The 126,181-nt window shown below is 41.5% G+C and overlaps 1 protein-coding gene across 1 annotated transcript; it reads right to left on the bottom strand.

The window, feature by feature from the left end:
* Positions 1-34,003: 34,003 nt before the first annotated feature.
* Positions 34,004-104,037, bottom strand: SCG5 (secretogranin V). The gene is made up of 6 exons (XM_089671305.1): positions 103,888-104,037; positions 95,566-95,797; positions 54,611-54,760; positions 51,994-52,103; positions 43,370-43,423; positions 34,004-34,494 (listed from the first exon to the last, which is right to left on the bottom strand). Exons 1-6 carry the CDS (start codon positions 103,891-103,893, stop codon positions 34,405-34,407), a joined length of 642 nt encoding a protein of 213 aa, XP_089527431.1. The 5' UTR covers positions 103,894-104,037; the 3' UTR covers positions 34,004-34,404.
* Between the last annotated feature and the right edge of the window lie 22,144 nt (positions 104,038-126,181).

The raw sequence follows: 126,181 nt of genomic DNA, 5'->3' as shown, positions 1-126,181 counted from the left end.
TGGCCAGAGAAAAAAAAAAAAACCTTGTATAGGTAATCGGCCGAGTGATCAGACGGGCAATAACTGTAACTTGCAGTTTACTGAACAGGTGCAAAGTTAGAAACCATACTGCAAAGCAGGTTCAGAATGGCAAAGCTTGTACATACACTGCAAAATATTACAAAACAGACTATGAAAGCTGCACAAACATGGACTCTCACAGCATTTTTTCTGTTACTCAATAGGTCCAGCTGAGAATCACGACTTCAGTAAAACAATTCACAACACAAACAGCTACTTGTGATTATTCCCATAGAGAGCATCCCTCCAGTAAAGTTCAGAGTAGCTCTGGTAACACAGAGATCCAAGGACACAGCATCACCCCACTAGGACTAAGCGTACTCTGGTTGCAATTGGGGAAAAAGTTTCCACAGTAGATGGGTCTTCCAAGGAAACTTCTAGCTATTACGGTCTGGGTGCAGAAACATACCTGGTGTAAAAGTTTGGTAACAGTTTATTGAAGTCAGTTCACTGGTAACATGTAAACCAACGTGTTTCAGAGGGAATACCCCCTCCTTCATCAGGGCTCTAATAGTGGATGTGATGGGGACAATGCTGATACAAGAATGTGGCTAAGGAAGTAGAATGTTGGCAGCTGTCAAATTACAGAAAAGCTGCATTTCGCTATTTTGCAATTTGATAGCTGCCAATGGGCCTAATTTTAATGGGATGTCCTAAGCACTATAATTGTGGCAAACAAAGCTCATGCACTTTTTTGAGCTCAAGATTTGCAGTTTGCATGTTTTTCCATTGTGTATTTTGCCACGTTTGCTGTTTTTTTTGCACGTAAAATTGTTTCTCATTTGCCATGTTTGGGGTGCCATTAACAGTTATAGGCACAGCAAGCCCAAAATGCGCATTCACTTTTTTGCACATGTACAGTGACATTAATGTGAATGCAGCTGCTCCTGCATGGTGTATAAATGGGCATTACATTACAAACATGGGCATTCGTATTGGGCAAACACCTGTGCTCAGAGCTGGAATTGTATACTGGGATTCTGTAGGCACACAACTTTCGTGCCCAAGAACACCCCTCTGCTAGAATGACTTCTCTTGCACAGTAGATTTTCTTTTTTACTCAATTTACAATTTTGTTACTGTATAAATAAGCTTCTATTACATCACTAGTAATGGAGATGGGAAAAAAAAACGTGTGGCAAATGACTGTTACCATTAGTCACAAGACTACTGTTCCTAATAGTAAATCCAGCTGTGTCACTATATTTGCCTCTGGATGACTCCATCCACACTGGTTGCTTTGCTACCTCAGTGTGCTTGGCCAGATTCAATTGGGAATTGCCCACAGACTGCAAACATCTGTATTGGGTGATCATTCTTTTATGTCTGAAGGCACTGGAAGCCCTGCTTCCCTGGCTTTCAAATGTTCTCCTAGTGAGAGACCAACGAAAATTGATGGAATTGCAGCATTAACATAATTACATAGTCTGACTATAAAAAGTCCATCCAGTTCAACCATTAAAAAAAAAAAGTTATAATCCTACACCCACAGTTGATTCAGAGGAAGGCAAAAAAAAAACAGCAAAGCATGATCCAATTTGCTCCTGCAGGGGAAAAAAATTCCTTCCTGATCCCCCGAGAGACAATCGGATATTCCCTGGATCAACTTTACCTATAAATAACCAATATGGAGGCAATGTCCAATGCAATGCTGTACCACACTGCACAAAGTGAATGCTTTGTGAAGTGCTGCTTTATCCAACTCAATGCACCTTTAAACATTTGAAGTTTGGGAATGGTTGGAGGGCATCTGTGTCAAACCGATCAGTGCTCACATCAAAATATAAGCATAGAAATATTATTAACAGTGTCAAAGAAAATGATAATTTAAGTATGATGTCCATTCAAAAAACTGTTCATAATGTGCCTAAACAGTGTTTCTCTTCTGTGCGCTTGTGCTTTACAACATCACAAGGTATCTTCATGTGTGAACAGTGCTTCCTGATGCCGCTGTGAAATATACTCACCTCGGAAAAAGAACCACTTAGTTATAGGAGATTATTCAGTGCAAGTAACCCAAAAGAACACCGCCCCAACTAACCCCCCCCCCCACGACACATCCACCCTGTCACTCCTAGGGGTCCAGCAGCTCTCAGGACCTTAAGTGTTAACTTTTCCTCCTTCCACTTCAACCAAAAAAAACCTCATAGTGCTCATTGAATTTCCTGGTTTATTGAAAGGTAAAGTAACACACAATTCACAGCAGAATAAAATTGCTCACAGTTAACACCTCCGGATCAAGTAAACAAGATCCCACACCACCCAAGCTACTGAAGACAGCTGACCAAGACAGTGGATCCTCCCACTGAGCGTGATGGCGTCAACTGCAGAGACTCCATCTTACACATTACGTCTGAAAGACTTCATCAAAGGACTGCAAACATCTGGAGAGGGACCATGAAAATCAATGTGTTTGCAGCATCAATCAGCATGGCGGCAATGACTAGTGCAATGCTGTACACACCACATGAAGTGAACTCTTTTTGAAGTGCTACTTTGTCCAAGTCAATACACCTTTAGACATCTGAAGTTTGGGAGTGGTTGGAGGGCAATAGGATAAAGTGTGCAACACATCCGTTTTCAGAGCATGAGACTGAGAAGCATCACATCCTATTATGTGTCCCCAGTACAAACACCAGACCGAAAAGGATAAAATACACCATCTGAATGTGTTCTATGATGTAAAAGCACAGAATAAGACTTTGGAGTCTATGAACTATGTGGATCCAATGATGCCAGCTGAGCTGTGCCCTGTATAATGACAGCATATTGTTTCCTTATCATTCCTCTATCCATTTGGTTGTATCTGGTTTGTGTTGTAAGTAGGGTTATTAGGCAAAGCATCAAACATTTTACATTAAAGAAAACCTGCACTGAGAGAAATAAAAAGACAGCCATTACAATGTCTTGGCTGCATTTGGACTTAGTACTTTGTGACTCACTGAGCTGGAACAAGCATGCAGCCAGAGATTTCAAAACCCTTGATACTTGTTCCAGGTCAGTGACTTAGTAAACATGGAATCCTTAGAATCGGCTTAGCATCCACGCAACTAGAATTTTCAGGAAAGTTCAGCAATGGTGCCTTACAATTTTTTTCGGCATCATTTTCCTTTTTCAGAGCCCTATAGATTATCCATGGGCAATTAGTAATCATTCTTATATATGATGTGACAATCATACATGAGCATCGACATTTAATACTAAGTCGGCAGTACATGTCTTTCATCTATATTCATATAATGGGATGTTAAGTCCCATGTACAGGATGATTATCTGCCAATAAAAACTCATTATTGCTCCTTCTATGGCCACTTTTAAGCTGACCCCTCCCCATATAATACCTAAATACAAGAGTGATATGTATTCTTTATTGCTCGAACACTACTATGCCAAGCAACATGCTTATCAGATCCTAAAATGTGACAACCTACCAAACCTTCTTGACAAGAAAGAAGATTTAAACTTTACTAGACATATCTAAAAGCATCTATAATCATTAAAGGTATAGTCTGCAAAAATCAGGTATTTCAGTTATGTATAGATAATTTCCAGTTCCAATTCCTTGCTTTGCCTTTAACCTGAAACAGTGTATATCTCCCACTCCAGTCTACATTATTAAAAAAAAAATCATCACTCTAAAATCCAGCAATGATATCCTTTGTGGGGGCCAAGGCAGATAGGCTAAGAATGCTGTTGCACAGCAGCATCTCCCATGTAAATCCTGATACGTTTTTAGTTCAGTTTATGCAGTAGGGCTACACTGGCAATCACATTTCTTAGCTACTGAGCAATTTAAGGTAACTCTGTGTCTTGTAGTGAGATAGTGGACAATGAATGAAAGTACAGCACGCAGTGGTGGGCCAGCACCCAAGGGTGCTGAATGCTGAAGATTTTTTGGCAACTGTAGCACTAAAAGAGAATGAACATAGAAGTAATTGCTAGTTATATTGACAATTACACTTAAAATTAAAGGAACACTTTTTAATCAAGTATAGCATCAAGTCAATTAAACTCCTGGAATATTGTTCTGGTCAGTTAAGCAGCAGAGGGGGTTGTTAATCTGTTTCAGCTGCTTTGGTGTTAATTAAATTAGCAACATGTGCACTAGATGGGCAAAAGGAATGGTATTACAGGTGAAGGTCACTGACATTTTTTCCCCTACTCATCTTTTCTGACTGGTTTTTACTAGTTTTGCATATGGCTAGGGTCAGTGTCACTACTGGTAGCGTGAGGAACTACCTGGACCCTACAGAGGTTGTGCAGGCAGTCCAACTCCTCCAGAATGGCACATCAATACATGCCATTGCCTGAAGGTTTGCTGTGTCTCCCAACAAAGTCTCAAAAGCATGAAGGAGATTCCAGGAGACAGGCAGTTACTCTGGGAGAGTTGGACAGGGCCTTAGAAGGTCCTTAACCCATCAGCAGGACTAGTATCTGCTCTTTTGTGCAAGGAGGAACGGGATGAGCACTATCAGAGCCCTACAAAATGTCCAGCAGGCCACTGGTGTGTATGTCTCTGACCAAAGAATCAGAAACAGACTTCCTGTGGGTGGCCTGAGGGCACGACATCCTCTAGTGGGCCCTGTGCTCACTGCCTGGCACCATAGAGCTCGACTGGCATTTGCCATTAAACACCAGAATTGGCATGTGGCGAGAATCAACTCATGTGGTGAGAGTATACAGGCAGTTCCTGGAGGATGAAGGAATTGATACCGTTGAATGGCCCCCACGCTCGCCTGATCTAAATCCAATAGAACACCTCTGGGATATCATGTTTCAGTTGATCTGAGGTCGCACCTCAGACTGTCCAAGAGCTCAGTGATGTCCTGGTCCAGATCTGGGAGGACACCGTGGGGTTTATTTACTAAAGCTGGAGAGTGCAAAATCAGACTCCCTTCTGCATAGAAACCAATCAGCTTCTAACCTCAGCTTGTTCAATGAAGCCTTGGCAATGAAACCTGGAAGCTGATTGGTTTCTATGCAGAAGTGAGTCTGATTTTTCACTCTCCACCTTTAGTAAATAAACCCCCATCTGTCATCTGATTAGGAGCATGCCCCGATGTTGCCAGGCATGCATGCAAGCACGTGGGGGCCATACAAACTACTGAGTATCATTCTGAGTTGCTGCAATGAAATGTCAGCAAAATGGACTAACCTGCTGCATAATTTTTTAATTTTCGGGGTGTCTTTGAATTCAGTCCTCTGTAGACTGATAATTTTCATTTCCATCAAACGATGGGGCATCCTTACGTTCCTAATACATTACCCAGTCCATATCAGTATAGATATCCAGCATGATATTTTTCCCCATTGAGATTTGATGTGTTCTCAAATTGTCCCTTTCATTTTTTTGAGCAGTGTATATTGAATCTTAATAAATCTTATTTTTAAAAAAATATTTTTCAAGCAAAAGAGTACCTTTAACCAGTTATTGACTGTCACCTCATCACACAGTCTGCTAACGAGATGACTGTCAGTAAGTAGTTACCTCTCATGGTAGCAAGAGACTTAATGGCCTTCGTGGACCTAAACTTGGGTTGTAGAACTAATTTCAAATGCTTGCAAGGTTACAGCTTAAAGATGATTGTCAGCCAGTTTGCAAAAAATTAAAAGTCAGCAGCTGCAAATATAGTAGCTTGTGACTTTTAATAAAAGAACGCTTACCTGTCCAAGGACTGAGTGCCATTCTTGCCTGAGTCAGTTCTTTGTCAGACTTTGGGTCGCTGTGACGATCGCGGCATCAGACCCCAGCCCTTCTTACCAAACTCGTGACCGAAGGACTAGCCTATCTAAAATCACGCTGTCACGTGCTTAACAATGCCACGCCCAGCTGCACCTGGCACAAAGATTTTCCAACTAATGGACCACAATCTGTGTACCAGCAGCCTGGAAGTGATTGTTATGGGGTCAGGTTAATTATGCAATTAACCCTTCACACTGCCACCACCTCCTTTTTGTGCAGAGAAAGAGGAAACTCGGCAATATCAGCAATAACACTGTGATGTTCAATAATCGTCTGTATACCTGTGAGGGACCGCCGAGCGGCACCACTAGCACTCCACTGGTCAGGCGTGCCCAGAGTGCGGAGTCTAAGCCCCAGGGTACTTGTTCACCAGGGCCCCTGATGGTGGGGATGGACTTGTAGTACCCCGAGACCAGGTCGCCTCTACTGAGCACACCTGTCAGTGGTAGTGGTGTTCGCCAGGGGTTCCAACCAGGGAGAGCCAGATGTGAGGAGGTCGGGTGACCCCGATGGGATGGATGGATGGATGGCGGAGCAAGTGCGTAGTCAGACAGGCCGAGTCGGTAATGTAGAGGACGGTAAGGTACAAGGGAGCAGGCAGAGAATCGTCGGGTCACACGCCAGGTCAGCAACAGGAGGTCAGATCTAATAAGGGGCATCCAGGAAGAGAGGTCAGGCAAGCAAGGGTCTGGGCAGGAGAAATCAGCAAGGTCAAGAGTAATCCGGGTCAATAACTTACTAGGCACAGGTACAGGAACACAGGAAGCAGGTAAGACCAGAAGGCAACGAAATGACAGCTCAGGGACCTTTAAATATCCCGCCCTGCGCTGCCATTGGTGCCCAGCGGGCGGCCGCGGCTTCTACTGCACATGCGCGAACCCGAACGCCGCGGCCGGCCCGGACCTAGTGCCCGTGTACTGGGTGGAGCAGTGCGCCTGCGCCGGGCCCATCGCGGCGGGGATCGAGGAGATCCCTGACAATACCACTGTCACCACAGGCAGGGTATACAGAGATTTAAACACACACAGTAGCGCTTTTCAGAGACGGGTTCTTAGTTTTCATTAAAGAGCTTTAGAAACAGTTCAACACTTTCAGAAAGTAAGATTTATTACTAAAAGGTCAAAAGGGTGCAATAAAAATATTTACAGAGAAAGATGTAGCCTATATATATATATATATATATATATATATATCTATATATATATAAAAATATACAGAGAGCAATAACACAGCAAAGAGATAACAGAAAGAAATTTAGAGAGATAAAGTACTTGCCGTCAGCCTTGGTTTAAGCAGCTTTCAAGTGTCAGAGCAAAAGGGCCTTATCTCCCAAAGTTAGTTCTGATGTAAAAAGGGAGCTTCTTCAACTTCAACTCAACTCAGCTTATCTAGCTCCAAGCATAACAGCCTTTTTGGATGACCGCGTCCATCTCTGTGCGCACGATTGCTACAGTCGCCAGCACCAAAATGTTTAGTGTTGGAAGCTGGCTGTTTCAGCTTCACAGACAGTTTCCCACTGTGCATCTGTGAATGGCAGCCTCTTGGGATCTTTGCTGTGTCCAATGAGGTTGTGGGAAGGGAGGGAGGGACAACTACTGGTGGAATTGTCTAGTCGATCCCACCGGATGTGGGAGTGAATACCTACAAAAACTAGGTACCTGCTTCCCCCTCCCCCAAAAAATACCCAAAAATGTAGAGCAGGGGAGAGTAGGACATAAAGCGGAACTATTCCTTTAGGGTGAAGTTCTGCTTTAGGCGACTTGTTTAACCCCTGGACGCCAAGCGCATATAAATATGTGGCCTCTCGGCATCTGGGCCTTGACACTGAGCTGCTGCATATTTGCGTACGATTTGAAAATACATATGTGCTGAGAGCACGCCCTGCGAACTCCCAGCACATATGTCCGTGGCTCACGGAAAGGTCCCGATCTCCCTTTGCGATCAGGACCTTTTCTGATCATATGACCGCCATGACAGCGAATCACGATGGTCACATGACCCTAAAACCCCACCCCGCTTCCCAGCTTCTGAAACCTCTGAAAGGGCCAAGAGGCACCGGTGCAAAGGGATTAAAAATACAAAAATGTCACTGGATGCAGTGCAGCTCACCTTAATGTGAACCGGTGCCCAGGCTATTCACAATAAGGTACAATATTGTTGATTTCCTAACGGCTAATAGGATGTTCAGTTTCCAGGGAAAATTGTATTCTTCTGTTTGAAAAGAATACCAAATCATGTGCAAGGACAAAAAATATATGTTTGCACCTGATTGAATGAGGAAAGTCAGCAATGTTTCACCTCATTTACTAAGTTCTTGGAATTATACCCTTGCAGAGTGCAACTTCACTTGCAAAGTGAACAGTCTATTTGCCTAAATATATACCTGACTAATCAAAAAATGTTGTGTTGAACTTAAAGTGTAACTCCACTTTGTGAAAAAAAATAGCAAATACTGTAAAAAAGAATAATATAGCATATACAACTGCTACACAAGCCATATTGTATTTGAATGTGTATAACATTTACAGTTCATTTTCAATCTGCATTGTTATAATTTCTTGTAAAATTTAATGCAACGCGACAAGCTGGAGGCCTTCTGTACAAAGTTGGTGTACATAACTTCCCAGAAATGTAATTACCCATTTGTGTGATTAGCGCACTGATTTTCACAGAAGTCTGCTCTAAGATACAAGTCAGATTTTTGTCATTCTCTGCAACAAAAGGGATAATTACTTTTAAAGGGATACAGACACTGCAACTTCCTCTTCAGAGTCCTGTGAGTGCATCAGCTGATTCATAATGAAAAAGTCACTACCATTCAGATTTATAGTGCACATTGACATAATGAAACAGCTATTTCTTCAGAGAAGAAACAGGTAGGAATCTGCAACAAAGTTCCAGAATCCTTGCAATTTAAATTGATCACCAAGACGAGATGGTTCTTTTTTCAACTAAAGTAGAATTGCTCTAAAGTAATGTTACTGCTAAACACAATATTCAGCTGCTTTGCAAGCTTTTTTCTACTGAATATAACGTTCAGGGCTCAGTCTGGCAAACTGTAGACACCTCCTAAAGTACTAAAAACAAAATTAGTGGGATGTGCTGTATGGGATGTCTGGGTGTGATTCATGCCTGCTGTAGGCTTTGGTTCCACGTGCCACAAGTGGAACCACATTGAGCAGTGAGAAAACACAGGCATCCAACACATTAGGAACTGTCAGATTTTCCAGATGCAAGCAGCACTTCTAACTCTGCCAGATAATATCTGAAGTTACTGGTGATGTAACTGGTATATATATATATATATATATATATATATCATGAACTTAAAAAAAATCCTTTAAGAAGCCTTGCAGATATTTCATGTATACACACCCACCTAAGAAAACCACGTAACAAATAAATACTCCTCACTATGATACTACTAAAATGTCTCCAAGAATGGTATAGAAACCCATGGTGTCAAATTTTCATTTCCGTTATGTAAAAGTTTCTGTAAACACATTCTTACAAAAAATTTTTGAAAACAAAACAGACTAATGCAACCAAAATCCCTTTACCATTTAAAAAAGTGAACATTCCTATGCATCCCCCTGTCACCTGTTGATTAAATAGATATATAATGTAGGATGGACCTACAGGACCCATATGGGATGTGAAAAACTATCATTGTTGTAATTCATATGCATGCTACAGTGATGGGAATGCCTGCAACGTTCATGCATTTGCTTATGACTACTTTAAGAGTATTCTGTGACTGTTGTGGAGCACCACTGAGGTCTGGTCCTCCTTTTCAGATTTACACAATGTGGATTCTAGATGTAGTAATTTTCTAGGAAAATCATAAATCTACTGTCACCCCTATACAGACAGAGGATGAATTGGTAGATGCTTACAAGTCTCAGTATGGGCCATCAGGGGGTCCAGGAATGATTAATTGTGTTAATGCGTTATTCTGTATTCTGAGGCAGAATATGAACTATGAGACAGAAATTTTCATTAACCAATTCATGCTGCAAGATCTACTTATTGACTCCCCCTGGGAGAGCCATACCATTCATATTCTATGCGTCTCTACTGCAGGTTCAGACAAAACATGTGTTTAACACATGGGCATCATCTTTTCAGCCGTCCCTGGGTCAGGGCAAAGCAGTTAATATTATAAATAAACTGAACATGATCAGTCACTACATCCTCTCTGCTCTGACTGAATTAGAGAACAGTACAGGGGAATTCTTGGACACCCTTCATTGAGCACAGGAACAGACAGGATGTCAGTGTACAGCTCAGGGCATGATTCATTATGGCGGTACAACTCTGACATTGGTGTATCTTTCTGTCATAAGAGAATAAGTCTTTATGGTGTACACCAATTCTGAAATTTCTTGTTAATAGGAAGTAGTCTAGAAGCTCAAATACCCAGGGGGATTAGGGCTTTTTCACACTAGTGCGATGACTGGAAATTTTCCACATCAGATCAATCCCAGTCAAATAGTTTTCTGTGCCCTGTTCACACCAAGTACCAAGGAACCAAGCAGTGTGGTAAAAGGCATACTGTACGCATTTTTACACAGACTGGAGCTCCCCGAAGGCTCCATGTACTGTCCATTTCTATGCACCGCAGATGCAGTGTATAGAAATCAAGGATACATAATTTTAACATTTCATTAAAGTAAGAAGAAAAAATATAAAAAAGTACACAGTAGTTCTAAAGTCAAACTGTTTTGTACCTTGCAATGAGGTAAAAAACACCCCACTAATGTCCACCCCTCAACCCTAAACACTTACATGACTCCTATCACTAATCCAGTGCTGTCCTGACTGCAGCATCATTCTCCTCTCTTCTTGGTCTCACAGGAGACATGAGAGCAGTGGGAGCTATGGGCTCCTGCTGCTATCAGTCTGATTCCTGTGTGGAGGGAACAGGGGTGTGGCTTACTGTCGCTGTGTGTGTCTATGGACACACACAACCTGGCTTAGAAGCCTGTCCACATAGGTGCACCCGTAACACACAGCTTGTTAAGGGGGCACCCAGAGACCAAAGCAGGGAGAAGAAGACAGCACTTAGCAGGGGATTTCCAGAAGATGAGGTAAGGGACTGCTCTATGCAACGATATTACCTCTTTTTTATTTTAATAAAAGAAAAAATAGCCTTTAATATCATTTTGAACACAGTGCCCATTACTTTACTTGCATTTAAAGTGGGGCTACCATTAGATAAACTGCATTTCATAATCTAAAGTAGATGCAAGCTGAGTAATGTGTAAGTGTAAACTGGTCATATTTCAGTAGACCTTCATTCAAAAATTTTAGGAAATGTCCATTCAAGTTTCTAATGGTTAATGGAGTCGAATCAACAATCATTCTCAACTGCAGGGAGATAAAATTTTGAAGGAACAGGATGGAAAATCTTTTTTGAATTTTAACTGTGAAAGTGGTTTTCAGTCAAGATAAACCATACGTATTGAATTGAGCATGGGATAGGCACAAAAGTAATCTGTTTAACCACTTGGACACTGGACTGTTTCACCCCTAGTGAAGTCCATTTTTCAGTTTTCAGTGCTGCCATACTTTGAGTGACAATTATGCATTGTCATGCAGCACTGATTTCACCACCGTTGGGTATTGGGTTCTTTAATTTGTAATATATATAGGAATAAACACTAAAAATTGTAGTCTTTATTTTTTAGTTTGTTATAAAACTTTGCATAATCTTTGTTTATAAATGTATTTCTGCTACATTGTATATTATTTAGACTGTGTGAAAGTTATAGAGTCTACAAACTATATATATATATATATATATATATATATATATATATAAATATATATATATATATATATATTTTTTTTTTTTTTTTTTTTTTAATTGATCAGTCCTGATGTACTGACTGCTTCATTTCTTAAGGCCCTAAAATGACAGGACAGTAAAAATTCCCTTAAACTGACCCCTTTTTCTGAAAGTAGGCAAAAAAGTTGTTTTTTACACAAAGCTGACATTTTATTTCTCACACAGAGCATAGGCATACTTACAATTACACCCCAAAAACACATTCTGCATCTAGTCCCAAGTATGGGGATTCCATATGTGTGAGACTTCTGAACTTTTTTCACAGCCTAGATGCAGACAGGGCCCAGAATCTGAGGAGCACCTTTGAGCTTTTAAGGTGCATAAACTACACATCTCATTTCCTGACTACCTATCATAATTCTTGAGTCCCTGAAGTGCTAGGACAAGAGAAACACCTGCAAAATTACAACATTTTGGAAAGCGAACACTCCATGGTATTTTCTGAAAGGCATAGTGAGTCTTTTGAAAATGTAATTTTTTGCCACAAAATTTTGGAAAATGTAGGAGAGAAGATGAAAATGTATTTTTTCACATAAAATGATCAATTATAAGATATTTCTAACACACAACATAGGCATACTTAGAATTACAACCCAAAACATATTCTGCTACTCCTCTGGAGTATGGCGATGTCATAGTCAAAGAGTGCCTTCAGGCTTTCTAGGAACATAAATTACAAATCTAATTTCCTGATTACCTTTGTAAACCCCATAAAAAGTATTGTAAGAGCCATGGTAAGTCTTTTGAAGAATTTTTTTGCCACAAGTTTTTGTAAAATGCAGAAAGAAAATGAAAATTATTTTTTAAACAAAGTTGTCAATTTAATAAGATATTTTTCACACACAGCATGGGCATACTTTGAATTTTACCCCAAAACACATTCTGCTACTCCTTTTGAGTATGGCGATACTACATGTGTGAGACTTTTCCAATGTAGTAGACTGATTGTGTACCAGATATTCATGTATCACATGAATCAACCGACACTATATAAAAACCAATGTACTGTAATTGTTGCCTCTGTACAAGCAGTCACGGAGCTTGGGGTAGCGTTTTCTATAGCAGTCCCCATTCCTATAAGCCAAGCAAGCCTAGCTTATTGGTAGCTAACAGACCCCAGGAATGCCACATTCACTGGCCAGGAAGTACAGGAGGCTGAAGAAGGGAAGAACACAAAAGTGCCTGTGGTTCCAGGAAAGAAGTTGTCCACTGGGGATGGGTGGGACTTGGCTTTTGCCAGAAAGTTGTCAGTAGGATGTGCAGATGGTTCAGTTCAGGCGGCAAGCAGAGGCATGGTAAAAAGACAGGCAAAGAATCAGTTCAGGCAATAGGCAGAAACTTGGTCAATAAACAGGCCAAGATCAATAAAGGCAGCAGGCAACACTGCACTGGTGTGGCATTGGTCTGGAAAACTGTTGCCAGTTCACACTTGTCTGGTGACACTGAGACTTGTGTAGCAGCAACCAGGTACTTTGTTGCTGGCATACACTGGTCTGGTGACACTGGGCCTGGTATGGATTGGGGGAGACCCCCAAGCTTTTTTTTTTTTGTCAATTTATGCCAGCATAAATCCCTCTTACAGCAGATGTGTCATGGTTGTTAAAGACGCAACGAGTGCTGGTTCCTTAACAACCAGTTATTCACTGGTTGTTAAAGTGAAATTAAACCTTTTTTTTTTAAATAAAATAACAAATATGTCTGTACTTACTTGCTCTGTGCAATGCTTTTGCACAGAGCAGCCTCAATCATCAATGTTCTGGGGTCTCCCGTTGGCGATCCTGGCCCTTTCTCTTCAATGGGTGCCCCCACGGAATGCCACTTTTCATGGGGGCACCTGTGCAGGCTCACTCCCCAGTGGTCAAGCCACCTGCTCTGTGTCAATGGAGGCAGACAAGGCAGCTCAGTCCTGCTCCCCTCCCATGTCACAGCATTTGATTGACAGCTGCGGGAACCAATGTCTCCCGCTGCTATCAATCTGCCCAGTGAGGAGGGTGACAGCGGCTAGAGCCACTGGTCTCATGCACATCGCTGGATCAGATGGGACTCAGGTAAGGAAAAGGGGGGGCTGGAGGGGAGCTGCGGCACAGAAGGTTTTCCACCATAATGTATAGAATGCATTAAGGTGGAAAACCTTAAGGCTTTAGAACCACTTTAAGGACTCCTTGACAACAAGCTGAAATGAAAGACATTCTTTAACTATTGAATGCCTGAAGCACTACTTATTTACCACATGCAGTTCCCCGTTTATATTTTCCCTTTAGTCAATTGGAAAAAGCCTTAAAAACGTGATAATAAAATACAATCTAAATAAATAACATTTTTCACATTAAAAAAAAAACTCAATTTTTATTTGGTATTTACTGAGCATTTTTGCTTTTTGAGGTAAATACTGTAAATAAAGGAATAGTGACTTGATATTTTCAGTATCACAAGCGATATTTGGAAGAAATGTGACCCAAATACTTTATGTAATATGCTTAAGTGCATTGAATCCACTGACTGGCTGCACTATGCACTGACATGTTCTGCTGTGGCAGTGGTCAGAGACAATGGGCTCTACTCACAAAAGAGACTCACATGAGGTACAGTATGTAGGTGTCTGGACATATTGGGGACAATTCGCAAAACAATATCTTACCACATCCAAGTATGCATTAAGATACCACACAGTGTTTTTTAAAAAGTTGGCATTCACTAACAAATGCTACTAAAATACTGCATTATTTATTTTATTAAGTCATGCGGTATTTTAGTAGTGAAAACATGCAGTAATGTAACGAGTCATCAGCTGTCAATGGGTTGCCCCTTTGTGACATCATTGCCCCAACAAACCCTTGGTCAATGATGTCACAAGGGGGCAGGATCACCTGGTGATGTCATGGGGTGGCCATGCCCCTTAGTTATTTAAGAACTGTCAGGCGGTAGAGCTGGCAGACAGTAGGAGCCTTCTTCAGGAGAGAGCCTTTTTTTTCCACTACACTTTTTTTTTTTGTGAATGAGTAGGAGTACCATGTACCCCATACTCGTTTACATGGGGGGGGGCAAGATCTTGTTAAAAGGGTCTTCCAGATTTTAATAAGCACCCCACCCACAGACTCCCACAACCACCAGCTATGGTTGTGGGGAAGAGGCCCTTGTCCCCATCAACATAACCCTATTCATTTTACCTACAGATAAGCTTTATTATAAGAGGAAAATATCACTTTTCGAATGGAGCCCTATGGCTGGTTGTACTTACATACAGTGTCATCAGAGTAGCAAGCAGTTTTTTAAAGCTATTTAGTTTTTAGCTTTTTTTATATACTGTCGTCAGAACAATGCAGTGTCACTGTAGTGATATTGTACTGCTGTGGCTATCGATCAGAGAAAGTAACTGCGGTACTGGCATGCAGTGTCATCAGTACAGCAGTCAGTGTCTCTGATCAATAGAAACAGCAATAATACAATGTCACTATAGTGACAATGTATTGCTGGGAATGAGGAGGTGATTGTTATTTTTTACACTTGGAGTGCATACTACAGTCCAGATGACTGTAATATGCACTCAGTCTCCTCTCACAGCAGAGTGCTGCAATTGGTTACAGTGATCACATGGTACAGGGCATGTTTAATTGGTCCTGTACCCCACTCTGTGATTAGTTGACTCAGTGATGGCAGTACAAATATTCAAACAGTATCCTACTGGTGTATGGCTAGTTTAAAGCTGACCATAAATGGGTAAAAAAAACGTTCAAAAACAGGTCAAAAAGCTGGATCGTTTGACTTTCTAAATGTTAATGGACTCATTTAGATTCTCGAAATGCAAAGATTTATGGCAAAATTGAATTTTGTAGAGCCAACTAACGATTTTCAAAGCGTGAGTAATGGAATCGACCAGGAATAACATGAAAGATTGTACTGTGCATGAGCATTTGAAATTGATCAACAAAAAATGTTATGTAAGCGAACAACACCATGTCATCAAGTGGGGAGAAATTTTTTCAGCAATGATGGTGTATTCGCATGCTCATTCGACAGATCTTTATCAAATGTAAACAAATGTTTAAGTGATTTTCTTCCCATCTATGGCCAGCTCAACATGTTCAGGTATTTATCATCTCTTACAAGGACCCCAGTACATCTCCTGGCAGTGCCTTTATCTGCTTTTCCCTCTAGAAAGATATAACCATCTATGTTCAGGTGTCAACCAGGATCAGCAACTTCTTTCTGGACTGAGATACTGGCTCAGAGATGACATTATTATGTAAAACCTGGTTCTGATGCAGTTCTCGGCTTTGTTCACAGATGTCTAACACAGATCAGCCCCTCTCCCCTTGTGACTTGTTACACTGGTGAAAGAAGAGACCGATGAAATGCTTCCTCTTGCCTGCAGCAGTCTGATGACATCAGCCTGGGCAAAGGAAGTCAAGGCCAGCTTTTAAATCATAAAAGGTACATCTTTTCTAATTACTAATGGGGTCAAATCTATGTTTGTTTTCAACTGCAGTAATAAGAAAATATGAAAAAGTAAGATGGAAATTTTTTCTTGAACAAACAAATTTGTAACAGTGAACATTGTTTTCATCCAGGGAAATCAATTCATCCAAGATCAAACGTTAAAGTGTTACTAAACCCACAATAGTAAAATCAGTCTGTATATGCAGTAAAGCATGCTGGTTATACTCACTGTGGAACCTAAGGGGTTAATCCTCTGCATTGTGTAAAAATGCTGTCTGATCCTGACTTCTCTGATCCTCCCTTTCCAGTGTCCCCCTCCTATCTCCTGATAAGACATATCATGTGGAGACACTCTGCACATGCTCAGTTTAGTGTGTATTGCTAGAGAGGGTTTTTTTTTTCCTTGGGAGAATGCATGTGATCAGCACAGGGCCAATCAGCACTGTCCAGACAGAGGTCATGGGTTCTGCATCCTCCTAGAGCAGAAAGAAAATTCCTCCTACATGCTTTAGCCAGTGCTCTGCTGAACACCGATAGAAGTCACAAGACTGCTCTAACTGCTGATGAGAAAAGGTAGTTAGTAGTTTATATTTAGTAAAATAATTGCATTTCCATGTTGTGTGCACTATGGGAGACCAGATATAGTGGATGCAGGGTCCTGGGTTTAGTAACACTTTAACCACTTGCCGCCCAGCCACTGTATATATACGGCGGCAGGGCGGCACTCGCAGGCAAAACCACGTTTTAAAACGTGTGTTTTGTAAACAAATAGGGGGGCGCGCGCGAGGCGCGCCGCCACCCTATCTGTCCCGCCGATCACCGCCGCAGATGTGAGTCGCCGGGTCACAGCCGGTCCTTAGCGGCTGTTTCCCGGTGATCAGCGGCAGTGACAGACAGCACAGTGTGCTGTGTGCTGTCTGTCACTTCCCTGTCAGCTCGAGGATGAGCTGATCGAGAAAGAACAGTTTCTCTCTCCCGATCAGCGGTGTCCCGTCCAGTACACACCCCGCCTCCTAGTAAAACACTCCCCTCACTCCTATAACCCTTCCCTACAAAATATAGTTAACCCCTTCCTCCCCATTGCCATTAGTACAGTGTCAGTGTTTTTTTTTTTGCACTGATCACTGTATTAGTGTTTTTGGGGATGTCAGTGACCCCAAGTCAGTACCCCCCAATGTCAGAATGTCCGCCGCAGTCCCGCCATAAGTTGCTGGTCGCTGCCATAAGTCCCTGATCGCCGCCATAATTCGCTGATCGCCGCCATTATTAGTATAAAAAAATACTAAAAATCCCAGTATCTTTCCCACCATTTGTAAACGCTATAACTTTCACGTAAACCAATTAATTTACATGTATTGGGTTTTTTTTTTTAGCAAAGACATGTCGCAGAATGCATTTTGGCAGAAATGTATGACTAAATTTGATTTTTGCATTTTTTTTTTACTGGACATGTTTTATAGCAAAAAGTCCAAAATATTGTTTTTTTTTCCTCAAAATTGTCAGCCTTTTTTTTATAGCGCAAAAAATAAAAACCGCACAGGCTATCAAATACCACCGAAGGAAAGCTCAATTTGTGGGGAAAAAAAGATGTAAATTTCATTTATGTACCGTATTGCATGACCGCGCAATTGTCCGTTAAACTAGCGCAGCGCTGTATAGCAGAAAAATGGCGTAAATTGCAGTATTTATACCATAGTTTGTAGACGCTATAACTTCCACACAAAGCAATCAATATACACTTATTGAGATTTTTGTACCAAAAACATGTAGCAGAATACATTTTGGCCTAAATTTATAACTAACTTTGAGTTTACTATATATTTTTTATAGCTGAAAGTAAAAAATATTGTTTTTCTTCAAAATTTTTGGCCTTTTTTTGTTTATAGCGTGAAAAATAAAAAGCGCACAGGTGATCAAATTACACCGAAAGAAAGCTCTATTTGTGTGAAAAAAAGGACGTAAATTTCGTTTGGGTGCAGCATTGCATGACCGCGCAATTATCAGTTGAATTAGTGCAGCGCCGAGTAGCAAAAAGAGGCCTGGTCATTAAGGGGGGTAAATCCTCTGGAGCTCAAGTGGTTAAAAGCAAACATTTTAAAAAATACTTTTGAATGACATTCATTAATCGATTGAATATACCGATAAGAACTTTCATATAAATGTTCTTGTGAAAAACTAGAGTACAGCCAACTTTAAATTAAACACATCACCTCTTTTTTCACAGGTATTAAAAAAAAGCCTATTTATTAATAAAGGAATAGCCAAATGATAAACATTTACTAGAATACCTAATTAGAAATAAGATTCTAATTACAGCCAGGCTCATTGTCCATGGAGACTTTGCTTACATCATACTTTTGTAATCCTGGTTGTATTTCTTGTTTATTTTTGTATTAGGTTTGTCTGGTTAATACAGACTACACAATAATTCTAGAATCTATCTGTTTTGGAAAATTCTTGACTACAGTTTACTCTTCATTTTGTGAAATTCATGTGAACATTAGAACTCTAAAACCTAAACATGATACGTCTTTTATTAAACAGATGATAAAAACATTTGGAAATAATAAAAACATATGTGTGTGCCTGTGTTATGGGCCAAATTATTTTCAGCTTATCAGTAGTACATCACCATGCATCCTTTGGTAGACCTACATATGGATTTATAGGATGTGTTTTAAACTTTGTTCTTTCATTTATAACTTAAATGGTATACAATACATTAGAAAGGTCCAAGGCGTAATTTTAGCTTTAGCCATTTCACCAGCAATAACTATTCAGCTTTATAAAAACATTCATTTAACCTTCGAATCAGTAAAATTAGTTCCTGTCTCAGTGAATCTTACAATCCAATGTCTGCATCATAGTAACACAGTGACATTAGCGGCAGCATCTGTGGCTTTTTTAATGAAATGTGGGTGTTAGGTTGCTGCATGGCAACACACATACCGTGGTGCATTGCTATTCATTTCAAATGGCACCCCAACACACTTATCTGATGCACCTTCAATGCAGTTGCCTTGCAACACAACAAAATGCACGGTAATGCAATACTGTGTGCTGGGATGCATTGTGCTGGAAAAATACATTGTAGTACATGTCTTATACTGTATTTACTGCATTGTGGTGTAAGCACAATGCTATTTAAAGGAGAAGTACAGCCAAAGCTCTTTTGGGTGTACACCTCTTGTGGATCACAGGAGCGCAGTTTGTTCTGCACTCCTGTGACTCGTTTTCAGCTGACAGTGGGCTGAAGCCCACTGCCGGCTGACGTCACTCAGCCGGTCCAGGCTGGGGAAAGTTCCTGACTTTAAAGTCGGGATCCACCCCAGAGTCTGAAGCGGCACCTGGCTCAGCCTCTTGGCTATCCACTGAGAGCCAGAGCCAGCCACTCCCTCCTCCTCTACAGGCAGCGCTCCAGTGAGAGCTAGGGGGGGGGGGCAGAGCAGAGAGCGGTGACTGACAGTCACTGCTCTCAGAGTGGCTGTGAGAACTCAGAGATCAGTAGTCATGTGATCACTGCATTCTCACACTTAGAGCCGGTGGGGGACAAATGCAGAATTGGACCTATGCTACATCCACTTAGGTATGTATAATTTGGGAATAAAACCCAAAGCCATACTTCTCTTTTAACGAGTGTGATAACACACCACAATGCAGTGTGGACATCTGAATGAGCCCTTGGGTGTATGGTCAGTTAGACATTTTCAGTTATTATTGTGACATTTACCTAATTTTTGACTTGCTTTTATATGATTAAATTTGACCATGAAGATTGAAATTGAAGGATTTGCATTGAGAAAGGGAAAAATTAGAATGTCCATGGACATAGGAGGTGGCGAGTCGTGAAAGTACAATCTGAGGCCTTATGCTTCTTGGCACAATAGAACACACCCTAGAATGGATCATCTATCTTGGCCAAAAGTGTTAATGTCAATGGGATGAGGAAAGAGGGGAAAGGTCGACTCTGGCAGACACTACCACAGCTTATTACAGGGAGAAACAATAGTGATTTAGGGTGGCTTTCCAACCTGCCAAATTGATAGGTACCTCTGAGAGTGGTCAGACAGAGGCTGTGTCTGCAAATCACATACATGAGATGGTCATAAGGCCCAGTCAATGACAGCTTGATTCCATGGATATCATCTCATGTCTATGCAGAAGTTAAGGATAGCAAAATAAGGTGTCATTGCTGCATGACTTTTCTGTAGAATTATTGTAGCCTAACCAGAACAATTGCTTCAGTGAGTGTACTGCCTACTACCTCAGATCTCAAGAAGGAGTTGAACCTTCTGTTAAAAAACAAATACAATGTCAAGTGTAGCTACAGCCTAATTCAGATGAACACTAACACTCATAGTCTGTGAATGAGTGGCTTGTTATGTGGCTTCAGCCACCAGGTGCTGCATGGAGGCAACCCTTTCATGTCTGTGGGGATGCATTTGTTCCAAAGACACAGCCGCTGGTGCCAATTTGACAGCCACGCAGGTAAGTAGCCCTGTGAACCTACATATCTCAGAGTTCACAATACTAATCATCTTCTGAAAATGCAGAACACATTAGCAGATGAGAAGTTCTGACTGCATACTTGTTCCAGGTAAGTGACTCAGAAAGTACTGAAAATAGAATACATGATTTTGCAGTTCCAGGTAGGGGGCGCGTGCGAGCCGTGCCACCATTCGTGGCCTCGGCTGTCAATCACTGGGTCCCTGCTGGTGATTGCTCACCGGCACCCAGTGATCGCCAAGTATTATGACAGGGGAGAGAACTGTATGTAAACAATACAGTTCTTTCCCCTGTCAGCTCCTGCACACTGCTTTGTGTGGCTCTGCATAATAGAGCCATACAAAGCAGTGCGCTTGCAGTGGAAAGCACAAACACAGCCTCATAGTAAAACACACACAGCACACAGTTAACCCTTTGATTGCCCAAGATGTTAATCCTTTCCTGCCCAGTGCCATTAGTACAGTGTCAGTGCTTTTTATTAGCACTGATCACTGTATTGGTGTCACTGGGGATGTCAGTGACACCAAGTCAGTTCCCCTCAGTGTTGGAATGCCCGCTACAGTTCTGCTACAAGTGACTAATTGCCGCCATTACTGGTAAAAAAACAAAAATAAAAAAAAAAATCCGGTATATATACCACCATTTGTAGATGCTATAACTTTCATGTAAACCAATTAATTTACACGTATTGGGATTTTTTTTAAGCAAAGACATGTCGCAGAATATATTTTGCCCTAAATTTAGGAAGAAATTTTGTTTTTTAAATTTTTTTTATTGGACATGTTTAATAATAAAAAGTCAAAAATATAGTTTTTTTCTCAAAATTATTGGTCTTTTTTGTTTATAGAGCAAAATATTAAAAATGCACAGGTGATCAAATACCACCAAAAGAAAGCTCTATTTGCGGGAAAAAAAGGCCGTAAATTTAATTTGGGTGCAGCATTGCATGACTGCGCAATGGCCTGGTCAGGAAAGGGGGTAAATGCTCTGGAGGGCAAGTGGCAAAAGAGCATACATTCCACATTCATAATTATGCTACCAAAATTAGTGTGCGCTGTAAATTGCCTCCAGCATTGCTCATATTTCTTCTTACTGAAGGCTGACATGTTCCTAAAGCCCAGAGCGGCCACTTCCTTAATAGAACCCCCCCCCCCCTCCCGGTCTCGAAAACTATATGGCACTTTCCTCAAATAAAATATGTACATTTGTACCCTTGATTATATGTCTTGGTTCGGTTAGAGAGGAAGGCTTACAGAAGCTTTACAGTGCTGAAGTTCCCAGGCTGCTAATGAAGAAAGGAGACAATATCAGGGAGATACGAAACGATACTATTCTTGTAAGTGTAATTCTTCTGTATTTCCCTGGCAGCAGAGTTTGTCCTGTCCCTCTCCTGCTTTTCTTTTCTGCCTCCCTAATTTGTGTTCTGTATGCACAGTCTGTGTCATCCCTGTTGCTTCCTTCCGCCTTTATCAACAGTAAATCTTAAAATTGTCAGCCGATTGGTGGCTAGTGGCTCTTATTTTAGGTACAGTGCCAAGAATGGAGAGCAACTGAGCATGTGCAGAGCAGAGTGAGCCAGTGCACCACTAGATTTAAAACAGCATAGACACCTACCGTATTTTTCGATCCATAAGACACACTTTTTTCCACCCAAAAAATGGGGGAAAATGTCTGTGCGTCTTATGGAGCGAATATGGTCCGGTATTCCTGCCACCGCCGAGTCAGAATACCGGGCCGGCCACTCGGCTCTTCTCTGTAGCAAAGTCTTACCTGTTCCTCGGTCCAGCGCTGTACAGTCTTCTCCCCTGGTACCGGCATCTATAGTGTGGGCACCCGGCTGTAACAGCCAGGTGCCCACTGCGCATGCGTGAAAAGCACTGCGCTTTGTGAATGGTCGGGCAGTCTTCTGGGACCTGTCACGTGTGCCTGAAGACGGGGAGGGAGGACAACTCTGCGGAAGTGGGAGCAGGTACCTGTCAAATTCAGGTACCCACTCCCCCTCCCTCCCCAAAGGTCCGCAGTCTCTGGTTATCCCCTGTACTGTGTCCGCAGTCTCTGGTCATCTGTATTATATCCGCAGTCTCTGGTCATCTGTACTGTGTCTGCATTCTCTGATCATCTCCTGTACTGTGTCTGCCTTCTCTGATCATCTCCTGTACTGTCTGTCTCTGGTCATCCCCTGTACTGTGTCCACAGTCTCTGGTCATCTCCTGTACTGTGTCCGCAGTCTCTGGTTATCCCCTGTACTGTGTCCGCAGTCTCTGGTCATCTGTATTATATCCGCAGTCTCTGGTCATCTGTACTGTGTCTGCATTCTCTGATCATCTCCTGTACTGTGTCTGCCTTCTCTGATCATCTCCTGTACTGTCTGCAGTCTCTGGTCATCCCCTGTACTGTGTCCACAGTCTCTGGTCATCTCCTGTACTGTGTCCACAGTCTCTAGTCATCTCCTGTACTGTGTCCGCAGTCTCTGGTCATCCCCTGTACTGTGTCCACAGTCTCTGGTCATCTCTTGTAGTATGTCCGCAGTCTCTGGTCATCCCCTGTACTGTGTCTGCAGTCTCTGGTCATCTCTTGTAGTATGTCCGCAGTCTCTGGTCATCTCCTGTACTGTGTCCGCAGTCTCTGGTCATCTCCTGTAGTATGTCCACAGTCTCTGGTCATCTGTACTGTGTCCACAGTCTCTGGCCATCTCCTGTACTGTGTCCACAGTCTCTGGTCATCTCCTGTAGTGTGTCTGCAGTCTCTGGTCATCTCCTGTAGTATGTCCACAGTCTCTGGTCATCTCCTGCACTATGTCTGCTGTCTCTGGTCATTTCCTGTACTATGTCTGCAGTCTCTTGTCATCTGTACTGTGTCCGCAGTCTCTGGTCATCTCCTGTAGTATATCCGCAGTCTCTGGTCATCTGTACTGTGTCTACAGTCTCTGGTCATCTCCTGTACTGTGTCCGCAGTCTCTGTTCATCTCCTGCACTATGTCTGCTGTCTCTGGTCATTTCCTGTACTGTGCCTGCAGTCTCTGGTCATCTCCTGTACTATGTCCGCAGTCTCTGGTCATCTCCTGTACTATGTCTGCAGTCTCTGGTCATCTCCTGTACTGTGTCTGCAGTCTCTGGTAATTTCTTGTACTATGTCTGTAGTCTCTGGCCATCTCCTGTAGTATATCCGCAGTCTCTGGTCATCTCCTGTAATATGTCTGTAGTCTCTGGTCATCTCCTGTACTATGTCTGCAGTCTCTGGTAATTTCCTGTACTATGTCTGCAGTCTATGGTCATCTCCTGTAGTATGTCCGCAGTCTCTGGTCATCTCCTGTACTATGTCTGCAGTCTCTGGTCATCTCCTGAAGTATGTCCGCAGTCTCTGGTCATCTCCTGTACTATGTCTGTAGTCCATTGGTTCAGAATATTTTTTTCCTGTTTTCCTCCACTAAAACCTAGGTGCGTCTTATGGTCAGGTGCGTCTTAATGAGAGCAAAATACAGTAATTTTAATGTTTTACATAGCTATACCTGCAAAAGGGGCCAGCCTGAAGTGATCTAACAGGACTCAGTTTTCTGACTAAAGCTCCACTTTAAGCTCGCATCAAGTTACTTTTGCATTTCCATTCCCATTCGGATATTTCTAGGGAAAAAGCAGCTCTGATGAGAACAAATATTCTTATACACAAGCCTTTACCTACAGACACCAGATGTTGGATGTCCATGAATGTATGATCTGCCCACTGAACAATGTTTCTTATTATAGAGAGTTGTGCAAAAGCACATTCTCATTGAGCAAACATGCATGTTTTTGTCAGCTGGGAAAGTACATGCAACTATTCAAGTGACTGATATATTAATCATCCAAGAATGCTTGGACAGGAGATGTCAGAAGATATCAGGCAGAAGCTATAGGCAAATTTATGAGGCTGTCCAACATGGCCCTCTCCACAAGGTACAGAATACTGTGCTACTAGGCTTCTTTTTTGTTCTGGTTTTGATTCAAAGTCAATTGAAAGAACTTAACTTAGTTAACAAGTTAAAACAGATTCACAGGAATGTTTTCTAAACTATGGCGTGGGTTATGCTGGAGGGTCTCCCAGTAGTAGAAAAGTAATAGAGAAGATCCTTATCCTATTTAGTGGTGTTCAGAGTGTAAAAACAGAAAAGTGCACAGAAAAGGGAAAGGGGGTGAGATAGGAGAGCTCTTAATGTGTAGTATATAGTTAATATTCTTCAGTTGAAGAAAAACATTAGGTATGTTTAGTGAAAAAAGGTGGTGTAACTAATATCTTGAAGGCTGTGGATACCTATACATTTATGGTACATGCAACCAGCACCTGTAGAGAATTAGGGATTGATTTACTAAAGGCAAATAGACTGTTAACTCTCCAAGGAAGTTGCGCTGTGCAGGGGAATTTTCCCACAGAGTTTAGTGAAAATTACATTGAATAATAAAATGATACATTAAAGAAAATTTATCACCAGAAGAAAAGACAGTTTGTTAACCCCCCAGGGGATCCTATGCGCATGACACTTGTCCCCATTTATATCTGTGCATCGGTTGTTGAGCTGTGATGTTGGCTAACTAACCCTGCACGCCTACCTAGCTATCCAACAATGCAGATCAACGGAGACAGAGTTCTGAGAGACAGATCAGGAGGAGAGGGGCATGACAGGCTGTGCACACTGAGCCCGCACAAACTCAGTCCCTCACATCCTAAACTTTCAGACAAAACTCTGTTGTATCGTGCAGTGCTGTCTCCTCATCATTCTTCTCAAGTTTTCACTGTGTCTGGAACTGCAGCCTTTTATTCAGGGGAATAGAGAGAGTGGAAACTGTCAGCTCATGTGGTGAATGATTGAATGTCGAGAACAGACTTTCATTCACAAAAACACAAGCTGACAACAGTACAAGCCAGATACTAGATCGAATTGTCCTGGATAGTGTGGTAGTTGGTGTGTGCAGTTGTCAGCTTGTGTTTTTGTGAATTGAAAGCCCTTTCTCCCGCTGAAATGATTCACAGCTGACAGTATCCACTCTCTGAGAAGGCTGCTGCGCTGGATTCTGGGTGTACTAAACAGGAGAGATGAGGAGACACAGCACTGCAGATGAAGAGTGGGCGGGGCTCGGTCCTGGTTGTAACTCCCCCCAGAGGAGGTGGAGCTACATCCAGCAGTAACAGAAAATAAAGATTTATCTTTATTTACTTTCACTGTTCAGAATATAATGGGGACTAAAGCTATGTGCACAGGGAACCCCGGGGAGTGTAACACAGTTTTTCTGGTAATAGATCTTCTTGAACAGAAATATAAAACAAGATAAAGATAAGATAAATTAATTAAATAAGATTAAATGAACAAAAATATCATAGGCTTATAAGGAAAGAATGACAAGCTGAATCATTGTTTTTGATTAATACAAGGGAATAGGAACAGACCAGCATGATAACAATATGTAAAATACAATAATATTAATTCAGATAAAGAAAATGGCAAACTTAAAGTGACATTGAAGCTTCCAATTTTTTAAGATTAAAATAATAAACATGTTATACTTACCTGCTCTATGCAATGGCTTTGTACAGAGCAGCCCCAGTCCTCCTCTTCTGAGTGCTATTGGTTCTTCCTCTTCTCCGTGTGCCACCATAGAAAGCTACTTCCTGCGGTGGCACACATATGGGCTCGCTCCCGAGCCCCGCTGTATTTGTCTATTGACACAGAATATAATCTGTATATTATAATCTGTATATATCTGTATACCAATCAGATTCTATTGTTTTGTTAAGGTCATCAGAGTGAGGTGTTTTTAATTTAAATATCCAAAAGGATTGTTTTGCCTTTACTTTGTAAACTCAATCACACAGATTAAAAGAAGAAATGTGTTTCATTGATGTAACTTTAATACTGTCTGCACATTTCTTGTGAGCCAGGGCATCATGCTTACAAACACTGTGATCCAGGAACCCTTTAGTTAATTACTTTGGTGTTGCCCAGCTATCATTTTTAGTTTTTGTGTGGCTCTGCCCACATACTGGAGACAACATGGGTATTCAAGAAGATAGATCAAATAGTCTGTTTCACATTAGAGATTAAAAGTGATATACAGTATTTCCTTAGTATTGGTGATCATTTTGGTGTTATAGGAGATCATCAGATATGTCACATATTTTGGATGCTAATAACTGAAACTACCGACTAAGGTTTCAGGATGGAGGCATGGCCAGCACTGCATGTAGCAGGATGTGGTTTTGAGTAACTCCACTGGTAATCCTGGTTACATTCTGATTGGCACAGTTTCACTTATCTGCTCCTGCTCCCATGGTGTCCGGACTGTTACTTGTACCTTCCCGCTGCAGATTGCTGGCTCATCTTTGTGTCCTGGTGATGGCTAAACAGGGTAAAGAAGCATAACTGGTGCTGGACTAAGCGGGACAAGATGGCGGCCTCCCACCCCACTCTGCTAAAGAGAAGCAGAAGGAGGCAGCACAGCAGCTCTTTGCAAAGTCCTTAGCTAAGGAGGCTGTTATTGCTACTCCTCCACCCAATGCCTATGATTCCTAGATTGTAACCTCTAACGAGCAGGGCCCTCTGTTTCCTCTTGTTCCAAATTGTATTGCAACTGTAATGTCTACCTTCATTTTGTAAAGTGCTGAGCAAACTGTTGGTGCTATATAAATCCTGTATAGTAATAATATAATAAGAATATTGACTCTGAAGATGCGGGCAGTTTACAACTGCTGCCTGGTGACATGGAAAGCCCTGGCTCTGATATTGCAGTGAGTACTTAGCCTGCCTCCCTTAACATGGCGCCTGTCCTCCAGCATGCTGAAACAGACCCTAAACCAGTACTAAGGCATATTCTTGTAGCTGACACCACATGTAACTCCTCTATAGCTGCCCGTGCTGGAGAGGTTAAGGGTATGAAAGTGGAATTCTCCTTGGTAAGGCAAGATTTGCATAAATTGAGAGACTATTGCAATGGAAGGGTAGTTGGGCACTCTATAAAATGAATTGCATCCACTGCAATGTGATGCGCATTACATACACTCAGTTGCTTCTTCTAATAGAACCAGATTAAAGGATCTGGAGAACCAGCTATGCTGAAATAATGTGAGAGCAGTTAGTATCGCAGAATGGGCTGAGGGGGAGAACCCTGTGTCCTTCATAGAATCCTAGCTTATCGAAACGTTCGGAAAGGAGGCCTTTTCACCAATGTTTACTTTGGCACAAGCACATCAAGTTCCAGCACCTCCTCCATCAGGGGCTCCTCCATGACCTTTCCTGTTTTGCCTTCTAAACTATAATTCTATGAAGCTATCCTGACCAGTGCTAGGAATGTGGCTGAGTTAATGTTGGATAATGCTCTTGTATCATTGTATCCAGAGTTTTCCTCTGAAGTGCAACGCCTGTGGGCAAAATTCTTTCATATTAAGCAGAAGCTTCGCAAACTAGGTGTACGCCATATTGTACCCTGTAAAGCTCAATGTGATTGCCAATGGTGCCACACAATTCTTTGATAACCTCACTTCAGCTATGAACTGGCTGGACCATGAACTTAACCCACCGGGCTGCATTCTTTAGTGCCTAATGAAACCATGAAACATGGCAGATGATGTGTAGCTGCTGTTTTCTTCCTACACACAGCTTTTTCTGGTATTGTTTATCTACAGGATACGGTTGCCTGCACGCCTTAGGGGCTGCATATTCCCCCTCACTGCGTGAACTTATATGGTGTGAAGTTCCACCACACTTGTCTTGATATCTGGGCCTGGTTGGTCTTGTTTCTCAGGGTTGTTGAACTTAGTTATGGTACTGTTTTCCGAGACTTGACAGGACTCTCAAATGTACTCTGGTGTATGGTTTCAGCCTTAAATTCATACATGATATATTCCTGTTGTGACGGACCGCCTGTCTCCCCAATTGGGTGTTTCTGTCAGAGAACTGCTTCCTCACCACTGGGACACAGGGCCAAGGTATTATAGCACACTAGCTTATGTGCAAAAATGGAGCAACTCTATTGAACAGAAATACTGGTTTTTATACAATGCAGAAATAGTGGCAGTCCCCACATGAACAATAAAAACAAATAATACACATTAGGATAATCATCAAAAACTGATTAGGTAAGAACTTGATCACATTATCCTTAACAGTGCAAATGGTAAACAGTACAGCTAACAGTGATCTATTTAATAGTAAGCTAATCCGCAAGCAAGCACCCAAACAAGCCAGTGAGCCCACCCCAGACAGCCCAACACCTGCAACCCTGAATACACAAAGTCCATTATGCTGTCTTTCAGGTGTTTGTTTTCACTTGTGTAATCTGTCCATCATAAGACAAAACTCATACAATATTCCGACAGTCTGAAAAAAGTGCAATTCATCTATCTTCATAGATTTCTTGAGGGAGATTGCTGATAAAATATTCTGTCCCAAGTGGAGGAGGTTCTCCAACCCAGAGAAGGCCAAAGGAAGGCCCCATATTTCCTCTGACCATTAACCTGCATAAGATTAATATTACACCTTTCCATCCACCCAGAAGGGAAGCTGTATTGTCTTTACTCAGAGAATTAATCCAAGCCTCGCTCTCAGCATTCATCATGTTGTTGTCCATCAGTAAAGAATGATCTACTCTCTTCATTGGCCATAATCAGTGGGTAAAAGACTAGCCCCTAGTCCCCTCCAAAATCCGCTGTCCTATTTGGGTCTGTCACACCTGTCCTGGTCGTTTTTCGCTTCTTTGAGGGAGTAACCTCAAAACCTATATGACTCCTCACCTGGCCCTGGCAGATGTGGTCCTTATGTTTCCAAAATCATTAAGTGTGTCCATGTGTTATTTGCTAATAGGCTATATCTATGATGAATGTGACTTTTAAAAGTTTATTATTAAGATTAAGTTTGGGGCTGTCTTTGCATTATTACATAGACTGAAGCCGACCCTGATCTGTTTGCAAGAAACTCATTTGACGTCAGACTCTGTCCATCTGCTCCGCTCATGTATTTATAAGACCCAATTTCATTCCACATATTCTTCATTTTCTAGGGGAGTGAGTATTCTCATCTCCAATGCCTTGTCATTCGGTTTTTTATAGGAGCAGATTGACGAAGGGGGCAAATATATGTTTTTGCTTTGTAAACTTGATGGGTTTCTCTGTATAATTGCTGCTATTTATATCCCACCACCCTTCTCCAGTGTAGTTTTAAAACGACTAGCCCAATTTATGGCCCCCTATGCAGATGTTCACCTCCTGGTATTGGGAGATTTCAATAATTACTTAGAACTGTCTCTAGACAAATCATCTATTAGTAACAAGATTAGAATTCCTTTCTATCGTTCTACACCATTTGTTACCATCCTAAATAGAATAGGTCTTAGAGATTTGTGGAGGGAAAAACATAGGGACAGTAAATGTTTTTCATGTCATTCTGCCTCTCATGGTGGACTTTCACACATTGACCTGGGGCTGGGTAGAGAAGACTATGAACCCAGGTTGCTCTCAAATCATGCACCATTCTAGCTCTGTAAGATGCCACTATGGAAGGCTAATCTGTTCTGGCTAACTCTGTTTCCAGAACGGGATTCAATCTGGGATACTAACTGCTCTCACATTCTTTTACAGAATATGATGTCTCAACAAGGAGATCCACTCTTTTTTTTTTGTTCAGCCTAATGGCTGTAGGCAACATAGGTCTATCAATTCTTAAGGTAGTTACTTCTGAAATTAATATAGCTGTCAGACTTTTTTTTTTCTTAAGTTCTAGAGGAGATGGACAAATCCTCTGTGATGAATAATTGGAGATATAAAAAGTCGATGCTGTGTGTATCTGTGTGGTGTGTAAATGTGAATGAGCCTTTTTGGGGTTTGAATTAGTTGTACAATGCAATGTTATAGACACCTTCAAATACAGTTAAAACTATGCAGACATCATAACTGCTTTTGTTTAGTCTCAGAAATTATCTCTTACCTTTTTTATCAGGATAAAATATTCTTTCATATGACCATGCATCTCTTCTTCCTGAGAGTGGGGGGTGGGGGTTACAGGACACTGTGCAGACATACAGTGTGCCTGTAGTCCATAGTCTGTTCAACCTGAAGCAAGATGTAGATTATGCTTGAAAAGGGAGCATGTTTAAGAAGCAGGCTGTGATGGGGAGGGAGTGTGTGCCAGAGGCATGCTGTGATTGGGGGGGGGGGGCTGCCAGAGGCAGGTTGTAATTGGGAGGGGGTAGTGGCTGAAAAAAACTGCACAATACAGGTATGCGGTGTGTCTGTACAATATTGTGTACCTCCTTTTTTATCTTAATTGGTCCACTCTATATAGGATTAACACCTAATCCCATTGCTCTCTTTATCTCCAGCTAGACTAATAGCTTGACTTGCAATATAATATATGTCTTGTATTATATGTCATCATGTGATACACTTTAATGAGATAACTACTGGCTTCCCGCAATGCCATATTGTATTTGTATATTACTTGCATTTCTTTGGCTCTGCAATGCAATTCTTTGATTATTGTTATAATTTACCAGTATTACTGTACAACCAATCATTTTATTCTGCCAATGTTTATTTCTGGAATTTTCCAACATAATAAAAAATCACCATAGGTTTAACTATACTGTTGCACATTTTCATAGCGATACATATGTATATTTTTTTAGACATTTATTTTTTACATAAATATAATTTTTGGGCTTTTTTTAATGTACAGAGCTCTTTATTTTTGTGTGCTTGTTTAATTATATAACCTGGATTACACCTATAAATTTGAGAAAGTGATGGTTAGTCACAAAAGGTATCATTGGTGTTCAATAAATACTACCTATTATCAAGTACTCTCCATTCAGTCAGAAATGTATTTATGCAAATACCTCACAGTTCTCCACGTCAGCTAATATACTAAGTGGGCACCTCTGCTAAAAATCTAACTCCTAGGAATGATTCAGAGAAATATATTTTGGCCATTGACAGATCGAAATTCGGCCAGTTCAGTAGGGACCGGCCAAGTTTCAATCAACGTGTGGCCATCCTTATTTGACAGAAGTCAATCATTAGAACTGAAAAATTGGAAAGCTTTTTTTGATCAGCAGCTGCAGCTGCTGATCAGTGTGTTTTGATAAAGTCAGGTCCCACTGTCAGAACACAATGACCCAGCACAGAGCCCACCAGCTGACCAAAAAAAAGAGCTGCCTATTGCCAGCTTTAGACGTGCTTTGGAAAGAGAAACACTGACATGAAGAGATGGAAAACTGCCCTGGGGAGAAACACAGACCAAAACAAATGAGACTGACTTATTTACTGACCTGCAATGCTAGATAAAAAAACATTCTGTTATTTTCCTAGACAGGGTTGATTCCACAAACCCAGTCCTTGGACCTCTGATATCATTTTATGGAGACCAGATCTCTGCAGGTCAGTAATAAGCACTGCAACAATATTGATTTGGTGATAGTATGTTAGTAGCAATACATTTAAAAATGTAAGTCACTAATCCTACATGCACCAGTTCCTGCTGGGCCCTCCCATACCCCTGGTGCCACAGCAGCAACATAGGCAGTTATGGTTGGAGAACTTGGAGTTACTTATTTTCCTTGTCTTCACTCTCTTCACTATCATAAACCCCAACAAAATAATTAGTTAAAATTAACAAATTTGAAAGAATGGCATTTTTACTTTGTACTACCAATTGTTTAGTATAAAACTAAAAGCAGCGCTATATAATAGGCACCATAATGTGGCGGAGGATGCTTCCAGAAGGCACACCTCCTCTTGTTCCCGTAATCAGTGGTCTGTTATTAGCTCTAGCTATGTCACATGCCTCAGCATAGGCAAAAATCTGGGGGTTATTTATTAAAAATGGAAAGTGCAAAATCTGGTGAAATTCTACATAGAAACCAATCAGCATCCAGATTTTATTGCCAAAGCCTAATTGAATATGCTGAAGTTAGAAGCTGATTGGCTACCTTGCACAGCTGCACAAGATTCTTAAGTGCTCCAGTTTACGCAAATCATCCCCACTGACTTTCAGAAAGACAGTTTTAGAAAAGAAGTGGTGGCAATTTATAGGAGATGGTATCAATAGTTCAGGAATCATATGGCACCTAACGGTGTCTACTGTGCAGTGGTACCATTAGCTTACCTATATTTGGTCCAGTACTTTAACTAAGGCAGTGCAAAGAAAAAGATTTGGCCACACAAGCTTAAAGGCTACATATTAAAGACCTGAGCTATCATATTAATATCAAACTATAGACTTGTGTAATATAAAAAAGAAATGTTACAGGAACTCAAACAAATTGATGTATTTATTTTTGACTGGACTTTATACATAGTCTGATTATTATGTGGCAAACTTTGATTCCTGTCTAATTATTATCTGGATCACAATGGATGTGGAGTTGTTTGTTGTCAATATACTAGCCAATTAGGTGACTAATATTCAACACATTTGCTGGTAGCCTAATGAGGAACTGAGCTCTAAAAGCTGTTACCAAAAAAGCAGGCACAGCGCAAAAGGAAAAGCCACCAGTATTATCCATGCAGTCCCTACAATTGATCTTCTCCGATTACTGACTTACCATGCCATGTTCTGCACCGTGTTTCCATGTGGAGGTCTTTGCTTCTTCATGTCAGAGCCTCCAACTGAGAGAAATGTGAGCAACACAGTAGTGACATTGCTAAATCTCAGTCAGAGGCAGCAATACCTTGAATCTCACACTGCAGATATTTAGCAATGAGTTTGTAGGCATTGGGGTGCCTAGGTTCCCTCACATGCCAGAAAGTACACTGCTATTTTTTTTATGAGGAATTCAACATAAAAGGTGCTTTTTCAGGATACTGATAAGACACTGTTAAATCTGAACTCCAGTAATCAGACGAACAGGCCCTCTGCACTGCAATGGTTAAGTGTTTCTTTAATCTAGGGGCGCAGGGATAAAGTATGTTACTTACCCTACTCTTCACTTCAGCAATGTCCTCTTCTGCCCAAAGCTGCAGGCTGTGGGTGCCCCCTCAGGGTCATCATATACAATGCAGAGCTTCTAGCCCATCATTGCATGTCAGGAGATGAGCTTGCATCCCAGGCCAATAGCACCTTAGAGAAGCAGCTTTGCAGGACCAGTCCCACAGCTGGAGGAACCCTTCTGGAGCAAGGAATAAGGCTGATATTACTTCTTTTCCATTTACCCTAAACTAAATGAGCATTTAACTGTTGCAGTAAGGAGGAAGAGGGGTTCACTGCAAAGGTAGGCTTTGTCTAATTCCTGGAGTTCAGCTTTAAAAATGTTCAAATGTTCTATATCACACAGCAAATCTTCATTTTTTTTTTCTTTAAGGACTTTATACAGGCAATCCCGAATGTCAGCTGCTCACAGTCACTTGAGATTATTCTGATTTTAACAGACATTGCAAAGAGTCATATATGAAGAGTGAAGACTTTATTGCACTTATTTCTAATATACAATGCTGATACTATACAGTAGTCAGCCATCTCTACAGGCAGGCACAGGTTCACTTAAGGAAAGGAGAACTGATTTTCTCTACGTCTTAACACTGACAGTGTTTGGCAGTAACCAATTGGTTAAACTTCCTCTTAAGGACGCACAGAAAAAAAAACACAAGAAAAGATACCGTTCCCCTAATTTAACAGAAAGCAGAAGTCTATATTTTTTATTATCTATGACAACATAATGTTATAAATCCAGCTGTTTCCCATTCACAGGTCTATAAATAATAAACATGCTGCCAGTCAGTGGGGCTCTGGAGCAGCAGATAGGACGCCACGCTGGATCACAGCAAAGGCGGCTCAATCATTTGGTTCTGCTTATTCCTCTTCTTCACCAGAGAAATGTGGAACAGACTTCTTGGCTACAACATTGTCCAGTCTCTGTCCCTGCAGGTATGGATTCACCATCTGGAAGTGGGAACAGTGGGTGGTGAGAGGGAAAATAGAAAACACAGTTTAGACTACGTATATGTTAGGCAAATGATAATATTGTATCTAAATATATAAGATAACAAATATGCAGGAATCTTCAAATCAGTTTCAGGAACAGATATTTCAAGGGAGAAGGGGGGCACATACAAACCAATAAAAAAGAGATGCAGAAGATCTGAGCATTGTTTGTAGATATTAACAAGACAAAAGATAAAAAATGATTCTGGGTATTATATAAAGTAATCATGGTGCACAGATGTTTCCCAACATACTGGAAAACCTACATTTGTCTCAATAGCATCCAATTATCTGTAGGTTTGGTTACCAAAGTCGAGGAGAAGATCACAGTGGTTTCTGGCAGAACAGTGGTTCCTGTGATAAGCAGATCTTTATAATGAACTCCCTTTTACAATGATGGCAGTAGCTCAAAAATGTACCTGTAGAGAAAAAAAATTATATTTATACGTACCTTATTCCTCTCTTTCGCCTCGATGAGAAGGCATCACACTCCTTCCGAACAGATGCTGGGGAATACAGAACAGCAATCTCCAAATATGACATTATTGCAATAGACTGGAGTATTTTCTTGCAAGAGTTGGCTTGCTCTGTATTCCTCAGAACTCTTCCAGGAATAATAGTGATTAAAGTTGGGTAAGGTAAGTATAAATCTAACTTTTAAAATTTACAGGTACCTTTTATATCTATTAACATCAAAATCTGATTTTGATTGCTGTAATGTTGGATCAAAGCAATCCACAAACACCTGTCACATAAATACAAATACATAACTTGTTAGAGATAGGTCAGCTTGATTTGTTTGATTAGTTCCGGTTCACATACAGTATATGTGGATTGAATGCGGTTTGAACTGCATCCAATCTGCATGACATGTGAAATAGCAATGCTTCCTATGGTTCCTGTTCACATATGTCTGGTGCACTGGCGGTGCGGATTCAGTGCAGATTGAAAAAGAGTCATGTCCAATTTCTGAGCAGTGTGGTCTGGTTCAGGTGCGGATTACAGGCTATTGACTTCTATGGGAACTGTTTCCAAACCACATGTCCCATTAGTTGTGAACTAGATAAAATCCTGTCCTGAACCTGATATAAACCTGTCCTGAACCGGGTGTAAACCTGACACGAACCGCTGAACATCTACTATATCAATTAGCTGTGAATCTTCAGCTTCAATCTGCACTGCACATGTGTGAATCAGCACTTTTTTTGTGATTGAAAGCTGGTTGGATGAGTTTAGGATTACTAGATATTTCCCTTTTTGTAAGGCCTCCATTATTGCCTATGCTTTCCCATTAGGTTGCCTAGGGGCATAGGAGGTAAGTCAGCCATGTACACGTGATCTGACCACCCATCTGATTAAACCAGATGCTCCTGCCTGGATCAATGGAGAAAGGAAGCACTGAGAGATATGCCAGCACTGTTTGCTCACAAGGAACACTGTATTCAAATTATACCCAGTAAGGTGACATTTTAATGCATGTGACAGATCAAATACAGAACAATATCTGTGTGTAGCAAGCAATAGAGTGCAGCCCTGTCCCATAAAGGGTCCCTGATCATACTTACGTATGTAACCCAGTTTTTCAAAGACAATGCTAACAACATTATTTTATCAATGACATCTCCGTGATGGTAGCAGATCCCAGTGCAAATGTGTGAAGATTGTGGTGCAGCCATATTATTAAAGTTGAGCTCCGGGTAAACAATTTAATATGGGCAGCACAGTGGCTAAATGGTTAGCACTTCCGCCTGGCAGTACTAGGGTCGTTGGTTTGAATCCCAGCCATGGCACCTCCTGCCTGGAGTTTGCATGTTCTCCCTGTGCCTGCATGGGTTTCCTCTGGGTACTCTGGTTTCCTCCCACACTCCAAAGACATGCTGGTAGGTTAATTGGATCCTGTCTAAATTGGCCCTTGTATATGAATGTGAGTTAGAGACCTTAGATTGTATGCCCCTTGAGGGTTAGGGACTGATGTGAATGTACAATATATATGTAAAGCGCTGCGTAAATTGACGGCACTATATAAGTACCTGAAATAAATACACATATGACATACATATATGAGAACTGCTTTTTCTGAAATCAGTGGAGCCGCACTTCTTCAACACTTTGTATATCGGCTTATTATTGTGCTATAATTCAATCTGAAAAGTTTGTATGATACAGTTGTCCATCAGGGTCTCACTATGTTGTATTTCTCTTTTTTGTGAAACTAAAACTCAATAAAAATATTTGAAAGACAGCCATTTTATCTATCAAAAAAAATTTGTATCTGTGCCCATTCACTCTTTGGATTTGCACAACTTTGCACATGCTCTTTCTGCAAGGGAATAGCACCTGATTTTTTTCTGCTGCAGTTCAGCAACACTTACAGGTCCTGTCCCTCCTCAGCTTCAACTGAACAGTGAAAGGAGAAGCAGCACATTGATGAGCTCATCTTTCTGTCACTCTCATTCTATCAGAATGATGCTTCTTAGCACAAGTGACACAACTAATTGGCTGCTGTGCTGCTCACATTGCTTCCTTTGCTTCCTTTCCTAGTCTTTTCTGCTGTACAGGAGCTACAAGAGGCTGATACCAGGCCAAAATGTGCTACTTACAATGCTTGCATATAAAATACATGTCATGGATTAGTAATTGATATAGAACTGCATAAACTGTGTCCTTTATATTTGCCTGGAATTCAGATTTTTAAAAAATTGACTATGACAGTGTATCCTCTAGCACAGTGTTTCTCAACCTTTTTTCAGTCAAGGCACCCTTTAAAATTATGGACAATTTCAAGGCACCCTCTAAAATTATGGACAGTCTGGAGGCACCCCATTCTAAAATGTAGAAAACTACTCTAATAGTTTTTCTTAATGCAGAAACATCCACACATGTAGGACACCCAACGTTAGAGGTGATTTATTCTTCCAAAGCAAATACACTTTTGCACACTGGTACTGACTAGTATTCCAATGTTTCTCTTCTCCCTCAGTTTTTCTCCATCACTGAGCTGATGTGACCCCAGCACTGATTAAGAGGGGCAGGGGAGGGTCAAGGAGCTACAGCGTCATTATCTTCCTGCCGCCGGCACCATGGAGGTCCCGGCGGCCATCTTTTAATCCACCTCATGGTCAGTGTTTGTTTTGTTTGTTTATCCTCACCTATGTCATACTGCATAGAATAAAATCTTTTAAACGGTATCACGCTATTGGTCTCCTTTCTTTGTGACCCTTTGGTGAGTCACATATCACCTATAGAGCCATCTTAGAGAGAGACTGTGGATTATCAGCAACATCCAGCGGGTGGAGGAATATCTGGCTTGACCTGACCTTAAAGAGCTACCAGTGGATCTTGTAGAGATAATTTATCTCTAAATGCGCAGTTACACTGTGCATCTGGTGAGTGCACAGCCTTATCCTTTTCACGTTCACCGCATGGAATCAGCACTTTGAAGGAGAGAAATTACCACAAAGACTGTTTTTGCACTGCATGTTACTCTGCTTATTGTTCAGGATCACATTTGTCACCTATGATCACTATATTGATATCTTGGATATTTTTATTACTTGTGATATAGCGCCGCATCTTTTATATTTTATGTTTGCAACTCATGCCACCCATTGACATTCATTGAAACTGCACTCTAGCCACCTCAAATTTGAAGGGCAATTTCTAAACTGCGACTGTGTCTTCATTTTTAATATTTCTGAGACATACTATGCTTCAAAATGTAGGTCTGGGTCTTGTGACAATATAAAGCTCTTCACTGTAGGATTTATAGTTTTTAAAACTACGACCATTTGAATATGCCAGTGAAGTGAGCAGTTTGGAGCAGTTTGTTTTTAACCACTCTTCTCTGCCCTATTTGAAATCTAATTTTGAATTTGTGACAGTTTGGCCGGCTTCTGGTTAAAGGTTTGGAAATAAGTTTTCTACAGTAGAGAGTATTTGAGGTGATAATGCTGCTAATGTTTTTATAAATGTATGTTTTAATGTAACTGTGAAGCACTTTGGGCAACAACATTGCAATTAAATGTGCTATATAAATAATTAAAAGTTGAAATGCATTTCTCACTCTATCAAGCTTGCCATGCGCACTTTTTAAATTTGATCAATCAATTGGTTAGTGTAATGTTTACTATCTTTACTCACTCCAAACATTTCGCACAGTTACTCTGCCCACTCCATAAAGTTACTCTGCCCAGTCCAACCTTTTCACAGTTACTCAGCCCAGTCCAACCTTTTCACAGTTACTCCAGCCACTCCAACCACACAACAGTTACTGAAGCCACTCCACCCAGTTACTCCGCCCACTCCAGTTGTAGCCTCTGGTGGAGGCAAGAACACTTCACACAATTTCCCCAGAAATTGTAGCTTTACTAGTTAATATTATTATTATTTTAATCATGTATTTCCAATAAGTGCTGTAAAAAATTATTATTCAGTTAATATTTTTTATCCATCTATTTATATATCTATTTGGTCTAAGCATCCAGAACATGACACCCCTCCCCCACTAATTACACTGGCCCATTAGTGGTATTTATAAACCTGGATCACATATATAAGGGAGGATTTTACATCATGTTAAGTTGGGGATCTTCCTTCGAAACGCATCAGCAATTTCTCTAGTGTCTTCCTTCATTTGGGACTCGCATAGGACTCTGGTCCCATTGGCCTGTATTTGATATGATATGCTATTTTTTGGCGTTTTGTGAGTATACATCTGTTTTATCCTTTAGTAAGTACGCTGTTGCTGAGGTAATGCGCAAGGCTGGTACATCTTTTTTTGTTCTTACTTTGATGTAATTGGTTGTCAGGTTGCTGGTACCTAGAATGTTTTAATGGTGCACAATGAAAACCTGTGGCTTTGTGTAACTAAAAGTCTTGTTCTGCCCTCTGGCTTGTATACAAGTTTTGGGCAATTTTTAGGCATTTTGCCAAGGCACCCTTGAAGGAACCTCAAAGTACCCCAGGGTGGTTGAAAAAGGCTGTGCTAGGACCTCACAGCAACCATTCGACACTTTAAGGAAAAGCACATGTGATGATTGTATAAATTGTCATTGTGCCACTTTGTCACGTTTTAGCAAAATTGCACCACAAATAATAATTCTGAACTGGCGAACAAGGGGCCACATCATCACCCCAAGTGACAAGTAATTTTCATAAAATATGGTTTTTATTTTTGTCTTTTCCCCACTTCTGTCAGAGCGGAGCTGTCCATGAGTTACAGTGTAACAGTCCTATATATTATATTGTTACTAATAGTATTATATTTTTATTAACAGCACTACATTGTCACTAACAACACAATATTGATACTAACAGCACTAACTTTCTACCATTTGCATTTATTTACTGCTGGTGTCCTTGGTATTGCAAAAGTCTGTACTTAGCATTTGTATAGTAAGTGAATGCAAACATACAGTGCTGTGCCCTTCGGAATATAAAAACACCACATCACAAAGAATTCCTTGTATGGTAGAAAATTCTTGACAAATGTATTGATCTTTATCAGTGCTAGCATACCAGTGCTTATACAGGAAATTTATGTAAAATGGGGAATACGATTAATAGTTATAGTAATTAGTGCTGATGTACAGAAAACCTCTTGGGCACTCATCACACAATAAAAATACATGTGATGTGAACTCAAGCAGCAAACACAGGACAAAGGAACTGTATTGTATTTTTGTGCTTTTTCAGTTTTTATCTGTCTTTGCTTTATGATGTAAAGAAAAAAAGAGAGTTTCTATTGTATAATAAATAACATAGCAAAACTGCCATGATTAAGATCTTGGAATTAGCAAGGAAAATAATAGTCACATTTAAATATTTTCTTGCAAATCACTGTGTGCATAAGATGTGGCTTGTGCATAAGATGTTTAGAAAAACCAGCATGTATTAGTAAAAAAAATGAAATGACGGGAGATAAAATCCATTGTTACAGAAAACGCTTGTAAGGCTATCCCAGAAAAAAAGTTATTGGTTTGTAAGAGAATGATATTCGCTAATAGCTTTGCTATGTCATTGTTGAATTCCTAACGTACCTAGCCAATTAGCTTATTCACCAAGTGCTAACAAACATATAAATCTGTCATTTGCTCTGCATTTCTGCCCCAATAAGTATACTGTGGCTGCATAAGACACAAAGGATAGGATAGTGTGCACTGTGTCACATTCTGTCCAGCTGACAGCATGTCTTGCCGGTTCACACTGAAAGCGCACAGGAATTATCCAGTGCGATGCGATTTTCAGCCATTCATATTAATGGTCTAAAATTGCACTTGCAAATTTTGGTGCATGCAAAGTAGTGCATTCACCAAAAGTAGTGCATGCACTACTTTTAAAAACAACCTGTAAAAGGATCGCATGGTACTGTGGCACCATACGATCCGGTGCAGGCAAACACAGTGTTTGCAATGTGGGTTTTGGGTGAAATTAGGAATCTACTGACACCTGCAGCATATTACACGCACAGTGCATTTGGAACACAATGTGGGAAACGTACATAGAACACGGGTTTCCTGCACTGCGTTCTGGCGTGAACGGGAACTTAAAAAGTATCAACGTTAACACCATGTTAATGCTCCATGATAATTTACTAAACTAGGTACATTTACAGTGTATGTATAGTCATTTTATTTTGTTTTGAATAAAATAGGGAAAAGTTAAAACCCATATCAGGTTTTTTTTTCTATTGGCATTGTTTCTTCACTTTCTGTCCCAGAAATGCAACAGAAAGTAAGAGGAAACAGCTACAAACTGCTCCCCTCCCAGCTACTTGTCACAAAAACAGCTGTTCTTATTGGATGATTAACCTTCACTTCCTGTCCTGGCGACAACAGTAAATTTGATTCCTCATACGTTCTGTCCTAGTAATGGTGCTCATTAAGCCCTGGTTCACATATCTGTGGGTGGTGCCGCTGTGGAACCGCACAAAAATCTGTGCAGCCGCACCACCCACACAGAGAAATGCGGACCCGTTGGTGGGTGTCATTAGTTCTAATGGCATGTCGCCCAAACTGGAAAACGCAACCGTACTGGGAACAGAGGTTCCCGTGCAGGCTGTGGTTTCAGAGGAAGTGCAGGGACTTCTTCCCTGTGTGTCACAGGGCACGGGAGTCCATTCAAATGAATGGGCTCTTGTGCCTGCGCAAAACGTGGCCCGCACGGCCGCATATATGTGAACCAGGGCTAAAACAAACAGAGAAGGTGTATTTTTGTAATAGAAGAATAAGTATAAATCAGCACACATATATAAAATCCTCAGAAATCCCTTAAAGTCATATCAATATCCTTCCCCTGAATTACTAATAAAACATATATTCATTGACTTAAACCCAAAAACCCACAATTATAGTGAAAAAATCAAGACCCAAAGAGATTACCCAAAAATAAAAAATATCAAATATATATAAAAGAACAAAAATAAAATAAAGTCCCAATATGCAAAGTGTCCAAATAATGTGTCCAAACAAAGATCAATTTCTTGATAGGAAGACGCTTCCTACTCCACTGAAGAAGATGCCAATAAATCACAGGTGCTCTTCAAATACCTCAAAAAACAAAATCTCAACATAGTATATTACCTTTTAAATCCCAGAACTAAAGTGCCACACGTGTATCATGCAAAAAAACACTCCAGTGTCACAGCACTCATGTGAAAAAAAAACAAAACACAATGTGTTGGAGGTCTGGAGAGTAACGGTGCACTTCAGGTGTCCCCCAGAGCTACGAAGTGATAGTGCTGGATAGGAGTAGCAAGGGGGAATTACCTGGTGATCGGGAGACCCTCTACACACGGAAAGGGGATCGTATACTGGGCATGAGGAGTTTGATGCTGTCTTGCTGATCTTATCGTTTTTATATGTAAGTGGCTACAATAAATTTTATATATGATTATAATTCACATACTGATTCCTGGTCTGTTTGTGAGGTCCTGAGGAACAAGAGGATACCAATCTAAGGACACTCTGTACATATGTGGTTGATTACAAGCTGGAATTTGTTTGTTTTAGGGTAATTATGCACTTTATATATAGTTTGCAGAGATATTTACATTTTTTTTTTTTTTTTTCACATGAGTGCTGTGACACTGGAGTGTTTTTTTGCATGATACACGTGTGGCACTTTAGTTCTGGGATTTAAAAGGTAATATACTATGTTGAGATTTTGTTTTTTGAGGTATTTGAAGAGCACCTGTGATTTATTGGCATCTTCTTCAGTGGAGTAGGAAGCGTCTTCCTATCAAGAAATTGATCTTTGTTTGGACACATTATTTGGACACTTTGCATATTGGGACTTTATTTTATTTTTGTTCTTTTATATATATTTGATATTTTTTATTTTTGGGTAATCTCTTTGGGTCTTGATTTTTTCACTATAATTGTGGGTTTTTGGGTTTAAGTCAATGAATATATGTTTTGTAATAGAAGAGACCCTACTAGTCTCTGATGTCATAAGTACTTCTCACTGCCTATCAGCATTAAGGTACACTGTGCCATGTATGCGCAGCTCAGCATACATTGATGGCACTCCCCTGCACATGTCAGGCCAGGCCAGTCAAGCGGGTGAAGAGTTATTGTATCAATGTGCTGTGCATACTAGCGCATTATGGCATAAAGCTACTGGAGGCCATTTTTAATATGTTTTTTTTCAAGACTGAGTTTACTTCCACTTTAATGAAATTATTAAATAATTAAATCAGAAGGAAAAGTTAAAGTAACTAATGTTTCAAATGGTGCAAACTTTAATTGGAATAGGTAATTTGTAGTACATGACTACATAAAACAACATTATGCACATTTTGCTCAGTTACAGAAGGAAGTGTAAATAGCATTACCCTCTTCTTTCTCTGGGATGTCCCTTTAATCTTCTCCAGCAATAACTTCTTATTCTGTATAACAAGTAAAATCAGAACATCAATGAACTATAGAAAGGCAAAACACACAAAGAATTGATTCAATAACGCAAAGAATAATCCCATCCAAAAATGCCACACCATCCTCCCAACTACCAATCTGCACATATTCTGATTTCAGCAAACATGGGAGTCATGACTTTTCCTCTTGACTTCTCCATTCATAACAGTGAAGGAAAGCAATTACCATGTTTGGTTTTCATTTCCTCTTCATAAATAGGAATTTAGGGAAAATGGCAGTGACTGGCAGTGGTGGCAAACAAAATACCATCCAATAATACATTCTAGTGGTATTGTATTACTGAACTGTTATTAAGTTGTTATGATTAATGGAATTACAAAGCCAGCATTAAATAAGGGAAATGAGTGCAACCAATAGTTCATGAGACCGTGAACGTTATTTGGGTCATTAAGGTGAAAAGAGCACTGAGTCACCAGTTAGATTTGTCTGTAGTTTTAAAAAGATTTAGAAATGTCTAGCTTACTGTCACACAATTATGTATGGTTTGCCAGCTTCCAGGAACAACTCACAATTTCAAGAGGAAGAAGCATTGCAACTCTTACTAAATTAAATACATTTCAGAACAAAAATCTAAGTAATTTAACTTATTACACAATCTGTATGACAAGAACACTGTGCTAGACAGCAAGCAGACAGGACGGAATTTATATTTCCTGCCCCCCTAGGCCAACTGTCTTATGCTTGTCCCATCTTACCCCAGTGGACTAGTTAGATTTTGTATCACATTATCAAGATCAGATGTCTTACCCACAAAGTGCACTTTGTATCAGTTAATGATGGGTCAAACACCTCCGTGTTCAGTTCGCGTCGAACATTCGAACTTAATGAATGTTCGACCACGAACTTCAAACTCAATGCAAGTCTATGGGACTCAAACTTGTAAATTCAAAAGAGACAGTTTTGAAGGCTTGTATGCAAGTTATTGGCTATAAGAGGGGTATGGGGACTCGGGTACTGCCCTGACGGACATGAATCAGTGATAAAAACATTTTTAAAAAAATACCGCTTTTAAAGGGGCATTATTTTTTATTGCTTAAAGTAACAAAACAAATCCTTTAAATATCATGCCTGGGGGGGGGTCCCCTTAAACCACCTGCAAAGTTGCACATCTGTACAATGTATAGAACCTGCTACAAAAGGACTGACATTTAAAAAAAAAAAAAAAAAAAAGACATTTATAACAAAAAAAAAAACACAGCGAGGGGCCCCACCTCCAATCCAAACCAGACCCTTTAGGTCTAGTAGGAAGGTTAGGAGGGTCCCCACAGTAAAAATTATTTTTTTAAAAAGTGAATGGGGTTCCCCCTAAAAGCCATACCAGGTCTTTAGGCCTGGTGGGACTTTTAAGGGGAACCCCTCAAACTTACGTTTGTCTCAAACATCAAGCCCATCCCTAGTGTCAATACATTTAGATTCAAAAATGCTCTGTATGCATTAGCTCTGGGATGGATACTAAATCCCATTGCATACTGTATGCTTCCCCAATTCTCATACTACATTTCAGATAAAGCCACAAGATATTTTACAGAATTTCTCTTCTGCAAAAAGTAAGAAACTTTAGCAGACCAGCGTGTTCCAGCCTTACTAAAGCTGCTAACAATTTATCAGTGGTAATCTAAAGAAGGTGGTGGTGGTGGAGGTACGGGGTGATTAGGAAAAATACTATATAAATCTGAGCATTAGCACCTCGAACTGGTTAGACACTAGTAGATTTTTTAGCAAACATTTGTACGAATATTCTCAGTACATTTTATGTTGTGATAATTGTTGTTCAAAAGTACTTCAAAATTTCTGCTTTTAACATTCGATTTTGTAAAGTAACTTCCTGAATGAAAACCACATTCACTGTTAAAAATTTGAGAAAAAATGTCCATCCTCCTCCTTGATTTGTCCCCACTAATGATCAGAAAGTCAAACAAATGTTCTTAAAACAAATCAAATTTAAGTGAAATTCTACTACTGTATTGCCAGCTTTAGTGAAGGAAGTAGGTGATGCAATTGGCGGTGTGAGACCCCTTGGTAGATTGTAATGTACAGCACAACTTTCTGCAAAGATGGACACCCTTTGGTGTGATATGCTCCGGCCACACCCCTGGTCATTATTCAAACATTTCAAAACATTAAAAATGTCATTATGTAATATGAAAACTACATTATTACACGTATTAACGCACCCACAGGATCGGTAATAAAGAAGATACTGCAAACAACACAAATCAGTTAAAGAGACCGTTACCAGACTTATTTTTGACATGTTCCTTACCTATAAAAGCCTCCCTTGATTAGACATACAAAACCCCCTGAGCCTTGGAGCTGCTGATTGAGATGTCAGCAGTCCCAGCAGACTCAGAATTGTCATTCAGATGACACTCTATAGCAGTGGTCTCCAAACTGCGGCCCTTTACTTGCCTTTATAAGGCCCTTGGGGCATTATTCCTCTTACTGATAGGATGCACTATTCCTCCCACTGACACCAACAATAGGGCAATAATTCCTGTACTGACACCAACGATGGGACACTATTCTTCCCACTGACAACAACAATGGGGCAATATTCTTTCCACTGATCCCCAGAATGGGGCGCTAGTCTTAACAATGACACCAATGATGGGAAAACTATTCTTCCCACTGACTCCAACAATGGGGCACTATTCCTCCCACTGACACCAACAATGGGGCACTATTACTCCCACTGACACCAACAATGGGGCACTATTCCTCCCACTGACACCAATGATGGGGCACTATTCCTCCCACTGACACCAATGAGGAGGCACTATTATTCCCACTGACACCAATGATAAGGCACTAATAGTTCCCCTAATACCAAATATGGGACATTTTGTACTCCCACTGACCACGAACCGGCCCCTCTAAAGTTTGAAGCACAGTAAACTCGCCCTTTGTCTAGAAAGTTTGGAGACCCCTGTTCTATATTATTCCCCTTTGCTCCTCCTTCAGAAACTACATAGATGGTTGTGTAAGGAGGAAAGGGGAAGGGCAGAAAAGCTGGCGCAGCACGGACTCTGAAGAGAAGAAGCCTATGATGATGATCCAGGAGGGAGGGGTCCAATTTTCTAGAAGGTTCAAAGGCACATCATCATTTTATACTTTTGCCTTTTTTTTTAAATTGGGGACAGCTTTGCATGTTTTTGCAGTCTGACAATCTACCTCCATGCACTCTCTCTACATCAATACCAATGGAAAGTCAAAAAGTTTTGTGGCAAACTTTAAAACGCAAGTAGCATATAGAGAACAGCTTCTCTTACTACTCAGCAACAGGACACCTAAATTTCCAGAGACCACAAATGCTATTCCATTTTATTAAATATACTGCGTGATTCTGATTAGGAGAGGACAAGGAACCAGCCCATGTCTTTGATAGCTAATAGAAACAATATACAACCAATGTATGTTTAAATAGTTTAATAGCAGTATTTTACCGGGCAAATGGATTTCAGATATTAATTGACAGAGTGTTTTGATGATAGAATTTTCTCTCATTATACCCAAGAGGACAGAATGATCTGGAGACAGTCACACTGATCTCATCGCTCATGTTGTGTCTGATCTCGATCTCGGTCTAAATCTGGGGATACTTTTAATAATTTAGGACCATTAGAAGGGGCTCAAAACAATTTTCCTTTTAAAGATACAAGTATTTTTCTCCTTAGGGATTCAGATCTGTGCAATTCTCACTGTCATGTCTGGACTGAAAGATTATTGCAAAGAAACTAATAGAAAAATAAGCTCCACACGAGGAATGAAAAGAACATTGACATTTCTCTTTTCAATAAATTACTTTACTATACTTTTAAGTTAGGTTTTGACTATGTGGGGGGATTAGCTCTTTGCTTTGTTAATTTGAATATTTGTAAAATGCATTTTTAACCACTTAAAGCCCAGAGCCCTTTCTTCTCTTATGCCCCCCCCCCCTCCTTGAGTCCAGGAACATTTTCTTTGTTTTACAGAGGTCTCCGTTTCTTGCCTTATACTTTTTATAGCTTGTGCTAACATACTGTAAATAATTTTTTGGGACAGATCGGATTTTAATTTGGTAACAGATTTGGATACATATATTTTATTTCTTAGGTTTTAATTAGGAAGACATTGTGAAAAAATTTGAAAAATTACATTTTCACGTAATTTTTTTTTGACAGATACTTTTACACAAATTGTACAACCCTGGACAGCTATCACAAAATATACACGGCAAAGGTTTTCCTATTACAAGGATATCACATTAGTGTATTGTTTTTTAATGTAGCAGAATGGTAATGCTCAAAGTGAATGGTTGTGGTTTATTTAGACATCACTGTCCCTAAGTGGTTAGAATTTCCACCTGGCAGCACTAGGGTTGTTGGTTAAAATCCCAATCATGGCACTCCCTGCCTGGAGTTTGCATGTTCTCCCTGTGCCTGTGTAGGTTTCCTCCGGGGGCTCCATTTTCCTCCCACACTCCAAAGACATGCTGGTAGGTTAATTGGATCCTGTCTAAATTGGCCCTAATATGTGTATGTATGAATGTAAGTTACGGACCTTAGATTGTACACCCCTTGAGGGCAGAGACTGGTGTGAATGTACAGTATATATCTGTAAAGCGCTACGTAAATTGACAGTACTATTTAAGTACCTATAATATTTAGGAACATTTTTCCCTTCTGGTGTTACATTGAAATGCATGAAGAAAAAAACTGCTTACAATGTAAGTGTAAAAATAAGGCTGCTTACATCACCCGATAAATTGCACCCCAACATACATACACAGTAAATAAAATAATATTCTCCTGTGCTATAGTGCACCACACTGCTCAGATGTGTATGATGAGGTGCCATTTATAATGAATGGGCTGCATTATTGCAACATGCCTTCATGAACATGCATGAACATTTTCATGAGTTTACGCTCCCCAAAATCACAAATTAAATTGCATTCGCCTAAATGAGCATTTGATGCTCATGCAGTAATTACTAATTGTTATTATTATACAGGATTTATATAGCGCCAACAGTTTGCGGAGCGCTTTACAATATAGGAGAGACAGTACAATTACAATACATTTCAGTACAGAAGGAATGTGAGGGCCCTGCTCGTGGAGCTTACAATCTATGTCATTCAGGTCATCCAGCTTAATTGTTGTGATTTCGAGAAAAGTGACTTGGATAGACATTGCAGAACAAGTCCAGCAAAACAAAATATGAAAACCACATGAAAAGTACTTTCAGGTACCTTAACAAGAATAATTTACAATACTCATTAAAATACAATATAGTTTCCCTTTAAGCTGTTAATTTGCATAAAGAAAGACATGGGCTAACATGCAAAAGCAAATTGATATACAGCACATATCCATTTTTCAGAGCAGAGCTATTTTACGAAATTCACAAAGCTTTAACACAAGATAAAGATCTTTATGAATAACTGTGTGACTGTATTTCTCAAATCTGAAAATAACTATCACTTAAAAAAGCTTCCTTATTCTGGTGTTATTACCTTTGTGAATTGGGCTGAGCATGAGTCCATTTCTGCACAGGCACAGCATGTAACAGACAACACTGTTTAAAACCTGTTTCATATTCAACTTTTTAAATGTCTGCATAAAATTGCCATCATCTGTGTTGATATAAAGATCCATGAGAGTGTGAAGGACACAGTCCGTTTATTGGCAGAGACTATGGTCACCCGCTGTGCTACTAGGAAACCTGATAGGTCAATCAATGTTCAAAATGAAGTACAGATTGTCTCTGAACAGTCTTGTGCCTGGAAATGACAGAGCTCTGTCATTGCATTTTTAAAAAGGTAAGGAGGGGCAGAGGTTTAACCCTTCAGTTTTTTATAAATGTGCATCATACCCATGACATATACTCCCTGCTTCTAGCCTTTAGATTAAAGTAATCAAAGAATATATAGGGTCAAAGGATTCTCCAATCAAAGAGTCAATTTATATTGGTAGATTTATAGAGGTTTCAGTTATGCCTAACCAATCTGATAACAGAATTCATAATGTGTGCAGTTTGTTTAAAGTGATTATAGCAGACATAGCAGCTTTCAGTTTGATTAAGTTACAGCAACAGATAAGAATATACAAATAGGTTTACTAAAAACTAATGTGCAATGTATGCAGTGGGCCTGGAGAGAACTGATTTGTAGTGGAGTTTGATTTTATTAAGCAAAAACATTTTCTTTATGCTCAACTACTTGGAGGTCTCCTTTCCAGAGATATAACGCTGACTATGGAAGCTTAGGTCAAAGCTGTTGGAGAACAGATGGGTGAATATTGGACTAAAATTTGAGTGGCCACCAAGGATGAGGTTCGGGTTTGCTGCTACCTTGGGTTCAAGGAAAATCCTGCAGGTTTGATAATGGCTATCCTAGCAAATTTATGTTCAGATTCACCAGGGAGAAAGAGGGAATGCAGATCAGTCATAGTGTCAGTATATTGGAGACTACTCTAGGGAAAGAATAGAGACATCTGCCAATCTGCATGTGGAGAGATTAGGGTCAGTTAGGGAACTGTACTAGCTCTTTGATCAACCAACCCCTTTGTTGCTTTTTTGTTCTTATTATTGGGAGATTTTTTGTCTCTCATTTTACTTTGTGGTTGATTTGAAGTCAATATCTTCTTTTAGCCGATATCCTGCCCAGAGCAAACATTTTATTTGTTGGAAGGCTTAAAACAAATAAGCTTTTGTTTTAGAGAGTGATATTTTGGGGTTTTGATTTATTTAGGGGTATTTTGATTACCTTATGTGGACAGGTCTTTATTTTAGTCTAAACTGCTGTTTTTGCAGTAAGGAAAAAGGGATTTTTCTTAGATTAACTAGATTAAACTGCTTTTTTTTTAAATTTTTTGATAAAAGGCTTTCCCTTAAAAAGTCAGCCTTTATTTCAGGGGTGGATTTTCATTTCTTTTGCTGCATAAGCACCAGAACAATGTACACCTCAGCAACCTCAAATTTTATCATTCACATTCCCCACTCCCCCCCCACCCCCATCCCTAAAGATATAAAAGTTAGGCATAGACTGATTAGCCCTATTATCTACGAACAAAACAGTCCTGCTGCTGGTCAATTTTGCACTGCTGTATCCTCTGTAGGACCTTAATTCATGCAGTAGAAAACACATGACTGTACTGTTTCTCTTGTACACTTTGGCCAATTCATGCACAGTATAACTGTCCTGTTTCAAGCTATTATTACACTGCTGTTTCATCTGTGGTCTTTAAATTTGTTAAAAATTGGGCAGCAGCTGAACAGCTTTGCATCAATGAGAACAAGAACAGCCTCAGCGAACTATTGGACAATTTTTGACTGCTGATCAAATCGGGTTTTGACCATTTGATAAACAAAACATGTGCCACTGTTAAAAGTACCTGGAAAAAAAGCCTTTTTTAGTCAGAAGTTAATTAAAGTGGTGTGTCCTTGCTGTTTGTAAGCAAAGATAATACTTTAAGAATAGAAAAAATGTCAGAACCAAATATGTGCTGCCAGTGCACCACTATTAAATTGAAGGCACCCCCCCCCCCAAGCATGTTATCTAAAGCAAATATTTAAATTGTGCAGTGCTAAACAAAGCAAAAATCAATGCATTTATTAGTGGAAATATCAAATATGTAAAAAAAACCCTCAAAAACAAAATAAATGAGAAATTATGCAATCAAAATATGCAATCCAATCTGTGTCCCAAATGTTCAAAATATTCACAAAATTCTACTGTAAAAAAAACAGTGATTCTACCACATGAACTCTTCTTCCTTTCAAATACCATCCCTTTAACCAAGTGTAAAAAACCCTCCTTAGTGCTCTTCATTCATATATGTTCACCTTACAGACCTCTAAATCATAGGAGGTCTATAAGCACTTAATCATAGACCCATTAGTGGCGTCATACATAATAAGATATTTCCACAATCACAATATGAGAATTTACTTATTTTCTGGCTCACATCGTAGATCACTAGATGATGTATCCAGCGAGGAACCAGGTAAATGTTGAGGTCACCTCTGAGAATGAAGTTGTGTGTACCAAAGGATTTTAGTTTAGAAGAGAGGAACTGTGCTTGATCCTTCAAATCTTGACACACCGATACCACATACCCTACAATCCTATGTTTATTTACAGTTGAAAGAATTGTTATTTAATGGATTCATGTAATTTTAATGTTGCCCTCAAAGCTGCATGGAAAAGACCCTTTCCCCATTAGAAAGTACTTTAAAAAAGATTGTCTCCCATAGCAGTGACCAGCGTCCTATGCCTTTTTTGACAGTGGTTTGTCTAATAGCCCCAGAATTTAATGGCAGGATTTGCCCCTCTTAGATTTTAATGGGATTCACCATGAAGTTCAGGCTTGCTAAATTTCAAACATGATTTGCAATACCCTTGGAGGCTTATAGCAGCCTTTACTATTCTAGGCCAAGGGGTGAGCGCACAGGAAGACTTCAGAAACCTTGGAATTCCATACCGGTCTCTCTAGAACTTTTTCTGTTAGAGATAATGAACAGTGTTGTAGGAAGTCACACTTACCCACTTATTTACTCCTGGATAGTTGTGTTCTGGGTCATATAGGTTCTGGTGCAGCTGGTATTCTTTGCTGAACTGGGCTGTGTCTGGTGTATTCTCCAAACAACCATCACCTGTTATGAAAGCTCAGATGAATAAGAAAGGAACTATTCAACACATATAACTAAAGCCTATATTCACTGTTCTCCACTCTTTTCTTAAAAGTGAAGTATGGGATTAAAAAAAACATACATACTCACCTAGGTGGATGCAGCATCAGTCCAATACTTCACGTTTTCCCTGCCACCTCTAGTGACTGAGAAGTGAGCAATCTTCAGTGAGCAGTGACTGTCATGCACCCGCTCTCTGCTCTACCCCACCAGCTCACTGGAGCACCGGGCTGTAGAGGGGGTAGGAGTTGCTGGCTCAGTCTCTCAGCGGCATGCTAAGAGGCTGAGCCAGCTGCTGGCCAGGAGTCTGGGCAGAGCCTGACATTAAAGTCTGTATCCTTTCAAAAGTCAGGGGCCTGCTGTTGGCTGAATACATATCACAGGAGTGCAGAACTAAATGCACTCCTCTGACCCACCAGGGACATAGGATCAAAAGAGCTTTGGTCCTATTTCTACTAAAATTCCTCTGTAAAATGTGAATTTTGTAAACACCTCTCTGTTCATACCTGGGAAAGACATCCTAGCAGAGTTAGAATACTTTAGCAAATGAGGGAATGTCAGATGTTATTAGCTAGAACTAAATTATATCTATCATAAAATAATCTTTGATTTGTTAAAGGCAAACTTCTGTAGGTAGCTGATCAGTATGTAGACAAGTGGATATAGTCATCGGATGAGTACATTTATGTATTTATGTATGGATGGAGTAATTTTGCTTCTATGGTCCTCTGGGAGACCTGGAACGTTCCCTCAGATTTAGGATATTTTGCCTTATGTATGTTAATAGCAAAACCCAGGGTACCCGGTTATACATATACAGAGGGAGTAATGGGTCAGAGCTTGACTTTACCCCCGTATTTCCGGTTTTCTCACTATAAAACTGTATGTACCTGCTATACATTGCTGCTAGTAGTTTACAATGTTTTAGGTTGCCACAGATTTACTTTTAGTAATTATAAGAGGTGAGTGGCCACCCTTACATTCAGCATATTTATTCTGAGATGGACAGTTTGCATTGTGTGAAGCTTTTAATGGTGGTACAGTGCCTCTTACACACAGAAAATAGTTCTTGGTAACTTATTTACCAAGAACAGTTCCACTTTTGTGCCTTTGGCAAAAAATAAAATTAACAACCAGTCAGTTCCCAAATGACTTGCACTTATTTTCATTTACTAATAGACTGATGGACGCCACTTAATGAGCATGGGAGGAGGCAATCAGCTAGACAGAACAGATGGAACAGGTAGATGCAAGACCAAGAAAAGGTTAATATTTTCCAATGTATATGCATTTTTTTTTTAGACTAAATGGATTCTATCTACACAGAACTATGTTGTGTCCATTTACATCTGTGGATGGTTTCAAAGGATGTTTACTTTTCTGCAAGAAATAATAAATGCACATATTTTCTTGCATGAAAACAATGTGCATGTATTAATTTTTGCACAGTAGACCGCAGAGCATTGCATCTGTGGTCAGTGAATTGCGGGTGCAATGTTGGGCTCCTGCAGACATATCCAACAGCTTTTTTGCCTGTACCTCTGTACGGGCTTTCTATTGGAAAACTGGAAGGCATGCCATTGGGCTACGTGGGCAATAATGAGCACCATCGTAGCCCATTGAGAACTAGAAGCAGTTTGCCACGGTGGCAGTTCTCTCACTTACAGATTCCTTTAATGACACAGCTTTATGGGTGGAACCCCACACAGCCACACTCTTTTTAAATGGGGGTGCTGGGAAAGGAACCTCTGCCCACTGGGGGGGGGGGGGGGGGTTTGCAGGGACTAGTGCTGGAGCATGTTACACAATACATCTTAAATATAGGTGTAGCATATAACATGCTCCAAAAACTGAACTTAGCCTGTAACGTTCCCTTTAATTAAAGACAATAAGTATAAAATCAAGTCTCTTCTTTAATGTGACTCTGTTTCTAAAAAAAAGAATTAAACAAAGAATTCCCTGTAAAAAACAATACTACTTCTTTCACTTCCTGCACCACCAGTCTTTGGCTTGTTGAAGGCATGCCTCTGTCTAAAAGCTGTCCTTCAAATGACACTTCTAGGAATGTCAGATTCCTTTTTCCCCCTGTGCTTTGAGTTCTCAACAGTAGTGATGTTAGGGGTAGTGGAAGAACCCACAGCATGCAGTGAAAAAGCAGGCATCTGACAAACCAGGAAAATGGAAAAGATTCCTTGACAGTGATAGATAAACATAGTCACACTCCTGTCCTTCTGCCCTCATCACGGATATGTTTTTCTGTGATGTGGGCAGAAGGATAGGAGTGTAACTACTGTATGTTTTTTTTCTTTATAGGGACTTATTTTTCAAATCAAGAGAGTGATGAAGTTGATGACAAGTCTTCTCTACAGTATGTATCCTGGATACTTTTTCTGACACTGAATATTCCCCATATCTTATTTTGCAAACTACAGTTATGTTTTTAATACATACTAATATCCAAGGTAGCTCACCAGTCTTTCCAACAGGGCATGGGTTAGGAGGGTTTGGATATCCTTTATCTTCCCTGAAATCTTTAGGAATGTTGTCCCCTGTCAGTTCAGCCACAATATTTGGGATGTTGCCATATGGTCCCAAGTGTTGAAGACCTTCATGAGCACCACCTGTAGATGGGAACAGAAAGTGCATGAAAATGGTGAAAAGATGCACACGCAATGGATCTTATTCTTAATCTTGTGGAGTAAGGCAGTCAAAAACAACAGAACAAAAATAACAACAAAACAACAACAACAACAAAAAAAATTAAAAATGAAAGGATGTCCCATAATGACTTCTGGTAGTCAGTGATGCTATGGTTAGTTTGGTCTATTGCAACCTGAGAATAAATATATACTTTTTACAAAACACCTGCATTATTCACAGGTTGCATTCACTAGAACCATCTGCTTGTATGTTATACTACTCTGGGACCTTGTCAGTAGCAACATTTTTGAACTTGAGCTCAAGACTTGCTATCATGGTTGTAATTAATCATATAATACCATAGCTCATTTGGAGGGACTGTCTCTCTTTTGGTACCAGACTCCTTTGTTTCTCTTTCCTCCTCAGTTTTCTCTCTTTTTGATCTACAGTATTCTATAAAAATGTATTCATTTATAGTACTAAACCCTTCCCTAATTTTTGAAATAACTGAATTTGTTATTTAAAAAAAGCAAGGCTAAAGAAAAGGTAACCGTTGTTTGCATATTAGTCCCCCATTGTCTGTATAACATGGATGTGTCTTTTACCTAAACGCTTTGAGCTGAGGGTAAGTATTACAATCTCTTTACTCATCCAAGAGCTTGCACAATATATACAGTAGTACATCTATGTACAGAGCATCTACATGCACAGTAGTGAAACATGGATTCAGTTGTGTACATCAGCAGTGGCAGTACAGGTTCTCATCCAGTAACACCTTTGAGTCTGGACTAGAAAGTGTGGTTCCTACTAGCCACAAAAAAAGACTACTGTATTTACCACTTTAGCCAAGCAGTACATGTCAAGCATAGAATTGCTCATGATATCATAATTGAGGATTTTGTTATCATTTGCTATATTTTTTTGATTCTTTATTTTTTAAGACTTATTAAAGACCTTGGATACAAGGTCATAACATACTGTACAGTAGATTCCATCAGCAGATGAAAGAGAACAGTAATCAGCTATATAATTACAATCATATGGCTATTTCAATGAAAGAAACAGTATTTAAAGTGCGATACCTACTTGTAAAAGTAATTGTAAAAGTGGTTATGCACACTAAATAGGTTGTCTCATTATCTAACGTAGGAGAGGCTAGTGCATTATATAGTCCAACTAGGTTAGAAAAATATTGAAATGAAAGAATTACACTTCAATATTTGTATAGGCGATGGTGCAAGATACAAGGAAACAAAAGGCTGGGGGGGCAGCAAGAATGTCACTCCTTGGCAGAAGGGCAAAAGTGAAGGCAAAAGAAAAGTTTACCGACTTAACATGTAGCTCTTCATTTTCTGTATTTTCTCATTACAGTAATGGCCAGTGTCAACAGACTTTGGTCTTGTGATGGAAGCAGTTTGACATCGCGGCAACCCTCAGTAACTTGCAGCGCAGCTCCAAAAGCCCTTCAATGCTGTCACTTTGGTGGTCCACAACCAGAAGAGGCATCCTGAAATCTCATCCAGCTAGTATTTAGTCATATAGTGTGAGGGATGCTGCACATTACCGACATTACCGTGTGTGATATAAAGTGAAAAAGGCCTCAGCCTTGGCTCCTCCTAGGCAAGTTGTGGCCTAGGAGGAGCTGAGGCTGAGGCTGTTTTCACATTATAGCACACCCTGAGCCAGTGGTGTGCAGCGTCCATCACACTATATCAGTTTGACATCAGATTGAGACTCTTCTGAGATCATTCAGAATTCATTGACAAGGGCATTCCACCTACAGTTGACCACCTTCTGACCTGCTTTGAGTGGTTTTTCCATTGCCGTGTATAGGAAAGCAAAATGAGGTAAAAGCATACAAAAGTCTTCGGTTACTTGTCATTTACTTAACTGCTATTTAAGAGCAATTCAGGCAACATTTTAAAGCAATCAATGAGCTACTAATGTATTCCAACATGTGGACGCTTTACGAAAAATCGCAATTTACATTAATATGACCTCTGTGTAGTTGACTACATCTACAGAACACACAGAGCACCTCACAGGGTCTAGAGGACCCACATGTCGCAAGGAAACCAAATGCCCTGTTTGACATACACTCACTGGCCACTTTATTAGTTACACCTTTCTAATACCGGGTTTGACCTCGTTTTGCCTTCAGGACTGCCTTAATTCTTCATGGCATAGATTCAAAAAGGCGTTGGAAACATTCCATATTGACATGAGTTACTGTTGCCTTTCTATCATCTCGAACCAATCTGCCCATTCTCCTTTGACATCAACAAGGCATTTTCATCCACGCAACTGCAACTCACTGGATATTTTCTCTTTTTTTGGACCATTCCCTGTAAACCCTAGAGATGGTTGTGCATGAAAATCCCAGGAGATCAGCAGTTTTTAAAATACTCAGACCAGCACGTCTGGCACCAATAACCATGCCATGTTCAAAGTCACTTAAATACCCTTTCTTCCCCATTCTGAAGTTCGGTTTGAACTTCAGCAAGTCATCTTCACCACGTCTAGATGCCTAAATGCAATGAGTTGCTGCCATGTGATTGGCTGATTAGCAATTTGTGTTACCAAGCAATTGAACAAGTGTACCTAATAAGTGGATGGTGAGTGTACAGATAGCCTTCAAATCTGTGTATAAAAGATAATGAAAATATGAAGTATAATATAACATATGCAAACTACATCAAAAGTACTTTCAGGTAACTTAATATGTATAATAAGGACTCGCTAAAGAGCTATATAGATTCAAACTGATGGAAAATGCCGTAGCGGACCACCCTTTCTGAAAATACCAGTTCCCTGGCTGTAATTCCAGTCCAGAATTCTTAGAATTCCTGATCAAAAGTAATTCAGACTTTACCCTGACTTTCCTGATCGAAATACCTGTTTTTGGTCAGTGCCCCAGAAAGCACTAAAGCAAAGAGGCGGCCAAACAACTTGCATTTTAAGGAGAGTGCATACTGTTGTCAGTACAAGTTTTTTTTAACACAGATCTAGACAACCATCTGAAACAAGAACCCTCTGCTTATATAATGGCATTGCTGCCAATTGTACATACAAATAGCCTATTCTTTTGATTTTATCTGCTCAAATTTAAAAGTGCAAGTTAGCGACAGACTTGACTATTTATAATGATTTTCACAAAGGCCATAGCAAACAGGCAGCACCTGGCAATAAAGTGAGTCTGTCTGGGTGCTCATTATGGCAGTACATGGGATGAAATGTCAGGATTCCATAAATAGAAAAGCAACAGCCTTCTTGTATGAGCGATGCTCAATGATCAATATGCAGCGCGCCACTTGTAAGCAGTTTGTTCTACCATGTGTCACTCCTGATACATGGACCCCCACCAGGAACACATCACAGACCCTGTGGCACCGTGAGCTGCCCATAAAGAAAACAGAGGTACTTAACAGGCTCCAGGGTGCTAACACATATCCAGTTAAAGATTAACCAAGTGACAGCATTCCTTCCACTGAGAAAACACATCTCTGCCTCTGAAGCTTTTAGATACAAGACACCAGGCCTAAGCTCAGATAATTCAAGCTATACCAAAGTGATAATTGCATTGCCTGTCTATGCAAGATGCATATAGCATATAAATATCTTGTGTCCAGTGATTGTAGGATAATTCATGTTGCTCAAAGAATATTAACTTCAAAAATACATATCCATCTTTATTGGTTTTCCTTTTGTCCAGGTGTCAGTGAACTGGAAAACAAGATGGTGGGAGTAGTTTATTATTATTATTATACAGTATTTATATAGCGCCAACAGTTTGCTCAGCGCTGTTTACAAATAAAATTATTTAAAGGTTAAGTTCACTATTTCCAGAAAATAGCCTATGCAGCCAAGGGGCCCCAGTGGGTTTTAAAAAAAACTGTGCAGCTTTATAAATGTTTATTAATGTTAAAAAAAAATCTCTCAGTTACCAAACCCCATACCCTGCCTTGTTGTTATTATTATTATTATACAGGATTTATATAGTCCCAACGACGGTGTGCACAGTGCTTTACAATATAAGGGAGACAGTACAACTACAATACTTTCAGTACAGAAGGAATGTGAGGGCCCTGCTCGTGGAGCTTACAATCCAAAGGAAGGGGGAGGTGATACAAGAGGTGATACCTGCGGGGGGGGTGATCTGGTGTAGGTGATTCAAGTACAGTTCTTAGGTGGACGTGGGGTAGGCTTCCCTGAAGAAGTGAGTTTTCAAAGATCACCTAAAGGTAGACAGATTGGGGGCTGACTGGACAAGCTGTGGTAGAGAATTCCAGAGGACGGGAGAGGCTCTGGAGAAGTCCTGGAGGCAAGCGTGGGAGGAGGTGATGAGGGAGCTAGAGAGGAAGATATCATGGGAGGAGCGGAGTAGGCGATTTGGGCAGTATCTGTGGATGAGGTTGGCGATGTAGGTAGGGGCAGTGTTGTGGATGGCTTTGTAAGCTGTGGTTAGTATTTTGAATTTTATACATTGGGTTAGTGGAAGCAAGTGAAGGGATTACCAGAGAGGGGCAAAAGTCGCTGATCGGTTGGTAAGGTGTATGAGTCTAGCAGCAGCATTCATAATAGACTGAAGGGGGGATAGCCTGTGTAACGGTAGACCAGTGAGGAAGGAGTTGCAGTAATCAAGGCGGGATATAACCAAGGCGTGGATAAGTTGTTTTGTGGTGTCATTGGTCAGAAGGGAGCGGATGTTTCGGAGGTTGATGCGGCAGGATTTAGCCAGTGAGTGGATGTGGGGCCCAAAGGAGAGGTCAGAGTCTAGGATTACGCCTAGCACCCTGGCATGAGGGGAAGGACCAATGGTTGTGCTGTTGATCTTAATGGTAAAGTTGTGAGTGGGGGATCGGGGAGGAGGAAATATTACAAGCTCAATTTTGGAAAGATTGAGTTTAAGGTAGTGATGTGACATCCATGCTGATATGTCGCTTAGTAGATTTGTGATACGAGAGGAGATTGAAGGGGTGAGCTGGGGAGTGGAGAAATAGATCTGGGTGTCATCAGCATAGAAGTGGTATTGGAAGCCATGGGAGGTTATCAGTTGGCCCAGGGAGGAGGTATAGAGAGAGAAAAGGAGGGGCCCAAGGACAGAACCTTGGGGTACCCCAACAGAAAGAGGAAGAGGAGCGGAGGAGGAGGAGTCGTATGTGACACTGAAAGGGCGCTGAGAAAGATAAGAGGAGAACCAGGAGAGAGCAGAGTCAAGGAGGCCGACGGAGTGGAGTTTACTGAGCAGGAGCGAGTGGTCGACTGTGTCAAAGGCAGCAGAAAGGTCAAGTAGTTTGAGTATGGAGTAATGGCCTTTGGTTTTAGCAGTTAGTAGGTCATTAGTGAGTTTTAGTAGGGCAGTTTCTGTGGAATGTTGTGGGCGGAAGCCAGACTGTCGGGGTTCAAGAAGGTTGTTGTCGGTAAGGTAGCAGTTCATACGGTTGTGAATAAGGCGCTCGAGAAGCTTGGAGGCAAACGGGAGCAGGGAGATGGGTCTTAAATTATTCAAATAGGTGGGGTCCAGCGAGGGTTTTTTGAGAATGGGGGTAACCAGTGCATGTTTGAGTGAGGAGGGAAAGGTGCCCATGGAGAGTGAGAGGTTGAAGATGTGGGTTAGAGAGTTTAGGATAGAGCAGGAAGGAGGCTGCAACAGTCGTGAGGGGACAGGATCCAGGGGACAGGTGGTGAAGTGGGCCTTGGAAAGGAGATCGGTAACTTCCTTGGAGGTAACAGGGTCGAAGGAGGAGAGTGTTGAGTTTGGTGTTGGGCCTGGTATGTTGGTTAGAGGAGGAAGCTTGACACTGGAGGTCTCATCACGAATTGTGTTGATCTTCTTCTTGAAGTGACTGGCAATCTCCTGTGTAAGTAAGTTGGTGGGTGGAGGCAGTGGGGGGTGGAGTAAGGGTAGAGAAGAGTTGAGGATTGGATGAGAGGGTCTTGATGAGAGTGTTATAGTAGGTTTGCTTAGCAGCGTGGAGGCTGGAGTTGTATTTGAGAAGAGCAGATTTGTAGAGGGTAAAGTCTTTCAGGGATTTAGCTTTCCGCCATGCTCACGAAAGAGTGCAGCTGCGTCTCTTGAGACTTCTGGTGTCATCTGTTTGCCAGGGTTGTGACAGACGAGGCCTGGTTCTGCGTGTAGAAAGAGGAGCAAGAGCGTCCAGGGAGGATGATAGATAGTTGTTGTAGGCAGATATGGCCAGCTCTAGGCAGAACAGGGGTGCAATTTCATCATAGACGCGCTCCGTAGCAGAGTGGAGAAAGTCAGGGCTGAGGTGGTGGATGTTTCTACAGGTAACGGTTTGCATGTTGGAGGCATGGGAGGTAGGAGGCAGGGAGAGTGTGAAGCTAATAAAGCTGTGATCAGAGAGAGGAAAAGGGGTGTTAGAGAGGTTACAAGGAGTGCATAAGTGGGTGAATACAAGGTCAAGGGTGTTACCATTGGAGTGGGTGGTGGATTGTGACCATTGTGTTAGGTTAAAAGAGGAAGTTAGGTTGAGTAGTTGAGAGGTGGCAGGGGTGTGAGCATTGACTGGGATGTTAAAGTCACTGAGGATGATGGCAGGCACCTCAGAGGTAGGAAGTTGATTTACAGTTCTATATTGCTTGGACAAAGTGTTCAATGGATTTCACAGTCTAGTAACAAGACAGGACATGGGGATTGCTAACGGGGAGTTTTTCAGCTAGGCTTTGAGGGACTCAAGTGGCCTACAGGTATAACAATAAAATTAATGAACTTTTTATAAAGCTGAACATTTTTTTATCATCTTCTGGAGCACCTTGACTATTTACTGGAGAAGGTGAACTTAATCATTAATCAGTATTAAGCCCATATTAATAGTTACTATAAACTGCACATTTAAACCAAAGGAAAAAAGCAGTGTGCCAGGTGATTTTTCATCAACTGCCACTTTGGAAGTTATTTACTAATAACAATGAGACAAATAATGATGATTTATAGGTAATACCAGCAATTAGAAATATGAGAGGCTGACTACTAATTAAGAAGCATACAATGATCAGTTATCAGAGAAAGAGAATGCCCTCAGCATAGATGCAGAATAAATCACAATAATTAAAAATAAACTTTCAAATTCACCCAACCTGCAACTGTGTACTCTGTTTCTAAAGGTCTGTAAACAGGCATCATAGACAACGTACAAATGTGTCATGTTACCAGGTATGTACAATATCATATTTTTGTAAATCAACACCTACATCATCACTTTGTCATACTGGAAGTTAGAACTACAAATGAGTTCCTCTAGCAAACCTCAATAATCAGTTGTCCTACATGAGTCATGATTTGTCTCTGGGGAGAGAAAAGAAGTACATTTCTGCATTTATTAAAAGCAAAAAAAAGTTCTATTAGTGTTGCAGACCCTATTCTTTTTATAATTGGTATATACACCAATCAGCCACAGCATTAAGATCACTGACAGATTAAGTGAATAACATTGATTATGTTGATACAATGACATCTGAAAGTCAGTGTGATATATTGGGCAACAAGTAATCATGATGCCCATGAAGTGTTGAAAGCAGAAAAAATATGTATCACAGTTTTTTGTGTATGGGGTTGGGTAGCCGCAGACCAGTCAGGTTGCCCATGCTGACCTGTGTCCACAGCCAATAGAGCCTACATAGGATCATGGAGCAATGGAAGAAGGTGGCCTGGTCTGATGAATCAAATTTTCTTTTACAGAATGTGGATGCATGTGCTTTAGTTTCCAGAGGAAGAAATGGAACCAGGATGAAGTGTGGGAAGAAGGCAAGCAATCGAAGGCAGTGTGAGGCTTTGAGAAATATTCTGCTGGGAAACATTGGTCCTGCCATTTATGTTGATTCACTTAGACATGTACCACCTACTGTACTTAAACATTGTTGCTGATTAAGTACACCTCTTCACTGAAATGGTATTCCCTGATGGCAGTGGCCTCTTTCAGAGAGATAATGGGCTCTGCCACACTGCAAAAATGGTTTAGGAATGGTTTGAGGAACATAACAATGAGTTTGAAGTCCTACTCAAATACCATCAAAAATACCTAAAGTGACATGAATCATATGAAATGCTAACAATAGTCTCCTAAGATGACAAAATTCTCGAAATGTGCAACAGTACAAAAATAATCAAAATGGGACTAGAACGGTCTACATTATATAAGACAAATAACGTGCTTGCAAAACATAGCCCATACAATAAAGTGCTTGATAAATGTGTCCAAATAAGCTCTGTGACAGAAATCAGTCCACATACAATATGTCAACTATGAACCTTCCACCACAGATATATACCCACCTACCAGATTGTCTGATCCCAATATAAAAGATATTAGTATATGCTTGTGTGTGTATATCCCAACACAGGACACGCTGCAATTCACCATGTGGTTTCTGTGACCCCGATATCAAAAGGCAGATCAAAGGAACTGGTTCACTCACTTTTCCAGCATGCTTCTTGTTCCCCAGCTCTCTGGTAGTTGTAGTTCAATCAGCACTCCGGGATGTATTGGATATAGGGCTACAGGTCCCAAGATACTCTGCTGTCAGAAAAACTAATTCCACTCTGCTAATGGGAAATGATGTAGCAGTCCCAGTACTGTGCACTAGGGGGGAAAAGGATTACCCATAGTCTCATCTATAAATGTCCCAGAATGGCATAATGATATAGCCAGCACCTGGCTACATCTAGAACTCTATCAGTCTCCCAAAGTTGGATTAAGCCAGTGTTTCTCAACTCCAGTCCTCATGGACCCCCAACAGGTCATGTTTTCAGGATTTCCCTCAGATGAAACAGCTGTGGTACTTACTAAGGCAGTGAAACTGATCAAATCACCTGTGCAAAATAATGGAAATCCTGAAAACATGACCTGTTGGGGGTCCATGAGGACTGGAATTGAGAAACACTGGATTAAGCTAATGGTTCCCAGTCTTTTCAAGTTTGTGACATATCAGATGACACTTACATTTTTTCAGGAAAGTGTTTTGTAGGATTTTGTATTCTACCATTGAAATCCAGTAAACCAATGGAGAATAAGATATCATGTATTTAGATACTGTATTTCTGGGGAAAACATTCACGCCAATGTGTTTTGAGGGCAGACCAAAGTGTCACTTTCTTCTCCCTGATCTCTGATGTACCTGGAGGCCATGATTTATGGAACCTTTGCATCACCTGTTGAGTATGGACCCTTTACAACACCTCAGCAAGAGTGTTAGTTCTTTAACAGAACACCAGGTGGTGCAGATTTTATGCTGCTAATGCCCCAAGGTGCAACTCACAGGAGGTTCAGTGATGACAACCAACAAGCAAGTAGACACGTACTGAAATGACGCAGATTCCAGATAGGTATCACAGGAAGGAGGCAAACAACTAGAGAAGTAGAAGTTTAAGAAAGACTGGAGCAAACAGGCCAGAGTCAAGCAGAACCAGTTGTTCAAACACAGGCTTGGCATTCTGACCTCACTATAATGGTATCTAGATTAGCTTTTAGAACTTACAGCGTGGTCTCTCCAAAGTACAGAAGGTTGCTTGAGTGCATTCGTTGTCTTAGCTCTGTGAGCTCAGTGTAGTTGTGCACGGGCCGTTACACTGGAGCCAATTTTCTGTTTGTTCACCCTGGAGCTTTTTTATGAAACCAATTAGAATTCAAGACAAGATACTGAAAAACATTTAGACAAATGTAGAAAAAAATTGATGCTTCAGAATCTCATAAATGGAGGAAGAAGTCAAGAATTATTACACATGGCCATTGGCTGCTGCAATGACAATCTAGGGCAGTCTAGGTGGTCAGGGCATACTAGCAGTTTTCAGAGAGCACACAAATCTGTAAAATAAAACAATGTGTCCACCATCACAGTACATCTAATAACTGGGACCCTAAATTATCCCTTTAGATTCAGACACATGTAATCTAAACACACGTTATAACTGATTGGATCTCTATGATACCTGGTTTTAATTAGTTCAACAGTGTAATTTACTTCTCTGTAATTATAGGGATGACAGATAAAATCTATGTAGCAATGGCAGTACTGTTATTTTAGCAGCAGGAATTGTCTGATAGAATGTGCTTGTTATAGACAAAAAAAAAAGATTCACATTCAAAATTAAAAACAATATGCAATTCTGTGCTTTGCCCATAAAACAATTTAGCACCTATAATTATAGAAGATAAAACACCAAGAAGTTACTCTAGCCATAGGCTACAGATGGCAGCTGAATAGTGCATGTGTGATCTCATTAGACAACAAATCTTATATTTCATTAACCTGTACATAGGCATGCAAGCTCCTATTGCTCAAAAACATGTCTGTGTAGTGAGCAGAGAACCCTGATGCCAGTCTTTTATCAAGGGAGCTTGGAAAGTGCATCCCAGATAATCTATATTTCTTTATGGTCACTGAAAACAATTTGCAGGATATACTGTATGTGGTGTGATCCAAAGGTGCCTGTAGACAAAAACAACCCTTGATTGTATTACAATATATCAAAATTAGTGCTGCGCTGGTCACACGATAATAATAAGTGTACATGTGATACTAAACCCCATAAAAATTAGGCTACACACAATATAACTTCTATAATAATAACATAATGCACTACTATGCCTATAAATCAATACATATATATGAATACCAATGCAAATGAATAAATGTCCAATCTCAAACCACAATATGCAACTAAAAAGTCCAAATGTAAACTGAAAGCCAGCCGTGCTTCAGAAAAAGACTTCACCTCCGTATAACAAAATTCACCATAATGTCAGTGCCCAACCATCTCCAGGTGAACTCTCACCTTAAAAATATGACCTCCCACCAAGTGTTCGGTCAACAGCGCTTTTGGAATCAGGATCAGTTCCTCTCTCCAGTTAGGGCTCCAATATTACACAAATATCTTCTGCTCCACAAAGCTCTGCTCCATAACATGCAAAGAATATTGCAAATTGTGCCTTATCCTTAAAATACTTTATTTACCTTAAACAACATATGTATTGCACTCACGTGTATAAGGTGACAGCCCACACTGAGGTATACAGCCAATAAAATAGGTGTTGCAATGTTCGCAATTACCACTGTGTACTATCCACACCACTTTGCCGGGTTCCGTATGATTGCAGTGACATCATCCAAGCCCTCCCCCAAAGCATTTTGTCACAGGGCACGTGACTTCTTCAAGGGGAATGATTAGTTTGAATAACCCTTGGTTGTGTAATTTTGAAGAGGAAGGAGACATTTTGGGTTGGGACCACATGGACTGTTTGAGTAAAGTCACAAAAGTCTCACTCTCTGTCCTGCTAGAACCCAAAAACTGGGCTTGGAATGTGTACCCAGAGGAATTGTTGCAGGAGGGCAGTGTGCAAACCAAGGATTGTGCTGCCTGACAACTCAGGATTACAGTCACTCAAGTGCATGTGTCTCTCAAAGGATAGAGAGAGCGAAAGAGAGAGAAAAAGAGAGAGAGAGAGAGAGAGAGAGAGAGAGAGAGAGAGAGAGAGGACTTCTCCAGAGGATAGTCCAGAAACAGTGAGTACCTACTAAACGACATATCAGACTGGATGTCGCTCCACTTCCTTAAACTGAACCTCTCCAAAACTGAGCTCCTCATCTTCCCCCCAGCCCGCACGCCACCCCCCATTGACTTCTCTATCACATCCAACAATACCACTATCAGGCCCGCCCCGCAGGCCAGAGTACTTGGGGTCATTCTAGACTCCAACCTATCCTTCCAGCCCCAAGTTCAATCACTAACTAACTCATGCAGACTCCACCTCAGCAACATCGCCAAAATCCGCACTTTCCTAACCCCAGAAACCACTAAACAGCTCATCCACTCCCTCATCATATCACGACTTGACTACTGCAACTCCCTCCTCACTGGCCTGCCTCGCCGCTGGCTATCCCCGCTTCAGTCAATCCTGAACATGGCAGCCAGACTCATCCACCTTACCAACCGCTCCGTTTCCGCCACCCCTCTCTGCCAATACCTCCACTGGCTTCTGATTTGTCTTCTTCAATAAATATTCTCAGAGTGTCGAAGTGTTCTGGGTATAATCGAAGGTGTCACCAGATTCAGAGTGTCGAAGTGTTCTGGGTATAATCGGAGGTGTCACCAGATTCAGGTGGAAGCTGAACCTATATATCTAGCCAAGTAACACCCAAGAGTGTGCTACAATGAGAAGGGAAAAAAATGTCTGTGGCCTCCACCTGTAAAACCATTCCTGATTTGGGGGTTGTCTCATTGTTGCCCATCTAGTGCACCTTATGTTAATTTCATTAACACCAAAGCAGCTGAAACTAATTAACAACCCCCTCTGCTGACCAGATCAATATCCCAAATATTAACTTGATGCTATACTCTGATTAAAAAGTGTTCCTTTCATTTTTTTGAGCAGTATATATATATTGACAGGGGATTTGCTGAAATGGTTGCTCTGTGGCAGAAAGGCACAGTGCAATATAGTCTCTGAGGATTACTGGTGCCACATTTAATTTTCAGGTATTCGGTTAACAGAAACCAGCTTGAACCCATCAGTTACATAAAGAAACCATCAGTAATACAAAGAAATAAATGTCCTGATTACTTCAGCACATAGATCAGAGTCCACACGTTATGCTTTTGTTCAGCCTAAACATCTGACAATCTGATAGGTGATTCCGCCAAGTGCTCTCGCATAGAAAGCAGTTAATCACCTACAGAGTTTTTAAGAGTACTTAAAACATTCTCTTACTGTAAGGATGTTCAGAACTTCTATAATGAGGCAAGTATTATGGCAGATAGACTTGTGGACTGGGGTGGACAGGCTGCAGACCCACTCAATCTTTTCTGAGTCTGAATTCCAGACCCAACTGCCAAACCTGATGATTTAAGATAAGCCTCCTGACTTATTTTCCTCACCAGGCTCCCATTGAGCCCATGACTGCCCCAATCCACATTCTGGGGGAAGGGGGTGAGAGAGAGACAGAGGGAGAGAGAGAGGGAGAGGGAGAGGGGGAGAGAGAGAGGGGGGGGAGAGAGAGATGCATATGGGGGACCCCGAAATCACCAGTGAGCTGCTTCTAAAAGTAAATAATCTTTATTGGTCTCTCAAAAAAACGCAAACACAAATGGCTTTCTTTGGCAAAAGTAAATCAAACAGTTCATAGTCTTGGTATCAAAAATAACATAACATGCTCATGCCAATGTCTTGAGCCCACACTGGGTTTGGGGTTCCCACTGTCTCAGAGTGCTGCACCACTCTACTCTGCCTCCCAGACACAGATGCTGATTCCTTCCTGCTGCCTTTCATGACTCTCTTGCCTGTGGCTTAACCCCTCAGGACCAGAGTTCCTGTAATTAGGGTTAGGAAGTTCTTCCCTCCCAAAACTATTTGAATCTCCAAAACTCTGGGTCCTGAATAAGGACTTATCAATCCAGAGAGTACTGAAAATCAGTCCTCTCCTCACCAACCTGATTGTCCCGGAACCCTCTTACCCTGTATGAGTGAAAACCCTGAATACTCAACAATGTCTTCAAAGTTTCCCATTTAAAGGGACCACAATACTGGGGAAAAGTATCTGCTGTCCATGACACATTCCTGGTGTCCTGTAATATTTATTTATCTATCTATATACTTTATATACAGTGGGGATCGAAAGTTTGGGCACCCCAGCTAAAAATTTGTATTAATGTGCATAAAGAAGCCAAGGAAAGATGGAAAAATCTCCAAAAGGCATCAAATTGCAGATTAGACATTCTTATAATATGTCAACAAAAGTTAAATTTTATTTCCATCATTTACACTTTCAAAATAACAGAAAACAAAAAAATGGCGTCTGCAAAAGTTTGGGCACCCTGCAGAATTTATAGCATGCACTGCCCCCTTTGCAAAGCTGAGACCTGCCAGTGTCATGGATTGTTCTCAATCATCATCTGGGAAGACCAGGTGATGTCAATCTCAAAGGTTTTAAATGCCCAGACTCATCTGACCTTGCCCCAACAATCAGCACCATGGGTTCTTCTAAGCAGTTGTCTAGAAAACTGAAACTGAAAATAGTTGACGCTCACAAAGCTGGAGAAGGCTATAAGAAGATAGCAAAGCGTTTTCAGATGTCAATATCCTCTGTTCAGAATGTAATTAAGAAATGGCAGTCATCAGGAACAGTGGAAGTTAAAGCAACATCTGGAAGACCAAGAAAAATATCAGACAGAACAGCTCGCAGGATTGTGAGAAAAACAATTCAAAACCCACGTTTGACTGCACGATCCTTCCAGAAAGCTCTGGCAGACACTGGAGTTGTGGTACACTATTCCACTATAAAGAGATACTTGTACAAATATGGTCTTCATGGAAGAGTCATCAGAAGAAAACCTCTTCTACGTCCTCACCACAAAAATCATCGTTTGAACTTTGCAAATGAACATATAGACAAGCCTGATGCATTTTGGAAACAAGTTCTGTGGACCGATGAGGTTAAAATTGAACTTTTTGGCCGGAATGAGCAAAGGTACGTTTGGAGAAGAAGGGGCACAGAATTTAATGAAAAGAACCTCTGTCCAACTGTTAAGCATGGGGTTGGATCAATCATGCTTTGGGGTTGTGTTGCAGCCAGTGGCACAGGGAACATCTCTCGAGTAGAAGGAAAAATGGATTCAATAAAATTTCAGCAAATTTTGGATGGTAACTTGATGCCATCTGTGAAAAAGCTGAAGGTAAATAGAGGATGGCTTCTACAAATGGATAATGATCCTAAACACACCTCGAAATCCACGGGGGATTACATCAAGAGGTGTAAACTGAAGGTTTTGCCATGGCCTTCACAATCTCCTGACCTCAACATAATTGAAAATGTATGGATAGACCTTAAAAGAGCAGTGCGTGACAGACAGCCCAGAAATCTCAAAGAACTGGAAGACTTTTGTAAGGATGAATGGGCAAAGATACCTCAAACAAGAATTGAAAGACTCTTGGCTGGCTACAAAAAGCGTTTACAAGCTGTGATACTTGCCAAAGGGGGCAGTACAAGATATTAACTCTGCAGGGTGCCCAAACTTTTGCAGACGCCATTTTTTCGTTTTCTGTTATTTTGAAAGTGTAAATGATGGAAATAAAATCTAACTTTTGTTGACATATTATAAGAATGTCTAATCTGTAATTTGATGCCTTTTGGAGATTTTTCCATCTTTCTTTGGCTTTTTTATGCACATTAATACAAATGTTTAGCTGGGGTGCCCAAACTTTCGATCCCCACTGTATCTATCTCTCCCAAAGGAGATGCAGCACTACTCAATTTTCTGCTGCAGTCTGTGTTTATTTCAATGTTACATGTCAATATCAAAGAAATGTTTTGAGTGCCACCACTCACAAAATGTTTCAAATGTACAGGTTGCTTGCTCACAGATTCCAATGGTCTTAGTAAATACTATGATCCTATTTTAGTTATATAGTACTGTGCAGGTGTGAAGAAATGTTGTAAAGAATGAATGCTTTCAAAAGTACATATTTTACATGTTTATTTTTATCAATATACAAAATTAAAACTGAGCAAACAGAGAAGAAAAATCTAAACCAAATCAATATTTGATAGTTTGACTACCCCTTGGCTTCAGATCTTTATCAATTCTTACAACTGCACACTTTATACACTTGCACAAAATCAGGAATTTTGTAGGATTAGAGTCAGGAGTATGATTAACCTATTATACCAGGTTCTAATGATCATCAATTTGTAGGTTGAAACACAGTCAACTGAAACAGAAACTGGGTGAGGAACAGCCAAACTCTGCTGCTGAGGTAAGGTTGTGTAAGTCAGTTTCATGTCACAGGTCATACACCATGGCAAGACTGAGCACAGCAACAAGACCCAAGGTAGTTATATTGCATTAGTAAGGTCTCTTCCAGGCAAAGATTTCAAAGCAGACTGGGATTTCAAGATGTGCTGTTCTTTTGAGGAAGCTCTGTAGACACAGTACAACACATGTTGTAGTGCACCTCTTAACACAAATAAAGCATGTTTAAAGAAAAAAAAAGTACATTAGAGCTGCATTCAAGGTGAAATCCCAATTTATTTGAAGTGAGGATCCCTCTCATTATTGCTCCTTTTTGTCCAGAGGAACAATAAAAAGTAGTTTCACTTACCATATCCCCTGCTCCCATAGAATTCCTCCCAGCTGCATGACCAGTCCCCTGAATCCTCTTCTCTTCATCATTCTGGCTGCAGGCTTTATAATATTATCATGTATAATGCAAGATCAACAGTCCTGCATTGTACAGAGGTTGCACAACATTATGGAAACACTAGGTAAAAGAACAAAATTGTTACCTAATATGGTTTTGGACAGCCTTTGGCATCCAAGACAGCCTGAATTCTCCTGGGAATTGACAAATATAAGTCTTGGATGGTGGATAATGGAATCTGAAGCCACTCTTCATGCAAAAAATGTTCCAATTCTTGCAGAGATGCTGGAGGTGGAGAATGAGGCCAAACCTTGTTCTCCAAAATTGACCATAGTGGCTCTATGATATTGAGGTCTGGCAACTGCGGTGTCCAGGGAAGGAGCAAGACTTCGTATTCGAACTGGTCAAACGATGATTTGACAACATCAGCTGTGTGAATTAGAGCATTGTGGTCTTTATAAATGGCGCTGTCTTTGGAAAACAATGTCTGCACCATGGGGTGCACATGCTCGGCCAAAATTTGTAAATAATCACTGACAGTGACTCTACCTTTCAAGGTGATGATGGGACCTGCAGAATACCAAGATATGGCTGCCAAAACCATGATTGTGCTGCCACCATGCTTTACCATGGGCACAAGACAGTCCTGATCGCAAGCTTGGGATGGTGTTTGCCACACCGTCCCAAGCATGTCTGGTGGTTGGGAACAGTATGACCATTTTACAGTCTTCCGTTGATCAATAGTCCACGACTTATGAGTGTTGCACCACTCTCTCCTCTTCTGAGCATTAAAGTATTTAGTTTTGGATAGAGTGGAGAGAGATTAGTAACCCTGTCAGTTTTTATTGCTGTCTGTGCCCCCATTAAGGAGAGTTAACCTTTCTATTTGGAAAGTTTACAATGGAGACACTGGTTCTGGTGACCTGGGGGTTCCCAAGGAGTTCCCTTTGCAGGAATTTCCCCTCACTTCCTGTTTGGCTATGGAACAGGAAGTTAAGGGAAATCCCTGCCATGAGACACAGATGGCAAAAAAAATCTGACATGTGTTATAACCTTCCCTTGCTCTATCCAAAATGAAAAAAATAAAAAGCTGTTTTCTTATTCTGTTCACAGTCCTGCGCAATGTGTTTTTATCTCTTTCAGCCATTTGACCATTTCGACCGCGCTTATGCTTATCAGATGACGTTTTCCAGGAAACTATATGTCATCATAACCTTTGATACTGTACCTTATGACACCGCAAATAAATTGGCAACTTCAGTCACAGAGGCACCAGCTAAGCGGGCACCAACAATTTGCCCTCTTTGACGCTCAGTAAGCTCTGACATGACTCTGTACTGCTAGCAATGCATGCAGTGAATGATGAAAATGAGAAGACTTCCCCCCTGATAGCTAGGTGTCTTATCACACAGCGGAAGAAAAAGTGTGTTATATCACTTCCGCTTTCAACGCAAAACATGTCATCACTTTCACACCTGCAAATCATGTACTGTTTCCATCTTTTTGTCTATCCCTGTAAGTGAGGATGCTGAGGGCCAGCCCACAACTCCAAGTGCTGGAGAGAAAAGGAGAGTGAGGGATAAAACTGCTTTTTATTCTCCCACTAGACAAAAAAAAATGCTTAACCCTTGCAGTGTGGGGGAAGCTGTGGGGGAAGCGGTAACTTTAGATTTTACCTGGAGTTCAGCTTTAGAGGTCTTCATTTGCATTTTATTACATTTTAATCATAAAGCACAACTATACTCCCCTCCATCTTTCAGCAATGTGGCAGTTACATCCTTCACTGGAAGCTGTTATCTTCTCCCTGGGCTGCTTCCAGGTTCTGACATAACATGTCTCTTCTGCAATAAAAAGCTGCCTAATCCATTGCGCGGATCGGATACCACTACAACTTCAAGAGGGACTCCCCTATATGTCTGAAGTGTCAGGCCCACCTTGGTGATCTACTGCATATGCTGTGAAAATGCCCTAAATTGGTGCATTATTGGATTAATGTGGTCCAGGTCATTAATCAAGTATCTCAAGTACATTTTAACTTACACCCACTGACCTGCCTACTTGGTGGTTTAGAACAGGAACTATATCATTAGACTATTGTCTGATAGCGAGGTAATGGTTGTCTTCTTAGGTGCCAACCTGACAGCAATCAATTTAACTGGTTAATCTGATCCTTATTCGGGAGAAAAACACATATTATCATAGAAACGCAATGAATATTTGGCAATGCTGGTTAGCTACTCCAGGAGTAGCTCCCCCTCAACTTGCTCTCTACAGATTGCTACAGCTTCGATTGATTACTCCCGTGGCACGTCCTTATTAGTGGTGTGGAAATCTAGTACAACTGCAAAGTGGGCTAATATAATATTTTATCCCTGATTCTCCTCGTTTGGAGGACCTGTATAAGGGTGTCGGATTGTTCTGGAATGGTTGATGCTCACTCAGAACTGTTTGTTTCATTGTTCTTGTATTTTTCACACATACAATATGACAATGCTACTAAGGTTTACTTATGCTGGTCCGGAGCAGGGGCGGACCGGACTGACAACTCATGGGGCCCCCCGGGCAATACAGGATCATGGGGCCCCTGTGTCCTTGTCCAAACTCAAAAAAGCCTATGAAAAAGGTACCAGGGGCATCTCATGGGGCCCCCTTCTGACCCCAGGCCCTCGGGCAGTGCCCGAGTTTCCAAATGGTCAGTCCGCCCCTAGTCCGGAGAACAATAGAAGAAAACAAACAATGTTCCTTTTATTGTTTTACATATTTTCACTTATGTTGACGGCTACTGTTGAAAAGTATGTACCCTTTAACACTCTATGACATGTACATTTTTTTATGTGTTGTACTGTTCACTGTTTTGGGGGTTTACATCTCATTTCTCTGTACTTAATGGCACATTGTTTAATAAAAAATGTTTCTGATTAAAAAAAAAAAAGCTGCCTGACTGCAAATTTTTTACATTTTAGGTCTAGTTCCATGCTTGTAAAGGTTACATTTTTATTTGGAGTCTTGGCATTCAGCTTTGAAGGGTACTTTGAAGGTTTACTATCTATAAATGTGCCCTAACCCATCCTTCTTAGTCTTCCTGACCTATTTTGCCATATAACTGCCCACCCTAGCTGTTTACTTACCTCTGGAGAAAAACTAAGAAATTTCAGTCAATGAGGGCTCACTGCATGGCCAGTGTTGGGAAAGATTGCATTATTGTAATCAAATCAAAATGCTTGGGACAGGCTGTGGCTATTATCTGGGGTAACTCAGCAGCTGGGTTGGGTGGGGGTTTATGACTAAACATCTTTTTCAAAATGTTTAATTTTAAGTATTTCAATACAAGGACAGGTAATAACAGTTGAGAATGGTAATCAAAACATGTAAATAATGGTTTCTTTTGCATATTTCACAAAAAAAAACTATGATAGCAAATAGACAACCAATCAGAAAACAATGTGGACAGTAGTTCTACAAGTTGCACAACAGACTGAGAAATGGCTTGTACATGTTTCAGCAGCTTAGCACAGAGCAAGTGAAATCTGTAGATACACTTTAAGGCTTCATGCAGACTGGGGCTTTTGTAAACCCTTTTCTCCTGGCAAGAGAAAAGCAGCTTCAAAAACAGGCCTAAGTTATTTTTTTGAAAACACATTTAGGCACCTTTAGGCATATCAAGCCCTTAGGCGTTTATATTAATGGCCAGAATATTAATTTATTCTGCCATTCAAATGAAAAAACACACAAGTACTACATGTGCCTAGCACTTAGACGTCTTTAGACATATTTACTATCATTTAGATGAAGCCATTTTTTCTGTCAAAGGCTACTCACGAGCGCACAAGTGATGTTTTTTTCCCCTGCCTCTGAATGCTCCTCCCTCTAAACTCCTGTAAACACATGGACACATAGACTAGCATGGAGGAATCTTTAGAGGCAGGTAAAAAAATGTAAAATGTCTCTAAAATCTGTGTTTTTGAGCTCAAGTGTGCATGAGGCCTAAAGGATAAGGAGTACAAGTTTAGGCCCTCAAAATTATCTCTCCATAAATGAAACACCTATTGCAGAATCTGACTGTAATTGTACTGGTAGCTCAATGTAGACTTGTGGGTAAAGTAGTAAAGCAAGTAATCAAATAGGAATTAAAGTGGTTGGAAAGGCTCAAGGTTTTTTTACCTTCAGAGAGAGGAGGCAGGGCAGAGCTGTGGCTCTGTGGGTGAATGGACACGCAGGGCAGTGGCTCGGGAGCAAGTCTGCTTGGGTGCCCCCATAGCAATCTTCCTACTCTGGGGGCACTTGGCAGGAGGGAGGGGCCAAGTGGGGGACTCAAGAAAAAGAGGATCGGGGCTGCTCTGTGTAAAACCACTGCTCGGTAAGTATGACATGTTTGTTATTTTTTAAATTAAAAAAATGCTTTTAATATTACTTTAGGAATTTCTGGGAGAGTTCTGTACACACTGAACACACTTTCCATTTTACAAAACAAGCACAAACACACAAAGTAATATATTGTCCTGACCTCTAATTATGGCCACATAGGTGTACAAAAAAGTGAGAGAGATAAAGAAAAGAGAGAAAAGGAAGCAGGGAAAAAGAAGACTTGATCCTCCTGTGTCTCAGGAGTCCAGTGATGCATATAGAATCCACAGAGTCCACGCTGTATCATGTTCCTTTTGTGAGTGCCGAGGAGAGCGTGAGGCACTAGCACTCTGCTAGGCTCCGCTTCCCATCCTTCCCAGGGACCCTCGGAAACAAAAAAAAAATGAAGGGGCAGACTCACCGGAGTTAGGTGGGTCGAGAAGGAGAGGCCGGAGAGCAGGGGAGCTGAGTGGCCCGTGAAGAGAGGCAGGAGCCGGGTCAGCCGGGAGACGAGGAGACGCGGCGGGACGATGTGACAAGCCGCGGAGGATCTCTGGGAGGAGGTGAGACCGGCCGGCATCCCGAGCAGAGAGGGAAGTGCCGGCTCACTCCTGGCCTCGTTCCCCGGCGTGCAGACTGGCCCTGGACCCTGGAAAATTGGGAGAAGCAGCCTGTAGCCTTGTGAAGACCTCTAGGTGACCGAGAGGCCAAAGGAGACCCGGAGGAATCCCCCTGGGACTGAGAAAGGCCCTCTACCTGACGACCAGAGCCTCTTACAAGTAAAGAGAGGGGTGAGTGAGAGCGGCTGGGGCTTTTTACATGCTGGAATATTGTGTGTGTACTGTAATCTCCTGTGGCAGAGGGGAGGAAAAAGGTGAAAGAGAGGAGGGGGGATTCCCAAGGGTCAAGAAGAGGTGGAGAAGAGAAGAGGAAGAAGGAGACACAGAAAAGTAAAATAAAAGGAAAAATAGCAAGGCAAGGCTGGGTTAACAAGCCATAGACATATGACTTACACTTGTATAAGGGGTCATAGAAAAAAACAAGACCCATAGAGGATATGAAGAATAAAGGAATTAAAGGAGCAGGGCTCAAAGGGTCCCAAACGGGAACGATCAAGAAATATACTACTCAAGGAAATAGTACCCCAGAAAGGCCCCAAGATACTAGTGAAAAGGGTGAAATGGAAATCAGCTTGGGAAGTAACCCTAGATTATCACTGGACATGATTAGCAGCTGTAGTCAACAAACGGTGGAAAGGCTGGAGAAAAACGAACCTGAGGGTGAACTACATGTACCAAATAAAAAAGAGATGACAGAAATGTTTCAAAGTCTGGAGAAAATGATAAAACAAGAAATGACATCTATTCGGAATGATTTGGGGCACCTGTTGCTGAGAGTGGAGGAAACAGAGGAGAAAGTTAAAAATCAGGCCCAAACCATTGTTAACCTAGAAAGGAAGATAATAAATATGGACTTTATTCAGAAAAAACTTCTTTATAGGATGGAGGTTCAAGAGAATAAAGAAAGAAGGAGTAATCTTAGGGTACGAGGAATCCCAGAGTCTATAAAAGGGGAATCACTGTATGAACTAGTTAGTAAAATTCTAAACTCCATAATGGATAGAGCAGAATCAGAAGTGATTAATCTGGATGGAGTGTTCAGAACAGGAAAGTTCAAACAGATCATGGGGAAGGAGAGACCGAGGGATACAGTTGTTCAATTTCAAAAATCTGGGGACAAAGATAAGATTTGGAGGCAGATTAAAGGATGATCAATAATTAAATATAGAGATTTAGATATCCAAATCTATGCGGACTTAACATCAGAGACCCTATGGAGAAGAAGATCCTTGAGACCTTTATTGGAACAAATGAGAAAGCAGAAGGTGCAGTATAGATGGGGAACCCCAGATTGCCTAATTGGATGGAGAAACGGAGTCACAGCCTATCTGAGATTTCCAGAGGAACTGAGAGTCTCTTGTGAGAGATTGGACTTGCAAAGAATGGAAATAGAAGGATGGGAAGAAGAAAAAGGAGAATTAGAAGATATAAGAAAAGAGGACTGGCTGCGGGTTAGGGGAAGAAGAGGGGGCGGTTTGGGGCGGGGGAGAGAGGGAGGGGAGAAATAGAGACCTAAATTTTTTTTTTTTTTTTTTCTTTTCTCTCTCCCTCCCACTCTCCGCATTTCCCACCCACCCTCTTCTGAAAATAGGGTATTTCTTCTGGACTGATTTCATCTTTTTTTTTTTTTTTTTTTCTTTCTGAGTCAAATTTTTAGAGAGAGGTAAACTGGGGAGGATGGAGGAGAGGTGAGCCGCCCATGGGCGGAGGTCAACCCCAAAGTCTTAAATCAAGGGTGGGAATGATCCCACAAATGATTAGTAGGCACTTTACAAGCCTAAAAAGGGGTGGGGGGAAAGGGGGGAGGGAGGGGACGAGAGTTGGGTGGGAGGGAGGGAAGGGAGGAGGTATTGGGTCAATACTCTGCATGACAGAAGGGATAAAGAGGAAGAGGCAATCTGGAAGAGAGAAGGAGTTAATTGGGAATGATGGAAGAAATACAGTTTATAACCTATAATGTGAACGGGTTGAGTTGTCCAGGGAAGAGATTTAGGTTGTTTAATGAGTTACATCATAGGGCTACGTCAGTGGTATTTTTACAGGAGACGCATTTTGAGATAGAGGCAAACGTGAAATTGAAATCCAAACACTACCCAACATGGTACTATGCAGATTCTCCAATTAAAAGAGCAAAAGGGGTTGCAATAGGTTTTGCAAAGAATATGAGATTTGAGCTGGAGGATAGAAGAACCGACCCGGAGGGGAGGTTTTTATTCTTAAAAGGTAGACTCCAGGGGATTGAGTGTACTTTAGCCAATATATACTGCCCTAATAAAAACCCGGAGATGTATATGAAAGGTCTGCTGAAAAAATTAATGGAATTTAAAAAAGGGCGCCTGATAGTAGCTGGAGACCTAAATTTCTGTATGGACCCACAAAAGGATAATACCTCTTCTGTGCAAAGAGAGGGGAGTAGGTCTCTGAGAGCTCTGAAAAAAGTGATGCATGAACATCAACTAGTGGACACTTGGAGAATAAAGCATATGAAAGACAGAGACTATACCTTCTTCTCTAATGCACATGAGATATACTCGAGATTAGATTACATCTTAATAGACCATCAACTTATAGATCATCTGGTCAAAATTGACATAGAGACAAGGACGTTCTCGGACCATGCTCCGGTTGTAATGAAAATGGGATGGGGAAGAAGGTGGACGGGAGGATTAGGGTGGAGGTTAAATGAGGGTCTTCTTCTGGATGAGGATGTAGTTCAGAAAATCGAGAAAGAGATTAAGGTATACTTTAAGGAGAACGAAACAGAGGAAGTATCGATAGCTACAGTCTGGGAAAGCCATAAGGTATTCATAAGAGGAATCTTGATTGCGGCAGGAGCAAGGAAGAAAAAGGAAAGAAGAGAGAGGGTCAGTGGGCTCTTAAAAGAAATATTGGACTTGGAGCAGATCCATAAGAAGAAAATAACAAAAGATACGAGACAGAGGTTATCGGATAAAAAAGATGAGCTAGAGAGGTTGATGGATGAGGAGAAGAGAAGAGTATACAACAGGGTTTTGAACGAGAGATATAGATGGGGAGATAGACCAGGAAGATATCTAATGAGAGCTTTGAATAAAAAGAAAAATAGGAATTATATAGAAAAGATAAAAAGTTCAAAGGGGGAGTTGGTCCACTCAAATAAAGAGATTATTAAAGTGTTTACGGAGTATTACAAAAAGTTATATAATATTAGTCCCCAAGGCCCCCTAAAAGAAGCCCAAGAGGGAATTAATGAAAAAAAGATGACATACTTAAAAAATGCGGGATTACCAAAACTAAGTGAAGCACAGTTGAACTCTCTAGATGCAGAAATCTCCCAAGAAGAAATTAAAACAGCATTAAGAAGCACAGGGGGGGGGGGAAAGCCCAGGCCCGGATGGATATACAGTTAAGTACTATAAGAAATTTAGTGAAGTACTGCTACCCAAGTTGGAGAAATATATGAATGCTATGGGAGGTGGGATGGAAGTGAGGAGAGAATCCCTACAGGCCCATGTAGTACTTATACACAAGGAGGGAAAAGATCCATCTCAGTGCTCCAGCTACAGACCTATCTCATTATTGAACACAGACACTAAACTGTATGCAAAGGTGTTAGCAAACAGGTTGAGGGATCTGATGCCTGAATGGATCCATGGAGACAAGGTGGGCTTTGTACCAGGGAGAGAAGGTAGAGATAACGGCTTGAGAACCCTGATGCTTATTCAGAAAAGTAGAAAAGGGAAAGCCCCGGTGGTGCTCTTGTCAATTGATGCAGAAAAGGCATTTGATAGAGTGGATTGGGGCTTTATGATGGACAACTTAAAAGTGCTGGGGATAGGTGATAGAATGCGAGAGTGGATAAGTAAATTATATAGGGAGCCTACTGCAATCATCACGGTAAATGGGGAGAGATCAGAACCCATCGGAATGTCTAATGGTACAAGACAGGGCTGCCCACTGTCCCCTCTGCTATATGTATTGTCACTTGAACCTCTGTTGTCAATAATAAGAAATAGTGGATCGGTAAAGGGAATTCAGATAGAATCCATAGAACATAAAGTAGCGGCCTTTGCGGACGACTTATTGTTCTATGTGGGGAATCCCCGAATAACTCTCCCAAATATAATGAAGATTCTGAAGGAGTATGGTGAACTATCAAATTTAAAAATTAATCCAACGAAAACAGAGATCCTGAATATTAATATACCAAAGAATGAAAAAGAAAAACTACAAAAAGAATTCCCCTTTATATGGAGAGAAAAAGAGATAAAATACCTAGGAATAAAACTCACTGCCTCATCTAAGCATTTGTATAGATTAAACTATATCTCTTTGATAAATGAGATCAGGGAAGATTTAAAAAGACTAGAAGGAGGAAATCCATCCTGGATAGGACGTATAAACCTAGTCAAAATGGTAATTATGCCTAAAATACTGTATAGATTTCAAATGGTACTAATTAAAATTCCAGAAGCCTTCTTTAAGATAATGAAAAAAATGTTAACAAGATATATTTGGAAGAATAAAAAACCTAGAATAGCATATGAAACATTGAGTAGGACTAAAGAGAAAGGGGGACTGGGCCTACCAGATGTCAAGAGATACTATAAAGCAGTGGTTTTAGCAAGAATATATGATTGGACATTTAACCATAAGGGGAAAAGTTGGGTAACAATTGAAAATAATCTTAGTGGTAATAGATTGAGTAAGATGATATGGGTCCCACCACAGTTCAGGGGATTTAAAGAAAGCACAAGTATATACACTTTAAATGTCTTTAGGGTATGGGACAATTTACACAAAAATATGAAATGGGAATTTAATTCTATCTTAATGCCTCTCACAAATTCTGAGTACTTCCCCCCGGGAAAGAATAAGATATCAGGAAGATGGTTTAGAAAGGAGGATACCCAATTGAGAGATGTTTTGGTGGAGGGAGAATTGAGATCACTTAAAGAGTTAACAGAGAAGAAGGGAGGTATTTTTATTAGAATAGATGAGTGGAAATATCATCAATTGAAAAGTTTTATTGGAAATCTACCGAAACCCCTGAGAATAAAACAGGAGTGGAATATGTTTGAAAGGTTGTTAGAGACACGAAGGGATGGGAAGCACGGTATCTCAAAAGTGTACAGAATACTCACAGAATTAGACACAAACACAAAGTTAATTTTTATGACAAAATGGGAAAGGGATATGGGAGTTGGGTTTGATGAAGATAGACAGAGAAAGATGTTTAGATTGATACACGATAATGTTAGTGTGAGAGAGGTTGAGGTTAATTATAAGTGTATGACACGATGGCACATTACACCGAGTGTAGAGCACAAGATGAATGGGGAAAACTCAAATATGTGTTGGAGAGGATGTGGAGAGATAGGCACGGTGCTTCACATATGGTGGGAATGTCCGAAAATCCAGGCTTTTTGGAAAATAATAGTTAAATTAATTGAAGAAATAACTGGATTTGACAAAGGGTTAGACCCAACGACGTGCCTCCTACACAATGTGGAGACATCCGTAAATAAATATAAAGATTCAGGTATTTGGTACTTCTTGAATGCGGTGAAAGGGTTGATACCCAAGTTTTGGCGGAAAGCTGAGGTTCCGAAGGAGGTAGACTGGATTAATAGAGTAAACCAGATAGGTAGAATGGAAAGATCATATCATATGCAAGAAGATAGGATGGGAGTTTATTCCAGGAGATGGGAAAAGTGGGAAAGAGCAGGATTGAAAGAGAAATATGGGAAGACATGAACTAGGATGTTAGCAAAAAAAAAAAAAAAATTAATAAGCCTCAAGAGATTAGAAAGGACTAGAGTCTGCAGAGGGGGAGGAGGGGGGAGGAGGGGAATAAAAAGAAAAAAAAAATAAATGTTCCTTTTGTGAGTTATGTACATGTGAGTTTCTCATTTACCATGATACAATTAAAGTTATGTTTGACAAAGTCAATGGGCACATATGACTATTTTAATTTTTCACACTCACTATTTTAGCAGCTGTTTCGGGTGCTTGGGGATTTCCCTATCAAGATTGAGAAATAAGATGGTTTCAGGTGATTTGGGTAGGGTGATCCCAGTAACCAAATAGCTCATATTATATAATCCGATCCAGGATCTGTACACTTTCAGGCATTGTCACCTTGTATGGTACATGGTGCTCAACTTACCACAGTCCATGTAACAGGTAGGTGAGGATTGAGGGTGTAACTTGGCAATTCAAATAGGAAATAAAGACCACCACAGTAATGTTTTGTAGTTGTAGTCTATCAGGGCACTGTTGATAAATATCTGAGACAAATTGCTAGCAAATTCCTGCCAGTCCTGAAGGTCCAATTGTAGGAATGTCTTGTTCCCACTGGTGCATTTATTGAGTTCTAATGAATTTCTTTAAAATAAAGCCTTACTGTTTTCATCACATACCTTATTTTAGATCACGCAATGTCACCAATGGGTCTCTGTGCTTTGCTATCCAATACCGGCAAATCTTGGCTGGTGGGAGGGGTTAGGGTGTTGTACATAGCATTTCAGTATCCTACCTCAGTACTTTTCTCAAGAGCCCTTAGCTCCAATGCAAGCAGTGAGCTTGTTCTTGGGAGGAATTATGCAAATAGCAATATGACTTGATGAGTGGAAGTCAGTTTAGAGGAGTGGGAGTTCCTAGGCAGACTACATTTTTGTGACAGACCAGGCTAAATAATGGCCACATGTGATACTGAGTCTCCATGATTGTGAGAGCTGAAAGGAGTTGGCCAGGTATAATAATGGGTAACCTTTGCATCATCACAAGCATGCACTCTGCTATTACAAGAAATTCAAGTACCATCGCAGAGTCCACCTACCTCCGTAAGCTCGTACCAAGCCCCGAAGAAGGGGGATGCAGTTCCCCCGAAACATGTTGGATCAATTTGTATGTTTTTATACTTTTAATAAATTATTGTAATCTCATATCAAGAGTTGCATCATTCTGGACATGTGGCATTCCTCCCTCTCCATTCAAGCACTGTTTTACTGAAAAGATGGCTTTGTCGCTCTGTCCTAAAACTATGGTAGTAGCCCAAACCCCCAAAGGGAGTCCAATCACCTCCATTCACCCAAGAAACCACCTATTAACTACCAGTGACAATTTTAATTAGTCCAGCAATTTTTATAAGCACAAAAGACACTAGAAAAAAATGCTGGATGAATAAAACTAATAATAGCATTTTTGTGCCAGCTTGTAGTGTCGTTTTAGTAGCGCTTAGGAGTATTAGCATTTTATTAGCGTTTTTAAAGTACATGAAAAAAAAAAAAACACTTGAAAACAGTTGTGACCATTTTAGTTTTATTTAGAGGCGTTTAGGAACATTTTTTCTGCCAGGAAAATGCTCCCAAAAACTCTACAAAAACAACTTTTTTTCTGCTCCTAAATGCTGAAGCTTGAAAAATGCTTCTAGCATAAAACAGTGTGCATGGACACATAGCTCAGAATAGCTTCTAGGAGTTTAATGTAGCACCCTCTAGTGTGCTACTAAGGTTAGTGTAGGTAAATGTATTATGGTATGAGGCAAGGTAACTGTGTGAGCCTGTAATTAGGTCAGGTTACTGCAGGTCAGGCTGGGTGACTCAGCAGGTTGTGGCCTCCACCTGGTTCTGAAGGACGATGGAAGCTTCCAGAAGCAAGTGGGCAGAAGGGGTGGAGACCTAAATCTGCATGTTTATGGGAGTCTAACCAATCCCATGTTTTGAAGACCTAGTAGTGTGGTAGGTTATCCCATAAATATGAGAGAGCCATGCTAGCAAGGGAGTCAGGATGAAGATGGTGTGCTGAGGAGACTATTGGTGGCCTGGTATGGGTCTGCTAGGTTTGGGGGCTGGCCTCCAGGCTGGCTCAGGAGAATCTATCACAGTATGAACAGGATCAATGCCTGGGACCAGTGGGAGCAAGGAGAACAGAATGGGCACATCAGCACACCCTGGGATTTAAAAGGGGAGAGAATGCCATGTGTAGCAAGCTTTCAAAGGACACCGTTCTGATTATCTTTTTTTCCTTGTCCTGGGAGATCATCAGAGCAGCCAGGAGGGCTGGTAGTGTCTGCAGGCTGTAGAGCTGGAAGCAGTTCTACAGGAGAGAGGAGATATTTCTGCATGTAGTTTGCAACAACGTTTAGAGGGGCTGAGAGTTCCTAGACCATAAGGGGCTTTTGCTACTGATCTGTAAAGACTGACAGTATTCAAGGAGAAAAACAATATAGGATCTGTTTCTGTAAACCAAAAGAAAGTTGTCCCTGTGCATTGACTCAATTTGGGCATCCCATAACCTCTATTACCCCATCCAAGTTATTTTACCTAATAAAATAACAAAAAAAACCCAAGCTCATGGACTGCTCACTGACTGTGGATGCAGATGTGGAAAATGCGTGTTGCCTGGCTGTGTGAAGCTTAGGGGGACCCAGAAACACAGCCGCCCTCAAGTGGGTAGCGCTATATTAAAAAAAACGCTAGTGTGCATGGAGTCTAAACCAGGTTCTTGCATTCATTCCTGGGTGCATACTGACCTAAATATATGTAGCACTAGGTGTACTGCCCAGCTCTGTCCAGCTGCAGTAGTTGTCAGACTCTCACCCCTGGTTCACATATCCACATTCCTGCGGTCTGTGTTTTGCACGGGTACCAGAACCCATTAATTTGAATGGACTCCCTTGCCCCGGGACAGACAGGGAAGAAGTCCCTGCACTTCTTCTGAAAACGCAGCCCCGCACGGGAACCTCGGTACCCAGTATGGTTGCGATTTCCAGTGCAGGCGGCGTGCCATTAGAATTAATAGCACCAGCCCACGGGTCCGCATTCTTCTGTGTGGGTGGTGCGGCTGCACGGATTTTTGTACGGATCCACAGCGGCACCACCCGCACAGATGTGAACCTAGCCTTAAGGAGTCTGACAACGCACCTGGACCCTCCGCCCACTGCTAAATGCTGGAGCTGTAGGCACTGGGGCTAAATGCACAGTGTGCATAGACCCAACTGCTTTTCCTTTATCCTGGCTTTTCAGTATAACATATGCAATCACTCAGAGGTTGGATAAAAGTTTAGGAGGAATAAACGCTTTTTAAATAATACCTTCATAAAGGTTTATACTTTACATTAAGAATGGAAACAGCTGAGGAGGAAAGTGGGACATAAGGACAGTTAGGAACTATGAATATTGCCCTGTAAATTATTTAAAATCCTGTTAGTTCTATGATACAAACCAATTTGTTTTTGGTTTCTGTATATCTTATGAATCCACGGCTTTGCCTTCTTTGACAAATGGTATATGTTTTTTAGAATAAGTAAAAAAGAGCTTGGTAGGATCCTATCCATATAATGTTCATTCAGACCCAATATTGAAGGCGCTGTGTCGCCACCTTTTGTCCAGAGTCAAACACTGCAACCTGTACAATGCATATGATAACATTTAATGAGATATCCATGCTGATCATATGCAAATGTGTTCCCTGCGTGATGGTGAATAATACAAAGCAGACGGGTTCCTATTCCTACGCATTTCATCAAAACACTATGTCATGTGAGAAGTGTGTATATAAACCTTCTCTCCTATGTCTGCAATGATTTGCAGACCCCAGGAGATAAGAAGGGATCAGAGGGTCCCTCACGCACAGGGTTTTTTAGTGTGGAGTCAAGGTCGCCTGGTTTCCAGGAATCCTATTCATCAGGTCCTCTTGATTTTAGTCTTTAGATCACAGCACAAAAAAAGCACATTACTGACAACATTTAAAAGCTAATAGTAGTTAAACATTCGTGAGCTTCATGGATAGTTCTACATTAGTGGTCTTGTGGCGCAATAAATATAATAATCAAAACATGCATTATCTGTAGCATTTTTGTTAAAGTTATCTTTATTTAACCACTTGATTACCAGCCTGTATATACACCTTCAATATCAGGCCCTTTTTCAGTTTTAGTGCTGTGATAGTTTGACTGACAATTACTTGGTCACCCAACACTGCACCCAAAAGAATTTTATTACATTTTTTTTAGACAGATAGAACCTTCTTTTGGTAGTATTTAATAACCACTGTTTTGTTTTTAATTATATAAAGGAAAAAAGACCAAAATGTTTGTATTGCTTACAGTTACCTTTCAATTTTTGTGCTAAGTGGCACCCTAACCACCACCACCCTCACCTTAAAAAAACAAATCCCACAGTCATTGGTGCTAAGTGGCACTTTACCTCTCCGCAACCACAGCACACATATACACACCTTAAAAACAACAATCACATTGGAGGTCAGTGGGAATTTAACTCCTCAACAAAAATACACAAATACAAACACACACACCTTTAAAAAACATTTTTCAATCAATGGTGGCCAGTGGCACTTTAAAGCCCCCCTCCCCCCCTACAATTCCCCATCCTAAAAAAAAAATCTCAGGATCAATTGTGGTTAGTGGCATTTTAAGGTTAGGTTCGCACTAGTGGTCGTCACTAGACTCTCCTGAAAAGTCATCCACGGTGTATCAGTTTTCAGAGGGCAGTAGAGCAGCAGCTCCAAAGCATTCAGAAGGCAATATTGCTGCTTTCTGAAAGTGTTTTTTTTTCCATTGAACTACCACACTGCAACTGCAGGCCAAGCGTTAGGCTCACGGTTGTGGTGCTGTTCCATTGACTTCAAGGGCGTGTTTGACAGGTGGGGCAGCCTGTCAATTGGTAGGTTTTTTTTTATGAAAGTTATGACTTAAAGTGAAGCTATGATCAGAAGTAAGGCATTTTGTCAGCCAGTGGTATAATTGTTTTTTATTCTTGTCAGGTATTAAAATATGTGTATTACATAGATATGTACTTATATTACCATGCTGTGGGGTTAGAGCACACCTGCCAGACCAATAATGTGGTCTGCCTAGAGCTTGCTCTCTGTTCTAGTAAACCACAATTATTGGCAGGTATAACAGCTAGATTAACTATAAGTGTCCGCTAGTGACATCATCAACACTGTACTACCAATAACTAGTGCTGGCGTTAGAAGTGCTTTATATGTAATATGAGGGCGCAGTAAAAAAGTCAGGGGGCATAATGTCAACACTATGTGTCACTGACAGCCTGTCACAGTGTCACAACCTGAGAAACACAAGTATGTATTAGGCTATCATTATATTAAGATGATTAAACAGAGCCTGTTCCCCCTTATATCAGATGTCCCTATCAAATTCCTCCTTTACATCAGGTTCCTATCAGAGTTCCCCCTTACATGAGGGTCTCCATCAGAGTGCCTCCTTACATTAGGGTCCCTATCAGAGTGCCCCCTTACATCAGGATCCCCATCAGAGCACCCCTTTACATCAAGTGTCCCCATCAGAGTGCCCCCTTACATCAGGGCCCACATCAGGTGTCCTCATCAGAGTGCCCCCTTATATCAAGTGTCCCCATCAGAGTGCCCCCTTACATCAGGGTCCCCATCAGAGTGCCCCTTTACATCACTGTCCCCATCAGAGTGCTCCCTTGCATAAGGGTCCCCATCAGAGTGCCTCTTTACATTAGGTGTCCCCATCAGATTGCTCCCTTACATCAGGGTCTGCTTCAGATTGCCCCCATCAGATTACCCCCTTGCATCAGCTGTCCCCATCAGAGTGCCCTCTTACATCAGGGTCCCTTACATCGGTTTCCCTATCAGAGCCTCCCTTACATCAAATGTCCCCAATAGAGTCCCTCCTTACATATGATCAGTTATCCCCTTAAGAGTCCCCCCTTACATGGGTTGTCCCCATCAGCGTGCCTCCTACATCAACTGTTTGCATCAGACTGGTTAATGAATCCGTGTATGCACTCTCAGAGACCTTGGGGGGAACCTCTAAAATCTGGGGGGCACAGCCCACCCCAGCACTCCCCTAGATCCGACCTTGCTTTATAGGCATACTATAATGGTTTGTTCTTTTTTTAATTATAAAGCATGCTGTATGTAAACCCTAAAAAGTAGAATTTGAATACATTGCAGCTAACTGATCCTTAGATATTGTGGCTGCATTGTTTTCTTTTTCTAGGCTTTTCTTTATTGTCACTTGGTGATCCAACCAGCAGCTTACTTTCTGTTCTATGGTGGCTACACTCACTCCTTCACTGTATCTATGGAGCAGCAATATAGCTACCTTTGGACAGCAGCATTTTCAACCTGTGTAGAAGATAGTGTTAGATGGATGAGTAGATTTTGATAGACTGCATAAGTGGCTTATAAATTAAAGCCAAACTACAGCTAACACAATTTTAAACAGTTAAAGAAACTGATTTTTCTTTTGGGATAAAGGTTTTAATTAAATTAATAAAAGCTGACCATTTTAAGCACCCCTGTCAGTGGTAAAATGTCACTTTTGCTGGACAGTTTGGTCTGTTAAAGGAAGTGCAACATAACAGACTGGCATATACAACAGAGAGGGAAAAAAGCCTAAAAAAGAAAACAAAATGCATCTACCACATCTAAGAACTGGTAAGCTGTATTATATTAAATGTGTTTTTAGGTTTTGATACATTTTAAAAAGTGAGAAAATGTCATTTGAAGGTGATATTTTGTTTCATTTTTACATTATTTGTATGAAGTATTTTTTTATAAATGATATAAATGATTTTTATAAGATGTATTACACTCTTTTTTCAAACTCCAAAGTATCCTGGGCTTTCTAGCTTTTCTACGACAGGTGGAAAGGGAAGGAGAATAGGAAGAAAGGAAAAAAAAGGGGGGAGTAAAGAGGAAGTTATGAGAGCCTGAATATCACCCTGCATTTAGAGAAATAGAAATGGGATTTGGCATTTGGTAGGTTGTGAACAGGTTATCCAGGGATGCCAAACTTCCAGGATTTCCACATGTGCGCCATTTAAGAGAGACTATTGTGACGTTAATCCAATTTGTAAAGTATATGTGTATCCTCACTTCACCTTGTAAAACAATCCATTCAGATAAAAATAGAAATGCAAGGCATAACATTATGTACATACACATATACAGTACATAAACTGTATATATACAGTATATATATATATATATATACATTATAAATACTTTTTTTTTATAAGTGATCACATGACCTCTGTTTTTAGTTGCAAAAGAGGCCAGGAGAGGTAGGGGTGCAGACTGCAGGGGAGTGTGTCAGCAGAGAAACAGCAATACACTGATCTTCCCAGTGAAGGGCTGTGCAGGAGGCGTGCCAGCACCAGTTTTGGCAATTGGAGTACAGGCAGGCTGTATTTCATACAAAGGAAGCAATGCAATGAGAACAGGATATTTTAAGTTCCTCAAAGTTCAAGGAGAGATTCATCCAAGCTTCAATATTGGTAATTTTTGGTGACCCTACAAATATGAGTAGCAAGGATTTTTTTCAGCTCTGGGATAGGCTTTATAAGCGAAGATTCCCGTAGCTTTTTACGCAAGTTGGTGTTGAGAAGAAAACAAATAAGGTTGTAGACTTTTATCCACAATCTACTTATGCAAGGGTGAGTCCACCGAATCTGTGCCATCATACCAGGCTTAGCACAGCCTTTGAAGCAATAAAGTGGGTAAGTAGGAATATACTGTACCTAGCCAGGTACACCAAAGTATAACACCACCAGTACAGGACTTTGAAGGGTCAGTTCTAGAGTTCTTCGTAGTGGTTGCCCACTTTTTCTGACAATCTACTGGTTGCAATGTTAGGGACAAGAGATTTATTTTCAAATAACTGAAAAACGTTTCCTAGTCAGAAGTTGCTTAGGTTTATCCGATGTTAATGTAGCTGTTAAAAATGGAGAAATCTCAATGTTTTTACATAGATTTTCTACATGAACAGATTTCCTTTGTGCTACTGCTACTTTGGCTTGTGGATGGCTTGTTATTCCAGGGGATCCTGTTAGGGGCAGAACCATTGCAAAGGTCAACAGTCATTCTTAGGTGTTATCTGAGCTATTTAATATGCTGGGCAATATCTAGAATCCATAAAAGTAATCTTTGGACAATAGATGTACCTTTTTTTAATTCTTTATTTAAAGTTTTTAGGAAAATACAAAATACAGTATAAGGGTACCAACAAAAACAAGTCAACACAACTTCAGGGGGAACCACCATTACCATTAACACAAAAACAAACAAACACACACCAAGGCTACCCTGGAACATAGCTGTAGAGTTCAGGAAATGTACCGGAGTGTATCAAACTATTGCCATAAGGATCCCAACTGCCAAATAAGCAAGAGCGATGGTACAGTTTTTGGCAGATTTGTATAATTCTAACTCAATATTGGGACTTTAGTAATGTTCAAAAGCTAGTAGATTATTAGGTAGATTAGTAAGGTCCACTTTACATAACAATACATCTTCCCAAGCTGTAATTAGGATTTAGAGAACCTAACAACCATTGTTATAGGAAAACTTATTTTTTCCATTATGCATTAGCTGAGCACATTTGCTATAATATAAACAGTTGGAAAGAGTACAGACTTCAGTTCCCCTCAGGTCTTCTGTTTAGTGAACATAGTAATGGCTGATTATCCCAAGTAATTAGGTGAGCTAGTTGATGAGTATTTATGGCAGACATGGCGTGAATGACAATTCACATCAACAACCCTTGGCTACAGGCCTTTCCTGTAAGTGGAATTGATGGTTGGTTTATCATGATTGAGTCACAAATAAAGAAAGGAAATTAAGATTTTCTAAAATGCTCAAATACCTGATTGGTTTTTTTTTTCGTAAAGGACAACCTATTAGCAAAGATCACTTATAGTTGTATTTATGTCTGCCCAAACATTCAATTTAATGTGCATGAGGTCACTGCATTCTTGAACTCAGAAGACAAGAGTAGGGATAGGCAAATCTGCCTGGGTTCAGATTGCCAAGGATTTTTGAAACTCGGCAAACCAAAAATAAGCAAGGCTATAAGCTATGCCTTACCAGTCATGGTCTGTGTCAGCTGCAAAAAATACACCAAAGCCTATATAACATCTCTTCAGCTGAATTTCTAAAAAAGAAAAATCTTTCAGGTCATAACACACAACATACACTATATTGCCAAATGTATTGGGCCGCCCTGCCTTTACACACACATGAACTCTAATGGCATACCAATCTTAGTCTGGTGCAATATTGTGTTGGCCCACCCTTTGCAGCTATAACAGCTTCAACTCTTCTGGGAATACTGTCCACAAGGTTTAGGAGTGTGTCTATGGGAATGTCTGAGCATTCTTCCAGAAGCACATTTGTGAGGTCAGGCACTGATCCCGGACAAAAAGACCTGGCTCGCAGTCTCTGCTCTAATTCATCCCAAAAGTGTTCTATTGGGTTGAGGTCAGGACTCTGTGCAGGCCAGTCAAGTTCCTCCACCCAAAACTCACTCATCCTTAACTTTATGGACCTTGTTTTGTGCACTGGTGTGCAGTAATGTTGGAACAGGGAAGGACCATCCCCAAACTGTTCCCACAAAGTTGAGAGCATGAAATTGTCCAAAATGTCTTAGTATGCTGAAGCCTTAAGAGTTCCTTTCACTGGAACTAAGGGGCCAAGCCTGACCCCTGAAAAACAGCCCTGCACCATAATCTCGACCTCCACCAAACTTTACACTTAGCCCAATGCAGTCAGGCAAGTACCATTCTGTTGGCAGCCACCAAACCAAGAAACATCAATTGGATTGCCAGACAGAGAAACATGATTCATCACTACAGAGAACTTGTCTCCACTGCTCTAGAGTCAGTGGCGGCGTGCTTTACACCATTGCATCCGATGCTTGGCATTGCACTTGGTGATGTAAGGTTTGGATGCAACTGCTCAGCCATGGAAACCCATTCCATGAAGCTCTCTATGCACTGTTGTTGTGGTTATCTGAAGGCCACATGAAGTTTGGAGGTCTTTAGCTATTGACTCTGCAGACAGTTGGCAACTTCTGCGCACTGTGTGCTTCAGCATGCCCTGACCCCACTCGTGGCCTACCACTTCATGGCTGAGTTGCTGTTGTTCCCAGCTGCTTCCACTTTGTTATAATACCACTAACAGTTGACCGTGGAATATTTAGTAGCAAGGAATTTCACGTATGGACTTATTGCACAGGTGGCTACCTATCACAGTACCACGCTTGAATTCACTGAGCTTCTGAGAGCGACCCATTTTTTCACAAATGTTTGTAGAAGCAGTCTGCATGAGCCGCATTCAGGTGCCCTATAGAGGTGAATATGGACACAGCAGCTGCATGGACACAACATGTAAATAATTTGACAGCCATGCAGAAGTGGCTGCACAGCCCCAAACACAGACAGTGTGTGTATGAGACCATGCATCTGCTGCTGCACAGTTGTCCAAGTTTACATGTACCTGTGTCTGTGCAGCTGCTGCATCTGCATCTAACTCTATAGGCTGCCTGCATACAACTCAGGACAGATGCAGATGCCAAAACAAAAGCATCCTGCACCCAGGGCCGGAGCCATTGCTTACTTAAATGAAGCAAAAGTTGAGCAAATTTTTACTTAGTTTTCTGGCCTATTTAGTCATCTCCTAGTTTCTTCATATAGCTGAACCTCCTGCTAGTCACCTACAGTAATACAAGTCACCCAGGGGCTGGTTGTTAAGCCAGTTCCCAGCCTAGTTGCTCAATGCACACTGCCATGTCTGCACCACATGCACAGATGGTGAGTCTGAAACCCTGTTTACTTCATCCCCTTGAACAGTGTTCACACCCAGAATACATTCTCTTGCTGGGCTTTGCATATTTTGTGGCTCCGGCTAGGACTCTAAGGCTAGTCCTTATGTTTGAGGCCCATGTGACATGGGGGCCCAGGCCACCTGGCCTGTGACACAATTTGATGGCTCTTTAACCACTGTCAGGAGTGTAACCATCATCCCACTTAGCCACTGCCAGCTCATAGGTTTGCAGTTAACACTTCAAGATGCATTCACCAGGTACTGGCTGTGCCTAATGTTACCTCCCAGTCTTACAAATTACTCATTACCCACCATGCACCTGTAAATCTGTCAGGAATGGACTTGCCAATAGTGGTGGGACTCACCTGCCTTGTGGGCTGCAGTACCAGGGCTGGCCAGCGGGTGCTCTCAACAACCAGAGGCTCACTTCGGCAATTAGCCATCACCTGGGGCTGATTGCAGGTGGTGTATTTAAGGGATTGCCAGACCTGCAGTCAGTGCCTTGTTGTACTGTTTGCTTGGCCCTGGTTTCCTGATCCCGTTTCTGCCTGTCCTGACGCTGCCTGAACTCTGCCTGTCCTGACCTCGGCTAGTCCTGACCACTCTCCCGCCTGCTCCTGGTACTCCGTTTGCCCGTTTGCTATGAACCGGCCTGCCTGACTACTCTTGTATCGTATGTTTGTTATCTGTTGGAGGTTTGGTTCAGTTTGTTTGCACTGTGTTATGTTTAGTTTTGCACTGCATTTGTATTGTTAGTCTCAATAAATTATATTATTTACTATATCTGAAACCTGCGTTTCCCTTTGTCAATCCACACATTACTGGTCACACCCGCATCCCTGACAAAATCCTACTTCCTAAAGGTACATAACACTCCTTGTCTTGCATGCCCAGTGGGTTACAAGGCTTTGCAGCGGCTTTTTGAACTTTAGTGGAGACTGCCTCAAATGGTTCATAGACATTTTGTTATAAAATGTCCATTACAGATGAACATGATTGATAATACCAAGCCCCAAAGTAGATGGCTTAACCTCCTAGATACTAGACCCTACTAAGGTGTAAATGTCCCACTAACTCTATTCAAGGGGTTGCTGTGGTGTTCACTTACTCATGAAAGTTCTTTGCAGTTTCCTTCTTCAGGCCTTGGGCTTTATGGCATCTCTTTTCTCAGGTATGGGGAGGTGGGGAAAAGTACTCCCGCTCTATAGCTTCATGCTGCTCTCTCTGCACAAGGACCCAGAACAGATCCTTCTCCAAACTTATAAATGAAAAGGGAAGAACTACTGAGCACAATACCAAACATTAAAGGGAAATTCCTTATACATGCAGTTTTCCATTAATGGCCAGTCTTACAGTAAACATGACCAGAAGTGCACATTGATAAACATCACTATCAGCTTACATATTTCCATTGTTTGACATAATTTAGTCAATTTTGTGTGTTATAGTATTGAAACTATGTTGGTAGGTCTCTTATTTATAGGGGTAGAGTCTGGGAATCCACCAAATACAGAGCTATATCTCTTGTAAAAGGAACTTAATCACCTAACAAAAATGTGCATGCACCATACAATAGAGAGGGAGAAATATTATGTGAGTCAGTTATTACAAAGATCTGAATATCTTAATAGATTACACATTTAATAATAGTACGCAATTCCAAGCTACAGCTTTTAGGCCAAGAGAGAGAAGCATCATCTTGCCCATGATACAAAAGGTTAATAAGACCTGATTTGAAATATGTAGTTCTGTTTTGGGCACCAGTTTCCAAGAAGTATATGGTGATACTTAAAAGAAGGTAGAAAAGGCAAACTAAATTAATAAGGGGCAACAGCAAAGATTAGTTTAACTGAATGTATTCACCCTTGAGAAGAGATTTGATTGGTAATATGACTCCAGTGTTCTAATATATATATGTTGCATGTAGTAAAATTAGTGAAAATTTGAAAACTTTTAGGCTACAACAAAAAACATTGGAGTTATGTATTTAGCAGGAATATGGCAAAATATGGTGCTCAGAAGAGAGCCCCATAAATCTCAGTGACACATAACAGCAAAGGCATGGCCGCCGGGAACACAGAATTGCTGTACCATGCTGATTGTGTAAACACATCCCATTTTAGATATGGTCCCTCCTCCCACTTGCTGAATGGCTGAATAACACTTAAACTTCATTTAGCTTCATTAGGGCTCTGATGAAGAAGTTGTGCCCTTGAAATGCGTAAGCCTCACTCCATGCATATTGGTTTCTCCTGTACATCTATTGGACTATTCCTGATGGATCATTGATGTGCCTGATTATACTTACATTTGTGAGTATATTTGAATATTTTATTATAATAAAATAGTTGTAATGTTACTGCACAAGGCTGGTGTACCCTCTTTTTGCATTTTGTTTAAATTATTTGAAGGATCTTCCCTATCTGAAGAGGACAGCAAAGCTTGTTCATCACTAGACTTTCAATGGAGCATCTGATCTTGAGATCACAAATGAAGATTTTTGATTTTGCTATTACATTTTATGTATGCAGGAAAAGTGAGCTGAGTACTCTTTAGTGCTGATGTTTTATTTTTCTATCATTACCTTAAATAGGGTTCTTTTTAATACATGTCCTTTTTAGAAATAGTTAAATGAACTGCAGTGAGAAATATTAGGCAGGTCACACATAGCACAATTTTTTTTTAACCTATTTGAGATTTAATAGTACTGATTAGGCAATACTTAAAATGTTTTCACTAATTGCTGACATGGCATTGGTGAATGGGATTTTCCATTTTCCTGTCCCTTTGTACCAGAAAATATAATGGTCCTTTCACTGTTCAGGCGATGTACAGGATAGAAATATTTCATGGCAAGTACAGGTAGCGTGTGATCTCTTTTCAAATGGAGAGATCTTGTAGTCAACCTATTTATGACTGGGTTTCAGGTGAGAAGCAAGATTGACATTACATCTTCAATAGGGCCGGCTTTTAGCTTACTAAACTCACATGAAGGAGCCCAACTGTATCCTTACCAGGAGCCTTATTCGGCTTTATCTGTCTCACGCTTTTAAATTTATGAGTTACCTTCAATGCTTTGTGGACCAACAAGGTTCATGGCTTGGTGCGCAGGATACTCCACTCTAGGCCTGGCAATGCCCAGCTCTTCCATTACTCCATGAAGTAAGCGTTGAATATCTGCTTCTGACACACGATCGGGGCTTCGTGGGCTGTGACCAAATGATGGATTCAGCTCACACACCAGCAATACCACCAAGGGATAGACCAAAGAGATGATGGCATTGTGTTTCATCATCACCTGCAAAAAGAGAAAAACAGCTATGTAAGCCTAAAGAACATGGACAGAAAATAAAATAATTAATTCAAAATAAATCTACTTTTGGAAACAAACACGTTTTATCCATGATTGTTGTTTTCAAATCTGCTGTTCTTAGTGGGGATTTATGCAGTCATAGGCTCAAACTACCAGGCGTTACCAGGCCTGCACAATACAGATACATCATTATGAGGCATAATCCTTTATAGCAGTTTGAATGCAATGCTATCATTTTTTAAATGAAAAAGGAAGAATACAAGGTAGCACTAAAAGTACTGTTTCATTCTTACCATTCCAACCATACATAAAGATAGTGGAAGCAATTTTTGACCACTTTTGATTATTTATTTTTCAAACACATACTGACAGATCATGATCAGGCAGGTTGGAAATTTGTATTTGCTTTAAATTGGGTTGTAGTGTGGGGATCTGTTGCCCTCTACTGTTGTATGTAATATCACACTGTTACTGTATGTATATATATATATATATATATATGTGTGTATATATATTGTGGGAACTCGCTTCAACGTGGTAGAGCTTCTTCAAAGCACACAGCAACTCGCTTCTTTTAAGGGCTTTTTTGCCCACTTTTATTTACAAGAAAGTTCAAGAAACACAAATGCTTCCCACGCAGGGGTATCCAACATCAAGCAAATCATATTCAGCCTCCTGGCTTGTACACGGTTTTAAGTCTGCCTCCTGCAGACTCTTCCCAAAGTATGGCACTAGCACACAGCTAGTCTGGCTTCCACCTCTCCTAGGTGTAGCCCACCTGACTCCACGGCAGAGACCTCCCGTCTGCCTGGGTGGAGACCTCCTAACTGCCGGGGTGGAGCCCAGAATCATGGCCTGGCCTCCACTAAAAGGCCTGCACACACCTGTGCAATCAGCACGCTGGCTGCTCCCAAAATATGGGCCCAGGATTGGAGATTTCATCCCTCCCAAATCTCTAAGAAATCTCCAGGCTACAGGTCCCAAAACAGGCTTTACCAACCAAAGAGGAAACTGATAAACCAGTTTCTTCTGCATTAGGAGATCTGCCTGGAGCCCCTCAACCTCTATGGTTGAGAATCCTGGGTCTCCATCGTGCTTTCCACCATGGCAGGATACCGCACTGCCACATATCCCCCCCCTTTGTTTTGATCCCGTAGGGGGCAGAACACACAAGCCCAAACTCTTTACTTTGGCACCTCTGTGCCAGCTTTCACCTATATGAGCCCATTCCTGACCAACATCACTTTCAAAGGGAAACTTTCCTTCCTGTCTTATGAGGCAACTTTCCTTGTGTTCTCCTACTACATGGACTAGGGCTTTAAAAAGACACTGCGCCTTTTTACGGGTTCGCTTCCAAAAGCGTTGCCTTTCTATTTTCCTTGGGGCCACCCAAGTCACCTTCCCATTAAGGAATTTCCAAAACTTGGGACCTTTCTGAGGATGAGGTTGACGCCTGAGTTTTAGGTGTCGGAAAACATTAAAGCTACGCTGCACTCTCAACTGCCGGTTTCCCTTTACCTTTAAAGGGGTCACGCTTTTAAACACAAAAAGTGTGGGCTCTTTTATTGGGGTTCCCTTAGTCCCTCTCTGCATTCTATGTACATGCATCTTCTTACTTTGGCAAACTTTGTTCATCCATGTATGGGGCTCGTTCTGGGGATAACAACCCCTCCAGCCACAGGGCTCTGTCTCTCATTTCCGCAAATCTTGTTTCTTTTCTTTGCTTTGACCATCCCATCTTCACAGTCACTTCACAACACTTTTGCACAGTCCAGCAACCAAGAAATGAAGCACTGTCATTTTAAGGCAGGTTCTCCTCACCTGCACACACAAATTGTGCTGTCCATTGCACAGAAACACAGTTCATATAACTGATGAACTTACTTTTGCAGGGATCTCCAATTCTGCCCACTGCATCCTCCACCATATGTGGGAACTCGCTTCAACGTGGTAGAGCTTCTTCAAAGCACACAGCAACTCGCTTCTTTTAAGGGCTTTTTTGCCCACTTTTATTTACAAGAAAGTTCAAGAAACACAAATGCTTCCCACGCAGGGGTATCCAACATCAAGCAAATCATATTCAGCCTCCTGGCTTGTACACGGTTTTAAGTCTGCCTCCTGCAGACTCTTCCCAAAGTATGGCACTAGCACACAGCTAGTCTGGCTTCCACCTCTCCTAGGTGTAGCCCACCTGACTCCACGGCAGAGACCTCCCGTCTGCCTGGGTGGAGACCTCCTAACTGCCGGGGTGGAGCCCAGAATCATGGCCTGGCCTCCACTAAAAGGCCTGCACACACCTGTGCAATCAGCACGCTGGCTGCTCCCAAAATATGGGCCCAGGATTGGAGATTTCATCCCTCCCAAATCTCTAAGAAATCTCCAGGCTACAGGTCCCAAAACAGGCTTTACCAACCAAAGAGGAAACTGATAAACCAGTTTCCTCTGCATTAGGAGATCTGCCTGGAGCCCCTCAACCTCTATGGTTGAGAATCCTGGGTCTCCATCGTGCTTTCCACCGTGGCAGGATACCGCACTGCCACAATATATACATATACAGTATATAAAATTGTGTATTTCCTGTCTCTTGGAGGCTGCCTGTGAAAAACCCCAGTAGGAGGAAGTGGCGAGTGAGAGAAAAGCTAGCCATACATGGATCAAAATTCAGCCAGTCCAGCAGGGACCAGCCAAACTTCAGGCCAAGTATGGGCATTGTGGTTGCACAGAAGTCAATCTGCCAGTCAACTTCTGTACAAACACCCTGTCATGTTTTCCCTGCCCAATCAGCGCCACAGGCTATAGACTGCAACACTGATCAGTGTATTCTGATGGTGGGGAAGTCTCTCTTAGTTGTTAGAATACAATAGCTCATCAGGGAGGATTCCCCCATGCACCTCAAATGTGTGGATGGAGGAATTGGGTCAGTTTATTTTTCATTCAACCTAATGGTTGAATGAAAAAAACTGGCTCATATATGGGCTGCCGAAGTCTCACCCGCATCTCAGCCACTGTCCAAGCTGCAAAATCCAGACCAGAAGGGTCTAATTCGCAGGAATTCCTATGCTCCATTAGTTTAGCTGCAGCCGCCCATAGCTTCTTGAGTGTGTTTCTGAATTCTTGTGCCAGAGAGTATATCTGTCTTATTGTTATTATCTCACATGCACAGTGTCAGATAGCTAGGTCTGTGCTACTTTGCATATAGTGGCCACCTTCCAGTATATTAGTAGGTGAACTGGTTTATTGCAAGAGTCTATATGCAGGTCTTGTTATCTTAGTTAACCCTGTCTCTTCTGGTCTGGGATTCTATAGCTAGCTTTAGCTTAGGGCTCAATAACCAGAATAGACTAGAGCCAGGTTAGGCATCTGATGGCCTCTTCTGTTAGTTAGAGTTCCGGTTGTATGTCAGTTTAAAAACTACTAGGGAGGGACTACAGCGCAGAGTAGGTTGGCTGACTTGGAGTTCCAGTGCCACACCACAGTTTCTGGGTGTGAAAGCCACATAGTCTAGTTTGGAAATGGTTGGAGGATCTCTCCATCACCACTGACCTTGTCTTCAGGTCTCAACACAAAGATGGACACCTGTTTGTACACTGGATGTATGTAATATTATTTTTCTTTCCTATATAAAGCTTTTATTATTTCCATACTGGTGTGCATCTATCATTTATACATTTTATACTTATGGTTAATGTTGTATGCTGGTTGCAGAAGTTCCTCTTCTGTCAATTACTTTGATTAGATTATTGGTTACTTTCCCAGGAAGGGAATCCCCTCTGTTCACAGAGGCCCTGTCCTGGGTGGGTGGAGGCAATGCCAATTGTTCTTGAAACCCACTCTTCCACTTGGCGAAGGTTCTGATTCTCTTATTTACCTACAGGTTTAGGTTTAATATCCTGTTTGGGAAGGATCATTTCTCATATGTCACCCCTCCCCCCTTCCCCAAAGAGGGCTATAAAGTATATACACAGTATTTTTTCATATATTGTATATTGCAGACTTTTTGGAGCATATGGCCATATATTGTAAATTTACATTATATTTGAATCAACTGTTATTCCACACATAACAGTTCACATAAACTTCACATCAAAAGAAAATAGTTACATACACTATATTGCCAAAAGTATTGGATTCAGGTGTTCTAATCACCTCCATGGCCACAGGTGTATAAAATCAAGCACCTAGGCATGCAGACTGCTTCTACAAACATTTGTGAAAGAATGCGGCACTCTAAGGAGCTCAGTGAATTCAAGTGTGGTACCATGATAGTCCATCCAAGAAATTTCCTTGCTACTAAATACTCAACTGTTAGTGGTATTAAAACAAAGTGGAAGCAACTGGGAAAAACAACAACTCAGCCACGAAGTGATAGGCCACGTAAATTGACAGAGCGGGGTCAGCGTATGCTGAAGCGCACAGTGCGCAGAAGTTGCCAACTGTCTGCAGAGTCATTAGCTAAAGACCTCCAAACTTCATGTGGCCTTCAGATTAGCACAACAACAGTGCAGCATGGGTTTCCATGGCCAGGCAGCTGCATCCAAGCCTTGCATCACCAAGTGCAATGCAAAGTGTTGGATGCAGTGGCGTAAAGCACACCGCCACTGGACTGTAGAGCAGTGGAGATGTGTTCTCTGAAGAGACCAATCACACTTCTCTGTCTGGCAATCCAATGAATGTGTCTGGGTTTTGCGGTTGCCAGGAAAATGGTACTTGCCTGACTGCATTGTGCCAAGTGTAAAGTTTGGTGGAGGGGGGATTATGGTGTGGGTTTGTTTCTCAGGGGTTGGGCCTGGCCCCTTAGTTCCAGTGAAGGGAACTCTTAAGGTGTCAGCATACCAAGACATTTTGGACAATTTCATGACTGCACACCAGTACACAAAGCAAAGTCCATAAAGACATGGATGAGCGAGTTTGGGGTAGAGGAACCTGACTGGCCTGCACAGAGTCCTGACCTCAACCCAATAGAACACCTTTGTGATGAATTAGATTGGAGACTGTGAGCCAGGCCTTCTCATCCGACATCAGTGCCTGACCTCACAGATGCGCTTCTGGAAAAATGGTCAAACATTCCCATAGACACACTCCTAAACCTTGTGGACAGCCTTCCCAGAAGAGTTGAAGCTGTTATAGCTGCAAAGGGTGGGCCATCTCAATATTGAACCCTATGGACTAAGACTGGGATGCCATTAAAGTTTATGTGCGTGTAAAGGCAGGTGTCCCAATACTTTTGGCAATATAGTATATAAAATTATAAAATCATGACACTGATCTATGTATTCAGAGGTTAGCTTAACAATATGCCTGGTAAACTGTACATGTCTATAATAAACTGGAATACCACAAAAAAAAGAAAAAGAACAAACTAAATAAGTAACTATGGCAGCATGGTAGCTAAGCGTTAGCACCCTTTGCCTAGTGGACCTGGGATCTTGTGTTAGATTTCCATGTGTTCTCCATATGCTCTGATTTTCCTTTGTAACCAAAAATAAAGTGACCTTTATGCATGAGTTTGATTGTGTGAATGAGAGAGAGACTTTAGGTTATAAGCTACTTCAGACTGTCAGGCGAATAGATTTATCTACTCTGAAAAGCTCTTTATAACATGTTAGCACTACATAATACAAGAAACACACTAAAGGAACTATTTACACACCTGTAGTCCTCAGTGAAAGTCCTGTGGGTAGTAACATGCAGGGCTATACAACTTCTAAAAGAACAGAGACTCTTCTACTGTTCATCACAATAGACAGTACCCAAACCTTCAATTTATTGCCACTGAAAGCGCCAACATATTTAAAAAGATAAGCTAAGGTATAAGATATTACTTGAAGTTGACCCTGCAAAACACAGGAAAATGTAAGTAAATCTAAACCTAACCATTAAAATGCCAAAAGCTTTAGAAAAATTGTTTGCAACTGTTTTAAATCGGCATCTTTCAATAAAAGACTACCTGGTGAGCCTACCATGAAGGTCCCTATTCAGGGACTTCATCTTATGCGTTGACAACTGTCACCAAATTGTGCTTCTGTGTTGTCACCCTGTTACACACATTCTTGGTAACATTTAGGAGCAATGATATGCAGCCAGCTCTGAAGCACTGAGATGCAGCAGAGGATAAAAAGGTGAAAACATCATATTCCACCAATAACCAAAATATCACTTTTGGTTGGGCTGTCTCATAAATCAAATAGTATATCCTGTGATTAGTCACTTCGATTTTTCTTTATGGATATTATATTAGTGATTGGCCCAAGGCGATGTTGATATTCCTAGATTGTAAGCTCTAGCGAGCAGGGCCCCCTGTTTCCTCTTGTATTGCAACTGTAATGTCTACCTTCATTTTGTAAAGCGCTGCGCAAACTGTTGGCGCTATATAAATCCTGTATAATAATAATCATTTCTAATCTACTGCAGTAAAGGGGACAGGTGAAATACAATGACTACCCCTGAATATATTACCTTTTTTGGAAAATATAAAATATAATACATAATATAATGATGCCTGATTTTCAACATTTCAAAAGATCCTGCTTTTTGCCCGCATGCATTGGTTCTTGGGCCCAGAGTACAGTTCTGTGGTAGATAGTGTTACTTAAGGAAACAGGTTCTGCCCTTGCCAATGTTTTCCAAAAATACCTCAAGAATTGTGTTATTTAAAAGCATTCTCCTACCTTACATCATAACAGGGGTCATAAGAGATGCTGCCTTTGACATATTAAAAATAGTTATCTATGACGATGGGTTAGATTTACTTGGCAGCCAGATAGCTAGCATTTTTTTAACACATTGGCAGTGGCTGACCCTTAATTCTGAAAAGTCAAAATGTTTACAGGAATAAATCTAATTTTTTTTTTTCTAACAATCACATAGAAAGGTGTATGGTTGGCATAGAGTTGCAGAAAAATGGCCTGTTAGTGGCAAGCAATATTCAAAATTGGTTGCATTAACAGGACCTCTTCTGTTGTATCAGGAAATGATACAGAGAGAGGGAGAGAAAAGCTGGAAAACCTCTGAAATCTACTATGGAGAAGAGTTAAGGATCGACAATGCTGCTCGTGTGCCCATCACACAAGTCTCAAAACTCTGACAACTTGTTCAAGGGAAACATTATTGTTTGGAGATATCTGCCTGTCAATAGCTATGCTAAAGATTTACTACTTGACTCAAACTAATTTATATATTCAACAAAAGGCTGAGTCTAGATCACCCATTCTCAACAGGTCCCGTGAAATCTTAGGGTTCCTCCAGACGTTACTAGGGATTCCTTGAGCTGTGGCCGTCTGACCTCCCATTTGATGGTGCCTGCATGGTTCTGGGTAAACACCACTTTGCGCAGCCAGTTGAGTGAAGCCAACAATCCTTTAGCTGTCTATAGGGTTTGCATTCTGACCACTTTTGTAAGGGTTGTATTCTTCCCACTGACCACCTATGTAAGGGGCATTTTTCTCACTGACCACCAATGAACTGGTTTTACCCCTGAGACCTGAAAATTATTTCAAGGGTTCCTCTTAACTAAGAAGGTTGAAAATGGCTTGTCTAGATGGAGGGAATGTAGAACTGCAACAGTTATACCCTGACACCACTTGAGAGCAGAGTTCATGTGTTCCCAAAGAAGATGACATAACAGGTCATACAGGAGACCAATCTATACATACAACAAGTTGAATGTATATATCAGAAGAAGCGTTAGGGTGACAACACAACACCTTTTTGTTTTACAGTACCACCAACAGCTCCGGCCTTGTCCAATGAATGGACACAGGTAAAGCAACGTACTGCATTCTATTTCACAGTTCTAGCAAAAACAGTGAATGCATTTCCATGAAATATTCGTTAGACAGATTTCAGTGCATTAGAACAATAGACATCAAGAACCCAGATCACATCTGTGCTTGTGAAAATGCTTTGTTCTCTGTGCAGGCATATAATCACATATCAGCCCCCTGCAGAAGAATATAAAACACATCTGGCCCTATAGCCTTACATTGTCAGCAGCACAGAGCTCCTAGTAAAACAGTATCTAGCTAGTTACATTGGAATAAAAACAACATGCATAGGGAGCCGACGCAGAGACTTACAAACATGGAGGATGACAGCTGCGAGATGCAGAATATGAAGTGAAAGCTGCTGGGAGGAGGGAGAGGATGGATGCAGATGGAACAGGGTTGTGGGCGGAGAGCTCCAATGACAGGTGAAGAGGAAGGATGGAGAGCAACGCACACTGTAGCAGATCTTACCCTTCTCTATGGGGCTGTCTGCTCATGGCCTACTGTGTCAATTACTATGACCTCTCCTGGCAGCTTCCATAAATATTCATTATAATGGTGGAAGAAACAAAACCACAGTGCTGTTAGAAGGGATCTAGATGTACAATTGTGTATCGCAGACATTACGGCTAATGCATGCACAGAGATGGAATTCATTTAGAAACACATAGGCTTACAAGTGCTGCAATCCAATATACCAGATACCTATTGCTGGCTGGCCATACATGTAATGATACCATATACTTTCATTTATTGACTCCGTCATAGAAAGATTTCTTCCTTTCAGAAGTCAATCACACTAAGGGCTTGTGTACACCACATGCAGTCAAACGTGTTTTTAAATGCAGTATGAACGCAAGAAAAACAAATGTATTTCAATGAGCCTAGTGCACACCATTGGCACACTTTCATGTGCATGTAATGAAAAAGTAAAGCATGCTGCATTTTTTTTTGCATGTAAACATTGTCAGAACGCACATAAACACACATGAACACACCGCAAACTCATGCAACCCATTACAAATAAAATCATAAATTATACTTACAAAACTTAGCACATCAGCACTGAAAACACAAAAAAACCACACCATGAACATACTACAAATGCATGTAAACGAACATACAGAACTGCACATTGAATCCAAGGATTGTGGTGTAAGGGCCAGCTCACATTACATGCATTTCAGTTGCTTTTTTTTCTACATCCAATACGCACCGAAAGTAGGTTATATGGTTATCAATGTCATAGTTCACATCAGGGCTTGCAGTTTCAGTGCGTTCCAGAAATAAAAGTAGAACAGGCTGCATTTTTTCTGCACAGAACTGTTCGGGAACGCGGTAAAACACATAAAAAACGCACCGGAACGCACCAAAAATGCACTGGAATGCACATGTCCCTATTTAAATTGAAGAAAAAGAGAGGGGAAAAAATTACCTGGATTGCATAAAAAACATACCCGAACATGGCTAAACCGCGGCAAAAACGCACATGCAAAAAAGCATCCGGAACGCATCTGGACTGCGTTTTTATAGTGTGAACCGGCCCTTAATGGGCCCTAAGTCTAGACTTGTATGGAAGATTTTAAAGTAAAATTCCAACTAAACTTATGTTTAGAATATAAGTTCACCTTTTCACAATGAAAACATAAATTAACACCCTACACCAGTGTTTCTCAACTCCAGTCCTCATGGACCCCCAACAGGTCATGTTTTCAGGATTTCCCTCAGGTGAAACAGCTGTGGTAATTACTAAGGCAGTGAAACTGATCAAATCACCTGTGCAAAATAATGGAAATCCTGAAAACATGACCTGTTGGGGGTCCACGAGGACTGGAATTGAGAAACACTGCCCTACACCCTCCCCAGCCGGTCCCTGCTGCACTTACCTCTTTGGGTGATTAGCTGTCACTGCCCATGTAGTCTGTGCAGCAGTCTGTGGATTTGAAAGCCCTGGTCTTTTTCCCAGTCTTTCCTTAGGGATTCAAAGATGCATCAGAGCAATATCGGCAAAGTGGTCATGTGCCACCACTGGACCAATCACAATTACTCTGCTCCGTCCCAGAAGCCCTAAGGAAAGATGGGAAGGAAGAGCAGGGCTTTCAAATCCCCAGACTGCTGCACCAAGTGCATGGGCAGTGGCAGTTATTCATCCACGGAGGTAAGTGCAGTGGGGACTAGGGGGGTGGGGAGGGTGTAGGGTGTTAATTCACCTTTTAATTTTCTGCGGAAAGATGAACTTACACTGAAAAAAATGTATCTATGGTCAAAATGTAAATATTATATTGATTTCCACTTTGTATACAATTATTTTTAGATTACTCCTTTTAATCTGAATGATCTTGAAGTAAACGTACTTTGTGAAGATCTCCACACATTTACTTCCTTGAATTCGGTTACATGTATTTACCATGCCATGTAGGTTGGCACTGCTATGTCACACATTTACAGAGGTGCGGACAGGAGGAGTTTCTGGAGGCGGAGTCATTACAAGAATCACCGTTTGCAGGCAACAAGGTACCATGGGATATGTAGTCCTTAGAAATTGAAATGACACAGAAGCTGCAAAGCATGCAGGGAATCAAGAAAGTTGATGGCCAGCGGAAAGGCAGCATGGCAGAAAAATTTTCAGGTAAGTTTATAATGGATTGTTGAACATAACTATTGTTTTTATTGTTATTGCAATGCTGATGGTATAAAATGAAAGTGTATACTGCGATCATAGAATTCATTTAAAATGCACATATGTCTTATCTACAGAAGGTTTTATAACTCATCCAACCAGTCCCGTTATTTTCTCACACCCGCCCCATTGAATGGATAGGCAGATGACATCTACTTCCTGGTTTAGCAATATATCTTACTATGCCACTTCACCTCCAGCCTGTTTGATGGAAATAAAAACATAAAATAAAACAGCACACCAAATTACACAGAAAATCATTTAATAAATAAATCCTCTAAAAATAATGCACTTACATATACACAATGAAGATGGGTTTATCACATATTCTTTTTGTATCCTGTAATACTCAGGGTGTCCGTAGGTGGAAATGGTTCTCTATAGTCAATTTTAGGGAAGAACAACACCATGATCACAAGAAATAACGTTGAATTGTTAGCTGTAGTGTGCGGGGGCTGACAGTCTTCCTTCCATTACTGAGTGCTTCAGCTAATGTTTTTTTTATCTGATATATCTATCTATATATAGATATATATATCTTTCTCAGGTTTATAAAGCTTGCAAGGATTGGCACTGGATGGGTATGCTGATATATGACTGGTTGAACACATTCTGACTTATATACTGTTACTTTGTACATTGAATATCAACATATGCCTTTAACCACTTGCCCTCTAGAGGATTTACCCCCCTTCCTGACCAGACCATTTTTTGTGATACGGCGCTGCGTTACTTTAAATAACAATTGCGCAGTCATGCAATGCTGTACCCAAATTAAATGTGTCCTTTTTTCCCCATAACTAGAGCTTTCTTTTGGTGCTGTTTTTTTTTTGTGCTGTAAAAAAAAAAAAGACCGACAATTTTGAGAAAATCAAAAACCAAGACTTTTTGCTATAAAACATATCCAGTAAAAAAATTTTTAAATCAAATTTTGCCATAAATGTAGGTCAAAATGTATTCTGGTACATGTCATTGCTAAAAAGAATCCCAATACATGTAAATTAATTGGTTTACGTGAAAGTTATAGCGTCTACAAATAATGTATATACGGTATATTCTGGAATATTTTTTTTTTTTAATACTAGTAATGGCGGCGATCAGTGACTTATAGAGGGACTGAGGCAGGTATTCTGACACTAACTGACACTGACTAACTGCCACTGACGTCCCCAGTGACACTAATACAGTGATCAGTGCTAATAAAAAGCACTGACACTGTACTAATGACACTGGGCAGGAAGGGGTTAACATCTGGGGCAATCAAAGGGTTAACTGTGTACTGTGTTGTGTTTCACATAGTGTGCTGTGTGTGTTTTACCTTGTAAGCATGCTGCTTTGTAAAACAAAGCAGAATGCTGGACCGGACGGGAGAGATCTGTATTGTTTATCTACAGATCTCTCCCCTGCCAGTGTTTGTTGGTGATCACCGGGTGCCAGCGGGGAATCTCCGGCTGGGACCCGGTGATCTACACCTCTAGCTGCCAATGGCGGCACGGGTACCTACCTGGAAATACATCATCACGTATATATACGTGATTTTGCACAGCCCTGCCGCCCTTCTCATCTCCATAACAAAAGGGGGTGTTTTGTAGTCCAGCAAGAAGGATTCAAGCAAGGATGATGGCAATGCTTGGGATTTCAAAGTAGCTAAGTACTGTTGTCAGCTCAAACAGGAAGTCAGAAACATGACATGGAGAAATGAATATGTATTGAAAAAGTACTGAATTTTTTTTTCTTCTACTCTACTCAGACATACACTTTGAGGATCAACATAATGACTAGGTACTAGGGATAGCTTGAAGTAGTTGTAAAGGCTGAAGGAAGGAAGTGTAGTTATATTTCACTTCCCCCAGCACTGCCACAGAGGAAGAAGGACTGAGCACAAGGGCCATGGGACCACTTTGTAAGTGCACCGTGCACACCACCACCTTAATGGGACTGGCTGGCCACACTAATACAAATATTAAGACCTATTGTAGCTGCAGTCCTGGCTGTTTTAACATATATTTAGCTATGTTTTCAGGGCACCAAACGCTTTATTGGGGCATTAGAGAGGCCAGGTGACATGGGGCCACCATGGATTGGCCTTCTTTTTCCAGCGCGGGTCACCAAGGGTCTACCGTCACTTTGGACCATCATCACGGACTCTTTATCTCTGTTTTTATCCCCCTTTGGTTTGTGAGTATGCATTTTTATGCTTTCAAATAAACTCGTGTTTCACCACGGTAATACACAGAGTGCACCCAGTTTTGCTTTTGTTCACCACTTTCATGTAAACCAACTAATTTACATGCATTGCGATTTTTTTTCAGCAAAGACATGTAGCAGAATACATTTTGGCCTAAATTTATGTTGAAATTTGATTTTTTTTTTACTGGACATATCTAATAGCAAAAAGTCAAAATAGTTTTTTTTTTCTCAAAATTGCCGTTTTTTTGTCTATAATGCAATACATAAAAAATGCACAGGTGATCAAGTACCACCGAAAGAAAGTTCCATTTGTGGAAAAAATGTCATTTTGGTGCAGCGTTGCATGACCACACAATTGTCAGTTAAAGTAATGCAGTGCTGTATCGCAAAAAATGGCCTGGTCAGGAGGTGTGGGGGGTTAAACCATTCTTGAACTCATCTAACCTTCTTCCATTGCTCCGTGGTCCAGTTCTCATGCTTGATCTCTTGTAATGTGCTCATTGTGGGTGCTTTTGCCTGTGGACACAGGTCAGCATGGACATTCTGAATGGTCTGCGACTACCGAGCCACATATGCAACAAACCGCAATTCACTATGTGTTGTGACACCTATCAGCACTGACGGTAACGTTTTCAGAAATTTGAGCTACAGTAGCTCTTGTGTTGGATCAGACTATATAGGCCAGCCTTCACTCACCATGTGCTTCAGTGAGCATTGGGTGCTCATGAACATATCACTGGTTTTTTGGTTTTCCTCCCTTGGACCACTTTCAGTAGGTTCTAACTAGAGATGAGCGAAGTATTCAAAAATTCGATTCGGCTGATTCGGCGAATTCGAGGAATAAATTCGATTCGATGCGAATATATTCGCTGCGAATTTAACTTATAAAAGGGTGTTTCTAGGCTTCAGAGAGCCTTCATATTAGTGCAGAACACTGTACCTTTAATTTAAATGCCCTTGGAGTCTGCTGGGGAAGAGAAATAATACTGTCAGTCAGTATGACATGCAGATGACTGCCGTCGATCTTAGAATCACCGCACACTTCACTCATTTGGGCAGTCACGGGGCCAAAACCAGAGTGTGGAGCCACAGTGTGGCGGTGGAGGCAGCAGCAATGGGAGGCCATACAGCACCCTATGACAAAAATGGAACCCACCAGCAGTGTGAGGAGACCTGAAAGTGGCACATGGCAGAGTGTGGCGATGGAGACAGCAGCAATGGGAGGCCGTACAGGGACCCATGAGACACTCTGGACCTGGCAGCAGCATTAGGAGGCGGTACGGGGGCCCATGGCAGATTACGGGCCTGGCAGCAGCAATGGGAGGCCCGTAATCTGCCAGCACCCTATGACAAAAAATGGAACACACCAGCAGTGTGAGGAGACCTGAAAGTGGCACATGGCAGAGTGTGGCGATGGAGACAGCAGCAATGGGAGGCCGTACAGGGACCCATGAGAGACTCTGGACCTGGCAGCAGCATGAGGAGGCGGTACTGGGGCCCATGGCAGATTACGGGCCTGGCAGCAGCAATGGGAGGCCCGTAATCTGCCAGCACCCTATGACAAAAAATGGAACACACCAGCAGTGTGAGGAGACCTGAAAGTGGCACATGTTTGGGGCATGATTCATGGCGGATTTAGTCAGTTGTGTCAGGAACTGGTGGTTTGAAATCCAGACTAATCCACGCCTGATTCATTTTCACAAACGTGAGTCTCTCCACACTTTGGGTGGACAGTCGTGTCCTCCGCGGAGTTACAATACCTCCTGCCACACTAAACACGCGCTCCGATGCCACGCTACTGGCCGGGCATGACAGCCTTTCAAGGGCAAATTCAGCTAGTTGGGGCCAAAGGTCAAGTTTCGTTGCCCAGTAGTCAAGGGGATTGTCTACCTCGGTTGGCAGGGTGCTGTCCAAGTAGGCCCAAGCCTGTTGTTTGAGGTCCTGCTCCAGGTCCACCTGATGCTGATGCTGCTGCGGCTGGTTAGTAGTTTCCTCACTGCGCTGGTGAAGAAAGCTACTCATCATCGACTGCAGACTGAGGCAGCCGCTGCTGGTGGAGCTGCCACTGCTCCTACCACCCCACTCCTCCCCTGCTGCCATGGCAGCGGAACGCGAGCGCACAGGGCCCACAGTGTCTGAGGATGGACGTTGGCGCAGAAAGGCAGAGACCAACTGACTACATAGGTGGTTTTTATAGTACGTTATTTTGGCCTCCCTCTCAGCAGGTGTGAAAAAGGCCACCATTTTTGAACGGTAGCGAGGGTCCAACAAGGTGGACAGCCAAAAGTCATCCCTCTGTCTGATGGTTATTATTCGGCTGTCGCTACGCAAGCAACCGAGCATGCTATGGGCCATTTGTGCCAAGGAATGCGAGGGACTCCCTGCCTCCATCTCCACAGCATACTGCCACGGTGCGTCTGGGTCCTCTGTCTCCTCCTCCTCCTCCTCTACCAGATGCTCCTGCTCCTCCACTCCTGTCCGCTGAGTGGAAAAACCACCCATTTCACTCAATAATTCCTGAGCACAAATGTCCTCCTCTACCTCCTCCTCTTCTTCCTGTCCTGCCCCCACAGGGGTCATGTGGCGTTGAGATCTGTGCGCCACGTCTACCGCACCCTGACCAGCCATTGTTAACAGCATTTGTTCCAGGACGTGCAACAGAGGAATGACGTCGTTCATCCCATAGTCCTGCCGACTCACGAATAGCGTGGCCTCCTCAAAGGGCCTGAGCAAGCGGCAGGTGTCACGCATGAGCTGCCAATGGCTGACATCTAAGTTACACAGGGGAGTACCTTTATCCGCTTGTAACATCAGGAAATCGGTGATGGCCTTTCGCTGTTCGTAAAGGCGGTCTAACATGTGTAGGGTTGAATTCCACCTTGTTGCAACGTCGCAGATCAGGCGATGCTGTGGAATTCCGTTCTGCCGCTGCAGCTCAAGGAGGGTGTGCTTTGCGGTGTAGGAATGGCTGAAATGCATGCAAAGTTTACGTGACATTTTAAGGATGTCTTGCAGTGGGATGGTGGATTTTAGGAACCGCTTGACAACCAGATTGAACACGTGAGCCATGCATGGTGCATGGCACAACCTTCCTTGACGCAGAGCAGACACCATGTTCTTTCCGTTGTCGGTCAACATGGTTCCGATTTTCAGTTTGCGCGGAGACAGCCGTCTGTCGATTTCTCTGTTCATTACACTCAGAAGTTCCTCCCCTGTGTGACTACGTTCGCCAAGGCATACCAGGTGCAGCACAGCGTGACACCGTTGCGCCCTGCACATGTGATATGCCGGTCGGGTAATGGGACTTGGCACGGGGGTGGCGGCTGAGGACACGGCGGAAGAAGAGGTGGTAGAGGCGGACATCTTTTGTGGACCAAGGACGTGCAAACGTGGAGGCAAAAGCGGCGTGACCTGTCCAAGTTGCTGGTGCGGCTGTGCCGGCACCACGTTCAGCCAGTGGGCCGTAAATGACATGTACTGTCCCTGACCGTAGTTACAGCTCCACACGTCGGCGCTGCCGTGCACTTTGGCAGAGACTGACATGCTCAAAGACTGGTCCACCATCTCTTCTACATGTGAATGCAGGGCTGGCACTGCCTTTTTGGCGAAGAAATGACGGCTTGGCACTCTCCACCGCGGCGCGGCACAAGCCATCATTTCTCGGAAAGGTGCTGAGTCCACCACTTGGAAAGGGAGGGACTGCAGCACCAGCAACTTGGACAGGAGGACGTTCAGCTTTTGCACCGTCGGGTGCGTGCTCGCAAACTGTTGTCTCTTGGAAACGGATTCCAAGAAAGACTGCTGACGGAATCCGTGAAGAGGAGTAGCAGGAGAAGGAGCATCTGAACGAGCGGAAGATGCCAACGAGCGACAACTCCCCTCAGCAGAGGTGTTGGAGCCTTGACTGGCTGATAGAGGGCGATTGACGTCGGGCGACGGAGCAAGTAACGGAGCGGGTGATGGAGCGGGGGCTGGGGCAGGCAGAACCACCGTATCTTTATCACGGTTTTCCCAGGCCACCAAATGGCGACGCTGCATATGCTGACGCAACGCTGTAGTCCCAACATGGGCCCCCTGGCCACGCTTGACTTTCTGGCCACATAGTCGACATACGGCTACGTTTACTTCCTCGGGCGGCTTGACGAAAAATTGCCACACCGCCGAGTAGGAAACTTTGCCCCCGATACTCCTCACTGGCTGACTGCTACTTCCTCCGTGCACACCGGCACCACTACTGGCCGTGGTGGTAGGCTGCAGTGGAGCTGGTGCTCTACTCCTTGGCCGTTTGCCTCCACTGACACTGCTGCGACCCTGCTGCCTCCTGGGCAACCCACCGACTGTTTTGCTCGCTGCCAAGCTGCCACCCTCTTCTCCTGATGATGCGGAAGCAATAGCCTGATGACGACGAGGCTGCCAAGTGCGATCAGCCTCATCATCATCAATTAGGGTCTCCGCCTCACTACTAGCCCCCTCGGCTGCGTGTGGGTCAGGAGACAGACCTGTCTCTAGACCGGCTACCGAGCCACTCTCCTCGCCACTACTTCTTCGCCTGGCTGCTGAAGAGGCGGATGTCTCCCCCCATTCCTGACCGCCCTCTGTTAGCTCTTCCTCACTGTACAGTGGGGCTGAGCCCACAGCATGCGATACTTCGCTTGGTGAGGGAACACCAAAGGACAGGGGCAGGTAGAGGACACGTGATTTCAGTGGGCTTGCTCCCGGGCCATGCCAACTAACGGTTGTGTCTGACGTACCCACCGACCGTTGGCTGTAGGTGTCAGAGGTGACCTGGGAAGAGGAAGACGACCGAGCCAACCAATCGATGATGGCAGGGTTGTTGGTGGAGACACGACCGCTGGATGACACCGGGAGCAGTGCTTAGTGCTGCCTCGACCCCCTCCTCTGCTGCCACGTCTGCTCGCTCCTAAAACATTGCCTCCTCTGCCACTCCTCTGCATGTTGTCTGACATACTCTTTAATTCAATGATTCTGTGTCCCTGAGTAACAATTCTGTGTCCCTGAGTAACAATTCTGTGTCTGTCCCTGAGTAACAATTCTGTGTCCCTCAGTAACAATTCTGTGTCCCTCAGTAACAATTCTGTGTCTGTCCCTGAGTAACAATTCTGTGTCCCTCAGTAACAATTCTGTGTCCCTCAGTAACAATTCTGTGTCCCTCAGTAACAATTCTGTGTCCCTCAGTAACAATTCTGTGTCCCTCAGTAACAATTCTGTGTCTGTCCCTGAGTAACAATTCTGTGTCTGTCCCTGAGTAACAATTCTGTGTCCCTCAGTAACAATTCTGTGTCCCTCAGTAACAATTCTGTGTCTGTCCCTGAGTAACAATTCTGTGTCTGTCCCTGAGTAACAATTCTGTGTCCCTGAGTAACAATTCTGTGTGCCTCAGTAACAATTCTGTGTCCCTCAGTAACAGTTCTGTGTCCCTCAGTAACAGTTCTGTGTCTGTCCCTGAGTAACAATTCTGTGTCTGTCCCTCAGTAACAATTCTGTGTCCCTGAGTAACAATTCTGTGTCCCTCAGTAACAAATCTGTGTCTGTCCCTGAGTAACAATTCTGTGTCTGTCCCTGAGTAACAATTCTGTGTCTGTCCCTGAGTAACAATTCTGTGTCCCTCAGTAACAATTCTGTGTCCCTCAGTAACAATTCTGTGTCCCTCAGTAACAATTCTGTGTCCCTCAGTAACAATTCTGTGTCTGTCCCTGAGTAACAATTCTGTGTCCCTCAGTAACAATTCTGTGTCCCTCAGTAACAATTCTGTGTCCCTCAGTAACAATTCTGTGTCTGTCCCTGAGTAACAATTCTGTGTCTGTCCCTGAGTAACAATTCTGTGTCCCTCAGTAACAATTCTGTGTCCCTCAGTAACAATTCTGTGTCCCTCAGTAACAATTCTGTGTCTGTCCCTGAGTAACAATTCTGTGTCCCTCAGTAACAATTCTGTGTCCCTCAGTAACAATTCTGTGTCCCTCAGTAACAATTCTGTGTCTGTCCCTGAGTAACAATTCTGTGTCCCTCAGTAACAATTCTGTGTCCCTCAGTAACAATTCTGTGTCTTTCCCTGAGTAACAATTCGGTGTCTGTCCCTGAGTAACAATTCTGTGTCTGTCCCTGAGTAACAATTCTGTGTCCCTCAGTAACAATTCTGTGTCTGTCCCTGAGTAACAATTCTGTGTCTGTCCCTGAGTAACAATTAAGTGTCTGTCCCTGAGTAACAATTCTGTGTCTGTCCCTGAGTAACAATTCTGTGTCCCTCAGTAACAATTCTGTGTCCCTCAGTAACAATTCTGTGTCTGTCCCTGAGTAACAATTCTGTGTCTGTCCCTGAGTAACAATTCTGTGTCTGTCCCTGAGTAACAATTCTGTGTCCCTCAGTAACAATTCTGTGTCCCTCAGTAACAATTCTGTGTCCCTCAGTAACAATTCTGTGTCTGTCCCTGAGTAACAATTCTGTGTCTGTCCCTGAGTAACAATTCTGTGTCCCTCAGTAACAATTCTGTGTCCCTCAGTAACAATTCTGTGTCCCTCAGTAACAATTCTGTGTCCCTGAGTAACAATTCTGTGTCTGTCCCTGAGTAACAATTCTGTGTCTGTCCCTGAGTAACAATTCTGTGTCTGTCCCTGAGTAACAATTCTGTGTCTGTCCCTGAGTAACAATTCTGTGTCCCTCAGTAACAATTCTGTGTCCCTCAGTAACAATTCTGTGTCTGTCCCTGAGTAACAATTCTGTGTCCCTAAGTAACGTTTCTGTGTCCCTAAGTAACGTTTCTGTGGCCCTAAGTAACGTTTCTGTGGCCCTAAGTAACGTTTCTGTGGCCCTAACTCTCTCCCTCAATACAGCCAGGTCTGCCTCTCTTGAATGACTGGAGGCAAATGGAGAATTCTAAAATGGCCGCAATTTATAGCTCGACCATTACACAGTGCTGGCTGGCTGCTGATTGGCTAATGCGATCACATGTCATGAATGAATGCATTATGGGTCAGCGCGCCTTCGCCTTGTCTGCGCGCCTTCCCAGAGATCCCCGCTCCGTCGCCGCACATGTCGCCGCCATTTTTGGAAAAATTTCGATTCGCGCATCCGAAGTCTGCTAATTTTCGGATTCGTCGCGAATCGAAATTTTCCTGATATTCGAAACGAATTCCACTTCGCCAAGTTCGATTCGCTCATCTCTAGTTCTAACCACTGAAGACTGAGAACTTCCCATAAGAGCTCAATTACTTACACTCTCCCATTTTTCTGCTTTCAACACAATAACGTTATGAAAATCATGTTCACTTGCTGCCTAATATATACCACCCCCTTCTAGATGCAATTGTAACAAGATAATCAATGTTATTCACTTCACCGGTCAGTGGTCATAAAGTTATGTAAATATATTGTATATAAGTGAGCGCTGGAAATAAACAAAAGCTAGCACATAAGGTAAAGGTAACAATGCCTATAAAGTAGATAGTATGAAAGTGCAGCGCTAAAATACATTATATAATATCAAGTGGAACAATTAAGTGCACCATATAAAGTGAAATAAAAATAGTACATGAATACATTAATGTCCGTGGAACTACAAGACACAGCAATCACGGTGAAGGACAAACTATGATAATGGTCAAGTAAGTGAAATAAATATAGTAATAATCATCCCAGATGTCAGATCCATCAAAGACCAGGTGGTGGGCATCCCTCTCACGGTGGGTCATCAAGGACTCCAAATCAGGTCCAGAGGTCCCCTTAAGGTCAGTCAGGTAATCCACACTGATGGTAATGATCCCTCCTCTGGATGGTATAGGCACCTTCTCTGTGGGGGTAATAGCTCCACATAGGAGCCCCAGAAAACAGGTGCCAGAGATAGTGTAGTATGTTCTCAGATAATATTTATTGGTTCAGTATTAAAACAGGGCAGTATGCACATCACAAAATGATTTAAAAGTGAAAAAACAGCAGTACTGATCCCAATAAAGATGGCCGCCGGGCCTCCTCGTGGCTTCAGCGGTGAAATGACGTCACGCGTTGCACAGCTCCTCCTTAGGCCTTTCGTGCTACAGGCACATCATCAGAGGGGAGGCTGTACAGCCTCCCATCTGAAGTGAAAAAACAGCAGTACTGACCCCAATAAAGATGGCCGCCGGGCCTCCTCGTGGCTCCGGCGGTGAAATGACGTCACGCTCTGCACAGCTCCTCCTTAGGCCTTTCGTGCTACAGGCACATCATCAGAGGGGAGACTCTGCACAGCTCCTCCTTAGGCCTTTCGTGCTACAGGCACATCATCAGAGGGGAGACTCTGCACAGCTCCTCCTTAGGCCTTTCGTGCTACAGGCACATCATCAGAGGGGAGGCTGTACAGGCCTAAGGAGGAGCTGTGCAGAGCGTGACGTCATTTCACCGCCGGAGCCAAGAGGAGGCCCGGCGGCCATCTTTATTGGGGTCAGTACTGCTGTTTTTTCACTTTTAAATGGTTTTGTGATGTGAATACTGCCCTGTTTTAATACTGAACCAATAAATATTATCTGAGAACATACTACACTATCTCTGGCACCTGTTTTCTGGGGCTCCTATGTGGAGCTATTACCCCCACAGAGAAGGTGCCTATACCATCCAGGGGAGGGATCATTACCATCAGTGTGGATTACCTGACTGACCATAAGGGGACCTCTGGACCTGATTTGGAGTCCTTGATGACCCACCGTGAGAGGGATGCCCACCACTTGGTCTTTGATGGATCTGACATCTAGGATGATTATTCCTACATGCGCATAATCCATGCGTTTCTGGTGAGTGCACATTGCTATTATTTGAAGCAGTAAAGCTCTGGAAGTTCTCATCATTCCAGAGAGCACCGCAGATATCGTATTGACTTCTTACTGCCTTTAGTCCATTTTGAGCGCTGCACTTTTATTATTTACATTTATATTCATATTCTAAAGGTATTATGGTTACCTGGAGTGTTCTAGCTGCTGTATTCATACAAGAGCGCTCACTACAATTTGTTTTAAAATATAGTAATATAGTCCATAGATATAAATTGTATCAATGTCCGTGGGGCTACAAAGTGCAGCAATCACGGTGAAGGATAAACTGAGATATTAATCAAGTGAGGAAATCCACCACCTCTGCCAGATGTAAACTCACTAGAAAGCTACTGGTAAATAGCATGTATGCACATCACATCAGGGAACCAAGAGACAGCTAGATCTAACTTGAACACAGGCAAAAAAGAAGGTGGACCATCTACACTGCTGCTCCCTGCCCGAGCAGGGATGCCTCCTCACCAGCATTCCTCCAAGCATGAATCATTTTTCAGAGGTGCAGCAGTGTAGATGGTCCACCTTCATTTTTGCCTGTGTTCAAGTTAGATCTTCTAGCTGTCTCTTGGTTCCCTGATGTGATGTGCATACATGCTATTCACCAGTAGATTTCTGGTGAGTTTACATCTGGCAGAGGTAGTGGATTCCCTCACTTGATTAATATCACAGTTTATCCTTCACCATGATTGCTGTGCTTTGTAGTCCCACGGACATGAATACAATATACATATCTATGGACTATATTTATTTCACTTACTTGACCATTATCATAGTTTGTCCTTCACTGTGATTGCTGTGCCTTGTAGTCCCACTGACATTAATATATTTATGGACTATTTTTATAGGTCATAAAGTTATAGCTGATCGATATATAGATAACAGTATATACATGAAAGAAGTCCCATTTTTTTTCTGCAAACTATCCAAATCATTAAACAGCCTGATGTTCTGCTTTCATGGAAATTCATGAGAGAATGATGGACCTGTCATTGCTTACTTTCATCTAAAACACTAATTGTCAGTCTAGACAAGCACCAGCAAGCACAAATAAATTACTTCCGTTTTATTGAAACTTTTTCAAAGCATTACATTTTTCTAGTATTTTTAATCTGAGAGAAAGTAAATCATATGCCATTCACGTATTGTAAACACATTCCTGGTCTGTGTTGCATTACACATGCATCTTACCTATGCAATATTGTGTTATATTGGCTAGGTTGTTGCCTTTGATCAAATAAGAGCCAGTTTATTGATTTCTTAGTTCGATCATTTGACTACAGATTAGCAAATTCCATATCTTGTCTGGAAACCTCATTTAATTACACGCCAGGTTCCCCGCTCTGGGAACTTCCCTGCATTTCAGGTAATGGGCTATGAAAATGGAAAATTCAAATTACGTTTACCATTGGTTGTCCTCCTGTGATTCCTCTATGACGCCCCAGGGCAAATCCTTTCCTATACAGTAAATGAAAATAACGGTCATACGATACCATGTTCAGTATTTATTTTTGAGTTGTTATTTTTTTAAATACTCTAATTCTTGTCATTGTCTCTCAGGTCATAGACTGTCATATTATAATCACGAAAAGGAAAAGACGAGTATCAGTAGTTTTATTTCTTTTTATTTAACCCCAATCTCCATATCTCCTCTTTATTTCCAACTCACAACAGATACTTTATACAGATAGAGGCCATGGATCATCATAAAGAAATCAATAGAAAACTCTTATCTAGCATATATTATTGAATATTTACTTGATTAGTAAATAGCCATGTAGTTATTCAGTGCAACACAAACTCTTCCCAATGCTTCCTGTGAGTCTATTCTACATGAATACCATGTACAATTTGGTCTGGATCGTGCAACATTTTAGTAACTATGTAATAGGATACTAGGAGGAAAAATGTAATTCTAGTTAAAAACTTGCTACTTGCTTTCTAAGCATGTTATTTTCAAGAGATCCTAAATAGAAGAGAAGCAAAGTGGGGTCTATTTATAAGAAATTTGCTGTGCTAACATCACAGCATGTCACAAGTAATCTTGTAATGTTTCTAATATATTTCCTATGAGCATCAGCTCTATCCAGTGGCCATAATGCGGTATTTTCCTGAATGAAGTATTTCAGGAAAACACAATATTATGGCCACTAGATGGAAGTGACATTCATGGGATATAATTTAATTAAACACATTTCAGGGATTATTTGCAGGTCAAATGCACCTGTTAGTGAATTTGGAATGATTTCAGAAGAATCTCAAACTGACGTCTGCCATTAACGCAAGCTTAAAGCCTGTTGACACAGGCTCATATACTGCAGGTTCACATGTACAGCTTCCCTTCCAGCATACCCCCAAAGGTCACATACAAACTCTTGTGATAATAGCAGTCATGAGTGGCAAAATTGGTTATTATTTGCCACAGATCTGGTTGATAACAAGAAGAAATAAAATGTGGAAAAAGATTATGGCATGTGAGGCAATATGGCTGGACACCACCTTACCAAGATTTTCAGGAAATGAATGGCTATACAGCCTCCACCATAAAATGTACCCAGTATAGTGGGACATAATACTGCATGAACCGTCCATGGGTTATACTACCTGTTTTAAAATTGTATATTTGCAGTTAAATACAATTTTAGTGAATGGAGAACAGTTCTCAAATGGCAAATAGAAACAGAATTACTCATGTAAACAGCAAGACTAATTGTAAAAATTATCAGCATAGAGGGCAGATGGTCCATGGACACATTAACCATGTCTGTGAACAGTAGCAGGGGCGGACTGACCATTTGAAAACTCGGGCACTGCCCGAGGGCCCGGGGTCAGTAGGGGGCCTCAGGAGATGCCCCTGGTACCTTTTTCATAGGCTTTTTTGAGTTTGGAAAAGGACACAGGGGCCCCATGATCCCCTATTGCCCGGGGGCCCCATGAGTTATCAGTCCGCCCCTGGTATTGTGTATCTAGAACCAATGTGCTAGAAGTAAATAGTAGCTCGCAGGTTAAGTCAATGTTCGAAAGCAGAAAAAGTTCCACTGAAATCAAAATTTAAAAGTAGCTAAGCAATGGATTAATCGATTTCTTCATTTCTGATTTTTTCCTCCCAATGTGTTTCACGTTTTATATTGCAATGTGTACAAGATTAGACGGAGATGTTAACAGTACACCATAGTTCAGGTGCACTGGCTTTTATGTTTCCATGCATGTAAATAGAATCCATATTTCCAGCAGTAAAGATAAAAGGAAAAGCCAACAAAGTTAATTCAATACAAGAAACACAGACTTACAATATAATTTCTAAAGGCTTGCTAGCTGGCAACTATGTGTTTCCTGTTGTTTTTTTGTGAGCCACTGTATGAATCTGGAGATATTTTCATTAGTTATGTAAACAACTGACAACCTGTCAGCCTCTGTGAAAGCAAGGTACTATGGTCAATATTCAAAATCTAAGCTATTGATATTGAGTGTCAACAGCAATTCTTTCGGGAGAACTCAGATCCCTTTGCCTAGCTTTATAACTAAATAAGGTCTGACAAAGGGATCTGAGTTATCCCTAAAATGTGCAACTCAAGTTAGGCAAAATGTATATCCCTTAAACTACAAAATTATGCATTAATTAATGGCTAACAGTGCATTGGTTGTGGGTATGGTGCAGCATGGTGCAGTGGCAGTAAAGACACAGAGTCCAGTTGCAATAAAACTTGGAACTTGTACTGAAGAGAATGCCAAATTCCAAACAGCCCAGTGGGACAATGCCGCTTAGTGAAACACTCAACAGTTCAGTTCAAATGCAGAGATGCATTGGGAAGAGATGCACTGTCAGTGTCTGTCTAGAGCAGGGGTCTGCAACTTTTAAGACATAAAGAGCCACTTGGACCCGTTTCCGAGAGGGAAAAAAGGACTGGGAGCCTCAAAACCATTGCAACATTTAAAACAAATCCGACACTGCATATATTGCAAAAAGTGCTCTGGTCATGAAGGGGGTTTAAGGGCCCAGTAAGCAAAGGGTTAATCAGGGCCACAGTGTATCATCATAATCAAAATTATAGCCTTAGGTGGGCAACCTTTTTTTTCAACTGAGCCAAATCTCGCCAAAACCACGATTGAAATTTATTTTGAGACACATTTTTAAAACTGAAAATACATCCCCCATATAGTAATTCATCCCCCATATAGTAATTCATCCCCCATAGTAATTCATCCCCCCTATAGTAATTCATCCCCCATATAGTAATTCATCCCCCATATAGTAATTCATCCCCCATAGTAATTCATCCCCCATATAGTAATTCATCCCCCCTATAGTAATTCATCCCCCCTATAGTAATTCATCCCCCATATAGTAATTCATCCCCCATAGTAATTCATCCCCCATATAGTAATTCATCCCCCATAGTAATTCATCCCCCATATAGTAATTCATCCCCATAGTAATTCATCCCCCATATAGTAATTCATCCCCCATATAGTAATTCATCCCCCCTATAGTAATTCATCCCCCATAGTAATTCATCCCCCATATAGTAATTCATCCCCCATATAGTAATTCATCCCCCATAGTAATTCATCCCCCATATAGTAATTTATCCCCCATATAGTAATTCATCCCCCATAGTAATTCATCCCCCATATAGTAATTCATTCCCCATATAGTAATTAATCCCCCATAGTAATTCATCCCCTATATAATAATTCATCCCCCATATAGTAATTCATCCCCCATATAGTAATTCACCCCCCCCTATAGTAATTCATCCCCCATATAATTATTCATCCCCCATATAGTAATTCATCCCCCATATAGTAATTCATCCCCCCTATAGTAATTCATTCCCCATATTGTGTCAATTCACTTACCTTTGCTCCGCGCGTTCCTCTCGCTGTGTTCCCGCGCCGTTCCGGTCTTCAGGGTGGACTGTGAGAGGAGAGGAGTTCGTCACGCTGCCCCGCCTACATCCTGACAGCCAATGTTTGCCACGCTCCGTGGGCCGGATTAATAGGTCTGCCAGGCCGTAGTTTGCCCATTGCTGTGCTAGCTGCAGAGTCCTGACTTTTGGGGCGGCCGCCCGAGAGGAGGGAGGGGAGTGGGCGCCCGGCACACAGAAGAGCCACATTAAAATAGCCGCGGCTTGCCGACCACTGAGCTACGGCAACCCTATTGCCTGTCACCTGGTGGGCAGTGTGCTCCGGAGCCGCAGCAAAGGTGAAAAAGAGCCGCATGCAGCTCTGGAGCCGCGGGTTGCTGACACCCGGTCTAGAGGGTGAAATGAAGTCTGGCCGGTCCAGACCTAAAGGGGAGGCTGTCACGGGCGCGAGATTGCCGCCACCAACATGCGACAATCTCACGATCGCGACCACCAAATACGTCACGATCGCGGCGTCAGACCCCAGACCTTCTCACCAAACTTGTGACCGAAGGACTGGCCAATCGGAAATCGCGGCGTGACGTGTGTAACAATGCCACACCCAGCTGCACCCTGCACAGCGATTTTGCAGCTAATGGACTACAATCTGTGCCTGCAGCCTGAATGCGCTTGTTACTGGGTCAGGTTAATCACGCAATTAACCATTCACTGCCACCACCTCCTTTTTGGTACAGAGAAAGAGGAAACTCGGCTTCAGCTATGACACTATAATGGTCGATATAATCGTCTGTATAAAACGGTCATAACACAGGTCTTTTATACAGAGGGTTAAACAAACAGTAGCGTCTCTTTAACCAATTCATTGCCAGGCAATTTTACACCTTCCTGCCCAGGCCAGTTTTCAGGTTTCAGCGCTCTCACACTTTGAATGACAATTGCGCGGTCATACAACACTGTACTCAAACTAAAATTTTAGAATTTTCTTCACACAACTAGAGCTTTCTTTTGGTGGTATTTAATCACCACTGGGGTTTTTATTTTTTGCTAAATTAACAAAAAAAAGACCAAAAATTTTGAAAAAAAAAAAAGTTTTTTCTTTGTTTCTGTTATAACAATTTGCAAATAAATAATTGTTCTTCATAAATTTAGGCCGAGATGTATTCTGCTACATGTCTTTGGTGAAAATAACCGAAATTAGGATGTATTTTTTAGTTTGTAGGAATTATAGAGTTCACAAACTATGGTATAGATCTGAATATTGATCAATCCTGAAGTACTGACAGCCAATCTAATTTCTTGAGGTCCAAGAATGTCAGAACAGTACAGATATCCCCCAAATGACCCCTTTTTGCAAAGTAGACAGTCTGACGTACTTCATAAGAGGCATGGTGAGTTTTTTGAAGTTGTATTTTTTTTGTCATAATTTTTCAGAAAATTAAAAAAATTTAAAAAATTAGTTTCACTATTTTTTTTTTTTACATATTGTCACCAGTGCAGTACAGCGTCATCATATAACTGGCATGGCGGTGATCAGGGACACTGACTGGTGACAGTATGGAAAAAAAAAATATATATTTTTTAAATTTTTTATTAAATTTTTTTTCTTTTTTTTAAGATTTTTTTTTCATATTTCACTATGACCAAAGTAGTACAATTTTTTTTTACACAATTTGTTTATAGCAAAGAACTACTTTGCTATAAGCAAGCATTTACCTGAATGACATAGATTCATTCAGGGTTTTTTTTTTTTTTGTGCTTAGCTGTGATTTGGCCACAGCTAATCACGACATGTGCATGTGATTAGCTGTGACTATTCACAGCTAGGTAGTAGTATACAATGGATGGCATGAATGAAGCCATCCATTGTATACAACTGTCATGTGAAATGCTGTGATTGGTCACAGCAGGTCACATGGTACCGGCAACGGGGACGATACTCAGATCTGTCATCGGCCGTGTCCGAGGTACACGGCCGATGACAGATCGCGCCACTGCGCCGCTCTGCAGGAGCGCAATCTGCGCATGTGCGGGAGGACGCCATATGGCGTCCACCCGGAACGCTGATGACATTTGCCGCCCGCCATTCGGCCATAGGGCGGGCGGGAAATGGTTAAAGGCAGGGATTCGTAAATTGCAATTTAAAAGCTATAGAAACGGTTCAACACTTTCAGAAAGGAAGATTTATTACTAAAAGGTCAAACGGTGCAATAAAAATATTTACAGAAAAAAAAGATGTAACTAAGATATATATATACATATATAAAGAACCATAGAACAGCAAAGAGATAATAGGAAAGAAGTTAAAGGGTTAAGTTACTTGCCAGTACGCCTTGGCTTGTAAGCAGATCCAAATTGCAGAGCGAAAGGGTCTCCCCAGGTGGTATTGATGTTAAAAATGGGAGATGTGTTTAAGTTAACTTTTTAGGCCTGCTAGCCTGTTTTTTAAAGTCCCCCAGCAGGGGGGTGGCTCTGAGTAACTGACCAATGCCCTGATTAGGGAGGGATTGGCAGGCGGAGCCCAAAATTAGAACCAGCATCTTTCATAATTCATATTTTGGCCTATAACTTCCCAGCTGCACAAGCGACAATCTCTCCACGGGTATTTTATTATGCAGATAAGTCTAAGGATCATGTAGATATGAATTATGAAATTGTACATTACATGGGGTACGAGTTCTATGTTTTGGCTCCCCTGATGATCGGAGGTGGACGAGTGACCCATAAAAATGTTCGTCTGCGCATTGGCCATCTGACAAGGTGCCCGGTTTTTATGTCAGTCTTCCATATTTCAAGATATGAAACATAGGGGAAAAACTGATTTTACCAGAAGTTATCTGATCCTGCCACCTACGTTGAGCTATGTTTTATGAGGTTACAATCTCTTTCAATTCCTGGGAATGCTGCCTCATCTCTGTTACGAGGTGAGAAATTACACAGGTTCTTGGGCAGAGAGGCTCTGTCTGTCTTGGGGGGCTTTGTAGCTCTGGGCCCCCTGCTGCTCTAGCCTGCCAGTGACCCACAACCAGATGTAGCTGTGGCTGAACAGAGAGGAAAGGGGGGAGGATGCAGGAAAATATATTTCAAGATGGTTAGTCCCTTCGCCAAGATGGAGGTTGAAACCGAAATGGTTGAACCTCGTCCATCTCTGATGCGCGCTTTTGCGACAGAGGCTGCCCCGAGGAAGTCACGAGACCACGTGACGTAACGTGTAGGTACGCCGACACGCAGCTTCCGGTACGAGTGACGCACTTCCGGTGGAGGACGCCATCTTAGCACACCTAGTATACCCAGGAAATACCACATGGATGCAGCATACCCACACACAGCAGGAGGAAGGAACTGCATGTTCATGTGAGTGTACTTCTTTCATTTTTAATAAAAAGACTGCATTAAATACTACACTATGGAGGATCTTTTTTATTACTCACTGGTATTGTGAGTAATACACCCCACAGAGCACCTGATTAAGGGCAGAGGAGGAAGTATTGGAGGAGGAACAGGAGATCGTTTATAATCTTTGGCTTTCTGGAGTGATCAGCCGGTGATGTAAAGGATCCAGAGTGATCCTGAATGCTTGTTTGGCCCTTTGGGGTCAAGTATAGGAGGTGAGGAGGCACTGCAGTTGGAGTGGATTTAAAGTGTGCTGGTACTTGCACAAAGCTATCACTTATCACATATTGCATGATTTTGAGAACACTTAATATTTGTGATTTATGGACTTATAAGTGTTTGGTTTATTAGGTTTTTTTTAGTACGAATGACACTTAACACAAGTTTATTTATTGGATATTCTGTGTGTTTATCACCATTTTAGGTCAACAAGGTGACCCTTACACCAGTGTTCACTTTTATTTGTGTTATCACATTTATAGCACTTTATTATATTATATGTTTAGTTATTTGTATTAGCGCTGCGCCATTTACTATATTACTTTTTATTTGGTTAATTGGTTATCACTATAGGGTGTTGGCTGCTATGAAGGAGGGTTTATTTCTATATCAGCGCAGGAGGATTTTTTTCAGTTTTTTTCTTACATAGAAGAACCATATATTCTCCGAC

Source organism: Staurois parvus, unplaced genomic scaffold (assembly GCF_062004578.1).
Source record: "Staurois parvus isolate SC_StPar_1 unplaced genomic scaffold, SC_StPar_1.0 ptg000104l, whole genome shotgun sequence".
NCBI classification, from domain to species: domain Eukaryota; kingdom Metazoa; phylum Chordata; class Amphibia; order Anura; family Ranidae; genus Staurois; species Staurois parvus.
This window is presented reverse-complemented; position numbering and strand designations above follow the sequence as displayed.

Bases quoted from the DNA above. Each gene is read 5' to 3' on its own strand.
- SCG5 (XM_089671305.1), bottom strand. The intron at 54,761-95,565 runs GTAACTCATAAA...TCCCATCTACAG, and splicing joins TGGTCCACAAAGCATTGAAG to GTGGTGCTCATGAAGGTCTT. The intron at 43,424-51,993 runs GTAAGTGTGACT...CTTGTTATACAG, and splicing joins ATCCAGGAGTAAATAAGTGG to AATAAGAAGTTATTGCTGGA.